The sequence below is a fragment of the Tripterygium wilfordii genome, chromosome 6, assembly GCF_013401445.1.
Source record: "Tripterygium wilfordii isolate XIE 37 chromosome 6, ASM1340144v1, whole genome shotgun sequence".
Taxonomy (NCBI): Eukaryota; Viridiplantae; Streptophyta; class Magnoliopsida; order Celastrales; family Celastraceae; genus Tripterygium; species Tripterygium wilfordii.
This window is the reverse complement of record NC_052237.1, coordinates 6,979,546-7,088,187: the sequence shown is the minus strand read 5'-3', so window position 1 is coordinate 7,088,187 and position 108,642 is coordinate 6,979,546. Positions and strand designations below refer to the sequence as shown.

The window sequence follows — 108,642 nt, the reverse complement described above, 5'->3', positions numbered from 1 at the left end:
CTTTCAATGTCCAGGGGAACAATCACTATTGCAGAACAACCCCAGCAAGTCAAGAAACAGAGAAGCTGCAATGTTGGCATCAACAAGAAGGGCAAAAGACAGGCAAAATAACGGTTAGTGTAGATGCAAATTTCAAGATGCCAGCAACATATATATATGGGATATCCCTTGGTTGGTGAACTTATTTTGGATGGATAGTTGTCTTTGTGGTTACATGTCAAAGATGATGGATAGTTCTTTTTGTCGTAGTGTATCACACATGAAAATATCCTTTTGTGACTGGTGTGATGCTCTCTTCGTTGAATTCACAAATCAAGATATGCTTTTGTTGCTGGAATCACGCTTTGTTCATAACATGTGTGGCTTGATATTTCTGTGACTATATCAATGATATCATCACTGTGCGTATGAACTGATGATGAAATGTGATGGTATCCCTAAATTTTCAGCCACAATTAATCTCGAAGAATTCTTATTCTTCATGTAAACTTCTCTTCTAGCATTTTGTTGTCTTCTTACTTGGAACAAAATCTCTTGCGCATTAGGACATGCTATCTGAGATAGCAATGGAGAAAGGGGACTGAGCTATGCCAGCTCAAAGTTCTGTCATTATCTTTTCTGACAATGAGAAACATCGTATTTTGATTACTTTTACACAGGCGATGAAGAGATTGGGCAAACCTTGCATTTGAAAACAATTCTTTCGAAACAATTTTTTTTCCAGATAGCTTTTGGAATTCTGTTTATGTTTTCCTTCCAATAAAATCAAATATTAAAGTGATAACACTTCAGATGGCTTTTGGAATCCTGTTTACCTCTCCCCCTCCCCCATGATAAAAGAACTTTCAGAGGCAAGTCATTTCAATTTTTGGATGATCCTTGAATTGAAAAATTAGTGGTCCCTGCTTACCCCGTTGACATGTATTTATATACTAATCTATCTGTTAATCATTTGCAGCTGATCCAAAATAATGAAAAAGGCCAAAAAAACCACGGCAAATAGGGGTAAGAAAAGAAACTGAATGAAATAGAGATTAGAATATAGTCAAAAATTATCACGGTTTTTTTAAAACTGTGGTTGATTAACATTGGATGTCATTCCTTAGTTGCTGTACAAATATAGTCAAAGACTGTTTACTATATTAAATAATCAACTAGCAAGAGCCTATAAGCATGGCAGAAAGACAGATGTGTGTATAACACACAACATACACAAGGTTATAAGATTAGAAAAACCTTATATATATATACACATAAGCATATATAAAGCATAACCCTAATTACTTTCTCCTGCAGAGCCATCAATACCTTTGTCAACAGCACCACCTCCACTCTGGGCTGCAAATTCGACGGATATCTCCCCTTGGCTCAAAAGGGTGAAGATGGTCGGGGCCGGAGAGCATCTTCCAAGAAAATGAGGGAACCTCATGGTATGCGCCATGGTGGCTTCATTCAGCTATAGAAGCAGTGCGAGAGCTAAGTAAAGAGGAGTTTTTCTCAAGTCATGCAAGCTGAAAATGATGGACAAGTTAGGACGATCAAAGACAAGGAAGTTCAATATGACTGTTCTAAAAGTAAGGCCAATAGTGATTTTTTGGTGTCATTCCAACGGATCGGCTCCTTAAAATCCAACAGTTCCAGATCAACCATTTGTGCATCTTTTCCAACTACAATCAAAGAGTTTATTTAGTCAGTTCTGTTGATTGTGTTCTTCTTTCTTTCTTTCATTCTTTGATCGCAATTCTGTGAATATTTTGGCAGATAAGGAGGCAGCAAAATAGATGAACAAAATAAGGGCTTCTCATTATTTTAGTATTTGCACCTAACACAGATGGAATCCACCTACAGAACTCCAAAGATGTGCTCATTTACAACACTAATCTTGATTGTGGTAATTCTATAAAAAATCGAGTATAATCAATGAAACCAACTTACACAATTTAATCAATATAGAAGTATATTGTTAGATACATCATAACATTATAAAAGACACAAGTTACCTCAAATCTTCACTAAAATTTTAACAGGGGTAATCCAAAAGTACACTTGATATTAGACTTAACGACAATGATACGAAAAAGATTCTATGCATCATCAAAGTTTATGCATTTAGAAACATCCCAGGGTGGAGATTTAGGAACTCAGAACAAGCTATTCAAGAAATAAAAGTATCCAATTCCATGTATTATAATCACACTGGATGCTCAAATGTATACATACACAATGTGAATTGTGGACCCAGACCTGGAGGTGCTGCTACCCATCATTAGTATTGAACTACTGATTATTGCAACGATGATAAATGATAATGCCAACTCCTCGAGGCCAAATGTGTAATTATATATGAACTAAAATTGGATAATCTTTAGGGGCCATTTTCACATGGGAATGATATCCTGCCGCAATCATTTTTGACTTTGAGAATATACGGAAATCAACTAAGATTCTTCAAAACAAAATTAAGCTATACCTAAGAGACAATCCCTGAATATATTCTCAGAGTATCATCTGTTCATACTACAAAGGATCACGAATTTGAACTTATATACATGGAAACCAAAAACACAAGAGCACGAGTTATAGCTAACAGACATCAAAGCAACTTTGTTTGCTGCATTTATATACATGGAAACCATAAACACAGGAGCATGAGTTTGGCTAACACAAAAATAGGGGAGCCATCAAAGCAACTCTCTTTGCTGCATTTATATACATGGAAACCATAAACACAAGAGCATGAGTTATGGCTAACACAAAAATAAGTAGAGGCACCAAAACAACTTTCTTTGCTGCATTTATCTGCTATGAGTTGCTCTCCAGGGAGTTCATTCAGGTGAGATATTCAGCAACAAAAGCTCTTGACATCTTTCATTACTCATGAACAAAATATACACCTATGGATAGACAATCAATATCATCTCAAATTAGGAACATTACCGAAGATAGCTAGACATTAAAATGGCTAGATGAAATGAAAATTGCCTCACCACAAAATATATTGATTGGCTCCTGGGTTAGGCGTTAGTGTTTCTCTTTCATTATTCTGCAGGATATTTGAAAAAGACACTTCTTGATCCAACCAGTCCAATCAACTACAGCAAAGAAGAAAGTTAGAACATGGTGGAGGCAAGTTGAAAACCAATAAGAGCAATGAATGCAGAGCAAGGATGAACTTTGTATCACATACAAAGTCACCATGTATGACTCCAGCAGCAACTTGGACAGCAATTCTTGCTGACCTTCTCTTGTCGCAGGATGATGAAGATTCAAGATGATGTACAAGTCAATATTGTTCGCAATTGATCATGAAGAATGTATGGTTGTGCCAGAGAAAATTACATATTGAGATTCTAATAAGTGTATCAATTCTTGATGCATCCTATGAATAATTGTCAAGTTCAGCCTAAACGTCCTCAAAGACCAAACCAATCTCGATGATAAAAGAAGCCGAACAGTGCGTTGAAGGTAATGAAGTCACTTATTGACTATAAGGTGTTATAGAATAAGGTTTGTCTTCATCCGCTTTCAAGAATTAAAACTTTACAATTTACATATAACTTGATATCTCTTTGCACTGGGAGTATGATGAAATAATACACAATTTCATCTTCAAACATTGCTTGCAACCCAATTTCTCTAATTATAGTTTTTTATTTATACACTCTCTTCATTTTCAGATATGCTTGGAAACTTCTTTAAGCTTTGGCATTGGTTTAACATCATTCGATTTGTTATTGTGGTACTTCATAAATTATTGATGAATGTCTCTTCGCTCTAATCTGGACCATGTGTTATATTGACTTGGGTCAACTAATTTTGATTGCTTATCATTTTTGTGAATTTTGTTTTGTTGAAGTTCACTTGCAACCCAATTTCTCCTGCAGTTCCAGATCATCCATTCATGCATCTTCTGCAATTGCAATCAAAAAGTCTATTTAGTCAGTTCTACTGATTATATTCTTCTTTCTTTCTTTCGTTTATTGATCACAGTTGTGTTCTCTTTATTATTGTACATAATATTCTTACATCCAATTTTAGGTACTATTTATTGTTATATGACTAATAATGAAATGTCTCTTTATTAATTTCTTATGCTGTTCAGTATGAAATATGTAGGAAGCAAGAATGGAACAAAGAACATGTGTGAACAAAAAATCCAGCTTTGCCAAGCACATGAAACCAAGTTTTGAGTAAGAATTTGTAAGTCTTAATCACTCCTTGCTTTCCTTTATCTATAACAAAAATGATACTTGAGCTCTCTATTGCTATATCAGCTAACACCCACTGGATACCTCAAATACATTGGTGCAACTGATGATGTCATGGCAATACTCATAGGCTCAACAGGAGAAAATTGGCTTATCAAGATAAAGGCAATAAAATTGAAGATGGATGGAAAGAATTTGCAGTAGAGAACAAATTAAAGATGGGTGATTTGTTGGTTATCACAAATGAAAGGAGGATGATCTTCAATGTTACAATCTTTGATTCAACTGTATGCGAGAAACGCAGCCAACAACTTAGTATTCAAGAAATAGAACAATCTCAGATGAAGAGACCGAGCAACAACATGATAGTTACTCTCACTTTCCCTCATGATTATCATGAATTACTGATTATTTTATCGACACTTACAAACTATGTTCCATGTAGCACATCTGACGCATGATGGGATAATCATGTATGACTCAGGAACATGACTTGGAGTACAAATCCAAAATTTATACTTTGATGCTACTGTCTATCCCTCAAATCTGAAGGACAAGAGGATGGTAAGTAACCAAAATATATCAATAGAATTCCTCAACATTAGACATATTTTCACTAAAGTATGCAATGATTAATTATGCATGTACATATTTGATGAACAGTTCATCCCAATTAAATTTGCAAGAGCCAACATATTACATGACAGAGATGACAACTGCAACATAATCTTGAGGAATGAACAAGGAAAATCTTGGGGAGCACATTTGAAACAAAAAATTAGTCATGGCAGCGTCTACATCGGGATAGGTTGGGAAGAATTTAGAATTGATAATGGACCAAAGGAAGGAGACTCCTTCATCTTGGAACTCATTGACAATGGTGCAACTCCTCAGTTTCTCATGCATGGTAAGTGCTACAGTGAAAATATCCATTTCTTGCTGCCATGTTACTCTATTCACTGAATGAGATGATGGCTAATTGTGTGCAGCGAGTAATCTTCCCAAAGGACCCAAACAAGCCGGAGCAAAGTAATCAAAATTTAGATGATTAGTAATAGTCGCAGAATGAATGATAAGATTAACATGATTTCATCTTCAAACTTAATTTTGTTCTCATTTAAATGTAATACGTATATCCTGCTTTTGATGTATGATTCTGACAAAATAGTCAATCCTAGCAACCACCCAACATATCATCAAGTTACAATTCATATTACTGCCAAAGAAACCCATGATTTCTTCATCCAATTTTCTACAAGTCATCCAACGTAAATTGCAGGATCTTTATAATCAACTCAGAGAAAAATTACTACACTCATCAAGCATCAAACATACGTTGAAAGGGATACTGTGCAGCACAAAGTTTCAGAGCAAATGAATCAATTTATGACAACAACAAAATCCAATTCAATACTTTTGCTAGAAAATCCATTTAAATACAATGGCTGCCACAAATACACAGTAGACCACATAGAAAATGCCCCATCTCATTGTGATACTATGTTTCAATCATTTGGAAAAGGTCATTATGAGAAGCCTTTAAACTTACCAATTGATAAAAGTTTCACTCCAAATTCATCAACTACCAACTCAGCTTTGCACCACAGTTTTTGTAGTCTAACGCCATCGAAAAAGGAAGCAAGATTCTGAAGAGAAAAGGATCTATAGATAATGGGTTCTTTATGTTATTGCTATTCGCCTTAGGTAAGACCTCACTTATATAGGGTGTTATTTAAGAAGATTGACCAACTTATTTCATTTTTAACCATCAAAGAAGACGCAGCTGGACACAAGGCGATAATCAGTAATAATTAGACCTCTAATGTAACAAATACACACCATAACAATACAGGCGAATAGCAATAACATAAGCCTTATTTGTATATTTCTTTCATATTAAAAAAAGGCTATTAATTAAAGAAACCTAGCAAAGGTTCCTTAAATAACACCTCACTTGTATAAGGTGCTATTTAAGAAGATTGACAAACTAATTTCGTACTAAAATTTGTGGCTAGTATTCAGATAAATACATGCCCAATTTTTGTGCACCAAGAATGAGTGAGATGGAAAAAATGTGCACTGTGAATTTTGTTAGCCTGTAACCCCACTAACCTCTGTTGATTATAAGGATCAACATAAATCATAAACCTCATACAAACAACCCTAGAGACAGACAATCTTCTTAATTTTGTTCTCATCAAGTATAGCTCGAAAGTACTGAGCATCCTGTGTCTTCATAGTCACAAGTATGCTGTCATGCTGCAAAGTAGAGTGAATAAAATTGGATTAGCAGTTCAAATTCATTGAATTAGATGTCATTCCCATAAATTGATCAATTATGATAGCACCACCTTTTCGTCAACAATGTATGCATCGAGACTTATCATTGAATCATTGTCATTGTGATTGATGGAATTCCACAATCGCGCAACTCTTACCTTAAGTTTCCATGGGCGATTGGGAAACGAAAACCCACTTGGGATTCAATCGATTTCGACACCACATTATAGAAATGGTCAGAGAAAACAAATATCCAGCAAATCAATACATCTCAACTCCAGCTCAAAGAACATCAAACCAAGAATCAAATAGAAAACCCACTCAGGAAAGGGAAAAATAACTACTCAAAAATCAATGTAGTGACCCAATATAGTAACAATGCAAATAATTTAAAAACAAACACAAATACAGACCACGATGAATAACAATGTGAAAATCTTGAGCATACTGTAATTGTCATTAGAGGCTATCTAACATGTTGGATTGTAGGTTTTCATGGGCTCTTTGATGCTGTAACTAAAAAAATAAAAGCCTAAGATGTCAAGAAACAACACTGCATAAAAATTTGCAGTGAGTTCAGGTTTTTGGGTAATGGAAGCAAGAGGATGTCACCCATGTATGCAACAGTCAACTACAGACCTCAAGCCATTATATGCATCTCTTCCTCAACAATATTTGATGGTACACAGAACAAATTGCAACCTAACCAAAGTCACCAATTATAAATCCTTCATCTATTACCCTCTCAATCAAATTTATACCCTTATAAGAAGGAAAATGAAGCAACTCAAACCAATAAATTCACCTAATATAAAAAGGCAGCATATGAAAAACAACCACAACAACCGTCATAGGAGCAGGCCCAGTCCAGAAAAATATCAGGAAGAAATTAATTCAGTGTTTATCAGCTGAGAAAACAAAAAATAGTGATGGAACAGAGGTATACATGCAATGGTACAACAAAAAAAAGAAGAAAAAACCCTAGATACATTAGCAGCCTCCTCAACTTGCATTCTACGTCTCTGAGCAGCCTCAGTTTTCTCAGCTGCTCTCACTGGACGATCGATGTCATAGCATAATTTCTTCCACATACATGCAGACCTGCGGGCAGACCATAAACACACCCAATACTTTCCCTAAACCATAAACCTCATACAAACAACCCTAGAGACAGACAATCGGAAAAAAAATTAAAAATCAATTGAAATGCACTTTAAAAACTACCTGGTCGGCATCCCTTTCAACATCGCTAGACGCCCAGACCTGCTAAGATCCAAAGCCATCCTATTGGCCTTCGACATCTAGAAAGAAGAGAACAAAAACAGACCCATTGTGTGATTGATAGCTCCAACCTACAAAATTTAACCCAAGACGCCTGTTTCAACCTATGCACATATAAAATGTTTGAATAAACTCTATATGAAGTGGAAAAAAGAAAAACTGAGATTCCTTAGCAGCCTTCCCAAACTGCTTCCTACATCTTCTTTACTTGCTCTTCCACTTCTGAAAGTTCCTCATTTTGCTCTGCAATTGACAAAATTAAAAGAGAAGACTATAGTTTTTTTTCCCTGGAAGAGAAGACTACAGCTAATTCCTAATAGATTACTCAGAAATGGGTCAAGAGGCAGTCAATCTTACCCAAGTTTTTTTTAATAGCTTCAGCCTACAAATATAGTGATTTCCATCAAATATAGTAACCAATGGCAATCACGAATGGAGAATTTTTTTTGAAAACTGCAAGACAAAGGTTAAAAAAAACATACAAGAGGAAATTAGGGAAAAATAAAACGAACCTTGATAAGAAATAAAGTAATCCAGCCTAATCATGCGAAGTTGTTTCCTAATGAAAAGGCTTTGGTAAATGCTTTCTGCAACGACCACCTGACATACAAGGTGATGAAGGTTTATCGTCACATAAGAACAATTTAGCAAGATGCCAAATACGGGCCAGTTGCATAGAAAAGAGTGAACTTGAAGAGAAAAACCAGTACTGAAGTTGACCCGAAACTTCACTCAGCAGCTCAAACAAAAGCATTCTATATGAACCCACTCCCTGCACAAACATAACATGTAATAATTATATTCTTTTTTTTTTCATTGATGGTGTTTGTTATAGCCTCGATTTTCAAAAAATCGACAATCTCCATCAGGGTTAGTATCCAGATCACCAAGCAAGATTCCTTTCCACTACAATGTCAGCCCCACAGTCTCCCTCACCATTGGGTCGATGCCGCAGAACATGTAAAGAAAAATGAGAATTACAACACTAAATAATAGCTCAAGTTGAAAATTTAAATCATTCCTTCAGAGCACTCTCCCCACATCTGATTAGATTCCATGGCAACATCCAAAGTAGCAATATAGCTCATAACACAATAACATTGGTTTACATCCATTAAACGACGCATCAGGTAGCAAGGACCAAACCATTTCAAAAGGAAGCTAAACTGCCAAATCACGTATGCACAAATCTATACTCAATTGCTTATCAATCAACAGTGACATATCTGCTTTGATCACATGAAAAAAGTAAAGTTGATTCGCATAAATAAAAGCCAAAACTCATTTTCACATTGTTTGAGAGACAAATGTCACTTTACGTACTTAAAGAAATAGAGACAAACATATAAGAAAAAGATTCATTTATTTTTGAGACAAATGTTACTTCAAATACCTTAGGAACGTTAAGGCTTTGTTGATTTATTTTTTGAATTTAATTCCCTGCGATGGTCTTACCAACGAAGAATCTTCAAAGAGGCGGTGGTGGGATTGCTGGTTTAGTCATGACGCCGCCGCTTTCAGTCACCAACATATCCAATAAATGAGGTCGTATAATTATCTCAACAACAACTCATATAGTCCAACAGTATACAGAGAGCAATTACAATAAATTCATGCCACAGACAGAAGAGAGAACCAAAAATACAGCAGCGTTGCTGAGAACATAAAATGATACAACTATCCCATAAAATCCTCTAAAACAAAGCATCATCCTTAATGGTCTCCCAGAAAAACATTAATTTTCACTACTACACTCATCAAGCATCAAACATGCGTTGATTTCTTTCAATGGTTTCCAAAAAAAAGAAAAGAATATTCTTTCTTTATTACTACTACGCTCATCAATCATCAAAACCATGCAATCAATTTTTTCTGTTGTTTCCCTTAATGGGTTCACAGATTGGGCTATGGGTTATTATGAAATGAGAAAACAATGAAAAGTATTTGAAAAATTCAAACCTGCTTTACTTTTGCCAGTCCGTCTGCATATGGGTAATAACTTTTTTTAGGACAATGCTACATAACCCAAAATATTACTCTTAAAAATCCTCAAATTTATGTGACATTAAAATAATTATTGATTAAAAACATGTAAGGCACACCTAACATCCAACACTCTATATTAATTGGGGGTCACTTTTTAGAAGTCCCAAACATTTTCCCTTTTTTTAATAAAGGATTAGTAGGGATGACCATCGTATATGGCAAACTCACCATGGATGTGATTATATAAGTACTCATTTGCTGTGAAATGTTCAGTTTTAGCGTTAGCTACAAGCCCCAACAAGGCGAGTATGTCACGACAAATCCAACATGGTACTAGCAGACAATGAATAATTCTCCGCCAGTGTCTATGAGGCACAAATTTTCTTACAAACAAACTATGAACAAATCTTACATTTCTTGCGTTTTAACCCGCCCCTCTGTGAGGAGTAGCAACTCGATCTTGCCAACTGCGGTACTACCCCATTAATTGAAAGGTAATTACTAATTGCAAGGAAGTGCAGCATAGCATGCATGCATGCAAGGAGAGACATGCAACCCATGTGCGTTCCGTTTCCACCACAAGGTCCAGCTATGTATCAACGAGGACCACGACCACGGGCTAGAAAGCTGATCCCACCACACACCCAATCAGTCCCCACCAACACTTGAGTACTAAATACCTCACTAAATCGACAACAAAGTCTTTTACATTGACTCATATGCCTTGTTTCCATTTTCTTTTAAATTAGGACGGATCTAGAAAATGATTTGAGGGGGATTGGTTAGTGGCGGGAGCTAATAATTTATAGAATGAGGTCAAAAGTTGATGGAGTTTGAGAGCAATGCCTTAGAAATTGTTTTAGAGCTATTTACTTGTATGCCAACAACAAGTAGTCAAAACAAATCCATATATTAATATGAAGATCAGAAGATGAAGTATTACAATTTAATTTTCAACTCCAAGAGACCAAATCACTAAGACTCTATACATACAAAAAAATCACTAAATAAAGGCTCTACAGTATACTTGGTAAAAATAAATGAGCTTATTTCCTATTAAAAGTAAATGAGTTTAGTTTGTATTAAAAATAAATGAGCTTATTTTGAGATTTGAGTGTTATAGTATACTTAGTAATTTTTGTTAAAATTTGAGGGTGGGCTCCTAGGCTAACACTGTATCCTCCCTTGGGGTCATCCCAAACTCTCTTTCTAAGAAACTGGTCATTGATGGGTGCTTCAAATCCAGCTCCGCCCATTAATTCAAACACACGAAATATTGATGTAACCCTATATTCTTCCAAAATGTCCTATTTTAAAAAAATAATAATAATTTAAGGTTGTTTTGTCCCGGTCACTCTTTTTGTATAAAAGGTAAATCACAAAATCTAAACCAAAAACAATATGCATGAATTATTTATGTAAGAATTATCACATAGTGTGTGGTTTGTCCTTTGTGTGTGTATGCTTGTGTAGGTTTAACCAAGTGAATGGTCAAGATGGCAAATGAGTTGTCGAACCACATGTGCAGTATGGGCTGTAGGGTGCAAAGGACCGTAGTGGGTTGATCATTGACAGTCCTCATCATATATCAAAACCTGCAGATTTATTCACACAAACACTTTACTTTTTCCTCTTGCCATATATAATTTAATCTATGTATGACTGCCTCTAAGGGGACAACCAGCTAAAAAGTCTCCGTCAATAATATACCTACTTCCCCAAGCCACATCTGACCCAACATGTGTATCTAACTAGACATTTCAAATGCCCAAATTAATGGACCAAGATCTCCATCTTGACTCGCAACATGCTATCAAAAATCAACACCCTCATACACATCAATTATATTGTCTGCTTTAGGTTTTCGGTTCTCGTGAATACATCAGATTATCTTCACGAGTTTGTTCCTCCCAAGCCAGGCAAGTGGGCTAAGCCTAGGAAAAAGCCTAGTTGGTAGAGTGGGGAGGGCTTGTCCATATAAACCAAATGGGATCCTCACAACTTTTCGATATGGGATTTCTAACACTCCCCTACACTTGTGGGCTGGATTATGTCATACTCAACAAATGAAATAGAGGCTATGTCCAACTAAACCGAATTGCTCCAATACCATGTTAGAAATCCACATCCCCAAACCAGGCAAGTGGGCTAACTAAGCCTGAGAAAAGGCTTAGGAGGGTTTATTTTTATAAACCAAATGAGATCCTCACATCTTTTCGACATTGGATTCTTAACACACGCAAAGCCTTCTCACGTTATAGTTTGGTTTTAGGCGGACCAACATGAGCCCTTGATCACGGTAAAGTTTAGAGCCCTACATTTACAATCAAGGCAGTTCAACCACACAATATGTGACAGTCGCGGGATCTTGCCTTGCAGGATTGATGTTCGCACGTTGCCCACTAAACAAGGCACAGTGGAGGTAGCTAGGTCAGCTGGTGATGATTAATGTGATCATTTTCACATCTGTATATATATATTCCAAACCTTGTTATTGATAGAGCTAGCTCTGCCTTTAAGTTACATCTTTTCTAAATGCGACAGAAAATATCAAGAGAACATAATTTACTTTCTCACCATTAATGGATTCTCGAGGACACAAGCAAGAAAGCAACTACTTCTGGCGGAGAGAAGAGAACACATGCATGTTAGCCCTCGAGTCGAGGACAAGGCACATGCAGACATGCTTGAGATTTAATTAGGCTGGACCCCTGTATACAATTGCATGTACATGGTTCGTCCACGTCATTACAAGCCCCTAAATTAATACGTATAGTACTTGTATATGTATATGTTTACACTAACCTCGACGTCTGTCAAAATCATCCTTCACATGGCAACTCAAGAATTAAATGTCCGCTCGTGGAAATTTCTCATCAGGTACCAAGTAGGGGACCTCTGTTATGACTCTTTCTCCATCTACAAATACACACACATATGTGTGATTTTTTTTAACCGAAAACAACACTACACAAGTTTACCTTTTGAACATCGGATATAAATTTAAACTCAAGACTACGTGCACAGAAGTTTTTCACCCGATGAAGAATAAGTTGGGTTCAAAACCAGCATACAACCACGAGGATATATGTAACCTTATGCTTGTGAATCATATATTAGATACTTTGTTAATTAATAAGACGTCTACTCCTAGATTTGGTCATGTTAGCTTGCTCGATCTTATAAGAAAGACAGGCACATGTTTTGCTCTTCCCATTACTTGTGCTCTATATAGATCTTCTGTATCCAAATTAATTATTAAGAAGAATGTGTTTTGGTTTTGAAAAAATCCAAGAAACTAGTATTTGGCAAAAAGAGATTAATGGAAAACAGTAAGATTCAACAAGTCCCATCACAGATCCATAGTCATTATAATATATGCCTGGATCGATCTAAGAGACATTCTTCTTAACATCCAACTAATAAATACAGTTGAAAACCGTTGTAAAGCGTGTTTTTTTTTTTTTGTCTCAACAACATAAATGTCACATGGCATTAATGTGGGTTTCAGGGCGGTCTCTAGTATTTTAGAGGCCCTAAACAAGTTAAGAAAATGAGGTCTTCATCCCTTAAAATAATTTTTCTTTTATAAATCTGAAATCCAGCATATCTAATAAATCCAAAATGCAATATAATTAGTTATTGAATGCACATAAATTATCACCAATATCCAATAAATTAAGCAACTTAAACTTATAAATTTATTACATCAAATGAAACCAAATAACGCTAAATCAAATAACTCATAGGGGAGGGGCCTCACTTGTACGGTTCGGATTTGATTTGTTACACGGCAATCAAAGTTCTAGGTCAATGAATTACACTTTTTAATTTTTATATATGTGATAGCGTGTCATTTTGTGTTTGGGCTAATGGACTTGTTTTCTTAAATAGCAATATATCAAGATATTTTTTTCTTATATCAATTGACACCTTAAAAACTATACAACTTAATAAAAAATGAGGCCCCTCCCCCATGAAAGGCCCTAGGCAACTGCCTGTCCGGCCTCTCCAAGGAGCCGGCTATGACGGGTTTTTAACACACACACATATATATTCTAATCAACCTTCGCATGTGAACATTGATTGCTTTGTCAATAATTTCTTCTTTTTTTTAAAAAAAAAGGAATGATATCCCTATACACAGAATCAAATCCAAAGATTTTCTCCAACAATTTCACCTACGTGTATATCAGTATATATAAAAATAGGCATCCACGATAGCTTATTATTATAATAATCAATTAATCATTGAATTAGTTGGCCATATAATATATATGTATATTTTTTTTTTAAAGATCAAAGATCAAATATATATTCAAATACTCATCAACTGAGTAAAAGAAATGGAGGCCATGACAGGCACTTGGGCCACTAAATAGTGGGATACAACCAGAGAAAGTAACAATACTGGAAAACACTTGTAGACCAACAAAGATTAAAACACCAACATCAATAATGAAATCAAAAAACAACTACTATCTTGTGACTCCTCATTCACCAATCCAAGAAAGTTTATCAGCTTGGACAATGCTTTTTACCGGCTCTGGAACTTCTTCAATCCATACCCGCATATCTTGTAGTTGGAAAGTATATTTAGCCAATGCATGAGCAGCCATATTCCCCGTCCTTCTAACATGAACAACTTTCCAATTCAGGAAAAACTGCAATATTCTTCTTGCTTCCAGTATCACTGGTCTCCATGGTGACAAGTTCAACACACCTCCATTACTAACTTCTACAATATTTGAAGAGTCACCTTCAAGTATTAACTCCTTAAACCCCCAACTCTAAGGCTAACTTCACCGCAAATAAGGTTGCCATTGCCTCAGCCAAATGTGGGTCAAGTAAAACCTTTCTCTCCATTAATATATATGTATATACATATAATATATATGTATATTGCATGCCCATAAAGCACTATGCTAAATCATTATAATATATATGTATATTGCATGCCCATAAAGCACTATGCTAAATCATTGTATACGTAATTCAGTTGATTAATATTTATAATATTTTAAGGAACCAATATTGTTTGAATATACACATATATATATATATATATATGTAGAAATTCTCTTATACCGAATGTCCGCAACTTAATAACTTGTGTACTCTATTTTTTAAGTGTTTTCAAAAGTGAAATGACAAATGTGATCCATTACTTTAAGTCTCATACGTTTCAAATCAATGGTGAGATTGAGATACGTAAGTCAATATAATTTGTGGGTGTCCGCATAAGAGAATTCTCATATATGTATGTACATTAATACATAGCATAGGTGTCCACATCGCTAGCCACTTAATCGAAAATCGAACGGTTGAAACTTTATGAAACTGGTTTGGTGGGCCACGACCACGAGAGCCTTCATACTCTGGAGCCTGGTTGGCGAACACTACACCACACATGTTGCGATACGAACTGGGTGACGTGGCAGGTAGATCTGAACACGTGTGTGGAAAGTGTGACTGTCGGGATTCGGGGATTACGAGGACAGATTGGATTGGCAGCTGACTAGCTGTAATTTCAATTAGAGTTTTTTTTTTAAATAATCAAGAGAATATTAATAAATTTAAACAATATTCATAAACAAACTATACTAATCAAGATAATATTAATAAATATAAATTTATTTTATACACTAAATAAAATAATGAACTAAACATTAATAAATGTAAACTACTTTTGCATTACAATTAAAATAATAAACAGAACATTACGAAATTTAAACTATTTTTACATTCCAATTAAAATAATGAAAGAACATTAACAAATTTAAACTATTTTTACATTAAAATTGAAATCATCAAGAGAACATTAACAAATTTAAACAATATTCATAAACAAACTACACTAATCAAGATACTATATTAACAAATTTCAATTTATTTTATACATCAAATATAAATAATTAACTCAACATTAACAAATTTAAACACTACACAAGATAATATACGTATCTAAACAACGAATGCAAGTACAAATCGACCTCAAAATTGTTACAGTTTAGTTCCTCGATTGTTATTGAAAACCACTAAACTGAAGTACTCTCTTCCTCTCTGTGTTGATTTCTCTTCCTCTCTGTTTTCATTTCGTTTGTGTTTATTTTGTGTTTGTGGGTAAGGGAGAGCGCATGTCTAGGGGTTTGTTTATAGACCAAAGAAGCAGTTGTTACCAGCCGCGACATCAAAGAATCCTAAGCAATGCCGCAATTGTCAAGTGCGGTATCACTTGGGATTCTTTTATGCTGCTACTTGTAACAGCGGCACTCCCTTGCCGCTGTTCATATGCACCTTTGTCGTTGTTTTAAACAACGACACTTGTCCTTTACACTAACCCACTTTTTTCAACAGTGACACTGTTAAAGACAAATAAGTGATGTTGTTCTCAATAGCGGCACCACTAAAAATAAAGGAGTGCCATTGTTGAGAACAACGGCAAGATGCTATATCTTTAAAAAAATTTAACTGAATGTTATATGCCTAATAAAAAAAACGAACGGATGCTATTTTGAAAAAAAACTCTTTCAATTCAATATTTGAATTTTGAAAGAGAAGTTAGTGGCTTAGAGTTACGTGAGCGTGCGAGAGAGAGCTGTCAGAAGGTCGTTGAAAGCCAAGCACTCACACAATACGACAAACAACAACTGACAACAATAGCGCGTGGCAGGAGAAAATTCTATTAAAATAATGATATAACACGCTTCAAGCCCCCAAGTTTGCGGAGGCTTTTTTTTTCCTTCTTACTTTCTTTTCTTTCTCTCTAAACTAACGCTTTTTGAAAATTTTAGGTTGTGTTTGATATCACTTTCAAAAATTTTAAAAATAAAAATAAAAAATTAAAACATAAAACATAAAATAAAAATATAAAATTGAAACTTGTTTGGTTGAACACTTAAAACTGAAAAAAAAAATGTGTTTATGTTTTTATTTTCATAATAATGGAATATATCCACACCACTATATTTTTATAACTACAACATTTGCCGTGTTTCACCATTGAAAACATCAATAGAAAGAAAAAAAGATAAGAAATAAAACAATAACCCAAAGTGTATTTGATTATTGTCTTCATATCTTTATGTAATTTGCAATATGAAATTTTAAAGAAATTACAATTTATAATAAGTGTAACTAGTTCTGTTTCCAAAACTTTTAAAAACCTTTTTTTTCTTGTTTTCAAAAATTTTGAAAACCTGTTTTTGGTTTTCATAAAAACCGAAACAGAAAATACAAACAAACAATATTTTTTGTTTTTATTTTCTATTTTTTGAAAACTAAAACAAGAAACAAGAAACAAAAGTGATACCAAACAGACCCTTAATTACCCAAATAACATATTTTTATTGCCTAATACGGTATTGGGAGTATCACATTTCAACGAGAGTTGGCTTGGTTGACATATGTGTGCTCAATATTCGATTCCAACCACAAGCATAATTCTCTTTGGTATTTCAAAAAACATGATTCTATAAACAAAATTAAGAATTTCGAATTTGATTTTAATCAATTAAATCCCTTATATCCTTTTTCTATTTTTCTATTCAATTTCAATAACTACCAATTAGATAAGATTAAAATTTTTGACGTGATCTTAATATATTAAATCTCTTATTTCTTACACTTCAGCTACTAATTGGAGTGATAAAGATGGTATCTATCACCATGATCATCAATGTTCGAATCTCGCCCCCCCCCCCCACTTCAAAAAAAATCCCTTATTTCTTTTTCTATTTCCTAGTCAATTCCTTTTTAAAATTTATATTTGTGACTGGCTACGAATTAGATAATATTAAAAATTTTAATTTTAATTTTATCAATTAAATCCCTTATATATATGTTTCTTTTTTTTCCCCATAAATATGTTATTTTTAAGATTATAAAATATTTTAACCTTTACTATTACTTAATTTGGGTTAAATTTCAAAAAATAGGATTTATTAGACGCAAAATTTTAAAGATTATATTTAATATTGATAATTATAATTATTTAGCAAAATAACAACTAGAATAATCATGTTAAAAAATTTACAAATTGATCATATTAATAATAATAAAATATAGAAAATATCCAAAGTGATATGATTTTATTGAAAATATGGATAATATCTAGCAAAATCCATTTGAAAATTAAAACAACGAAATGCGCTACTATCATTAGCGCATATCTTGTTTTTACACACAATGCAATATTGAGAGTATCCCTTTTGTGTGTGAATTATGTGAGCGTGTGTGGGTTGTATGTGTGTGTGAGTTGGAGGGATACATGTCTGGTGAATGTATGTGCTTCTATTGCCAAAATTTTTTTTTTTTTTAATACAAAAGTGGTCCCATCTTTTGAGGAGTTAAAGTCTCTATTTACTCTAAAATGAGAGTGCATATAAAATGGACATTTATAAAACAAAAAAAATTCAATGGTAATTATATTTAGGTTAGAATAAATAAATAAAAGTTGGCTAGCTAGTGTGCTATATTAATGCCATGGTTCACGTCAAAAGCTATAAAAAAAAAAAAAACACAAACGTACGTAGATGGCTCGGCTCACATGGCCTCGTCCCTTTGCCTCCTCATATCATTTATAGCCCATTTTGCTAGCTCTTCTCATTCTTCATAACTTAATTTGTCATAAACTCCCTTTTCAGTTCTCTCTCTCTATCTCTCTATCTCTCTCTCTCTCTCTCTATATATATATATATATATTCGACTCTTCATCAATCATCTGCCAGTACTGCTTTTTATTTATAAGTTTGTTAAGAGTGCGAGAGAGAGATCTTGTTGTGAATGGCCATTAGTAATAATAAAAATGGGTTGTCAAAGAAGTTGAAATGGAGATCAAGAAGAGGGAGGAGAGGGCTTTGTCGCAGGGGAATGGCGATGAGAATGAAAGTAAAGAAATTGCAGAAGCTTATTCCAGGAGGGCATGGACTTGAGGCCAATCGGCTGTTGTTGCGAACGGCGGATTATATAATGCATTTGAGGTTACAACTTCATGTTTTGCAAGCTCTTTCAGAGATTTACACTACTTCATAACCACCCTCTGGCCTCTGCCTTTGTATCTCATGGTTTCTCTCTCTCTCTCTCTCTCTCTCGTTTTTTTTTTTTTCAGGATTTAATTTGGTAATTAAGTAAATAAATCCTGATCGGTATATAGACTTAAAGTTAATTGGTGGCATGTCTTCTGTTGTGCTTTAATGAAGTGTATGTAAATGTTCCATCTTCTCTCAACCTCCTTGATTATATAAGAGAGGGTTTTAAAGTTTGAGTCTTGTTTAACATATATATATTATATAATATTGAGACAATTGTGCCCAAAGTTCGATTTCAACTGATAGCATATTTCTTTGCGGTATTTCTTCATCGAGCTTCGGTTCAGCCTATCGCATAGTGAATGTGTGGCCCAGGATTTAGATCTGGCTCAAAGTGGCCGTTGAGCTGGAAAATTCCCAGGTTATCAAAAATTATTTTGAGACAATGATAACATCATCAACTATTTCTCTTCCAATTAATGGCTTCTTTAGGGTTTTATAGTTTGAAGGAGATGGCATATATATACATAAATGCACGTATGTATGTCTTTGGCTAAATAAAAACTAAAACTTTGAGTGCAATTCAAGTTGTAATACAAGTAATACAGGGTTGTTAATTTGTTATCGATCATGCACATTTTTTTTTCTACATATAAGTTGAGAAATTATGTTGTTAATTTTTTGAGGGAGGAGGACTGGAATCTTTAAAATTACAAGGACGGTATTTCTATGTTCTTGAAATAGGAGAAATGTTGGTTGTAAAATTTTTTAGTTCACTTTTTAGTACATTAAATTTCATATTAGCTTGGGTTTTTTTTTTTCAGTATGAATTACTAGAGCTTTAACTATAACGTACTACATGTATACTACTCGCCCATGAAACCTTCTTGAATTGTTTTGTCCACAAATATATTTACACTCCATTATAATATGTGGAAAGAAACTTGTAATTAAAGCTCAAGTGTGTATAATATATATATATAGACACACACAGTAACAGTACTACACATACATAATAATAACATCCATAAACATACATAATGACATGGCATATCATGTAAAATGCTTACTAAGTAATTTTAAAAATAAAAAAAACGAAACCCTAAAATTACGGTTCTAGGTGCGATTATACAATTTTCAGCCCTAACCTCCCTCCCCAATTTTGAAGAAAGCTCAGACGCTCTACCACGATGAAAATCCGATTGGTTTCCGTCACCCACGATAGCGGTTTTCAAGGCTTTTAATAGGTCCAGTGAACATCCATCTGTTCTTGGTCCGGTAATAATGACATTATATAATTGTTTGGATAGGTTGCAAAAACTCATTCCATATATTTTTCACGTATTTTTCATATAATTGTCCTATATATTGACCGTGTTATTACATTATTAATGTAACAATATATTTATTTAATTGGCGAATTGCCTGCCTGGCACCATTACAATGTCAGGATCTACAATGTAATTAGTACATAATAAATTGATCGATGGTTATCCTTTATGAAGTTTCCTTGGAAATAGTAGAGACAAAACTCATCATAGATTCTTATGATTATGTTACATTCCATGGAAACAGTAGAGAGCAAACTTATCATAGCTCATATTGCAATGGATGAATATGCAGCGATTTCAAAACAAAATTAAGTGACTCAAAGACGGAAAGAGAAGACCCGAGGCCATGTCAAACTTATAAAAGAAAATATACACCTACATCAATGGTCAAGATGATCAAAATGAAGAACTTTATCAGAAGGGAAGATTCTGATTTTGAATACGATTTGAACAAGAAACAGAATCCAAACAAGAGGCATAAAAAAATGTTTAGGGTATGGAGTTTACAGTCTTCGATGGTCAAGATGATCAAAATGAAGAACTTTATCAGAAGGGAAGATTCTGATTTTGAATACGATTTGAACAAGAAACAGAATCCAAACAAGAGGCATAAAAAAATGTTTAGGGTATGGGGTTTACAGTCTTCGATGTTGAGGAATACACGGCACTAGAACCTTTTCGCAGTTGAAAAGTAATGGACACGAAGTGTGGAACCTATAAGAACCTTATGCAAGAGGACCGAAAAGGCTGATGAATATTGCTGTTCTTCTAAAAAATAAGTAAGGAACTTACACCTACTAATAATGCATGTATTTTGATAAATCTATTATAGTTACATTGTTTAACTACGTAGTCCATTTGTAACTGCGATATGGTTACAAACACTGTAAGCAATGCAAATAATATCTCTTTGTAATATATGTCAACTAATACAAAGGCCAGTATATTATATGTCTCATTTTAACAATTTTTTCATATTGTTGCAGCTCATTAACGCCCACTCCGAATATTTGACAAGGAAACTAGGGCTTGTTCCAGATGATTTTCCCCCAGAGATTAAAAAAAGTTTTCGCTTGCAATAACGAGTTCCCATTCCTGAGAATGAGCAGAGATGATCTCATTAATAAATTTATACCCAACAAGCTTTATGGCAATGTGAAAAAATACAGATATATTATATTTTCACTCCATGTCATTGGAAACCATGATATTGCCAATCACTGGACAACACTGGTGCTGGACACTGAAGAGGAATTATGGCTACACGATAATTCAATACTATTGAGGAGCAAAAAAGCAAGAGACCCTTATATGGAAGATGCCAAAAAATTGAAAAAAAAAACTTCAATAATATATATATATGTATATATAAAAGTATATGTTATACATAGGTTATATGTATTTTAATCATGTTTGAAATTCACTACAAGAAAACACTAATTTTGTGACGGAAAATTCCGTCGCAAAATAAGGAAATTCCGTCACAAATTCGATTTGTGACGCAATTTGCGATGGAATTTTTTCCGTCGCAAAAACCCTCGTTGCAAAATTTTTGCGACGGAATTTTTGTGAAGGAATTTGCGATGGAAAAATTAGCGACGGAATTTATTTGTGACGGATTTTGTGATGGAATTCAAGAAATTTTGACTATTGCATTTATCAAAATTTTAATAAAGTTTGTGACGGAATTCAAGAAATATTCTGTCACTAATGTTCTTTTTTTTTTGAATTTTTAAATACTTATTTTCACTAATTAAATATTGATTTTTTATCCTTAAATTTATGTATTTTTATAGTTTTAATATAATTATCAATTAGTCGTGTTCATAGTATTAAAGTATGTAAGAAAGAATATGCAATAAAAATAAATTCTATAAAGTTGTGTTCAAAATTTTCATCAAATACAATACAAAATAATACAGTACAAAGAGACAACCCTAGATCTAGTTCTCATCAAAAGAGTAAATGACCTCCTCGCGCTTATGTCAGGGTGGTAATCGGGAGGGTCGCATCTCCATCCGGGAAAAGAGTTCCTGTTTCATCCGCCCCTGATCTAGCATCGGTCGCTGCAAAGTATTGATCGTCCAATGATCACCAGAAATCTACAAATTGTCATATTATATATCAGTCACAACATATATACATACATATATATATATATAAACAAACTGCCAGAATCTTAAAACGTACATGAATAACTGTCTAGGTTCATAAACAAATGAAAATTATAAGACAACCTATCCGCGCATTCATACACCAACACATAAATGATTCTGAGACACTTGGTAAATAAAGGTATGAAACCACGTTATGGTAGTGTCAATTGTAACTTATCATTTCTAGGAAATGAAAACCTCTACTACACACTTTAAAATTTGATCAGATAAGAAGGAAGAACAATTAATTGATACACATGCATATAAGACCTCCTACACAGTCCCAGTTCATTTTGATAAATTGCTTATTAGTTGTCAACAAGAAATGTTGTAAATTCCAGAATAGTTGTTACCTTGAGTACTCTTGAACTAGATGAAGAGAAAATTTGCTTTTAAGTCTTCAGCTGACAATTTTGCTAGAGCAGGGAACTTTTAATTCTTTCCGAATAGCAAGCAAAACATCTCTATAAGAAGGTAACCAACCCCTATCAATAAGACCAAAAGAGGTTAATTAGAGGTTGAACGCAAAGAAACTTCACTAATGTGATTTTAGTGTATTTTTACTGAAGTATAAAAGGAATTTAGCACTTCATTATTGTATCAAACAACAAAAATTCTATTACTTATTTTTCAGTAACTTAGATTGCAACAAGTAAACTACAAAGCTACTGGCTAAATCCAACAATTATAGAAAATCATCCACTTCATACAACAATTTCTTTAAACATTATTGACTTGTTTGTATAAAACAAAAGGGGGCACTGGCTACCAAATCCAAACATCATAGTCATCTATTAGGTTCTCACATGTATTTGAAAATTGAAATAGGGTCATAAGCGCACAGGAGAGAATATAAGACATGAAAGAGGACAAACTATTCCTTACCACCCAGACCCAAGGGGAATCATACCCTGCATACAATAACAAAGATCAAGAGCAGTTCAAACAACTCCAAATCTACCAAAACGAAAAGGATCCAGGTACCAAATCGGCTCACTAAGTTCAACTACAAGTACATGTTAAGAAAGAAAAGCCGCAGATACCCATTACCAAATAAAGCCTAATAAACCTAAATTCAGCATAAAGACTCTAACCCAAAATCAAAAGAAGGAAAAGATTCTGACCGAAAAGTAAAAAAAGCATACCCCAAAGGCTCAAATTGTAGGTACTTGATTGACGATGTTAGACCGAAAGCTTGAGCCGCGGAGCATGAGAGAACGAGAGAGTTGTCGCGAAGAGAGAAGTTAAGGCTCAAATCGTAGCAGGTGCTTGATTGATGATGTTAGATCGAGAGCTTGAGTGGCCGAGCATGAGAGAACAAGAGGGTTGTCACAAAGAGAGAAGTTAGAAAACAATTTTTAGGGTTTTTCATTGTCAAAAACGTAGATTTATGTTCTACATTAGCGACGAAATCGTTTCCGTCGCTATTTGAATTTTATCCATCACTACTTAAAATGGGTATTTAATTTAATTTAAATTTTATTAGTTAACTAATAATTTAGTGAGGGAATTTGAATTCCGTCGCTAAATTAGTGAGGGAAGTCGAATTCCGTCACTAAATTCCGTCACTAATCCGTCACTATTTTTGGCAGGTGTTTGCGCCAAAATTTGCCACGGAATTTGTGATGGAAAATTTTAGCGACGGAATATTCCGTCACTAATACCGTCACAAACTGGTCTTGATTTTGAATTGACTTTTGCGACGGAAATTCTTTTATTTTCCGTCGCAAAAGCTGTAATTAGTGACGGAAAATTTTCCATCACTAATTTCCATCGCAAAATTCCCAATTTCTTGTAGTGATTGTTTATGTATTCAGATAGCTTATTACGATGCTATATTCCCACCATCGATTGATAGACAGTTCAATCAAACGACATTCGTTTCAGTGTGGGACACATCGTAACAATCAACAAACTCATAAGTTCTTTTCCCTGCTTTAAAGTATCGAATGCACTTGTGTCAATGGTTTTTCAAAAATTTGTGACATGCGCATTTTATTAGTCAAAATAGGATTGATTGTGGGATAATATGCATGTACGTAATTGATTATCTATTCAATCAGAGGAACATCGAGAAGAAGCTGATCAAAACAGACATCTAAAAATTGAGGGCAAAATTCATTCATAACTTATGAATGACGAAGAGTACACAGGAGACATGAATCACTAAAAAAAAAAGTATACATGATGAACAATTTGAACATGATGTATCGAGAAGAACCTTTTGTTGATGGTTACATTGATGATCTTTAAATGTCACGAACAAGTACTGATGCAGCAAAACTATTTTCATTTTTTATATGATTAATGAGGGTATAGAACAAGACAGTGCAATGAGCCACTGTTTCAATTACACTTCTTTAATCACACCGTCATTATTACAATGTAAAAGTTTAGGGTATGATCATGTTGTCTCATAAACGTGTAACTTAATTAGTTGATACAACTAAACAATTATAATTAATATACCATATCTCAATATTATGACATGTAACAAGTGGAGATTATGTAAAAGTCCCACATCTAAAGATGTGGGCATTCATGCCTTGTTTATAAGGCTAAGCCCACCTCTTACCACCATCAAGGCCTTTTCCTAGGCTTGAGTGGGTTGGGCCTAGCCCACCTGCTTGGGCCTAAGGAGAAACAAAGCCGTGCGGGCCCGATGTATCCATGGGAACCAGACAACCCAAAGCGGACAATATTGTTGGTGTGTATGGGGGTGTGGATTTATAACATGGTATCGGAGCAAGGTACACCACCACCACCATCATCACCACCACCACCACCTCCACCACTACCGTCAGCTCCTAACGAAGCTATAATGACCTCAGATATACTATCTCAGGTATCTCAATTCTTGAAAAATACTCAAGCTTTTTCAACTACAATGGCTGCACCAGCAGCTCAAGCTGCATTCACTGCAGAAGATCTAGCAAAAATGCTAAGGAATCTCCAAACTTCATCAACAAACAACATGAATAATTTCAGTGTTGCACCACCTACCCCAGTTCTCCATTATCCACCATCCTATATACCTAACCCCTCTTGTGACCCACCCCTTCTTCCTACACCTGCAGTTCCACAATTCCCTACACAACAACCACCATCTAACCCTTTTCTCAACCCTTATAACCTTTTACCCAATGACTTCTCAGTTACTAAACTGATTTCCCTTGAACTGACTGGCACAAACTATCAGATATGGAGTGCAAATTTTTTGAATGCACTAGAAGCAAGAAACAAAGTTGGTTTTATTGATGGTACACTACCACCACCAGACACAACAGATGTTAATCATCAGTTGTGGAAGCAAGCTAATGGTCTAATCAAGACATGGCTCACAAATTCAGTAACGTCAGATATTCTTCAGAGTATATCTTCATGGAAAACAACTCAAGAATTATGGGCAGATTTGAAGGCAAGATATGCTGTTGTCAATGAAACCAGGGTGTATGAAGTTATGAGAGAAATTTCCAACATGAAGCAAGCAAGCATGACAGTTTCAGAGTATCATACAAAAATGAAATGCCTTTGGGATGAACTTCAAGAATACCAAGCTCTCCCCAAGTGCAAGTGTGGCTTGTGTCCCTGTGATGTTCTAGAGCCAATCATCATCAAAAGGGAAAAGGAGAAAGTCATGAAATTTCTCATGGGCTTAAATGAGAATTTTAGTGCCATTGGAAGCCAAATATTACTCATGCAACCTTTTCCAGATGTGAACAAGGCTTTCAACATTGTCTCCCAAGAAGAAAGAAAACAAAAAATGACAGAAAAAGGGCCAATGATTTCCCAGGAGGCAATGGCAATGGCTTTCAAAACCTTTACCACTGCAAACAATGTTCCCTCAAAGCCCTACAACAACAGAAAGGGTCCAGGGAAGAGAACATCAGACAATGCTTTTGGAAGGCCACAACAGGGAAACAGGGAAAACACTGCTGAAAAGCCACAACAAGCAAGCAAGGATAGTCTATTCTGTAACTACTGCAGAATGACTAATCATACCATTGACAAATGTTTTAAAATACATGGATTTCCACAACAGTTTCCTAAAAGACCAAGATACAACAATGGCAATGCAAGGTACCAAGCTAATCAAACTACTGCAGAACCTGAAACTAAGCCAACAGTGGAATTCACACCAGAACAATGTCAACAATTTATGAGCTTCATGCAATCCAGGACTTCTCAATCAGATAATTCTCAAAGCATGAAGCACAGGCTGGTTCTGTGGCTTCAGTTTCAGGTACTCTATCTCATGATTCCAAGCAAATTTTAAACAGATGGCTCATAGATAGTGGTGCATCTGATCATATAGTATGCCATGCATCATTATATGAGACTTGTCATGAAATGCATCACTCTTTTGTTCACTTACCTAATGGACAGAAACACAACATTTCTCACATTGGCACAGTAAAAATTACACCTGAAATAACTTTAACAGAAGTTCTTTGTGTCCCTACTTTCAATTTTAACCTCATCTCAGTAAGCAAATTGACCAAAACCAATAAATATGATGTGACTTTTACCAAAGGAAAATGTCACTTGCAGGACATAGTCACTTTGGAGAAGATTGGCTTGGGAATGGTGCTTAAGGATCTCTACATACTCAATCCTGACCATCTTGTCCACTTTGATCACTCTGTCTCTATTAATGCCATATTCAATCCTACTGTTTTGCACAGAAGGCTTGGACATCCTTCTCTGAATGTACTTAAGTTGATCTATAATGTACCTAAGGAATCTATGTTAGATTGTCAAGACTGTGTTATTGAAAAAATGAAAAGAACATCTTTTGGTTTGAGTAATTCTATTACAGAGCATTGTTTTGATTTGATCCATATAGACATTTGGGGACCTAACTCTACATCTTCCATAGAAGGTTATAAATGTTTCTTAACCATAGTGGATGATCATTCTAGAATGACTTGGATTTTTTTAATGACTACTAAATCAGAAACCAGACATTACTTGAAAGGTTTTATAGAATTTGTTAAGACACAATTTAATAAAACAATCAAGATCATTAGATCAGATAATGGCAAGGAGTTTCATATGCCAACCTATTTTCTAGAATTAGGTATCCAACATCAAACTACTTGCCCTTATACTCCTCAACAAAATGGAGTGGTTGAGAGGAAACATCAACACATATTAAATGTAGCAAGAACTTTAAGATTACATAGTGGTTTACCAAAGAATTACTGGTCCTTTTGTACACAAACAGCTGTATTTCTAATAAATAGGATGCCTAGTAGAGTGCTAGACAAACAATCCCCATACAGTATACTCTACAAAAAGAATTTTGATTATAAAACCTTAAAGGTTTTTGGTTGCTACTGCTTAGCAAAAGATAACAAATATCCGACTTCTAAATTTCAACCTAAAGCTAAGGCTTGTATTTTCTTAGGATATCCTTTAGGAACAAAGGGATATAAACTCTTAGACATAGAAAACCAGGACATATTTATATCAAGAGATGTGCATTTTTATGAATCTGTTTTTCCTTTTCTTCACAAATCACAATCTCCTAATACAGACACAAACACACAAGTTATTCAACATTATAACAACACAAAAAATTTACCACCTGTTTCTTCATCTCAGCCACTGTCTGGCAGACCACAGAGACACACACAAATGCCCCTTTATTTAAGGGATTATCATTGCAATAACACTATGCTAAATCATCATGCATCTCATAAGCATTTCATTGCATCTATTGCTTTACACAAGGAACCTAAACACTACACTGAAGCATTAAAAGATAGCAAATGGTGTGAAGCCATGAATTTAGAGCTGCAAGCTCTAAGTTCAAATAACACATGGGAATTAACCAAACTACCTCTAGGAAGAAAGGCCATAGGTTGTAAATGGATTTAAAAAATAAAATATAATGCCAATGGGACATTAGAAAAGTATAAAGCTAGGTTAGTGGCTCAAGGATTCAATCAAAGTGAAGGCTTTGATTACAAAGAAACCTTTGTACCAATTGTAAAAATCACCACTGTTAGACTATTTTTAGCCTTGGCCAGCATGCATAAATGACACATACATCACATAGATGTACACAATGCTTTTCTTAATGGAGATTTAGAAGAGGAAGTCTACATGAAGACTCCTCCAGGGTACACTAATTCAGATAAAACACTAGTATGCAAACTTAAAAAATCTATTTATGGTCTTAGGCAAGCCTCTAGGCAATGGAATGAGAAATGTAGTAAAGCCTTGATAGCCTTTGGTTTTACACAAAGTAAATCAGACTATTCCCTATTTTTCATTCATAGAGGTAGTAGTACTTTACTACTACTTTTATATGTCGATGACATGGCCTTAGGGGGAAATGATATAACTCTCTTACATCAAGTCAAAACTTACATAGCTAAATGCTTTAAAATAAAGGATTTAGGACCTTTACAATATTTTCTAGGCTTAGAAATTTATAACACTAACTCAGGTCTTCATCTATGTCAAAGGAAATACACACTTGATTTAATAAGTGATACAAACCTTACCAGTGCCAATATTAGTCACACACCTTCTGACACTAATACAAAACTATCACTAGAAACAGGAACTCCTTTAGAAAACCCTCTGCAATACAGAAGGTTGATTGGCAGACTAATGTATTTGACAATCACTAGACCTGACATTAGTTACTCTGTTAACAATCTAAGTCAGTACATGAAAAAACCTACAGACATACATCTAACAGCTGCTCACAGAATACTGAGATATTTAAAAGGTACTACTGCAACAGGGATTTTCTATCCTTCCACTAACCAAATGCAGGTCAAATCTTACTGTGATGCTGATTGGGCGCCTTGTCTTGACAATAGAAGATATGTTACAGGGTTTTGCATCAAATTAGGCGAATCTCTCATCTCTTGGAAATCAAAGAAGCAACCTACAATCTCTAAGTCTTCCGCTGAAGCAGAATATCGGGCTATAGCATCTATTACAAGTGAGATAACCTGGATTTCTCACCTCCTCAATGAAATCATATTTCAACCCAACTATCCTATGAATTTGTTTTGCGATAATCAAGCAGCTATCTACATCAGCCACAATCCAGTGTTTCACGAAAGAACAAAGCACATAGAGATAGATTTACACTTCATTCGAGAGAAGATACAAGCAGGAAGAATTAAACTTTCTTACCTAAAATCTGAAGATCAACCCGGAGATCTTTTCACTAAACCACTTTCAGCTCCTCGCCAGCAACATTTGATCTCCAAGTTGAACCTGTTTGACCTCAAACTCGTCCAACTTGAGGGGGGGTGATAGAATCTCCGCTGCGATGCGTCTATCTCCGCTGCGATCTTCTATGACGACGAGCTCTGGTTTCTTGTTTGGACTTTCTGGCCTTCTCCTTGTAGGCTTGTTCTTATATCCTATTTGGGCCTTTATTCATTCTTCAGAAGTATTACATACTGGGCTAGCCCATATTGTATTTAGGCCCACTTTTCTTTTATATCCATTGTTTACCTTTATGTCTATTCCAAGTACTGTATCTGTCAGTACTGCTTTATAAGCTCAGATTGAGCCGTTGCCTTTGTAAGGTTTTTGAATGAATGAATTCTTTGAATTTGTCTTCACCGACCTCTCCTTCTTCTTCCTCATATTCTTCTCTTCTTATCTGATTTCTGGTTCTTATTGATTAACATCACCTGCAAACAAACACAGAACTTTGTTATTACAAAGTATAACATGGTATCGGAGCAATTCGTTCCTGTTGGACATGACCTCTACTCTACTTGTTGGGTCTGGCATAACCCAGCCCACAAGTGCGGGGGAGTGTAAAAGTCCCACATCTAAAGATGTGCGCACTCATGCCTTGTTTATAAGGCTAAGCCCACCTCTTACCACCATCAAGGCCTTTTCCTAGGCTTGAGTGGGTTGGGCCTAGCCCACCTGCTTGGGCCTAAGGAGAAACAAAGCCGTGCGGGCCCAATGTATCCATGGGAACCGGACAACCCAAAGCGGACAATATTGTTGGTGTGTATGGGGGTGTGGATTTATAACAGATTAATACAACAACCACATGATGGAAAAGGATACACGATCAGAAACATGAGGCAGTATAGGCGGCCGTCTGACAAAGTGTAGGCAGTAGAGAGCAAAACGGATGTCCTCGAATTTGCCTTGAATTTGTATAGACGATTTGGGTCGTAACTCAATCTCGTTTTAAACAAAACCTTTCAAAAAGGTATTCCATAGTATTCCAACGTCTCATCATGCATCATGATCCATTCATGAGGGATAGGCAGTGCTTCACGAGACATACCTCTATCCATGTCCCCAATTCGATCATTCACTTGGAATGGGCAGTACTTCAAGAGATCTACTTCAATCTGTGCCCCCATTCATTTATGCAAAGTAAGCAGTGTTTTACACGGCATGTCTTCCCCCATGTCCCCTATCCCTCCATGTCATCATGCATCTCACTTCATTCGCATTTGCATCATTCACATAATATTCCTATAGTAAAAAAACTCATGGCCACCACTCAGAACTCAACGTGCACCCTTCTAGTAGGATTGTATAGACTCTGGGTGGAACATTCGGTCTGATCGATCCTTAACCCTCATTCGTGAAGTTTCTCCCTTGTACATAAGTTCTCGAACAAATGGCAGAATACGAGACTCCTCTACTCTCGGGTGGTAAGTGTCCTAATAGGACAAATATTGTGGAGTGCTTAACACCTTCCCCGCAAATAAATGACTCCCAAACCCATAGACCTCCGGAATGCGTATAGACTATGCCTTATTCTTAGATGTCCAATTACGTCTTTAAAGTTCAATTGGTATCGACTTCAAATGTACTCGGATGGATTGTGATGACACATTTGGCTACGCTCATGCATCGTGACCCTAATTACAACGATTTCCATGCAATTTGAAAAGTCATCTATCTGAGTCAAAAGTTAAATTGGAAAATAAGAATTACTTTAATATTTGTTGAAAAAATTATTTTAAAATCTAATAGAGAGTTAATAATTTATTTTAATAGTTATTTTTGCGGGAAAAAAGTAATAATTTTATTTGAAAAAATGAGTACAGTTTTAGTAAAATTCTTAAAGTCAAGTGTATCAGTCAAATTTTATGTAAAGGATGTTAACGTAGATTGACGTTAATATCAACTGATGCTCATTCTCAAGTTCTACGAAACAATCAAATTTGACTTCTAAGCCGGCATTGTTATTTTCACCCATCTAATTTGTTTCTTTCACCCCCCTGTCATGTCAAATATATAATCATGTCACATCATTTCATGTGTCATACTATGACAATTAAAAGATTCCATTTTATTGTAATTTTTTATGGTTTTCGTTTATGCCAACATATATATATACACATATACATATATATGTAATTCCATTTAATTAAGATTTTTATTTTATTTAAATTACCGCAAGCATAAAAATGTTTCAATATACACATAAATTTTTATTTTCATTTCATTTCATTCTTTTTTTAAAATTTAAATTTAAATTAAATTAAATTGTATTTTTATTACTGCAAGCATAATTTTTTTATTTTTATTTTTATGCTTCAATAATTTTTTTTATACATATATATGTTTTGATACACTTACTGATTTTCATTGGTTTCATTTATAGACTGACTCTCTTTACCAAATATTCAACTAAAATACAGACAAATAACATTTCAATACTCAAACAAATTATGTAAATTATAACACCATGATTTCAGGAGGAAACATAGGACGTCTATACTTAATAAATGCTTATAGTTGTTCTGTGTATGACGTAACCCATGCAGCTGCGCAATCGTACCTGTATCTAAACCATTGAATCATAATGGAAGACATCGGCTAACCATTTATCAAGGCAACTTGGACAAAGTGATTATTGTTAATGAACCCGATAGTGATAATAACATGTTCATGCGGCGGTGGTGGCATTGATCGCAATGGCAAAAATGTCAAGCACTATTCAGATCTAAGAAGATGTCATATGACATTGTACCTTGAAGCAATCAAGTGATCTATATCTGTCATTGTCATCCAGTTCTGAAGTGGTGCCGGTCTATCTGATTCCCATAAGTTTAGTGAGTTGTAAATGGAACATGCCCGACCATAACCACCAAATAGATCAACATATTCTATCCAAAATGTTCTCAACTTGTCAATCAAGTTTTGCCGAACGTTTATCCATGCATCCTCTCAAAAACCAAGTAATCCAGTAATAGCTCGGAAGCCATAATTTCCATCAACTCTTACATCTTTTACGAACATAATGTAAGGATGCAATATAGGTGGAAATTGACTAAGATATACATTCTCATGGGCAGTTGATCTCGATCTTGAAATCCTTTGCGTAGGAAATGGTGGAGTGCTGTAAAGAGATGAACAATTGTGTATACCTGGTTCCTGAGAATAACAAAAACCCTATAACTCTCAGAACATTTCTGTGTTGAATCGATGTCGAACAATATTTTTGCTCTTTTCGAAACTAGCTTTTATTGCTGTGACCTGAATTGGATAAGTTGATGAATAGACGACACTGCTGACTCCAAATCCGTCTGTGATGTTCCCAAATATCGCTTCAACTTAGAATGCTAACTCTTAGCTCTGTTAGTTGTAAGGTTTTCGAAATGCATATAGGTATCTGTCCAGGCAGATATAAACATCTCCTTATATGGCGTCAACCTTACGTCTTTAATATAATTCACTACAGCGGAGTAGCACTGTAAATTTACCTCAAAAGTGGATAAATTGTATAAATATGTATTCTCAGTTTCTGATTCTAATAATGTGTGTCACATGGAGTAGAATGCATCCCAGGATCGCTTGTCTTTGAATGATTTTTTACAGTTCGGTATAACAGCTCTGTTAATGTGACATCTATAGAGTAGTTTATTTGCATCGAGAAATACTTGGACACACGACCTCATCAACGTCAAATCTCTATCGGTGACAATAACTCTTGGAGTATCACATTCATCCATTGTTGACCACAAACAATTTAGCGCCCAAGTATAATTGTCCACCTTTTTTGATTGCAAGAATACAAATGCCATACAATATGTCATCTTCGTTGAAGTCACGCCGACAATCTCAAATAGAGGCATTCTGAACCTGTTAGTTTTATATGTCGCGTCCATCAATAGCACATGCGGGAATGAATGCATTCTGAACCTGTTAGTTCTAATGAGTTTGGATGTGCAAAGAATAATTCTTCAAGTTCACCGGTCTGAGCATTGCTTCGATGAAAGAAAATGTACCCATAATGATGTAGGAATGACATGAGTTATTGAATTTGGGATTTATTAGCTTTCTCTATAGTCCAAAACTTCTAACGTGCATTATATATAGTTTTGATGGTGGACACGTTCTTCGGATCCCTATTCTTGAACGTGTACAAGATGTTTCGTGGCTTCACTAAATTCTTAGACATATCTACCAATATATCATTTCCTGCATATACAATGCTACATGATGGTTATGCGTTTCACATACCACCCTTATCATCCAATTATCATCTGTCTTCAATTTCATCCCTTTCACTCTGAATAGACAATCTCGTTTTTTTGTGCCAATTGCCTTTATGGAGGTTTTCTTGCTTTTGTAGGTGACACCGCAATCATATTGTAACAATAATTTGTGTCTTCTATCGAATCCACCAATCTCTGACCTTTTGGTAACAATAACAAATCCCAAGTTACGCCCAGTATTTTGAACAATTCAATTAATGTTTGACAAGAATTGAATACATGAAAATGTATTAATTTTTAACAAAATTAATAATATATTAATTAAGTTATTCAGCATACCATATCGGTGCAAAATTCATTTGTAACATCAACTTCAATATTTTCTTCACGTTCATCCACAACCTCAGGTTCTTCTTATTGTTTTATTTCATTTCCAATAATATCATCCTGTCAACAATACAAATTCACTTTAATATCTGTAATTAATCAGTATAATTTTTAAAAAAAATAAAAACTAGTATATTTACCTTATCACTAGCACCACTTTAACAACCTTAGAACTTCAGCCTATAGTCTTAGATGATCCATTTTTTCTTAACGTAATCTGATTAGAAAAAGAGAGAGAGAGATGTAATTGATATAGGCAGTATAAATTCTAACTTGTTCAAGTCACTACTCATGCAATTGCGTATGGTAAGAAGAAAAAATAGTTGCCCCTTCTTATACTACTTCGGTCTCTATTATTAGCACAGAAAGGACAGCTGTTACTTGAGAAGATAACTACAATTATCAAGTTACATTTTCAAAAACTGCCAAACTGAATTCGCAACCCAAGAGAATCTTGGCTCAAATCAATCTTGTGTCGTACTTTTATTCTCTGACAAATAACAAGGGAGAGGTTCGCAACCCAAGAGAATCTTGGTTCAAATCAGTCTTGTGCCGTACTTTTATTCTCTGACTAATAGCAAGGGAGAAGTAGAAATAAATAGAATACAGTAGTAAAGAGACTGAAGTTACGGAGAGAGAAAGTTAAGAGTGAAAATTTTTAATTAAAAAGTCAAACTATTTTGGATTTCATGTGACAGAGAGAGAGGGTGGGTTCCACACATGAAAGTGATTGGTAAAAAACTCATTGAGTTTAGGTGCTTGGACTTGTCTTTTCAATAGGGGGTTTAAATAGTAAAAATGAGGGTGCCACTAGCAGCACCCCTTCTAAGCTCATCCTCTGTCTCTGTTCTACCATGGCAGTAAACTCATGCTAAGCTCACCTCACCTCACCTCACCCTCGATTTTTTTTTATAAGCCAACTAACTAGGGGTGACAAACGGGCCAAGAACCAATGAAGGCGCGACCCATTGACCAAAGTCAACAGGTAGAGCTAGGCCTGACCCACATATGCCTCACGGGCTAGGCTGGGATATCCAGCCCGCGTTGCAGTCAAAGCTTTGGAGTTGACAATATCAGCACCTATGCTATCAGGTACGGGAATCACTTTAGACACATGAAGGTCAGCTACCATGGAAGCTTAACCAAATTGCCAATGCGCTTAACCTGGCTAAAATGCAACTGGGTAATGTTGACATGGAGCATATACTGAGAGAGAAGAATGAGGTGGCCGACTGCTTGCAAAGGAGGGTGTCAGACTGACATCACATGATTTAGTCCCATGGCTTTAAAATGTACTGACTGCAAATAGAGGACTCTGCATATCCACATTTTTTTATTTAAGGCTTTAATTCCTGTTATGCCTCTGGCTGTTACATTACATGTTCTGTGCTTTCTTCCTCTCAGGCCATCCTATACGATGCCCTGATGTATATGTAGTCTCCTTGGCCTTTAAATATTACCCTGCGGCTTATAAAAAAAAAAAAACAAATTCATTAAAAAAATCGAACAAAGGCACCCCTGCAGATTATTTCATTGGAACATGAAGAGGATGATTCTCTAGTATTTGACCAATTTTTTTGGCCCTCCTGTCCACATTATGACATCCACGGCAAGGAAATGTACCAAGAAAATATATCAAATGGATCTCTTCAATGTGAAATTAAACATAAAATGTCACTCTTTCACTCAAGGAATTCCAACTTTGAGGGAAAAAGAATAAAAAAAAGGGGCTTTAAATTCATAAACCAAGCATTACGTGACAAAAAGAGGACCTCAAATATCTAACTCAACATTACTTCCCTTCTCTCTTACACTCAGAAGTGCAAAATTCAGTTCCCACCACTATAGATTTTAATATATAACGTACAAACGACCACCCAAAATGTGGGGACATTGTGAAGGAAAATGTGAAGCCATATGATATATTCCAAAGGCAAAATCTTTTACCACTTGCTACAAGCCATAGGGAACCCTAGAAAATATTGCAATGAAAGATCAAACTGAACTATTGCTACAAACGGTGACAAGCTGCTTCCCGGTGCATTTATAATAGCATTGTTATGTAATAATCAACCCTCACAAATCGCGAGGAAAATTGCTGATTTGTCCTTCCTCCAACACATCTTTGCTGTTTGCCTTGTATGATACCCTTATTCGCATAACGAGGGGTTTCTGAAAAAAAAAATTAGGGAAAAAAATAATGCATTCCAATGTGGAAATACTCAAAAAATAGAACAAAACTACAAGCAGTTTGGCAATACTTGTGCTTATTGACAAATGGCTTTTAAAAGCGCATGACTACGCTGCTTCTATAAGAAGCTGAAAAAGAGGGCTTAAGTGACTAAATATCCAAAAGCTGATTTTTAAAAGCAACTGTTTGGTAAATGCTTAAAAAAAAGCTGTGTGTAACTGCTTCTACTTATTCAGACGACCATAGCAAATATGCAATCTTATATCAAGCGAGAGCATCAAGGACAATATCAGCAGAATTATTAGTTTTCGGGTAATTTTGATATTATATATGCAATACTCTAAGCAACCTCACCCTTAAGCTAAATAAGATAACCCAGAGTTGCGACACTACATGGGGTATTTGTGTCCCAAAAGTTCCACTCCAGGAGCTGAGATAAGCTTTTGTAGAGGGATATCAGATCACAAACATGACAACCCATTTCAAAGTCAAATCATGGTCAAAGTCTGGGTGCAATATACGTAATGCCTTTTGACAACTATCATGATGCCCATGTTGAAGGGTCTACCCTAAAGATTTAAAAACCATATAAACATCCAATCATCCATTTCTGCAATCCATTCTTATTATATGATATACAATTCAACGAAAGCAATCTTAACATAAAGATTAACCTACAACTAGGAGGGCTGGCTTACAGTTCAAAGTATATTGACCTACGTTGCCATCAGGCAACCTAGCACTAGCTATTGACTAGTCAAGCATCTGAAACAATAATGTATGCTTGAAACAATAATGTATAGCCCTGTATATCCAAGACGATTCAGTAGATCTAGGAGCTGATTGCTTGGCCTTTCATTGTGAAAGGGATATTATAAACAGATTATTAAAAATCTTTCCCATAAAATGTCAATTATCAATTAAAGTTTGGATGACAATTCACCAACCATCAAACCTAACAGTATGATGAGAAGCATTTTGTCATAGTACAGCACAAGCGACAAGATATTGGATTACATGATACATCAAGACTTGATGTATCATGTAATCCATACAGCCTCAGGTAAGCAGGCACGTGTGATTCAAGACGGAAAATGGTTATCCAAATTCCAAACCCATTTAGCTTAATTAGATTAATGGATTTCCCTACGAGTTTCCAAGTTGAAAGGAGCATTAGACAAGTTTTCGTGATGCTACTAAAGCCAGCAAACTGACATAAATCTATTTTATTACAAGTAGACTTTTGCCAGCTCATCAAAGAGAGCAACATAGTGCACTGTTCCCACTCGATTTAGGGAGGATGACTATATGCAACTTACTCTCAAATTATGGAGTGTGTTTAGTTTCAAGTTTCAACTCATGATATCAAGGACCACAACAAGCAATTTTGCCTCAACTTCAAGACTCCGAACCCTCTAATTACAGCACTACATGACATTAAAGAAAGAAGCCTACTTTGAACTCATTTATACAATATCATGAAATCAGAAAGTGCAACGCACATAATGATGCAAAAGGCAGAGCATATACCTTTCCATGCTGGCTGTTAGTGACTCGCAAGGTCTGACTGATGGATCCTTTACTATTTGCAGGTAGAGTGTTGCTGCTAGCTGGATCTAAGTGCAGTTGAAGAAACTGTAAATTTACAACAGAGAGATCAGAATAGCCTGGTAAATAAAATGTGAAAAATTCTAGCAGAAGTCTTTAGTCATGTCTTGTCTTATTATTAACTTATGGAGTCTTTGTAAGGCTATAGCTGGTTATTTTAAAATATATTAAAGTTACCCAACAATGAACAGTCGTATTAGAATTAAGAATTAGCCTTGTCAGGCTTGGGAAACTTAAGAATCTATTAATATTTATTTCTACTTCTCTTATATGACAAATGAATTTGATAATGAAATGTTGAGTATTTGGTTTGCTTGAGGGTCGCGGCCTTAGCATCTCTCTCTCTCTCTCTCTTGCTCTCTCTCTCTCTCTCTCTCTCTCTCTCTCTCTCTATATATATATATATATATATATATATATCATTTTTTGTTTCCACACTATTTTTCAGGAACTATTCACAGCAGTGTTAACAGCACCCACACATTCTTTTCCTATCGTTTACATCAAAATTTTCTTTTAATACCATTCTTACACTCCCATTCAATACCACATTCTTTCCCAGCCTTTCCACACAAAACCAATCCTTTCCTTGCTGCCAGACCTGATTTCTAGCCCCGAACTTGAAATTACAGCAATCCTTCATTTCCTAACTGCTAAATTCACCCAAAACCACTTGTATGTCATAGTTTTTAAATCGTATCGAATCAGGAAAACTCTCAAATTTCCATAAGTCACCAACATTATTATTATACAGCAACGATGACGACGGCAAGCCTTAATCTAAATATACTTGAAAATGAATCCTAAATTAAAAGTTCTCATGTTATCATGCTCATTAAGTTTGTTGCATACTCGCGCAAATACATGGAACCCATGTGAGGCTTTTCAAATCTACAATCATTTTCTCACGCATAACACAAGCTGCTGTATGGACATGAAATGTAAAAAGCAACAAGGATTTTTATAAATAGCGCAATAACTAAAAGAGTAACTGGATACCTTCGGAACTGCAGCCTGGAATATAAAATCTGTGTAAGCTGCGGGTGACAAATTTGTAAAAGTGGCTTGGATCAATGTTGTTTGCGGGTTCCCAGGAGGCTTTGAGAAGTTGAAAATTATTTTTAATGAGCTGCTTTCAAATGCAGCAAAAGATGGATGAGCAGGACCATTGTTCTCTGTTCATACAGAAGCTAGTTATTAATACTTGAACATATACGTCCCAAAGAAGTTTAAAATATTGAGAAAAGAAAATACCAGGTACTAATGGATTGGGGCCAAAGCCATCCAACAGATCCATCACAGGAGCTGGTCCTGCAGGAGAAGTGGCCTGTGTGATATGTGAAGGAGATGTGAGCCCATCTAATGTGGCAAACGACGATTTGTTATCCTGACCAGAAGATAGAATGTCAGGAGTGGATGAACTGTTTTGTACAGGAGGCGGCAATCCAATAGACAAGAGATCCAAAAGAACATCTGTGCCACTTTTGGGAGCCTGCCCTGTGCCTACAAGGGATAGACAGTCAAAATAGATATTCAGATAAGATTGAGCCACTCAAACAAGGAAGTAAACGAAGGGAATCTATCTTTAAGAGACCACAAAAAGATCCAACTACAAAACAAGTTTTAAATCTCCAAGCCAGTAGTCGCTAGAACCCACAGAAAAAAATAATAATAAAAAAAATCACAATAATGCACAATAGGAAGCGAAAATAATCTGCAATTTTTTTTAATAGCTTTTTTTCAAGAGGCAGAGCTGACTGTTTGTTCACCAGAAATAAAAAAATCAAAATAAATTATCAAATCATTGTAGATTTCAAGTGTAGGGTTTTTCGTATGGTGTATGAGTGTATCTGTTCACCAGAAATCAAAAATCAAAATAAATTATCAAATCATTGTAGATTTCAAGTGTAGGATTCTTCATATGGGAAGATACACCACATGAGATTTTAACTATTGACAAACCCCTAAAAATTTGTCAAATTTTACTCAAATAAGTGTTTTGTTTACAAAGAAGGACTTGAAAAGAGAGATCCTCAAAATATAGATGAGTGAGGAATCTTAGGGAGGTAGCTCTAAAGATCAGGAGCATGTCTTGGGTGGTAGACAGGTCACTGAGAAACAATGCTTAGGCATTTACGTAAAGTGTGAGAGAAATGGCTGACTCAATTCCTTTGGTGTATCAACAAAATATTTTTCATGGGAGAAGAATTAACCTTGTAGAACATCAGTTCTAGATGGCTCGCCATCCTTTGCTTTCGTATAGTGAAAAAGATTTATTTGAATGAAATATTGTCATTAGGTAAGATTGATTCAGTAAGTTACAAAATTTTGTATAAGGGCTAGGACTCTAGAAGTCTTTCCTTTTTGTACTTTAAAAAAAAGCAATGCAGCAACCCAGGAGAGTAAACAAAAGGGGGGACATAAAAAGAGAGGCTTGTTCTTAGCCTAAGTTTTTGCAATTAAGTCTTAATTCTGAACACACGCCCAACTGACCTAATTCTGATGACACTGGTGACAGATCAACGCCAAGAAGATCATGAAGAAGATCACCAACACCAGAAGAGCTAGGTGCAGGGGCATCATCTGAAGTAAGATCAAGTAAATCTACAAGAGGAGCCGCAGAAGGCTTAGCAACTCCATTCGGAAGTTTAAGAGAAGCTGCACTGGAAGTTGAAATGGTCGCAGGCAAAGAACCAGCCCTCCTTGAACTGAACGTAGCCTCATCTAAAACCGGCATTCTTTCAACCAGCATTGACCTGAACAAGCTCATCCATCAGTTGCAAGTCCAGCAGATGTCGCCATGAAAGGGAAAGATTTTAACATACCCAATATTCTGATGCCTCACAATAATAGAATTGAATTCAATGGATCTCTGCTGCAACTCAAGAACGAGGCTTCCCTTACATTGAACTATTATATCCTTGATCCTCCTGCAAATACCATTCCAGGTACAGTATGTAATAATACGAAACAGAATATGACATGGCCAAAGATCATGTTAACATTTGCATTCACAAAGCCATAGTTCTATATCTTCATATTTCAAAGAGCAGTGACAAAATCATTTAGATCAAATTAGCGAACAAGAGGACAAAATGGCAATCCGCCATCAATTTTCTGCATACTAGTTGCCAGTCATTTGCATGTCCACTTCACAACCATAACAATAGCATGCCCGATTTTTCATAAAACATAGATAGGAAATCCACAAACATATTACTATTTTCAATCAGCCAACCCAAAACTTAACACCCCTCCATCGAAATATGCGGGCCATAATATAATACTCGGTGCAAAATTTGACATACTCTGAACAAGATGGAAAACGGGAAGAGAGCTTTAGAAGGGAAATTAAAGCCATTGCTTTGGTAGTAAGATCTGATCCATCATGCTTAATAGCAATCTCTATCACATCAACAGCATCAGACTCTGTTACCTGCACGGAAAACTCAATTTAGCAGAAAACTTTAGTAAAGAAGACGTAAACAAATAAAATAACAGCAAGCATGGAACTAATTTCCACTCAGATACAATTTCAAATATAAACGGGGCCCCATCAGTATCATAGATAAAGAAAATGATGTTTTGACAATGGAAAATGTACAAAGAAGAATAGTTCTACGAAACTCTCGAAAAATAATAAAAATGATCAAAAACTACATGGGCTCTGTTTTTAGTGGCGGGCAGCTGGGCACATTTAAATTTACAATACTGATAATATTTTCCATGAGAACTGAATTTAAAAACACTAATATTAATTGGGTCTCCGGTACAAATGGAATTATTGCAAATACATATACAGAAGTCAATAAAAGAAATTATTTGAATGATACAAAACCCGAAGTGGGATTTGAATGGTTCTATGTTCTAACAAGTCATTGTATGAAAGATTATCCAGCATCCAAACCCCAACCATCAAAGTCACATTGAGATTAAAAAAATCCAGACAAGGTTTAAACTTCAGCAATTAATATTTTACTGAGCTTAGCACGTAAGCTAGGTTCTTCTAGTTCTCACCAAGTAGTCGCCCCAAACCCTCATGAAACCCTAGCAGCACAACAAGAAGACTACAGTCTACAATTCACGCAAGTGGACACATGGATTGAGTATACTCACAGTTATTGGATCCTCTATGCCAAGCATCCCTACATTATTGACCAACATGTCTCCATATTCTCCAATGCACCAAATTGCCACTCGAACAAGGCCTTCCTGATGAATGAAAATAATTGTCTCAAAAAGGGTAAACAAAACTCATCAAACATTCTTCAAGACAAGCCTGAATGAAATTTAAAGTTAAAAACACACCATGTTTAAGAAACACATTTATTACCTGCTCCGATGACAATTGCAGTGCTCTGTATAATGCCCTGACTGTATATCCATGGAGATCAGAAGCATTGCTAACCAAAACGATAAGGGCATGCCACACTTCATCTTTTACAAAATTTCCAGCCTACTAAGCATAGCATCAAAGATCAGTACTTTCATGAAAGATAAAGGTAATCACTTACGCTGAAAAGCGCCAAATGAACTATTAACAGATATAAAGAGTGGTCTTCTAAAACCATATTTAACAAAACTAATTGCTGAATATATTTTAGCTGTCAGAGAAAACTCCTCCAGAGAACAGCGCATCAGATTGAAAAACAAAATCCTATTACCTGAATAACCCAATATAAAGCCAAAAAAAATTTATTAAAAGAAAGGCACAATTAAAAACAACTGATGCCAAGCCATCTCATGGTTAGAGAAGAATTATCCCAAATTAAAGTCCTTGATTTCAACAATCTTTTGTCACAAAATAAATGTGCGTGTTAATGTCTTGAGTTTTTAATTAGGTATCCTATGTCTCTTTATTGGATTACATTTTTTAAGGTTATTGAGTTCACATAGAAAAAGAAGACAAATTTTACATGGAATATCTTACAATTGACAACTACAGCAAGGATACATTCGTTCGAGGTGGAAGGTCTGAAAAGGAGGAGAGAGAGATTGAGAGATTAAAATCGACAAGGGTAGGAATTCCTAGAGTTAAAGAACTGACGAACATTTGTGACCTATGTGAGTTAAATCAACGTAATTGAATATGTAACGAAATAATTTTTTATTTTTCAACTGAGATAGGAATTGAACCCCTGCACATAGGCAGTATATGAGGAGCTTGACCACCTGAACTACTGGTGCTCCTCGGGTTAAAAATATTATAAGTAGTTTAGAATTTTTAAAAAGTATTTTGTTTTTTAGTTTTCTCAACTTTTGATGTCCAATAATATCTCAAGAATCCAGAATTCATTCAACAGCATACAAAAGTGTCAAACAAGCCAAGATACATAATTCATATTCTTACCTCAGAGAGAACCTTGAGCATCTGATCAATATGCCAAATTTTTTCCGGGGAAAACCTAAGGTACAAAAGTGAACATGAATTAACTGAACGGTGCACATGTCAACTCTGATTGATTCTTGTGGTACTTTGGTTTATATTACCACATTGAAAACAAAAGGAAAAATTCCCATCTGGAATGCAGTGCGCGCACACAGAGGATGAACCACGTAATCATCTAAATTTATCTGACAATAGTATGTCTCACTCAGGATACAATAAACCAGTTTTCCTGTGTAGGAATTTTTTTTTTCTTGGGGGGGGGGGGGGGGGTTTTGTTGAACGCATTATCTCTAGGCCATGAGATGAGGGGATTGCCATTAGGGGAAGTCTTAACTCGTAAGGGATATAAAATACTTAAATTACCAAAGGTTGAAAAAGCGAAATAGTACCTAAAAAATGGCTATGGAACATCGATTTAATGACATAAAATCATCCATAGCTGGAGGCATTACTGATTCAGTGCCAAAAGTAATTAGCTAGGCACCTTGGCAAAACCTATTCCCTTCTTATTTTTTTCCCAACTTTTGGAGGTGGTGTTTGTTAGATCTCAATTGGAAAAAAAAAAGTTGGATACTTAGATTACATACACAAACAAACTAACATTCATTGCCCTTCAGAAAGCAAAGCATTTTTATAAACAAAATCTAGAATATCTCAAACAGAGGTTAAATGACATCTTCTAATTTATGATCCAAATTACTTACTTTTCAACAATGGAGCAAATTTTGGCAGTAAGATCTCCTTTAAAATCTTGATCGCTTACTTCCAGATATTCAATAAGCTCCTTTGTCAAAGGCTTTACATTGCTTTCATTCACTAGAAGGTAAACCAGTTCAAGAGCTCTTTTTCTAATTGAAGCATCTGAATCCTGAAAAGGGCAAAAAAAAAAGGTAAAATAAAATCTCAAGCTTCCCAAGTTGCACTGGCCCATCATTTCTTCATCAATAATTGAAAAGCAGAATCAAGGCCATGCATCAAGCTTGACATCGTAGGGATGATATCACAAGTAACAACTCCACAAAAAATATTTGAGAAAATGGTTCTATAGTCTTAGCCATCACAAGAGATGCAAGAATATGAAAAAACATATGGGTATTGGTCAAATAGATGAAAAGAAGTGTTAAGAGGAGGAGGAGAGGAAAGGAGGAACAGGATAAACTGATGTTTATGGGGAGAAGGACAGGGTTCCCTGAAAGTTTGCACCCCCGGAAGCAGTTACTATCATGATATCAGATCATCATCGAAACCCCGCACAAAGCCAGCCAGAAAATCAGTACAAGAAGAAGTTCTCTTTAACCAACAAAGTCGACTTCAAGCATTAGAAAAGTAAATTCATTCAAAAGCAATTACGCCTTTCAAGCATTTGAAAAACAATTATGACACAGCGAGTGTTATTGTGAACAAGAAACTTCTCTATGCATACCTTCACACATTCCACAATTGTTGCACGATGCCTCTGCACTGCTTGAGCATCTACTGTGATAGCCTTCATCAACATGTTCAATGCAACATATCTGTAAACATATGAAGATGTCAACTGGGAAAAAAGTCTAGCTTATTCAAAAGATAATTAATCCTGCAGCATAGTACTTTTAGGCTATCAGAGAACCGTCAGAGATAAAAATAAAAAACTGCACAGATATCAAATGTTTGATTCTACATCAAATATTTCAGCGAAAAAGATGAGTTGGAAATTCTTACTGTAGATTTGACATCTCAAACTTAGAACTAAGACTGTAAACATTTAGGTAGTTCATGCCTCGCATACCAAGGGCTCAAATAGGTTTTCTTTTGTTGTTTATTTCTTCTATATATGAGTAAAGAATTCTGCATTTGAACTTTGCAGCAAAACAAGTCACAACACTTACCACCTCTACACAAATATACAACTATACACCGTAAATATTTAAATTTCAGTGACATTATAGGAAAACCTGGAGTGGTGCAGGATAATCTACCCCACTATGTTTAACTTGGGCTGACGAAATCGGATCATGTAATGATTATTTTGATAAAGGATAAGGCTCATCTTGCTGAAGAATAAGTAGACCATGATATGCAATTAATTCTTATGAAATTAAGATTTTAAAACAAACCTGATATTGTTGTCACGATTTGACAAGAATCTTCCTAAGATATTAATAGCAAGAACACGTAAACCGCCATTATCTTCAATGCTCATAATAGTTTCAACACATTCATATAGAATGGCATTCCCAGCATTTTTATTTGACTCAGTTTTCGTTGCCACCTATTAAAAGAAGAAAACAAGTTAAAAAAGAAAAGAGAAATGAACTCCAACAGATAGCAAAGCCGATTGCTTCGATGTAATTACTTTTTGTTCCAAAAAATTAAGAACACATTATCACCATCAAAAAGATATAGTAGGCTGGAAAGAAAGAACCAGGAATGTTTTAAATTTCATTTAGAGATAAGACCAGTAAGAAAATGACACAAAACAATGAGTAAAAACCAAACCTACAAGTATGCAACATAAGCAGCGAAGTCCGGCATCATACATGTCCAATTTATCAATTGAAAGCAACAAGCAAACATCTACAAATGGTTTGGGACATAAGCTTTATGGTGTATTCTCCCATTGAGGCATAATGATTATGGCTTTAGCACATAAAGAGATTCAAGTTAGATTTTACTTCTTACGATTCTTATCCTAGCACTAGACCCTGTGAAGATCATACAAGTATCGATGGTAGAAACTAATAGAAGACGCAGTTCATGGTATTAGAAGTAAGTTTTCTTCACAATTAAGGCTCCATTCAGTTTATTAATTGTAAGCGCTTAAAATAATTAGTGCAATTGCAATCAGCAATTGAAAATAAGCTCCTTTTAAAACTGGCATTGCATATGCACGGCTTTGTAATAAAAATTTTGATCGCTGCAATAGAAACTAGCTGCACCAAACAATACCCAATTAATTAACCTTATTGATAAAGCCAAAAAAATTGGGGTTCCATTTTTATTTTTGCCGAAATCTCCATACATGCTGACACAACAAGAAGCCAACTCCTTACTATCAAGTAATTCCTCCCAGTTGAATGGAAAGTTCCAACAAAGCACACACTCTTATAACTGAAAATATTGGTTTGAAATATTTATTAAATTCCGCTTTTCCATGACCTTAGAGCTGTCAAAATTTTACAATTCAACAGTTACTACCGACACCTACTTCCCCTAAGAGGAAATTTTTCTCTTCTTAAGCTCAAAACAAGGTGTTTGTTTCTTTTCTATTCAGCGCCCCCGGGGGGGGGGGGGGGGGGTGTTGTGTGTAAATTTACAACTCACTTACAGTCCATTATTATCTCAAAGCTTATAAAATAAAATGAAAAAGAGGGGGGGAAAGATGAAGATGGAAATTTACTTGGGCAAGGATGTCATTCATAAGGTCACTAGCATCTGCATCCCTTCGGCCAAGCACACATAGAAGTTTAAGTAATCTTATATGAAGAAAAGGGTCTGTAATCCCAGCAATGTCATATTCAGGGGAATAAGGACTATTTGCAATATCCCTCAGAGTTTTGACCAAGCTCTCTGTGCATTTCTACAATAAAATATTTAAGCATGTTAGAACATGAAGACACACCAGATTGTTTAAAGATTAGCATGATAGCTAACTTCTTTCAATGATACTCGCGAAAGCAATGTAGTCACAATCCTAAACCTCTTGCATAAAAGACGGCTAAGAAGGTAAGAATAATTAACAAATCCCCCAATTTTAGTAGAATTGATATGATAAAATCTCAATGGCACCAGACTAACCCAAAATACAAAAAAAAAAATATATATATATATATATATGCAATCTTTGGTCCTGGTCCAGATTGCAACACACGACATAACTACAGCTAAGCTTCTTAACCAAATTTTTTGTTATGTGTGAAGCCGAAGGAGATAAAAGTATTTAATATGGGTAGATTAAAAAAAAGAATCAGCAGACTTGCAATACAGCTGGGCTTTCTTGCTCGTGATGGTTCCCTTCCGTGCAACGTCAACCCAAATAACAAAAAGAACTATAAAACAAAGTAAATGCATAGAAAAGAAAAGGTTATCCTTACTATATACATAAGCAAAGTACTTAACAGGGCAAATCGAACTTACCTTTCTAAAATATTCAAGGGCTTCTGCACTGACTTTACATAAATCTGTGCATAATTGAACTCCAGTTATTAGAACTCCATGATGCTTTTCTTTCAGTAATGCAGCAGCAGGATTTATAAAATTTTCTGCAAGGTCTGGAACTTTCTTTATGATCCGTATGGAGCATAATGCTGCCTACATTAAACAAAGAAACATTGAGAATAAGAAAAATTAGAAGTATATTGGTCTAATAAACCCAAAAAAAGCAAGAGAAAATACAAAACAAATGATGTTGTCATATGGATACTTTGACAAAGAAAGTCCAAACAGTATCTTGCTACGCTTGCAGCTTTTATCCTAAAAATATGAGATGCATAAGATCAATCTTGGAATTTGCTGCATACTTTTCAACCAGGTGATCATACAATTTATAACAACCAATTACAAGTAAGTATTATGGCCACAAGATCCATTCTGTGATAGTGATCATACAAAGAAATTTAAATTGAATTAAATTAAAAAAAACAATAGTCTCATTACCCTGGGTAACATAGAAGTTTTATATGCATTTAAAAATCAAAGCACTCCAAATAAATCAATTCAATCCAATTATAATCAGAATTTATGACCTCTTTAGCCAGATGGGAACACAACTATTGGGAAGAAAACTCACTTTCTTCCGAACATTTGGATCACGAAATTGCAGCAATCGTTCTACTTCTGGTGCAAGGTCACGAGCCATTTCTGCAGAACAAATATTTCCCAGAGCACATAGAGCAAGTCCCACAATATACTGATTTGAGTGATTGAGATCTCTACAAATAAGTTAAGGATACTACAAGGCAATATTTATTTCTATTTATATTCTTACTTTTTTTTAAGTGAGATTTCTACCATTTTAAAGGTAGAGTTGTTCAGAAAGAAATCTACAGACAGTTGGATACTGCTTTAATGAGTTTGTGACCAACATTAGAACTTCTTGTCTCTCATCAAGAAGCAACATGAGGCCAAGATATCCTATTCGCTTCTCTGGAAATCCAGCAGATGCTATCAACTTCAGGCATTCCATTTGGCCAAAATGAGTTGGATAGCTAAGCATGTGAATAAACATAAGCTTTGCAAGATTACGATGCCTATAATCGTGATCATTTTCGTTGATTGAAGCCCGGATAGCGGCACATTCTTTTCTTACAACAGCACGTTCCTCTGCTGCAGTTTTGCATGCACGTATAGCCCGAATCATGTCCCTGAATAAAAACAGTCGGTAAACATCACCCAACAGTAAATATAAACACCTAGAACTTTCATAACAAATGAGCCATTGTTGCCCTCATAGTTTTTTTGGTGATGAGGGAACCCACTGGATTGCTCTCATAGTTCCTTGCACACATTCAAGGACCCAACAAAAGTTAGAGCATTTACGTCCATGGTGATGTATGATACATCTATAAGCATTGGATAATTTGTATTTGATTAACAATGGGTCGTTGGATGAAATGGTGAACTTGACCGTGGTAACTCTTAGCACAAGCGGGAGGTCCTAAGTTCAAGTCTCATGGGTGTTTCCATTATCGCGATTTGCGAGATGAGCCATTGCTTAGCTCAATGTCACCCAGCGTTATCTTCCTGCACTGGGTCTCGACCCAGATCTCAAATGATTCATGGGGTTGCGGGTCTTCCATGTGGCCGAGGGTTTACCAGTCAATCGTCCGGTGGGTAGCTGGGGAATTCCACGTTACCAAAAAAAAATTGTATTTGATTCCCAAAGCTATTCGAGGAAAAAAATTGCAGATCAATGTAAACCACCAAGAACGATGTGAGCGCAGTTTTTTTGGGGTGGCATATGGGAGCTGGGAGAGGGTGATTTTTAATGGTGTATGGTACCAGAACATGCCTAGAGCTAGTCATAGTATATTGGTTTAACAACAGCTTGGAGGCTTTAAAAATTTCTGCCAGATGTGCCATACTGCCATGTCTACATTATGAATTTTCCAATATTGTCTCAAATATCCCAATGTGAATATAACGACAGAGGAAGGCTTAGCAGAAAGCAGAACAAATTCATTTTGCACATGCATTTTTGCTAAACACCTTCCACAAGTTCCCAGATTATAGAAGTAAATGGCGCATGTCAAAGTCTAATATATAATACGAAAATCCAGGTAACCATACTTGATGGACTTTATGTACCAAGTAGCAATGGTTCAAAACTCGGTAATTGACAACCCAAAAACAGAAAGGGTGCTCATGAAATTCTTGAGATTGTTAATTAGAATCTATCACCCCCCGCCCTCCAATTTTTTTATGACACTCGTCCAGAGAAGAAAATTGCGGATATCCTAGCTTGTCTTCAGTGACAGTGAATATGAGGAATTAACCCTTTAAGTAATACGTAAATACTAAATAAACTACTGTTTTAAGGGAAAAAAAAATTTCACATCACTTTTATATGCACCCAAAGGGATGACTTATTTATCTTGCACCACCATAAATACAGCATATCAATGCAAATCATCTTAAACTATTATTAAATTGTCCATCTGTCACGGACTATTGTGTTACTTAAAATGAAAACCAATGTGCCATATTCATATACTTTTCACATTTCTCTAAAATAAAGTTCAAAAAACTGTTGCAAGATGTATCAGAAAATGTAAAAATAGATGCAAGAGTATGCCTGCCAACATGAGATATTGCTTTTAACTTACTTTTTTCTTTTGAGGACATTGTGTAGTTTGCAAGCGTGTAGTTCTCGAAAACATGCGGGAAATAAAATTTTAAAAAAGGAAAGCAAAAAGAAACGCAATGTGCGTTCAAACTTGTGCTGCTAGAAGAGTTTATATACATCAATGTTGATAAAAAAATTTCGGATGCGATCATACAAACAAATTTTTACAAGGTAGAACTCAATGCCAATTCAATTACTGCCTTTCTTGCAAATTTTTATCATATAAATATATATGAGAATGTGATTAGTGTAATTTGACTATTATTTATGCTAACCATCCAACAGCACAGAGTCTCATGATTACAGATTACCTTATTTCCTTACATTATTTCACCATGGCTCTTTTCCATTATACTTTCGTGAGGAAGCTAGAATGTTGGTGAAGCAATTGTTCGAGCAGTCTCATGGATATGGAATTGTTTGAGAGAACTTCATGTAAGCTAGGTAGCTCTAGTGCTTAAAAGAAAGGGGGGTAGTTGTTATTAAAGATCATAGACCAATTACCTGGTTGGAAGATTATATAGTCTAAGAAGTTTTGGCAAGTAGGCTGAGCAAAGTTATTGACTGACGGCACCGAGATGTCAACATGCATTGAAATCCAAAATTCATATGACATAAACATGGCCAACAAGTATGTTGAAGCTTGTTTAAGAAGCGCCTGCCCTGGTATTGGGTATAAATATGACACTGGAAAGGTACATGACAATCAAATCCAGACTGCTAGCATTTAATTATGGGAAAAAATGGGCTGGGTAGCAAATGAAGACAGGTATACAATGTTGCACAAGGACAGCGAATTTTTCTGTTTAGATAAACAAATTACCACAAATTTTGGTGTAACGTTTCCAGGGGCCTAAGAAAGGTAATCCAAATTCCTCATTCTTATTTATCTTCATAATGGATGATAATGATTGCCAAAACAATAGACAAAGGCCTGATAATGAACATCCCTTGGCTCTTCATTCTCAATGAACATTTAAGTTCACAAGGATTCCTAGGCTGCTATATTGGGGTGCAATACAAGGCCGTTGCCAATCATCTACTTTGACCATCCATTAGGAACTGTATAGTGATAGGGTACAGCAATGATGAGGGTTCGTATGAAATTGGTGGAAGGAAGAAAGGAACATTTACTTCTGAAAGCATGCCCGGCTCTGTTTTCACATGCTATTCCCCCAATTTACTAAATCAGCATCCAATATCTTAGAGAATAGCATCACACATTTATTGGGGCATGATAGCAAGGAGAAGAAATTTCCAACATGTAGCTTGGTCTTTTCTAAAATATGGCCATTAGAAGGAAGATGGACTAGGCCCAAGAAATCTTAAAATTTTTAATGTGGCAGTAAGATGGGCAGAACAAACCTTGCGGCCTAGATCATTTGCTAAAGCTACAGATCATATCAGTGTAGTGCAAATCTCTACAATGTAATGAATAAGATTCTGAAATTGCGGCATTTGCCTCAGTAACCGCAATTCAAGCACCCTAACTGAGCATACCAGCCAGTTTTTCTAAATGCTTTTATCTAACCCAGTCCACTCATAGATTACAAATCCACGTTAGGGTAACAACTCCAGCGAAAACAAACAATATGACAAAAAAAGTATTCGCATAAAATTCACAACTATATCCAATCGCAATCTCCAGAATTACTTTGATTCCATAGCAACCAAACATGAGCAGTCGACGACTCTAATTCGAACCGTGTAAGCTCGCAATTACGAATTATAGTAACAGAAATAATTCAGAACACCAAAATCGCTCGCAAGGATTCTAGCTCTCACCTTAGACGCGTTCCGGACGAGAAGGGATTCATGATTGGGTTCGTAGAGAAGCTCCGTCCAAGCTCGACCAGATCCAAATGGAAAAGGAATGCAAAGGGAACACCCGATCAGTCAACCAGATTTGATTGCGAACAAACAAATGGCCGGAATTGGAAAGTCGAGATCCGAGTGGGACTTGGCAGGGAATTGAGACAACAGAAAGATAGATTTGGATCTGCAACTTCTTTGTTTCGTTTTTCTTTTACTAACCGAGATGACTGTGTTTCGTTTTGTGCCTCTCTATTGGGAAAAAAAAATGAAAATTGGGAAAAAAAAAAAAGAATTGGGAGCAACAACTGTTCGAGGAGTGGTGCTTCAGTCACTTGCTGTTCATAGTAAGGGTCACCCGTAAATTTTGATTGGACAATGTGCTTATTTCGGCATATTTTTATAAGCATTATTTGTATATATGTTGAGAAAAGATTTTCCTTATTAGAAAATGTCATTTAAGTACCCACTTGGCAAATGTTGGACACACTAAAATTCTCTTTTCTATAGAAGTATATATTTTTTTCCACATATGTGTCTCTTTTAAAAAAGGGAAAATTCTAGATGGTCGGTACCATTTGTGAAACTTTTGGACACTTAAGTCCAGTCCAAAAACTTTTATCCCTTTAAGATACCACTAGTATGCTAGTTACTTTTTTACCCTCGTCTTTCTTTATCCTCTCTCCTCTTTCTCTCTCCTCTCTCCTCTCTCCTCTCTATTGCCCATTAGTATCCAACCTAAACTGAAGCTCACATCACCACAAGCATACTCCGACCTTCCACCATCACCAATGGCCATCCATTTGGTTGGAAAATGATTAGAAAGTCGCAACCACCACAAGAAAAAGTCTCAAATTTGGCCGATTCCGACGATGGTTCGCTACACCACCACTACCGTTGAACTCCTTCATTGAGACGCACAATGTCCAGCCAGATACGACCCAAAATGGTCACTGGATATGGCCCTTTTAAAATAGTAAAGTTGGTCAGCCAATGTTACTAATTCAAAACAGTAACATTGGTCAATAGTAAAGTTGATCGGCCAATGTTAATGTTTCGAAACATTAACATTGGTCGGCTAATGTTACTACTTGAAAAAAATTTCAGATCCGACCGATTCCGGTGGCGGTTCGCCATACCACCATCATCGTTGGACTCCCCTCATTAAAGTACACAATGCCCAGTCATATGTAGTCCAAAACGGTCACCCGATATGTCCGTTTTAAAACAGTAACATTGGTCAGCTAATGTTACTATTTTAAAACAGTAACATTATCGGCAAATGTTATTGTTTTGAAAAAACTTTAGATCCGACCAATTTCGACATCTGTTCTCTACACCACCACCACCGTTAGACTCCCCTCACAAAGAAGCACAATGCCCAACCATATTTAGACCAAAACGACCACCAGAAAAAGAGATGAGAGAGAGAAAGATGTAGTAATAAGATACATATAATGCAGCAGCGAAGAGAAAGATGCAGTGATGAGAGAGATGTAGTAGAGAGACAAGTTATAGTGAGATGAGAGAGATGTAGCATAGAGAAAAAGTAACAAGAGAGAAATCATATTAGATTAAAACCTCTTTGAAAAAGGGGCAAAAAAGGAAATCGATAAAATTTAAATGATTTAAATAATTATAAAAAATAAAAATGGACTTATGAGGAATAAAGTTTTTTGGAGTAGACCTAGATGTCCAATAGTTTTGAAAGTGGAATTAATATGTCATTTTTCATTTAAAAAATTAATATTTACATAATCTTATATTTGCCCTTCTTATTTTATAGGCACGGATCTAAGACATACCTAAACCTAAGACATCTCCCCTCCATTTTCACCACTGCCACCGTCGCCAATTGTTGTAACCGGAATTACAATGTAGGTACGCATTTGATGTGTCATGAATACCCACTCGAATGCGTAGGAAGTCTCAATCAATTGATATTTATAGATGCAATTGGACGTTTGACAATTAAGTCATGGTTCGCAAGTATACCTGAGATTCACATAGGTTCGGCGATCTGATTATGTGTGAGGAAAGTGTTAAGCACTTCACAACATATGCCCTAACCGAAAGTTCCCATATGAGATCTGGAGGGATCCGAGTGCTACCAAACTCTATAAAAGATATTTTTATGTATATCTACAGCATAAAATATGTAGAATAAACAGGATTGGGGATCGGTAGGACCAAATGTTCCAGATGCAAATGGGATTGATGCATGATGCTCACTTCTTATTTTCGAATGGGTAAATAAGGGACACGGATGTATGCATTCAACTCAAAGTGTTATCTATTATGATGCAATTGAATAGGGGACATAGATGATTACGCGACATGTGAAGCACTATCTATTTCCAAATGAATGTTATGAGATAAAATGATTTGTCAGGGAAACTTTATGAACATATTATCATGACATTTTGAGTAATGAATGTTCCACCATATATGCAACGGTTCGAAAGCCAATGACATGTTGATTTAATGATATGAATGATGTTTAAGCTAAAAAGCTGAAATGAAAAGTTTTGACGGTATCTCTGATCCCCACTTTCATGGTGACATCAATGGTCATCAACATATTTATTCTTTTTATATCCAAAAGACCACATTTTGTCAACTCAAAAGTTATACCTAAGTGTGGAGGTGTCCGACGATATGGTTCCGATATGATGAATCCAAAAGATCGTTTTATGGTTCCCTTTCCTTAGTTGCACCCACCATTCCCTACGAACCCTGATCCCTTTCCCTCCCCTCTAATTCTTTTCTTCTAAAAAAAGGTGTCCCATTACTAGATTAGTTCTCACGCTTATATCCACCTCCAGTTATTTTGTCATCTTTTTTATTTTTTCCCTTCTTTTGGGCTTGTTGTTCCCTTCTTTTTCTGGTTTATGCCAACTATACTTTGGTGCTTATTGTGTCTAAGCCCAATGACAACCATTTGTACTTTGCTGCTATACTCTTTGTCAGATAGTCGACTGTGTAGAAATAATGCCCATAACCTGGATGTCTTTTCATCTCTGTATGACTGGTCACGTGGTCTATTTCCCTCCAAAAAATTGACGAGAAGCAATACTTTCCTCTAAAGGAATATAAAGTGGTTGGGCCTAATTTTTAATAGACCACACTAAGTTTGACAAGTAATGGGTCGGATGCAATCAAGAGCCTTGGGCTTAGCTGGTCAACCCAATCAAAAAGTCAACAAAGGGCATTATTGTCCACCCTATTTTTATTCAAAAGTCTTATTGTTCCAGAACTATGGAGAAGACGAAGGGATGCCTCATCAGTTCCCAAACGATTGATTATTAATGATGACTATACGTTTGGTTACACAAATTAATGTTAATTAGCCTATAAAAGGAGAGGATTTTGGTTGGTTCGCTCAAAATCGTTCAAAATACTCAAATGAGGAGAAATATTGAGAGATGAGGGAGTACGCTCATTCTTCTACAAAGGATTTCGTCAAAGATGAAGGGAGGCGATCCCTCTCCATAGGAGGTATCATTGATGAAACAAGTTCTGGCCACGCAATGCCATCGACGACCTCGCGTCTTCTTCAAATATCGATCCAGTTCCTCTAATCTTTCTCTAGATGGTGATCCATTACCTCTAAACCCATATTGAGGTCTGGATTTCACGGTGGAGCTTGATGTCGTTATCCTTCCTCTCAAATTTCCTCCTTTAATTTTGGGAGGAAATTAACTTTAGAGGGGTATCCTGCAGAAGCCTGTCGGGGAGCCTTCATGCTAGGGAGCCTAATTTAGCAGCTTCTATTTGGATGCAACATTATCCAGTTTAGAAGGCGAAAGCTCGAAAGAACGAGGACTTCTCTGTAATCAATTTTGCATTATAAGTATTGCGAATCGTAGACTTCTTTGTGATCAATTTTATAGAAGAAATATTTATAATCTTATTTTGAATCCATTAAATTTTACAATTTTGAATATATTTTTGTTTATGTTCGGCATTACTAATCTGAGTGTGAATTATTGACTTTCCAATTTCATGATTGTAGGGATAGGAACTTATTTGTACAAAATTACTCTCGTAGGACTTCGAGATTTCCCAAATATACACTCGCATGATTGGCTCTTCTACTCATATGGACATCATTTGGGCCGGACCAAAATGAGGTACTACAATAAGGCAAAAGTTACAAACTTATCAAAATACCCTTGCATTATAAAAGAAATAAGACGTTCGTCTAAAGATATTGATGCTTTACTCAACCTAAGGTTTAATCGCCATTCTTCTTCGTCTTCATTCGTTTGCTACAAAGATTAGTACTTCTTCTTTTTCTTCCTTTGTCTGCGAATGTTCCTCCATCGATCTCTTTCATCGATCTATTTCTTCGTCAAATCCTACGCCTCTATAACAAACAAAAGTTGTTTATCTCTTCTATTTATTGAAGTTCCTTTAGATCCTTCTTCTTCAACCAGATCTACGTGTGCAAAAGAGGTAGATCTACTGATATTATATTTGTTCTTGATATGTTGATATTATATTTGTTTGTTCAATTTTTCAACTTTCATTGTGGTGATATTACTAAATAAAATTCTCGTGTTTCAGTTTTCTAACAAATATAATAAAACATATAAGATATCAACATGACAAAACAGATAACATATCAATAGATCCAGGATTTGAATATATCATAAACAGATCAAAAGAGAAAATAGATAGAGATGGATCCTCCATCAAAACAATCCATAGAGATTTCTAGAAAAAAACATCCAAATAGTTAAAGACAAGGTGAACAAAGCTATTAATGAATGGTAAATTTTCGTTTCTCTCTATTTTATTTTGTTTGTTTGAAGAGCTATAATGTTCTTACTTGTAAGATAGGATTGGGTTTGGCTGCAGTTGTTCTTAATTTTATGACTGCATAATGAGTTGTTTTGATATCTTGAGTTGCGACTGCGACGGAGAAATTGAAATACTCGTGTAAATTTAGTAGCAACGAAAATTTTTTTGATTAGTTTTATGTGATTATTGTTTAGATCTACAAGTCATTTGAGGAAGATAAGTGTATTTTAGACAATAAAACACGTTATTTTAACTTTTTATCCTTTATGGAATATTGTTTTAAAATTTATGTTTTTATTGGAATAAAACTTATTTGATTGTTCTTATTGGAACAATACTTTTAATTAATGGACTTATGTCTAATTTTCTCAACAACAAAAGAGATATTTACATAGAAGGACAAAATGTGAGAGTTTTGTTCCAATAAGAACAAGTAAAAAAAATTTACAAATAAGGACAAAATTTAGGAACTTACCAAAATGCCTTGCATTGTAAAAGAAATAAGACTTTCGTCTAAGGATATCGGCGCTATACTTGACCTGAGGTTTGTAGACCCGAAAGTCTGCAATCATTTATAATGTCGAATGAGGTCTTCAACGATCCTGCAAGTTCACATAAGAGTCGACCATGAAGCTTAACACTGGTATGATGTTGGTCGAGGAAGATCCAATGGTCAAGTTAGTTGACTGGTGGATAATTTATAGTGAGAGAAGTGAAAAGCTTTTAGAGAGAGAGATACCAAGTAGTTTAGAGAGTCTATGAGGTGGGGCCTCCCCTATTTATAGTGCTCTGATCACGTGGCTAGCACGTGTCGACCCGTATGGATGGGCCTTGGACTTTGATTGGGTCTAAGGACTTAGATGGGAGCTTCCTTGACAGAATAGGCTTCGAGCCTTTTGTATATATACATGTGGTGGATTTCCAATGATGTTCTCATAGACTCATATAACCGACCCCAAACTTTTAGGATAAAGGCTCTGATGATGATGATATGAGCTTCTGAGGCCCCATTTAGGACTATCGACTTTTGTGGGCTTTCCCGTAAATTGGGCTCGACTCGGATCCTTTTGGTCTAGCGTTGAATGGTCATTGGGCCTTGGCCCATCACTTGGAACCTCCTGACCCGATAGTAGTCGACCCGGCCCATTGATATGGATGTTTGGACTAGACAATTTTTGGCCCAATACCATTTGCTAGTTTATTGGACGAATGACTTACTAGTTGCTATGCGCGTCTTAAGGTATGCTCTCTCCAAATGAGATCATCATGAAACGATTTCAAAATATAAAAATTTTTCGATGACATTTGTACATTAATTTTCAATTATTACTTATCACTATTTTATAAAATTTTGATTTTTATTGTTATTTTTTTATATTTTTAAAGGCATAATTAATAAATAATTCAAAAAATTTATAACGGTGCTGCCCTCTAACCACCCCCACTTGGCTTTACCCATCCAGACATAAAATCCTACATCAACCCCTGCATGGACATAGACTTTACTAAACCATATAAATCTCTTGCGTTCTTTATTGTCCAATAATTTAGTTCTCTACAATTGAATTGTTCTGGCTTGGATTTTTTTTCTCTCAATTATTTAGTCAAATACTGAATGGTCCTGTCATGCGTTGTGCGACGTTCTCCCAAGTATCTTCACCAAGACAATTCTTGTATTGGCAACTTGACGAATTACAACATTCGTTTATTCGTCATAATCACCTATCATTGAATCGGTTCCTTGTGTTTCACGGTTGTGAAATATGTTTATGGCGCACCAGATTCTCAACAACATTTTTGTGTAATACCTATGGCCATGGGCACTACAAGTATCAAATTTTCCCTTTTCTTGTTTAACATATATATCTATATAACCTAAAATGAAGGCACAAGCAGCATCAACTTTTGTTTTTGTTAACTACAATCTGTTTTTACTTTATTATTTGATTGAATTTCATACATCTATTTGCAATTATTTTAAGCTCCACTTTGGTCGAGGGATGTTGGGGGAGATGATTTTCTTATAAATATTTTTAAACCAAAGCTATTCCAAGTTTCATTGCCTAGCCAATTGTATTGAATTAGTTAAATTGAATTAATTGTAGAATCTTTTGGCGTGTGTGGGCCGGGCCCAGTTCGACTCCCACTGCCAAATACCAACCCCATTAACCGGCTCAAAGATGGGTAAAAGTGTTAAATACTCAATGGTATGTCCAACGATTTATAAAAACCAGGAGTGATAGATAAGCATATAATTTTATGGCCGTTAGGAAGAATACGTTGGCTTATGTACAACCAAAAAACAATATTTCAGCCATCACAAATCAAGTACCGTTGGATTTCATTCACTGACCTCAGTATGTATCCAAAATGTCAGAACTGACCATGTATTAAGAGAAGAAAAGTGTGTACCTATACAAGTTCATGGTGCCTCCTAATCACTGAATAAAAGGCCACATTACAAACATCCAAATTCAGGGCTCACTTGGGACGCACCTCATATGTAAAATCAACAATTTATCAATGCCAACCATGTACAAAGAACGAGAATCACCATGTCCACCGGACTCCCAGAATATCCACCACAATCGCTTCCAATCAAGGAAACTTGAAATCGTGTCAGGATATGAATCGGAAATCAACCAGCATGGTTCCGCTATGCATTAGTCAAGTTATGATCTTATTTACGGTTCACAACGGAAAACCACGCAACACAAGACTCGGTTAATCTGGGCCAGCCATTATATCCAACTTAAATGGCACTCTCGAATGAAACCTGACTGTGTGTAAGATGCTTGGGTTTTGGATTTGAAGCAGTTGCGAGGCCTTGAAGCAATTTTACAACATCACCTGTATCATCAAGATAATACTTAGCTTTGCTTGGCTTTCGCCCAACAGTGCAGGCAAAGATCTCTGGAGCTTCTGGGAGGGATGGACTTGAGACTGTACTTAGTATGCTCTCAAACATGTCTTCATCAGACCTATCATCTCCTATGCACATCACAAAATCAGGCCGTCTCCCACTCTCAACCTTTCTCAAAAGAACTTTTTTGGCAACAAGTCCTTTGCTCACACCCTGCACATTTTTCAAGAAAAAGTGAGAAAGTTGCTTCACTTTCGATGCGGAACAGACCATGTATAGATATGCATAATATCTGCTGAGGGAAAGAAAATATAACAGGATAATGGCACCGCATACCTGCGGCTTAACTTCAACAATATGCTGACCCCTTTTAACAACTGCTGGTTCATTTGCAAGTACATTTTCAAGATGATCCAGCAACTCCTTTGCTTGGCAGGAACCAAAGTCAGGGTCAGCATCTTGATGATGCCATACCAAAGCACTCTCTTTAACCTCTATATTGGAGCCATCAGTTGCTTCTGTGTATAATCTCATCACAGGCTCCACAATATTTTTCCAATCAAGATCAGCTGCCACAGAAGTGATCTCCCATTCTGAGTTTTTATCCCACCTACAAGAAGAAAGCAAGGCTTTAGTCTCTTTCAAAACATCTAAAATTACAAAATTAAAAGACAAACATATTAATGATGTACCTAATGAAGTAACCATGTTCAGCTGCTATTCCTAGTGCCTCGCATGGGTCAAGCCATTCACTCAACGAACTTCTCCCTCTTCCGCTGACAATAAACACAGTGTTATTTGGATCACTACTCAAAGTTCTCAGAACAGAGATGACCTCAGGACTGGGGGTTTTAATAATGGAAGTTTGGGGAACAAGAGTTCCATCATAGTCCAAAAAAATGGCCCTTCTATTGGTCCTTTTATATGCTGAAACAATATGGTCAACTGACAGCCTCCGAAAACTAGGAGAAAGCGATACAACTCTGAATGCCAGGCCCCAACCGATACCCCAACACCTTTTACTATAATGATCTTGGCAGGCTCGCTCCAAATCCTGCATAAAGCTACGTGCCCAATAAGCCACATCGTGAGTACTAACATATCGATAGTGTTTCTCATGCCGCAATTGCTTCTCTGGATCATTCATGGTGATAGCCGAACTTAATGCATCAGCTACAGCATCAATGTCCCAAGGATTTACTCTAATTGCTCCACTTAAAGAGGGCGAGCAACCAATGAATTCAGAGACAACAAGCATGCTTGTCCGAGGAGCATCAGATTTCACACCCATAGCTTTATCCATTTGGAAAGTTCCCTGCCTGCAAACAATATACTTGTAAGGGACCAAGTTCATTCCATCCCTCACAGCATTCACGATGCAACATTCTGCTGCAGCATAATATGCACTCTTCTCGTAACGAGGAACTGGACGATCAATAAGTACCACAGGCTCATAGTCCGGCGTACCGTAAGCCTCGTTAATCCTTCTGGCAGTTGAATAAGTTTCATTCCTCGCTTCCTCGACATCTTTGCCTGAACCCCTTGCAGGATTAACAATTTGAACAAGTACCACCTTTCCCCGAAATTTTGGATGCTGCTGCAAAAGATGTTCCATGGCCATAAGTTTCAGACTGATTCCTTTGAATATGTCCATGTCATCAATACCAAGAATTATCTTTTTCCCATTGAAGTGATCTTTAATCTCTTTCACTTTTGCAGATGTAGAAGGAAGATTCAGTACAGATTCAAGTCGGCCCATATGAATGCCTACAGGTAGAATTTTTATATAGACTGTGCGGCCAAAGTAATCAAGTCCTATGTGACCGCGCTTTGATTCATAGTCCAGGCCAAGCATCCTGCTGCAGCAAGACAGAAAGTGTCGTGCATAATCAAAGGTTTGAAAGCCAATAAGATCGCAGTTCAGCAGTCCCCTCAAAAGCTCATCTCTAACTGGTAGGGTTCGATATATTTCTGATGAAGGAAATGGACTGTGAAGGAAGAATCCAAGCTTAACACGATTATAGCGTTTTCTCAAAAATGTTGGAAGAACCATTAGGTGATAGTCCTGAACCCAGACACAATCATCCTCTGGGTTAATTACTTCTATGACTTTGTCAGAAAAAATTTTGTTCGCAGAAACATAAGCCTGCCAAAGAGAACGATCGAAGCGATCACCATGGTCAGGGCACACGGGGAGCATGTAGTGAAAGAGAGGCCATAACTGTTGTTTACAAAACCCCAGGTAGAACTTCCTCTGCAAGTCGTGCGGTAAAAATGTAGGTACACAATTGAAATCCTCCAGCAATTGCTGGGCAACTTCCTCCTGTTCGCTAGTATCTACATCAGCCTTGAGAGACCCAACGTAAATAAACTCTGTTTCAGAAGAAAAGCCATCCTTTAGATGCAATAAGAGAGAATCTTTATCCAAAGTGAAGCACCATTTGCCACTTTCTGAATCCTTTCGGGCATGTAGAGGTAACATATTGGCAACAATGATTTTCCGCTCACGGCCAATAGATGAACCGACATCTGAATCCCCATCATTACTATCATCCAAGTCAGATATAATTCCAGGCACAGTCATCACCCGGGGAAGAGCCCTTGGAGTTTGAGGAATATCCAACAGGTTACCAGATGCCAAGTGTAGAAAGTTTGCACATGATCTTGATGCCATTTCTTGTAGAAAATAAAATATTCTAGCAAGTCAATACAGAAACACACAGACCAGCAGACCTACCAAAGAAAAGCGAGGGCACATCATAAAAGTCCTTCCAAACAATGACCTCATTTTTCATTCAGACATATAATACAAGTCTCAGGTTTTACGTCAGGAATTATAATTTCCTCCTTCAGCTGATTGGATATAAGAACAAGATGTTATACATGAATACATTAACCATGATTTCCAAATTGCGAGCGACAGTGATAATTAAGTGGTATGACTGTGCAGTAGTGGAAATCAATAAAAATAATTTTGTTTGAGCCCCAAAGAAAAGGAAATAGAGTAATAAAGATACCACGCAGCCACGTAGGTACTGCCATACACAACCCAGATATGCTTGGCTTTGAAAGAGATGGGACAATGGTTGATTTCATAGAAATTTCTATACAGATCCAGGTCAAGGGTCAGGAACCTTGACTCAATACTTTCACATGAAAATGAAATTAGAAGGCTATAAAAAAACAAAAACTGATGATATTCTATTTGTTCAAGGAAAAATTTCATAAGAAATGAGTGCCAATACCAACTGGAAGAAAAACCTCATCCACAGTTTGTCAAATATGAATAAGTGGCGACTAAAACATCCGTTACGCTTCACACTAAACATCATTTCGGTAATCAAAAGTTTAAAACTTGTTAACAGGACAATTAGTCTTTCTTTTTCATATTTTACTCGCACCCTGATTTCATGGTAAAACAACTTCCTTGTATTTATCTTGAGTCTCGATATATAAACAGTAGAGCATAACTCCAGAATTAAAGAAACAGCTACCGGAGTCCTTAAAATACTTCAAATATCAATAAAAAGACATTGATATACAGCCCACAAAACAACACAACTAGCAGTGAAACTTACACACCGATAGTAAATCTAGATCTTAGCCCTGAAAACGCGTACGTACGTAAATACACAAAACTAACTGATATATAAATCTCTCTCCACTCCAAAATAAATCCAAATTGATTTCCAATCAACATATTTAAATAACAACAGTCATTTACTCCATTATGCCAAGAAAAGGGCACAAGAAAAGGAAAAAAAAACAATAATTTAAAGAAAAAAAATGTCTCTATTAACGAGAATTCGTCACCATGCTATGCAACAGTTGCATCGCAATGAAGCGACCAGAACACAAAGATTAAACCCTAATTTCCTTTCACTTCCCTCGTTTGATCAACAATCAGAAAACGTAACCGAGTCAACAGCGGATCAAGGAGAGAAAGAAACACTCTAACGGTCAAAAGTTGAAAAGATTTACCAGAAACCGTAACAATCAGGCGAAGAAGAAGGTAAATCCGTCACGAATCCGGCGTGCTCCGAAAATTAGGTCGAACGGAAAGTGAGAGAGAGATACAGAGACAGAGATGGAGGCTGTGTTGGATTTTCAATAAGAGATGAAATGAAATAAAGAATGAACGACGACAGAAAGAAATGTTTTTTTTCAAATATACAAAAAAACGAGTAGCACCACTACAGATAGATATACACACATATACATGCATCTTTTAATTGGATAGACTCGTTTTTTAACCGCAGTTAGATTCTAACCCTACCCCATGGTTCCGGTTTTTCGATCACGTTTCTTGTGTTCAACATTCAACTTTAATAACCGAATTGACCAAAATACCCTTCATCGACATTTCCTCGACTTCAATTTAGTATCTTCTAAATGTATTAAAATTTAAATATCATCTCTTTTTTTTTTAATTATAAGGCAAAGTATCATCTTATTAATCTCTTTGTGATATTCCTCAATTATCAAAATTAGAATATAAATTAAGGAGATATTAGTAAGAATGTGCTAGGATTAGGTGAGGTCAATTGGCTAAATTATGTATTGTTTGACTATATATATATATTAGTTTAATTAGGGGGAATGGGATAATTCTTATTGTAGGGGTAATTTAGTTAACCTATCAACACCCATTTGTTTAATTAGGTGGTAAAACAAGAACACTATAGGTCCAAATAAATAATATTATCCTCTAAATAGTATATGAATATCTTTGCGCATGCATTTCTTTAATCCACAGACTTAGATCAGATTTACATAAAATTGGATTAGTCTCTCTAATTTATAGTTTATTGCAACTCGCTCGGGTAGCAGCGTAACCCAACATTTTAAATTGACTACAAACCTTGTTCAACCACAAAAATTAAATTAAAAATAAAAATAACTTAATTTTTGTAATAATATAATCAGATTTATTGAAATGTACGCATTGCATGCATGTCTTGGCCAAGTCGTTGGATGAGAAAATATTTGTTTGACCTTTTGTATAGGAATTATAGGATAGGTTAACTTTGTTAATTACGTTAAAGGGTAAGGATGTTAAAACAAAATTAATTAATTATCTTTATTTTATTTTAATTAATAATAAATACATCTCAATTACAACTAAAATGTATAATACCTCTACACCTAATTTATCATAATATGCTACACATCATAATTGTTATCAGTAAAAGTTCAACCAAACACTATCAAGTATTCCTACAACATATGTGCTATTAAAATTATCCAGTATTTTTGTTATCACCATTTCTACTAACATATCTGCTACTTTCAAAAAGTTTTATCAAACTAGTCCTTTGTTAATTACGTCAAAGGGTAAGGATGTAAATAAATTGCAACAGTCGGGGTAACAACGAGCGAGTAACAAATTAGTTATTGCGACCATGAAGTGGATGAGATGAGCTGGAATGTACATAACACAGCCACACAAGGTCAGTCCAGTCAGGGATAATTGCGTTTGGTTCCCGAGAAATCATTTTTTTTTCTTTTCTTCCAAACAGAGAGAGAATAAAAACCGGTGTGACCTTATACACCACGCGCACCGCCTCCAAGCTGGCAATATGGATAAGAACGAGAGCTCTTCATTTACTTTTTCAGTCAACACCCAATGGACATCCGCCACGTGTAATGTGTGACACGTGGCTCGTATGAAAACGACCATAGGGATGACTTTTTGAATTTTGAGGACGCCGAAGATGAAGAAAAATCTGGTCGACAAGGATTTTTTCTCCTAAAAAGACGACGACGACTTTTCCTTATCTTTCAAGATCTCTCTCTCCTTCCATTCTCCTCGTCCACCCACCCACCAGCAAGTCGCGTGGGACCCCCCCCGACTCCCTCCCTGGCACGTGCCCCCCCTGTGGTTGATTTTCTTCAGTTTTATGAGAACTGGGAAAAAAATGTGGGCCCCGGTTTATCCTGAAGCCGCCTAACACGGGATGGAGTGGGACCCATCAGTAGAATGTTCAGGTCGTATATTGGACGCACGGATTTTAAAAAAAAAAAAAGAATTTATGAAGGGCTTTATAGTAAATTGATATTGTCTGAATTAAATTATCATAAATATTGGGAATTTTTTGTTGTTGGCAAAAATACTTGCACGTCTGTGAAGCGTGATTATTGGTCGTTCAATGTTGGTCTGACTAGCACCTAATTTTTGGAGAGGAAAGTTTGACATTAGGGATGAAAAAAAAATGGGTCTCGAGTCGAAGGATAATATAATATGTTTACGAAATATTTATATGTCCGGATCTTAATCTATATTGGATTTTCAATGTACCTAATTGACAAAACTCATATTGATTTAAATTTGGATAATAAATTAATCTGGATTAGGATCCAGACAAGTAAACTATTGCATTTGGACCCGAACCCATTTTTAAATAGGATAAATTTTTTTTATTTGGACCCAGATTTTAGATATATAATTTATGTCTAAATTCATTCAATTCGAATCGGAAAAATTTGGTCATTCGGACTAAACATAATTTTGCCACTCCTAAGTCACATTGAATGAGTTTTAGAGAGAGAAGTTTAGAGGGAGAAGTAAGAATTTGATTTGTCGTCTTGTCAGGTATTTAGAGAGTTTCGTTCGAACAATTTTTGCTGAATTTTCGTAAAATTAGTTTGTTTGGAGACGTCTTCATCGATCTAAGTTGTGGTAGTGGCAATAAGGCATGGTGTATGATGTATGAGATTTCCGGATATTCTTGAATAGTTAAGTAAACTAGTTGTGGAAATATCTAGAGGATAAAACTCAAGTAGTCAAGTTGATGAATCCTACTTAAATATATTCCATTACTGTTTTCACTTTTTTTCCAAAAAAGATTCCACATTTAGAAACAATGAGAATTATTTATTTATTTTAGCGTTGAAAATTTATGTGCCCTTAACAACTCGGTTCAATGAGGGATTAACTCAATATTTGAAATTGATCTAATCTAGTCATCAACCTCTTAAGAACAACCGAACAAATCTTCACATCAAACTTCCGCTCTCAGCTTCATCCCCATCGTCCCTATCATTCCCATTGTTCAATTCTTTAAATTTTATTGTATAAATTTCGAAAACAATTTGAGACATTGTTAAATCTAGACTCTAATTAAGATTTAGGATATAATATTTAAAGATTTTTTGAGAGACCAACATGGTCCATCCCGGAATGTATTAAGTGGCAAAATAAAAAATGAGCTAGCCCTTCCATTTAAAATTGGAGGAATTGGGTTTTTTTTTTTATGCGAAAAACATTTTTATAATTTGAAGGTTTTTTAATATGAGGATTAGAATATTTAGTTGCAACTTGTGCTATCCGTTAATAATTAATTAATATATCATGAGTACAAGGATAAGAGGAGGCCACGACTGCTAGAGTTATCCTTCTATGTACATGTCAACGGATTTGGAATAAAATTCATAAACTCTCTATATTGTTGACACAAACAAGAGTAGCTCAAATGAAACTTATATGCGTGTTATCTTATAGAGGTCTCGAGTGCGAATCTCTCCATCCCCTTTCCCTGCATTAAAGAAAAAAAAGTCAGAGACATATTTATGTATAGTTTTATTATTAAATAATTCCTTATTTTTTACAATTGCTGATTAGAGATGGATAGAAACTTAATTAGACAACATGTTTAGAGAAAAGTCTGTGTCTGGTTTGTGGTTTTGTTTCCATTACCAAATTGACTTTAGCGCACTTTACATTCTTTTCTGAACAAGGACTATATCACTTTAAAGACTAACTTCTATATTTTGGGGTGCTGGATTTGGTATATAGTTTAATGTTGATGTCTTCATATGAGAAATAACTTGTCAAATTGTTATGACTAATTTGATAGTAAAACAGGAGATGAGTCTGAAAGATAGGGGTCGCTATCATGAATTTGGAGGTTCCGCAATTTGTTTTAAAATTATAGACTCAATTTATTTATTGAAAATTTAGATTTTCTACAATATATACTTGTTTTGAGTGATTTTATTAATACTCAAAGATTAGTCTCATTTTCATTTACTAACTCAAAATGAGCATATAGTACGGAATTTAAGCTGTTCATAACTAGATTGCAACCAAATATATTTGGATGAGTCACTGGTTGATACCTAAACTATATGTAAATTTTTTTTTTGAGAAAGAAACTAGTTAAGTTTCACTGTTCAAATTTCCTTCTCAAACATTCAGCAAAAGCCATGAAAATGCACCTGATCTCATAGTATGTACCACACCCATACCAAAAGATTTATCCTTGTTGAACACATCACCATCAACATTAAGTTCAATAAAAACCTAAACCTGGTGGACGCCATTGCTTAAGAGTTGAAGAAAAGGTTTCCCGCTTCTTTGCGCGCCATCTAGTCGTCGCTCTGCATGTTATTCAGCATGAACCATATGTTGAACTAGCTTGGGTCCGGAAATTTGTTTCTGAACTACCTATTTTAGAGCACTTCCCTGCAACAAAGCTTCTGACCTTTAAGAACCTTATGTCTAATGTCTCTACTCTCTGGCTCAAGATGATTGATGTAGGACAAGTTTAGTAGTTTTATAATAATTAGGAGACTTAGTTTAATTATTTCCTTATCTTGTTAGAAATTTGTTTCTAATTTTATTATTAGTATTTTTTGGTAATTTCATATCTATTAGGGTTTATAGTTTTAGTATTTATAGGGTTGTAAGCCGTCAGGCTAAGTAATTTTTAAACCTTTGAAATAAAATAAGTCTACGTTATTTTGAGGTTTTTTCTCAATTTTCTTGGTGGATTCTAAGTTATGTTGGCTTAGTCGTGAACTAGCTAGTCGATCTGTACTTCCGCACTGCGTCAGTTGGTATCTTTAGCTTAATTCGTGATTTACATGGAGGGAGTTTGGTAGGTCACTTGGGTGTTGATAAGACATTGGTGGTAGTGCAGGATAGTTATTTTTGGCCACGACAGAAACGGGTTGTTGAGAAGTTTGTATAACGGTGTTATGTTTGTCAAACGACAAAAGGGAAGGTGTAAAATACCGGATTGTACACACCATTGCCGGTTCCAGATTTCATATGGGAGGATTTGTCCATGGATTTTATTCTTGGCTTACCACGCACTCAAGGTGGTGTCGATTATGTTTTTGTTGTTGTTGACAAGTTTTCCAAGATGGCACACTTTCTTCCATGTCGTAAGACGTCTGATGCTTCACATATCGCGAAGTTGTTCTTCAAAGAAGTCATGCGTTTGCATGATGTGCCGAAGTCAATTATGTCTGATAGAGATACCAAAATTTTGAGTCACTTCTGGCGACATTTGTGGCAACTATACAATTGTCCTTTAAAGAAGAGTACCATGGCTCATCCACAGACTGATGGTCAAACGGAGGTGGTGAACAGGACATTGTGCGGAGTATTTGTGGTTCACGTCCTACGCATTGGGATTTCGCTTTGGCTCAAGCAGAGTTTGCTTACAACAATGCCAAGCATCGAATTACAGGACAATCGCCTTTTTCTATTGTATACAGGAAGGTTCCTAATCATACCCTCAATTTGGTTCAATTTCCTGGTGCCAATGTTGCTGCGAAGAAGCTTGTGGAGGACAATGTTGATATTATTGCCGAGGTTCATCACAGGCTTAGTGAAGGCGGGAAAAAATACAAATCCCAAGCTGACAAACTATGCAAGTTTCGGTCCTTCAATGTAGGCGATGATTTTATGGTTTTATTACGCAAGGAGTGGTTTTCGAGTGGTAAACATGGCAAGCTACGGCAGCGGAAGATCGGTCCCTACAAGATTTTGAAGAAGATTGGGGATAATGCTTATGTGGTTGATCTTCCTACAAACATGAATGTCTCTTCCACTTTTAATGTTGCTGATTTATCTCTTTACCATCCAGAGGAGCCTCTGTATCTGGGTTCTTAGGGTCCCTCGGAGTCGAGTTCTTTTGAAGTGGAGGGGAATGACATGGACGTCTTTGCGGATGAGTTTCTGGGCTGTTTGGAGCGTCAAAAAGCCAAGAAACGAAGTCCGGTTTAGTGGCCGTAACTTTTGATTTGCTTGGAGTTATAAGGCCCATAATATCTTTTTAAAGACTGAATTGAAATTCACCTAAGGCAATTGGGTTTGTCGAAGAGTTTTAATTAGGGTCAGAAAACGACGTTTACCCTCTCTACGGAGGTGTTTTAGTTTCTTTTGGATTTCCTTATTTGTTTTCAAGTAGTATTCGGTTTTCTAGACTTATTAGGGTTTCTTATTCATATATATGTCGTTAGGAGGGTTTTGTTGAGACAATTATTACCTTGCCTTCAATAAGAATTTTGATTTTCCCAACTCTTTGAGTTTTCAACTTCTGGTTGCGTCAATGATGAAACTGTTTGTTGCTGTCCCTTCTGAACTGTCCCATTGATTCGTCATTGTCTTGTTGTGCGCTTGTCCACCTTGAAATAGATGTTGAAATTATGATCATCTAGAATATTGGTTGCCTGAGACCTTTTTTCCCTTGCGTTCTCCATCAATAGTGCTTCTGCTTTAGTTATCTCTCTCTTGGCCACAATTAATTTGGGGTTCTTGATCTTATGGAACTGATGAGAGATCTTGGTAGTGGTAACAACCTAAGAAAATGATGGTTATGAATGCATGAAGCGTATGAAGAATTGCTTGTTTCATTCTAAGAGTTGTTTTGTTACACTAGTACCCTCGAGCAGAGGTGTATTCCTTAACTTTCTCTTCACGTTTTGTGATCACTTCAGAAGAGATGGACCAAAATGGGTTCTGTTTACTTTTTCTCCATAAGTGGACAGTCCAGAGTCCAGACCATGTTTCCTTTCAGCAGTGGGGTGCCTGGACTATTTGCTTTCAGTGACGTGTCTGTGTATAGCACTCAAATTTTTTTTTCTTAAATGTAAACATACACATTCTAGGGAGAGTTAATGCAATTTTTGATAACAGAAAGACTTGTTTAAGGTAACTGTAAGATTTGTCATATTTTATCTCACCCAATGTTTGAACATTCTAAACTAGTAACTCCATGAATCTTTTGCTTTGACCATCTCTCTCTAATTTTCTCTCCCCCTCTCTCTAGAGAAACAAAAACTTTGGAAGACTTTTGGGAGATCAGGAGGAGGCCACCCCCTCCCCCTCCCCCTCCTAACCTTTCTCCTCTCTCTCCCTGCCTCTTCTACCCCCTCTTCACCTTTCTCTTTCTCTCCCTGCCTCTTTCTACCCCATCTTCCCCCTGTTTCTTCCTCCCCTACCTTTCCTCTTCCTAGCTTCTCTTCTTCTCCCTTTCTTTCCCAGCCACTCTTCCCCCCTTTTTTCCCCCTATCATGGTTAGATCTACCCTTTCTTCACCTAGATCTACTTTATTTTTGTTATGTTGTGTTTGAATAAGGATCTTGCAGGTTTTTCTTCTCTGGATTTCTATCTCCTCCATCTGTCGCAGATCTTCGTTCATCAATGTTTTTGGTGATCCAGCGACAAAAAATTTGGATTTTTACTGATGAGATTTTTCAGATATAAGGAAGTTTGACCTCTCTTATAGATCCATGTTGTAACTTGTATATTTTTTCTGTTTAGTATTTGTTACCCGGCTTAGACCGGTGAAGTTGGACTTGTTGGACAGTTTTTCGACGGTGTCTGGTGTAATCTGGTGTCGTCAAGCAATGTCTGGCGATGTCCGGTTTAGTGTTTGTGTTTTATTACTTTGGTCTTGTTTTTTTAGTCCTTAGGTTGTATTCCACCTGTATGGTGGCTTCGAGTGCCTACGGATTTCAGTTACTCAATTTATTGGGTAACCTAATACAATAAGATTTATGACCTTTTTTTTCAAAAAAAAAAAAAAGTAGTAACTCCATGTTTGAAATCGATTTAATTTAATTACTTGGGTATATTTTTCATCATTCATAGACTCAGGCGGACACACTCATGGGTCATTGGGGGCATGGGCCCCTAATGATCCAACAAAATTTTTATTAACCCTAATATGGGCTGATGTGAAGGACCCCAACCAAAAAAGAAGGCTCCGAGTGGCACTAGGGAGTCCACTAAACTATTCTTCTAACCCACAAGTCCACCCAAACCTAGCTTATTATTAATACATCTTGTTTGTTGCCGAACAATCAGTATGTCTGACGTCTCTACATTATGTGTATACATACCTCCAAATACGCTAGATAGTGGTCGCCAACAAGAGAGTGAATGATGTGCTTGTAGAGGTTGTGCACAACCTCTACTCTTTTGTTGTGTTTTTGTGTTTACGATCTATATTCATGGATCGTGAACCCATGACATACAGAACTCAATTTTTTTTGTTATTGCTTTAAAGAATTATTAATGTGTTTTTGTGTTTGCGATATATATTTGTGAACCATGAACGCATGACCTAAAGTACCCCAATTTTTTGTGTTTTTATGTTATTGTTTTGAAGTGTAATTAATATATTTTTGTTTTTGTTATCTTTATTCATAAATTGTGAACCCAGAGATATAGAACGCTATTTTTTTTGGTGATTTTGTATTATCATTTTGAAGTATTATTAATGTGTTTTAGTTTTTGTTATCTATATTTGTAAATCATGAACCCATGACATAAACAACCCAAAAAAAAAAAATTGTGCTCCTAATGAATCCAATTTCTGGGTCCACCATTGCTCCTAAACATTCAACAATGACTAGTATACAAGAAAGTTTCCACAAGAAAAAGATTTTTGACTATTCATTTAAGATCATTATGTATTTTTAGGAGAGGTTCTCAGTGGACCACTTGTAATTATGATTTTTAGTTAAAGTTTACAATCAATATGTGTCCTTATATGGTTGAATCTTTTGTACAATTGAGAATAGTGAATATGAGTGGAACAAATATATAGGCCTCTAAAAAGTCTTGGACCTTGGTTATTTACCTCTGTAAAAAATTCTTCAACTCCAAGCTAAAACTCAATATATCCCAGATGGATATTGAGAGATTATTTGAAGCTGCTCGCTGCAGAAACGTTGAGATTCTACGCAAATCCCTTTAGCATAATCCATTGTTACTTATTGAAGTTGCCCTAACAACAAGTAACAAAGACACACTTTTACATGTTGCAACACAAGCAGGACAATTGAGTTTTGTATGTGAGCTATTTGAACAAAAGCTTGACTTAGCTCAAGAGTTGAATAAGAATGGATATAGGTCAATGGACATAACTGTTGTTGGGAATGTAGAGATTGTTGCAGAACACAACAAGAATAACCACGAAACTTGTCGTCTTAAAGGCGAAGATCAAAAAACACCACTTCACCATGCTGCAGTCCATGATAGAGTCGAGGTTATAAATAAATTGATATCTAAATCTCTTGAGTCTCTTGAAGATGTGACCATTTATAACGTGATCATGCTTCACCTTGTTGTGAAGAACCACCAAGTTGATGCCTTTGGTGTTCTTGTCCAGTCAAAAAGTTTCAACATGGAAAGAGTCATAAACTATTGTTCTACCAATGGGAATATTGTCTTGCACCTTGCAATTTCTCGAAAACAGAAAAAAGGTACAAGGCTTAGATTCTTGCTAATATTTAGTTTTTTTAATGCAATTCTTAGTCCATCTGTGGGAAAATACTAGTCTTCTCACAAGGATGATTTTCATTTTCATAATTCAGAGTGTTGAGCTTCTCTTGAGAAATTTTGAGGCTTTGGAGGTGAATGTCATAAACTCGAAGGACTTAACTGATATGGATGTTTTGGACATTGTCATGGAAGAAGCAAATGATCCCCAACTCAAGAAAATCCTCGAACATGTTAGGGCGGTAGGGGCTCAAGAATTTAGCACTATGAAACATGCATCTGCTTCAAATGAAGCCAAAGAAAAATATAAAACTCCACATGATGAACATTTCACAGACAGTTTGAGAGTGTTCTAAAGTATTTCAAGTTTCAGAAGCATAGAAATTCGGCAGGCAGGCGATGTGTGAGATGCTCTGCTCGTAGTTGCAGCACTAATAGTCTCTGTGACTTTTCAAGCAGGATTGCAACTCTCAACTGGCTTGGAACAAACATATTCACGTTCAAAAACTTCTTCTAGATAATCCTAAAATCTTTGGTGTAACTCTCATTTACTGTCTTCCTAATTGGGAATTCACCACTGATACTCTAATGAGAGTATTTATAATAAACTACCCCACAAAAGGATTCCTTTTCCAAAGAGAGCTTGTCGGTTCTATGGATGCTTTGATGATTACTTATGGAACCCCAATTTTTTTTTGTGTTTTTATATCATTACTTTGTAATATTATTAAAGTGTTTTTGTGTTTATAGTCTATACTTGTGAGTCATGAATAGGGGTCGGCATCGGGCCGGCCCGTTCCGGGCTCAATTTTGAGATCAGGCTTCGGGCCGGCCTTGACTCTCAAAATGATGTCTAGGCCCGGATCCCGAAGGCTTGGGCCTTTGGGCTGGGCCTTGGGCTTCGGGTCAGGCCGGGTCCGACTTTTGACTATATAATATTTATATATGTATTTTTTTGAGGGAAATGTATTATATATATGCATATGTGCAATATATATGTATGTGTATATACACATACATTGCAAATATAATATATATGTATATATATATGTAATATACAGGAATTCTCCTATGTGGACCAAAAAGTGTGGACCAAGTTTGTGGGCCAAAATCTAATGGTTGTCATAAACCACAACATAAGTGAGGGCCACACATTTATTATGGAACCCACCACATCTACGGTTGAAAAGCAAGTCCACAAACTTGGTCCACACTTTTGGTCCACATAGGAGAATTTCTGATGCAATATAAATAAATATACATATTATATATATATAAATAATGGATGTTGCCTAATTGAATAATCGGGCTTGGGCCGGGCCAAAATTGGCCCAAAGTGTCAGGTTTCGGGTTGGGCCTAGACCCGCTAGCCAAATGGTGACCCTTGGTCATGAACTCATGACATAAATAATTTTTTTTTTTTTTTGTGTATTTTGGTGTTATTGATTTGAAGTATTAGATATATATATTGTGTTTGTGGTTTATATTCATGGGACTCATGATATAAATAACCTAAAAATATTTTCGAAAACGCTTGCACCACTTTTTATGCTCCCAATATTCCCAATTCGTGGGTCCATCATTATTCATACAATTGCATGATGGGGCATAAAAGTTTTAATAATGATTGACTGAGTTATAACACATATCATCTTCCAGTAACAAAAATCAGACTTTTATCCACAGCATGGCAATATGTATGTTTGCTTGAGATAAATTGAAGCTTTGTATGTTACGTTGTATGCTGCAGGTTGAGCTGGGAAATTGGCTAATAAATTTATCAGCTTCCTTTACTTCTTTCACGTCAATTTTTTTGACCATCTTACTCCAGTCACACTTCTTCATATTCTGAACCTTAACGGGTCTCTGAGATATGGGTTTAAGCAGATAGCCTGCTCGGCCTGGTGGGCTTGAGCAGCCATATTGGGGCAGTGGGCTTGGCTCATGTTTCAAGAGAAGTTAGACCTTGGGTCAAAAAGGAATTAGTGTACTTGCAGGTTGTTACGAGTACCAGATCTCTCTATCATGCTTTCCCCTCCAAATCTCCAATGCCTAATGCTCACCAACACTTGCTATAAATACCCCTCAATCCCATCAGGCCTTTCAGCAAGAAAAGAGTGTATAACCCAAATGTGAGAATTGGAGGAAATTAATCCCATCAATGTTTACTACAAAATTTGGGTTTAATTTCCTCCAATATCTTACCTTTGGTTTTTACTGAAGGCCCCTCATCAAGTTTCTAAAGTGGACAACTGCAAGTAAGAATTGGAGGAAACTAATCCCAAAAGCAAATATCAATTTTACCAATTTGGGTTTAGTTTCCTCCAATATCTTACTTCCAGTTTTCACTGGTTGTTGATCTACAATAGCAAAGAGACCCACATAACACAATAAGAGTATAAGACTATACTTTTTTCTTTCTTCCTTCTAAAGCGAAAGAACCATTGATGAATTGCAAAATTATCAATTATGACAGTCTCACATTACTCACATATTTGCTGCACTTCTTTCTTCTTGTTCTTTTTTCTTTCTTTGCAATTTTTCAAGTTTTTCCTTGGACATTGAGTGAGTACAATAACAATGAAATGGGAAAATTTTGTATTTAAGACACAACAGTGTAAATTTAACCCAAACTTTAGGGAATTTCTGCTTATTTTAGAGAGGTTTCATTTCAAATCTCCTTTCACATATTCTTGTTTTTGTTGAACTTTGCTTTTGCTAATCTTTTTGTTTTGGGTCTTTAAAGACTATCATGCCTCTAGCTATTCAGAGATTTGTTTTTGTTGAACTTTGCTTTTGCTAATCTTTTTGTTTGGGTCTTTAAAGACTATCATGGCTCTAGCTATTCAGAGATTTGTTCTGTCTCAGTAAGTGGATTGCCCATACAATTTTTATGTGGACGGAATTAAAAAAGAAGATGAAGTGAGTGGATAATTCATTGAGACATTGAAGATAAGCTGAAGCTATGCACTGGGAAATTAGAGAAAACTGATAAGAGGTAAAGGACTGGGAAATGAGAGCACTAGACCACACTGGGTTGGTTTGTCTGTAAATCTGGGTTCTGGGGGGTATTATTAATGCCAATGCTTCCACAAATTAGGCACTCTGATTTTATGCGTCGCGCTTCCAGCCCCAGGACAGTTCTGCCAAGTAGAGATATGCCAATAATAGGCTAATATCATTCCAGCAGCAGAGGATATGATCAAATAACATCATTTTTGAAAAGGAAAATTTGCAAACGAAGAATCTCGGGTCTCTTAAACATATTAAATTACTCAGAAGAGAATGGTCTCTGTGAACATTGTGAAGAACAAATATGACTTCCAGTGTTTGCACTTTGTAAGTGCTAGAATTGTGGAAGTGGCATTGACCTCATAATTCCATCAACCCATGCTACAGCTATCTTGTTGATAAAGACATTTATACTGGAATGTTAAGCCTTTAACTTATTCTGCAATTCATCAGTAGATTGACTATTTGAGGGTGCATGAAGATTGGATACTCTACAACCACTCGATTCTGCTTCTTCAACACTTGAAAATCTACCTCATTATTTCGAATCAATGACCCTCTTTGCAAAAGACGGTAAGCAGAACGCAGCTGAATGAATCTGAAGCATTTAAGTAAAGCACAAAATCAAGAGCAAGATCCATATATGGACAGACAGTATAAATACAGTGAAGTGAAACTAAATTGGAGAAGAATCACACCTCCGAGTTGTAAAATTTCAATGGCTGTTTTTCTTTGTTGTGACAGCAAGTAGCATCTATAGGATTCACTGGATGCTTGAAATCAACATGGGGTCCCTCAGTTGAGCAAAGCATAAAACCAATCACCCCACTGAAACAAAATAAAATACACTGTAAGGGTCGGAAAATGTTCACAACACCGATGTCATAACTGAGGCCGACTTATCCATGATTCAGACGAGGGGGAGCTCATAGCTCTTGTATTTACATTAGCTATTGTGGAGCAAAAAGAAATAAGAAATAAGTCAAGAAAACAAATAGAATTGATACAATCTGCAAGGCATTCAGGTCAAAGCATGAGAAGTGTTGAGACAACACTATCATGCAAAAGTATAACGGGCCTCCAAAATCATCCAAAGTTGTACACTAACTGAAAAATGAAAAAAAAACAAGCATGCTGAGAGAAGAAGACGACGAAATGTTCAAGAACATGCCTCGGGTATGTAGGGACCGTAGTCCACGCATAGTTCACAGAACCCTTGAAGACCTGGCGACAGTTGGCGACAATGTCCTCAATGATTTGCATGTGAAGCCATATACTTTCAGCCTGAGTACAGACAACACCTCCTGGACGAAGAGCCTTTGCCACAGACTCAAAGAAGGGCTTCTCAAACAGCTCTTGTGCAGGACCTGATCAAACATGGTGGCTGTGAATCCAGATGATAGTTCTTACTTCTTAGGATCCAACTTGAGACCGTAACATTCAAAAAAGATGTTATTACCAATTGGATCAGAAGAATCTACTATAATTGCATCATAAGTTTCTTCAGGAACAGCTTTCAGAAATGCAACCCCTGTGACATCAAGAGACACAAACGGAAATCAGATTAAATCGCAAAAGGAAAAAGAGGAGTAATAGCAGCAGCTGATCATACCATCACCAATATTAAGTGTTACACGAGGATCCTCATACCCAACTGCTATATGAGGAAAGAACTCTTTAGAAACCTAGGGAATGTAGACAAATCACTGATATTAGGAAATATAAGGTCCTTAAGGAAAAACTAATAAGGGTGCATAACAGCAAGTTATTGAACGAAGAAGCGAATTCATGTTTAAACGGAAAACAAACGTGCAGACTTTATGTTCAGTTTGAAAACTATAGACATTTCTATCCAATTAAATGGATTGAAGAGTCACGACTATCACTCACATCGACAACCATCTTATCAATTTCACAGATATCTATACGCTCAACAGAAGAATGGCGAGACACTTCACGCAAAACTCCACCATCTCCTCCGCCAATAACCAAAACCTGAAAGTGAAACAACACGAGTTTCAAGACAATATAGGGGGCATAAAATCTACATCATGAGCGACGAACAAATCATGCCAATTGAAATAGTTCCAGATTCCTTCAATCTCTACAAAAAAGGCTTCATGTCTAAAGTCTAAACAAGGGTTGCCGCATGTTTGCTTGCAGCTTTTCGAGATTCTCTCTTTTTTATTGCACCTTCTTTTTAGTCTCTCAATCTCTATCCCAATTGTAAAGACTCCAAAGTTGAGATGCTTAATCTCGAGTTGATGAAAGTTATCCTATTTAATTCAGTAATTCTGCACATTCCTCAGTCATTTACAATACTCCAAAGAAAGGGGAAAAGGAGGGGGAAAGGAGAATCATATATTTATGATCACAAGCAAACAAGCAAATAATTTCGTCCACAACAAAAATTACGTATTATCATAAACTGACAAGCACATTCCTTACTGATACGTAATGAAAAATCGAGTATTTTGAAGGTATTCTTGATATTCTAGATAGCAACGAATGACTCATTTCTGCAAAAACATTCTAATAGTTTTGTTAGTTGAGGAGCTGGTTTAAGTGGTCAAGTTTCTCGTCTTCCTGTTCCAAGGGCAGGGATTCCAAATCTTATCCCCATTAAACAACCAAAAGGGAAAAAAAAAATTAAGAGAAACAATATAAACCTTTTTTGGGTTTAGAATTGAGCAAAGCGGGAGATGCGTGATCATTTCTTGGTATGCACATTCATCCCTCTCTGTAAGCTGGATAACTCCATCCAAAACAAGAACCTTCCCGTATGTCGAAGACTGTAAAAAGATCCTACAATACATGAATTAGGATCTGATATTGATATTGGGTGAGCATCAAACAATAAACAACCCAAATTACTGATACCTGAAAAACCATGACATCTTGGTAATCAGACTTCCCTTGAAATAACATCTTCTCTACCTTCAAGGAATGTGCCTCCCCTACATAATTGGAAAAAAAAAAAAACCCTATCAAGATTTTAAAAAACCCATTATGTCTTACAAGATGATATTCTAAAAATTAAAAAGAGGATTCTAATAGCACATTCTAACCCATAATCAAATATTGATCGCAAATTGGGATCAAAAGGAAGCGTCTTCAGAACTCCCCAAATGAGTAAATCACATATGCTCATTTTGGGAACTCAGAAATCGCTTCCTTTCTCTTTAAGTTTCTTAGGCCTAAAGAAATTTTGAACATAAGAAAAACATACCAGGCCACATTGGGCTAATCTCGGAGAACCACCCAGGAATAACAGAGGACTCATAAATCGGCAGCTCCTTGTCGTCGTTATTGCCACCCTCAGTCTCCATGGACATGTAAGTAGCAGGGAACCCATGTTCTTCAACCGTAGCCAAAGCGCCACCTTCTTGAGCTGCCATAGTCACTATCTCCGCCACACACACGAACTCTCTCTGGCAGACCTATAAAAAGGCACTCTAGTCGACCGAAATTCGATGCCACACGATCTTGGTGTTTTGCTTTTTATAATAAAAAATGTGGACATCGAATAATGTGAAAATCAGACACTTTAAATTATGTGATATTCCAGAAGATTGCCCACTGATGAAAAATTATGGAGAATATTAGAAAATTTCTGTTGTAAGCATGATAGAATTTGAATGTGATGCTTAAAGTCTTCAAGATCAAACTTTTTTAATCAATGGTTATGAGTGGTTTTAGCATAATGGAATCAGATGCCCTCTACATCGTTTCATTCAACAAATTAAATGCTCCATAGCATTGACTGAATATTAACATCATTTGGGTATTCACATGCATTAGGAATAGTTGTTTTCTTTTCCTTTTTCTGAGGATTGGAGTATCATTGGACTGGACTGACGGTGCACGTAATGGAAAAGAAAGAGAAAGAAAGAAAGTAGTTGTACAAGCTAGCCGGGGTCTTTTTCTCTGTCTGGTAATCATTGTGATCGATGATGGGTTCATCACTCGTGGTCGTCGGCATGCAGGAGCACCAACTTTGGTTTTCTTTACATGGAAAACCACTTGAGTTCCTTCGTGTGAAAAGAATCATTAGGGCACTTTATATCCGCATCGCACTTTGTGTCATTTCATCGTGGAATCATAAAAATTCATATGTGATCTCATGCAATTTAAATTTTGCATCCATGAATAGTGTAAAAGTGAGGGTAATATAATTCATTTACTTCAATGGTGGATAAGAAATGAGAATGGAAAGTGATTTCTTTATATTTTTGAATTTTTTTTAATGTGAAATTTTTTCTTAACTATCAAACTTTATTTCCCTCCAAAATTTTCGATCTCCTCATTTGAGAGCTATATTTAGCACTTCATAATGAGAAATTGTATAATACAACCTCATATACCACTTGGGTTGGAGATGGTATAACCAGCAAGCCAACACCATTATTTGCAATAAAATGTCAAAATTGCTCTTATTGTTTTCTTAATTAAAATGAATTATTTTTAACAAAACGGAATGAACTCTCCAATCTCCATATGCAACAACTGGAAGAGGAGCCCATAAAATAGGGAGCCGTTATTTGCACACGAATTAGGACTCTCTACTCACACATTTTTTAACCATTTATGGTTACTAAATTATTCTTATATGAAATGGAAAATGTTAAACGTCCATAGAATATTTCTCCATAAATATCCATAGTCCAGGTGTAAGGACATGTCACTCTGCCAACTAGATATAATTTTTTTTTAAAAATAATTTATCTCTCACCCACTTTATTTTGAAATGACACAAATACCCATATCTTCACCCATCCTCTCATTCTCTCTCCACATCTCTCCTCTTCATTTCTCTCTCCACCCACCCTCTCCACATCTCTCCCTCCTCGATGGGGTTGTCTCTGACGCCGTCGCAGCTACTACTCGTGCAATTACTAACGCTACTAGTTAGAAGCATAGCACCAGCGTGTCAAAGCCCGAATATCGTGTGCTTTTCGTTCTCTATCATCTGGCTTCTCAGGTGCTTTTGGAAAACTCCTCCTAAGCTTCACTCTCTCTCAGATCTCTCTCTCTTTCTCTCACTTTTATTCGTTGAATCATAACAATAATGGCTTTCATGTTCTCGTCTTCTTATGTCAAAGATTCCTTAGCTCAAAAATGAGTTAATCGGATCAATTGTGCTTTCTTCTATTAGTTGTGACACGTTTTATCCAAGCTTGGGTTCAAATCAACAGAAAAGAGATCATGACATGGATCATGCTAAGTGGCTAAGTTTTGGGATGCTAAGTTGCAATTTTGGGTTCAAATAACGATAAAGAGATCATGACGTGGATCATGCTCCGTTTGTATAAGAGTTATTGACATGGATCTGTGTTGGGTTTTCATGTTTTATTTGTGTTTATCTTTGGTGGGCAAAATAATATAACAACAGACTTAAACAATGTAAGACATTTGTGTGTGACAAAACACAATGTAGTAAGAGGCTTAAAAAGTGTAATAAAGACTTAAACAATATAACAAGAAGTTGAGACAATGTAATAATAGGCTGAAACAATTTAATAAAGGTATGTTGAAATTGTGTATTTATGACTTCAAACAATGTAATTCTTGGAATTAGTGTACTGGTTGCTTTACAAGAAAATGGAATGACATCTTTAGTGTCTGCTATATTGTCTTTAAGTGGAAAATTTGGATTTATTAGCTATGGTAGGTACTTGACATGATTTGAGAACATCATAAGTTTCAGTTATTCTTGTTTGATTACTATAGTGGACTAGATAACTACGTAATAACATGTATAAGTGATAAAAATACTAGACGATTGTTCAATTTCTTTTCACACTATATTTGACATATTTTTTTTTATGATTATTGGCTATGAAAATTTGAACTTTGTTGATGATTTTCTTCAGTGTAACGTGTAGTTTTAAGACAATATAATGTGTAGTTATAAATTTATTCAGTGTAATTGTATTACAAATAATGTAATTACATATATATATTGCCAAGAGCATCAAAACATAAACGAAAATGTTTGTTTTGTAATTAAAAGTTATCAATATGATTACACATTGAAATAATGTAATTAAAAGTTATCCAGTGTAATTGGACTTACAAACAATGTAATTACATATATATTGCCAAGTGCATCAAAAGAGAAAACAAATTGGATTCACATTAATATTTGTATGTTTTGAAGTCAGTCTTTTTGATGATTCTATAGATTTTATATAATTTTGAGAAAATAATTTTTAATTATAACGTTAGAGCAATATATTGTGAACTGTGTAAGTATGATCACAATAATGTAATTGAAAATATCAATGTGTAATTACACATTAGAATAATGTCATTATTCACTTGTTTTGTAATTAAAAGTTATCAATGTAATTACGCATTGAAATAATGTAATTATTTACTTCGAATACAGATTTGAACATCGAGAGAAAGAGGAGAGCACCCCAACCAACTCTGAGGCAAAAACAACATAAGCATCTAAGACAAAAAAATCACAACATCAAAGACTCCAAACACCAAAGCCACAACATGAAAGACCCCCAAACAAACAAACCCACAACATGGAAGATATCCGAAACAAACAAACCCACAACATGGAAGATATCCGAAACAAACAAACCCACAACTAGCCAAGAAAGAACAACAACGACCCACCAACCCAAACAAACCAAGCTGTGAAGATATGACTGTCTCATTTTATACAGGTCCTAATTACATTGTTTTGGTTGATAATTGCACAATATATGACCTTGATTACATTGTTTAGAGTGATAATTACACAATATCTGACCTCCAATCTACACATCGATTTTCAAAATTTCAAAATCAAATCAAAACAAAACAAAATATGAAACTAATTAATAAAATTAGAAAAACCCCAAACCACCAAAGTCACAACATGGAAGCCTCAAATAAAAAAACTACAACATGGAATACCCCAAAATCGAACAAATCTCAAACTTCACATTAAATACCACTTTTACTTACAAAATCATTACATAAAACACAGATCCATGGATTTCATATCATCTATGGTCAGAAAGTGGTCAAATCCCCGCCGGAAATGGAATATTGGTTGACCGTCGCCGTCGAAAATGGGTATCAACTTCTCTCATTTTCTCTGAGCTTCTCGAATCTTCGACTTGTTTGAGATAATCTCTCTTCGTTCTCTCTAAGAGGAAGAGAGAGTGATGGAGAAAGTGAGATGGAGAAAGTGAGAGTGTTGGAAAGTGGAGAGGGTTGCACATCTTTTTTAGTCTAGGTTTTAATTTTTTGAAATTCAAAAAATTACCATGTCACTAGACTTATGTGTCATGCCACATGTGTTTATGTAAACTTAGAGATGTTTGGCTATGTACATTTATCACTACCGATATAAAATTACATTAAAACCTATTTACTTTTTGGAAAATGTCTCATATATGTGAGAGGGGAGCTTGCCCTTATAAAACGCACATCTCTTGGCTAACCAAATGACGTGGGGCATATAATTTGTAATACTCCCCGCCACTTGTGGGTTGGGTTATGCCAAACCGACAAGTGGACATGTGGAGGCCCGTCCAACAGGATCGAGACTATGCTCAGATACCATGTTATAAATCTCAGCCCACTCACACTAATAACATTGTCCGTTTTGAATTTATCAGCTTCATTTGACTTCTTTTAAATTTTCTTTCATAAATTCTAATATTTATCAAATTATAACGGGTATTGTTTTATAATGACATGGAGGATTCTAAATCATGGATCTACTGATGGATGAATAGGGAATTCTTCACCTTTTCTCAATAAGATTAAAATGCTTTCGTCCTAATATTAATTAGCACCTGACTCGAGAATGGGAGATAGCCTAGTTGGTCAGGTTGTCTGCCCAGGACCTTGAGGTCCAGGGTTCTATTCTTACCAGGGGGTTTGGGATTTGGGTAATTTTCCATCCGTTATGGTGGCCTTCACGTCCCTCAGGCATGGCTTAACGTGTGTGTGGCATGTGGGCCTTTCAAAAAAAAAAAAATCAGCACCTGACTCCATTTTGTTTGGATGGGTTTTGATATAGAATTTGAAAAGCTATTTTGGTGTAGTCTGAAATAGATTAATGTCTTAGAATATGATTTTGAATATTGTAAGATTTGAATATAGGTTACTTGATTTGGTGCTGTGGAAGCATTGACTACCATAGGGTTTCATATGTGAATAAAATCTTTTTTGATTCTTTAATTAGGTCATACAAAATCATAAATTTTGTAATGTGTTGTGTGGACAATAATTCTTGCAAGAATTAAAATTGCATAGAATATTGAAACAATTTTGATTTGATGTAAAATTGGGTTTGCATTGTATTGTTTTGACTTGCGTTTTTCATCCTCAGATTAATGTTTGGGAAAGACTTGATTTGATTTGAATTTGGATTTGATATGATATGATTTGGTTTTGATATCACTTTAACTTGAGTTGGATTAGATGTCGCTTTGGTTTGAGTAAGATTTGATCACTTTTTGAAGGTGTTGACTTGAACTTGATGTCGTTGTGGTTTTCTTGAATTAATTTATTTGGTGCTTTGAAGATGTTAACTTGATTCGGTGTCGTGGAAGCATTGACATGATTTGGGGTCTTGAAGGCGCGTAAACTTGATTTGGTGCCATGGAATACATAGGCACGATTGGCACTTGGAGAAAACGATTCTCATAGATATGGAATCCTGATTTCCAATAATACTAAGGTGGGAATATCGATTGGAGACTTCTCATTTAATTTGTAAGGCGACCAAGTTGATTTTAAGAAGTTGAATTTCTGCTTATTTATTTTGGGAGGCTGCAAAAGATTTCCAATTGATTGATTTAGAGCTGCGTAGACTTGACATGGGCAAATAGAAGAACTTGCTCAAAGAGTCTTCCTTCTAATACTCCTGTTGGCGCTCCTCCTCGGGGGAGCAGCGGTGGCGGCTCCTCTTCCTTAGCGGTGATGGTTCTTCCTTGGTAGATTCTTGTCGGCGTCTCTAAAAACGTGAGAGAAATTATATGTAATTCTTTACTCAAGAATTTAGAGCAAGCTTAATGAAAACAAGATTTTTAATTTATACGGAGAGGGTTGAGAGCATGCTAGAAAAAAAAATAGAGATAAATTTTATCTTTTGTATTTATATTTTTTTTGGAATCTTTATATTATTTGTTTTAAGATTTCTCTCTTGATGATACACTTCACTTAATTGGACCAAACTTATCAAAAATTTGGACCGAGTTCAATTTAAAACTCACAATCTCAATCCAATTAGGCCCAATCCACAATCCATTTAATTAATATTGGATCTATTTGCTGGTCCAATTTAATAAAAATAATCCATACATTGACGTTTCTTTTCCTTTTTTTTTTTTTGGTTGAATGCACCATAGAGGGTAGAGACTTTATCAAGATTAAGTCCTTAGAAGTTAGAAAACGACCACCTCTCTAATTGAATCAGTTTTACCTTTCAATACATCAAACGTATATGCATGAAAAAAACTGCACCACAGCAAATGAAAGTACTACACTACAGCTAATTGCCTAATTCAAATATTTCTTGAAAAACAAATTGCGTTTGTATTTTGATTGTTTTTACGTTTAATGATATAAATTTTTTTTGTCCAAAACAAAAAATCAAATTCAACATGAAAAATCTATGACAATCTGAACCTTTGAATATAAACTCAAAACCTTTCAATTTGATTTTTATTTCAAAAAAAATAATAATATATCAATCAATTAGTTAACACACCCTATTAAAAAAATAGGCCCAAAACTGTTCTACACATGGGCCACCCAAAATCTCCGTATGTTTGTTATATGTGAATAAGGGGAAGCCTAAACGGAAGTGATATAAATACCATCACTTTTCATCCCAACAAAATACCCGTTTATGCGGCATGTTTATCTCGACTGTTGAGTTAATAAGTGCTAAGCCCACCCCTTAACACTGTAAAACTGCAAGCACCTACATGAAGTAAATGATGTGATAATATTGGAATGCATTAAACTCAAATATGCAAACCTGGAACTCCTTGGCATTGAAATGTTGAAGAAAGAAATGAAAATGAGGGGGAAGAAGCTATGGGAAACCTTGGCCAAGATGATGAGAACAAAGACAGCAAAATTCTTAAGAGTACCGAGACATTTTGATGCAGTGGATATTACCTAAAGCCCAAGTTTTCCAACATTGATAGGCCCAAGTAACATGAAGGCCCAATTCCAATATCTGGTGTCGAATTGGTTAAAAGAAAGGGTAGGAGGTAGATTAGGTAGATTTTTGAATTTTGGTTAAAAGTTTAGGTTTTTAGTTTCTCTCTAGTTTGGACTCTTCAATCTCTTGCACAAGCATTCAAGTGAAGTTTGGGGGTTTGCCCCTTTGGTTTGTAATCTCTTCCTATCTTGATTTGTAATTACCCTTGTTTTGTATTTACATTTATTAGGAACCATGGATTTGTTGGTGTTTGTTGGAGATTAGATGCGTATATGAGTTTTAGTTTAAAGTTGATTTATTAGTTTGAATAATGGTGTTTGGGCGTGGAGATGTAGTGCAGGAACCTTGGGTTATCTTTCATTTGAGTGTAAATCTTGTTGTAAAGTTATTGTTGGTGCACATAAGCTGTTCGACAAATGTTCTGATTCACTAACGCTGCATCAGTTTGGTATCAGAGGGAGGGATGCGCACCTGGGATGCCCGTGCTCACTATCTGAGGGGCTGGAGTAGGCATGATAAGGGGGATTATGATCGACTAACTCGCCAAACCTATGGACATAATCACGTTCGTGACGAGAGTACGGAGTGGTACGAGTGACGCTACAACCAAATTTGGTACGATCTACCTCCTGCCGTGCGAGCTGAGCTATATGAACAACACTATGATCATCCTCAATCGGATCCCAAGCGGGTTGACCGGAATGAATGGCAAGATAACTGGTATGAAAGATCGTGCAAAACGGGCGTTAACAAGTATGCTTACGAGAGAGACACCCGGTTTGACTGGTGTCAAGATAGCACTGTGAAACTACATGATAGGCGTCGACTTCACGACGATATAGCAGAAGGGTACCATGATAGAAGTGATTGGCATGATCATCGTGATAATTGGCCTCTCAAGCAAAATCAATCTTGTGATGATAGAGCTGATTGTTGTGCTCTACTTTGTGAAGACAAAATTGACAAGAATGAACATTGGTCTGGTGGCAAGTCATTTGCTGTGAACCCTCAGATGGCGGAGCAAGATTCACTCAGTTTGCTAAAAGGGGCAGTCGAAAACCTCAAGAGAATGATGAGTCGACAATGGGATACAATGGAACAAAAGCTGGTTATGGTTGAGAAGGAATTAAATGTCAGAAGTTCCAATGTGCTCAAGGCTAAAGAGAAGTGGGGAACTCAGTAGGGTCATGTTGATCAACCTCTGATTGATTTAGCTATTTCTAAGGAAAATGAAGCTTCATTGATTGTTGAAGGGAGGGGTCCTGGTGAGCAGTCTAAAATGAAAGCTGACAACTGGAAGCTTAAAGTCCCAAACTCTATGAAGGAACGGCAATCAAAAAAAGAAAACCATGTTGGTGGGAAAATGAATCTCATGCAAAGGTTTGCATGCATCTCCAAAATAAATGAAGTTGTTTCACTTGTTGAGGAGGTTGGAGATGATAATGGTAAGGACAGGGCTAATGAGTACTCGAACAAGCCTCTGGTGGATCATTTTTCTAAGGGAAATTTAGATAAAATTGGTTGTCATGATGTGGACAGGAATAAAGAGAAGGTGATGGGTTGTGCTGATGTGTTAGCACCTCAGTGTGAGCAAGGAAAGATAGGTACGAAGACAATCAATGTCCTTTGTCTCAAGATCAACTATCAACCATACATGATGTTCAAATACCCAAGTGTAGGCTGGACAAGTTTCAATAGCCTTCTTTGTACTAATGAAGTCAATATTCCCAAGTCAAATCTCTGGTGCTCTCCTTCTTACACATATCCAAGGAATGCGAAAGGGAACGTGCTGGTTACTAGTGGGAAGCGTGGCCAAGAGTTTGGGTTGCTGGAAATGTCAATATTTGCAAACAAGTTTTGTTGCGAGAGACTAAAGGATGCATATGAGTGGAAACTTGCTTCGTTAGTTCTCTCTAGAGATGATGTTGTTGATAACATGGAATATGCTATTGCAGATAGTGCTTCTGTCCTTGCTGCATCATTCTTTGATATTGTCTTGCATGAATGGCCTAATTGTTTGAATAATGGTCCAATGGTGGTGTTTGGTGTCCAAGGTTCTTGTCAAGCCCTTATGGGTATGATTCCTCTATCTCTAAAGTTAACCATTCCAAGAAGGCCACAATGGGATCCCGGTGGAGCTAGCTGTCTATCCTAATTCGACGGAGTCGAATTCAATGGAGAGAGAGGAAATGACGTAGTGGATATTACCTAAAACCCAAGTTTTCCAACATTGATAGGCCCAATTCCAATATTTGGTGTCGAATTGGTTAAAAGAAAGGGTACGAGGTAGATTAGGCAGATTTTTGGATTTTGGTTAAAAGTTTAGGTTTTTAGTTTCTTTCTAGTTTGGACTCTGTCAAAAATAAGGCTTCTCTTACTTTCTGTCGAAGCAAGAGAATCACACACATAAACAGGACTAAGAAGACTCTAAGAAGTATCAAAGAGCTGCTTGTGTTTAGCACTCTATTACACCATACGTTAACACATTACAGAGAATACAAGGCTATTATGCCTTTACAGAAGGTTCCAGATCCTTTGATTACAGCCACACAAACATAATAAATCCTGGTCAATGTTACACAGTAAACTTGACCAAGATCAAACATAGAATAAGACAAACACAGTAGTACAACATACAACTAAAACCATGCAACATATAAAAACTAGTAAACATGTTACAGGAAGGGTCCTTACACAACCTAACACTCCTTCTTAAGACTCTTCCTGATAACTCCCATTCTAGTTCTCAAAAACTGAAACTGAGCTTTTGGCAAAGGCTTTGTCAATATATCTGCAAGTTGATCTTCTGACCTGCAAAAAATCAGTTTGATTTCCCCATTCTTCTCAGCCGCTTTAATAGCATGAAACTTCACATTCATATGCTTAGTTCTTCCATGTTGTACAGGATTTTCAGTGACTGCAATTGCTGATTTATTGTCACAATAAATGATAGTAGCTTCATCTTGCTCCTGCCCTACATCGACCAACAACTTTCTCAACCATAGAGCCTGATTAGAGGCTGCAGCTGCTGAAACTAACTCTGCTTCAGCTGTGGATTGTGCAGTAACACTTTGCTTCTTTGAGTTCCAAGAGAACACTCCAGAACCAAAAGAAAATACATACCCTGAGGTGCTCTTGAAATCATCCACATTTCCTGCCCAATCACTATCAGCATAGCCTTCAAGTGCACTTCCTTCATTTTTCCTGTACCAAACTCCATAATCCAGTGTTCCTTTTAGATACCTAAGTACCCTTTTGGCTGCACCAAGATGCTTCTTACTGGGAGCCTTCATGAACCTGGATAAAAGACTTGCACTGTACATCAAGTCAGGCCTAGAAGCTGTTAAATATAACAAACTCCCTATCAAGCTTCTATAATTTGAGGCATCAGTAGGTTCTGCCCCATCTTCCAATGACAACTTCACTCTTATTGCCAAAGGAGTAGCTACACCCTTGCAACTATCCAGATTAAATCTTTTAAGAACATCCAGAGCATACTTTCTCTGTGAGAGAAATATCCCTGCACCACTTTGACAGATTTCCATCCCCAAGACATATGACATTTCTCCTAAATCTGACATTTCAAATTCTTTCTTCATTTCAGCTTTGAACTTCTGCACAGCTGCTGGACAACTTCCAGTAATGAAAAAATCATCAACACAAAGAGAGACAATCAATCTTTGCTCTTCATCTCTAGTATATAGAGTAGGTTCATTACTACTCCTCCTGAAACCATGCATCAGTAAATAGTCATCAACTCTACTATACCAGGCTCTAGGAGCCTGCTTCAAACCATAAAGAGCTTTGCTCAACTTGTACACAAACTCCTCCTTACCAGGAACTACAAAGCCTTGAGGCTGGTCTACATAGATTTCTTCTTCAAGAAAGCCATTCAAAAAGGCTGACTTGACATCCAAATGGTAAATCTTCCATCCTTCTCTTGCTGCTAAAGCAATCAACATTCTGATCGTGTCATGCCTTGCAACTGGAGAAAATGTATCACCAAAGTCAGTTCCAGGTAGTTGGGCATAACCCTTCACAACCAATCTAGCCTTGAACTTGTTTACTAAACCATCTGAATTGAACTTGGTTCTGTAAACCCACTTCACTCCAATCACATTTTTATTTTCAGGCTTAGAAGTAAGCTGCCATGTTGAGTTCTTGTTAATCACATCAATTTCTTCTTTCATTGCCAATTGCCATTCCTCAAACTTGCAAGCTTCTTCAAAGCAGGTTGGCTCTGTCATAGCCAGATTACAACTTTCATAAACTTCAGTTAAAGACTTGGTTTTTCTCACATCAAACTCATCTGTTGTGTCAACTACAGCTGGGACAACTTTATCAGCAGAGCTAGTTTTTGAACTGGTTGCTGATTGAGACTGCTCAGGCCTCTCAATTTGACTACTGTCCCAATTCCAGTAGGCTCCTTCATCCACCACGATGTCTCTACTCACCATGATTTTTCCAGATTGAAGATTGTACACCCTGTAGCCCTTAGTCTGTGCTGAATATCCCAAAAAAATTCCCATCTTAGCTTTTTCATCCAACTTTCCTCTCTTCACAGCAGGGACATGAGTGTAGCATATTGAACCAAAGACCTTTTGGTGTTTTACAGAAGGCTTAGAGCCAAGCCAAGCTTCAATAGGAGTCATCCCTTCAACAGATTTTGTAGGCAATCTGTTAAGAAGATAAACTGCAGTATAGACTGCTTCAGCCCAGAAGGTCTTTGGTAACTTCTTCTCCATGATCATACATCTAGCCATCTCCATTACTGTCCTATTCTTTCTTTCAGACACTCCATTCTGCTCAGGAGAGTAACTAATTGTCAGCTGATGTGAAATACTAGCTTCTTCACAGAATTGATTGAAATTTGAGGAGGTATACTCCTTGCCATTATCAGACCTAATGGTCTTAATCTTCTTTCCACTCTGAGCATCAACCATAGCTTTAAATTTCTTGAACACGGTAAAGACTTGAGATTTACTGCTCAAGAAATATACCCATGCCATTCTAGTAAAATCATCAATAAACAATATGAAATACCTGTTCTGACTCAGGGAATCTATGCTCATAGGTCCACAAACATCAGTGTGAATGAGTTCAAGCTTTTCACTTGCCCTCCAGGAAGATGTTGTGGGAAATGACTTTCTGTGGAGTTTACCCAATTGACATGCTTCACAAAGAGATTGACATTCATCTACTTCAGTCAAGTCCCTAACAAAATCTTTCTCCTTTGCCAACTTCAATCCCTTAAGATTAAAGTGACCATACCTTTTATGCCACAACAAGGTATCATCAACTCTAGCTGAATAGGTGGACTGAACAACAAATCCACACTCCAATGGAAAACTATTACCAGTCATCTGAACCTTGGCAATTTCAGTTCCAACAGAATTCAGAATTGTACAGCAATAGTCTTTAAACAACAAGGAATATCCCTTCTTCACCATTTGTGGAACACTCAATAAATTTTTATTTAAATTTGGAATATAAAGTACATCAATGATATGCTTTATACCTTTCTTAGTGCTCACAGCAACAACTCCTTTACCCTCAGCTTCAACTACCTCTCCATTCCCAAGCTTCACTTTAGTTTTCACTGATTTGTCCAGTGAGGAGAACAATGCAATATCCTTAGCCATATGACTTGTGCAACCACTATCAATTAGCCAAACATTAGATGCATAATTTTGAGTAGAATGTTGAGCCATAAAGAGGTGATCATCATGTTGTTCATTAGTGCAATTAGCTTGCTGAGTAGTCTGCTTACCAGAGCCTTGTTGCTTCTGTTTACAGAACTTCTCTATATGTCCCACCTTCTTGCAATGCCAACATTGAACCGGAGATTTCCCTTTATATCTACAATCTTTCTCAGCATGATTTGTTCTGTTACAAACTCCACAAGGAGGAAATCTTCCCTTCTTTGAAGTCTGATCAGAATTATCAACACACTTGCCCTTGCTTGCCTTGTCATGAGCTGGTTTCTTCCCTTGCTTTCCTCCTTTATGCTTGGCCTGAAAAGCCCCTTCAGTTACATCATCATTCCTCATGGAAGCTCTCTGCTCCTGTGCCTGCAACTTACTACACAGTTCAGAGACAGTGAGCTTGCTAAGGTCACAAGATTCCTCAATTGCAGAAACCTTGGCTTCAAACTTTTCTGGCAAGCTTATTAGCATCTTTTCAACTACTTTCTGATCTGAAATTGATTCTCCATACAACCTCATTTTGTTAACCAACCTAACTAATTTATCTGAATAATCTTTGACAGAGTCCCCATCTTTCATTCTTTGCAACTCAAACTCCCTTTTAAGGGTTAGTAGTTTAACAGATCTCACTCTTTCACTGCCCTGATATTCTTCTCTAAGCTTTTCCCATGCCTCCTTAGCAGTTTTTAAACCAACTACTCTGGAGAAAATTACCTCAGAAATGGCTCCATGAATGAAAGACAAAGCCTTGAAATTTCTTGTTTGAGCTTCCTTACGCTGCTTGATCTGATTTACAGTAGCATTGTCTGTGAGTTCTGTAGGCGTATAACCATGTTCAACTGCACTCCATAAATCATGAGCTTGCAGAAGAGCCTCCATCTTCACAGACCAGAAATCGTAGCCTTCCCCTGAGAGGACAGGAGGTGAAGGTAAACCACTGCTACTCGTAGCCATCTGTAGTTCTTCTTCTCCACAGGTCCTGTAAGAACACTATATTGCTTCGATACCAATGTCAAAAATAAGGCTTCTCTTACTTTCTGTCGAAGCAAGAGAATCACACACATAAACAGGACTAAGAAGACTCTAAGAAGTATCAAAGAGCTGCTTGTGTTTAGCACTCTATTACACCATACGTTAACACATTACAGAGAATACAAGGCTATTATGCCTTTACAGAAGGTTCCAGATCCTTTGATTACAGCCACACAAACATAATAAATCCTGGTCAATGTTACACAGTAAACTTGACCAAGATCAAACATAGAATAAGACAAACACAGTAGTACAACATACAACTAAAACCATGCAACATATAAAAACTAGTAAACATGTTACAGGAAGGGTCCTTACACAACCTAACAGACTCTTCAATCTCTTGCACAAGCGTTCAAGTGAAGTTTGGGGGTTTACCCCGTTGGTTTGTAATCTCTTCCTATCTTAATTTGTAATCACCCATTTTGTATTTACATATATTAGGAACCATGGATTTGTTGGTGTTTGCTGGAAATTAGATGCGTATATGAGTTTCAGTTTAAAGTTGATTTATTAGTTTGAATAATGGTGTTTGGGAGTGGCGATGTAGTGCAGGACCCTTGGGTTATCTTTCATTTGAGTGTAAATCTTGCTGTAAAGTTATTGTTGGTGCACATAAGGTGTTCAACAAATGTTCTGACTCACTAACGCTGCATCACATTTCATAGCCAGGAAGTCTTTAGCACAATTGAAGGTAAAACTGATGAAGCTGAGACCCTGTTAATCATTGGCAATCAGGAACCAGAGAAATAGGAATCTGATAACATCGAACCTTGCTCTGCCAAAATTGGTGTCCAAATCGATAATGAGACCGAATGAAGCAGCATCTAAAGATGACCCAGATGTTGTTGACACAAATGTAGCAGCAGATGACTCTCCATCTGCAAAAAAAGGCGAAGATTTCAAAAAAGGGAACAACCTCAATGGTAAGGGGAATCAAGACAAGGGCAAGAGTAACAAAAGAGAACCCTGAAGAACAATGACTATGAGGAGAACAAGTAAACAACAAGTGACTGAAGAAGAAGAAATTCATCAACGTACGTGGAAGAATACGAGGTTGTTTATTAGAAAGAAGAAAAAATGAGAGTGATCAAATGGAAAACAGGAACATACAAGTTTATCACTGCTAAGGACAGCATCAAAATCCAAGAGATTGGAGCAATTGGAAAAAAAAAAAGAGTAATCTTATTCTCTTATTCATATATCCAAACTTCATAAATACATTTTAGATTATCTTATAATTACATTGATATGATAAAATATTGTAATTAAAAATACGTGAAAGTTGTCTTAAATTCTTATAAATTAGTATATCACAATGTGATAGAGAATTGTACCCTTATTACATTGTTATTAATAGCGATAGAATATATATTTAACATGTTATGCCATGCTGTGACAGCTTAATGGTTTGGTCACAGAACAATTTCGTATATTACAGTAATCTGATCTCGTTGATAAACACTGGTACGGCATCAAACAATGTGAGTAAATACAAAATAATATGGTATCAATGTAACATTATCCAGTTCTCGTGGATAGATCGAACCCGTACGACTTTGTTTCTCCCTAACTAGCAAGTGGGCCAAGACTTAACTCACTTAACTAAGGAAAATGCCTAATTGATATGTTAAGAGTAAGTTTGTCTTATAAAGAAACAAGTGTCCCCCATTTTTTTCAATGTGGGACTTCTAACACTCCCCCATACTTGTAGGCTCGGTTATGAAAGATCAACAAGTGGACTAGATGGGTTAGGGTCCATATGTGGTACCCTTCACCATGTGGGTGGTCCATATCCGAAAAGCCCACAGGTGACCCAAACGTCATCGGGTGGAGGTCTTAAGGATCGAGCAACTACTTCGATACAATGTTATAAATCTACACTCCCATTCATATCAACTATATTGTCCGATTTGGGTTGTCGAATTCTCATGAATGTATCATGCCCGTACGACTTTGTTTTTCTCTAGCTAGCAAGTGGGCCAAGACCCAACTCACTTAACTAAGGAAAATGTTTAGTTGATATATTAGGAATGAATTTGTCTTATAGGAAACAAATGTTCCTCATCTTTTCTAATGTGGGACTTCAAACAGATACCTTCCGAGTTACGACAATGCCCGAAGACTTCCTCTCTTCTCATGTCATCTGTTAATGTGAACTTTTTTTCCTTCTTTGAAATGAGAGGCCATAAAGTAAAATGTATGGATTTTGAGTCTAATTTTAAATTGAATGACTATTTATAAAAATTAGATTCTATGCAAATTAAACATCTTCAACATCTTCTATAGCATTAAATTGTAGACTAATATCCATTATTTGTATAACAATGTACTTATTAAGTAGCATGCTGTTCGGTTGGCCAAGGATATGGGTTTCAGGAAAATAATTTTAAAGGGTGATTCTTCTATTATTATAGCTACCATAAATAATAATAAAAATGTTCTTATCTGCTTGGTACCTAGTGATTTTAGAGATTTGTCGATTGCTGAAATTGTTCTCAACCTTGTCAGTACTCCATGTTCGGAGAGGTGCCAATAGAGTTGCACTTGGTTTGGCGAAATTGTCATTGCAGGAGATAGAGTTTCGAGTCTGGATAGAGGAGACTCCGATACAAATCCTATCGTTGTTGGAGTCTGATCGTTTGTCCCTCGATGGAGATCTTTTGAGCTTGTCTGAGCGACAATGACCTATGGTCTGACTGTTTCGTGTTATGTATTGGGTTTCTGCTTCCATTATATTCATCTAGAGATGTATTCCACGTTCATGGTGACTCGAGTTTGCCTTTTAAGGCATCTTGCTTTTCTACACCTTCATATAGTACTTGAAATATATTGCAAGTCTTTACATTTTCAAAATATATTTGGTAAAAGAAAATAATATACATATGTATAAAGATTGAAAACATAAAATTCTTTATAAATTAATAAATATTAATTTTTTGATAAATAATATTTATTCATTTATTGATAATTAAATATTATCTTTTAAAATAATAATTTTTCTTAGTCCCAATAGTATTATATTAAAGGAGTTTTACTGCATATATAAATGATATTTAATTTTATCTCCCACACCAAAAAAAAAAAAAAAAGAGTCTAGTGATGAAACATCAAAACGACCTTACAAACTTGTAAACCTAAGAGTGTGTTTGGAAATACTTTTGTAAATTCGTTTTTAAAATCGATTTTGAGTTTAGTTTTTTGAAAGAGTTTTAAGAAATAGAAAACTGTAAAAAAATTCATTTGGTTCGTGTTTTTCGAAAAAAAATTTTGGAAACAGAAAACACGAAAATCTGTTTGGAATATGCTATTTCTGAAAAATTAAAGCAGAAAATTCGTTTGGATAGATGCATATTGTTAAAACAGGGAATACTAATATATACTACACTCATTTAAAAAAACAAAATTGACTATAGATTACATTGCTTTATTCATCATTTGATGTATTACAATGATCGATCCACAATATATTAGATATGTGTTCACGATATTGGGACATGATAGCAGCTCCTTGATCATTCGCAATATTGTTGCTCGAGCTTGCACCGCTTGAGCTTGCCCCTGTTGAAGTTGACGATTGCATATATGAAGGATCCATATTTTCCCATGTATTAAACAAATGATCTTGTTGTGTCCGTTGACGACGGAAATTATGAATTGCACAGCAAGCAACTACTATAAGTCTTTGTCGAGTTGGCGGGTAGGGGGGCATCAATTTCAATATTGGGAAGCGTGCCTTTAAAACTCCAAAACATCTTTCAATCACCATCCTCATTGACGAGTGCCGATAGTTGAACAACTCTTTGCGTGTACGTGGTCCCCTACCTCGACCATGGTACTCACTTATATGATATCGACCTCCTCTAAAAGGCGGTAAATATCCGACAATGCAAGGGTATCCGGAATCAACAAGATAATATTGGTCTGCATGTCATTTTTTGCATCATTAGACATCTAAATATATAATTAAATAAATGTAACGGAAATATGGTTAGAATTTATGTTTGTACTTCCAACAGGATGTGGGAAATGATTCTCCGGTCTTGATATTGCATCTAGAAATACCCTTGAGTCATTTGCAGTGCCTTCCCAGCCCGTATAAACGAATGTGAACATCATATTAAAATCACAGGCACACATTACATTCGATGTTACAATTGATTTCCTTCCTCTACAAGCAGTTAATTTTTCAGCGGGAGCCCATGCACTTATATGTGTACCATCAATGGCTCCAATGCAACTCTGTAAACAAGAGTTTTAAATAAGTATACTAAACATATTAATGCATACTAAATAATGTTTGGGGTTTACCTCGAACCACGGATAATATTTTGAATTTTGCTTGTATTGGTCTGGTAGTTCAGTTGACCCTTGTTTTATGAGGTCCTTACCGTATCTACATACGGCCTTTAAAGTCTTCCGAAAATGACGTGAAATAGTCTCCGTTGAATGTTGGAATCTATCACTCGCAACTCGATGACGAATATTGTGCCCAATTATGTATAGGAATATGACCACATTTTCTTCGAGATACACAGTCCTCGAGTCGTCCAAAAGATTACGTGATCTTCGCTCCTCACATAATTGAATGAAAGAAACCTTATTCAATCGAAATAGTTCGAAGCACACAGTAGATGATCCATTTAGGAGTTCAAATACATACTCACGACCACGTAATGATGAAGTCCGCATAGGATTTCTACTAACACGTTGCTCCTCTTCCTCAGCAATATCAAGTAGAATAAGTACAGAAAGAAGATCCTCGGCATCCGAGTCGCTTGATGAAGTGTGATAGTCGACCATTATTTTCCTAGCAACTAAATGAGAGAACTCAAGCTTCTACTTCATACACTGCATATCGATGAACTTATAAACACAGAACACCAAGTTAAGTTAAGAGTAGTTGTTGCCGTTTATTCATTATTTTCTTAACTTGTATAGTCTTATCAAGTTGAAAGAAAGCAATAAAAAACAAAGATGTACATCACTCTTTCAATAAAAGGAAATAAAGACTAGTACAATTATTTACATGTGCTAAGCATGCACCTACTTGAGCATAGAGAGATACTTGTTCTTGAATGTGACAGCTCCAAAGAAGCTAATAGTGAGCTAATATTATTGTTTCCATGCTGTGTAATAGTGAGCTGATATTATTGTTTCCATGCTGTGTAATAGTGAGCTGATATTATTATTTCCCTGCTCAATCGACAATAACACAACTCAGTACTTTTAGTACAAGCATCTCATACAAGCACAAGCAAGCAAATTAAAACAAATGACAATCCCAGATTATCAGTGGCAACATCTTACTACAATTCAACATTAGAACCTCCACACAAAGAAATAAATATATCATTCAGAAACAAATAACAACAAACCACACACAAATGATTCCTTTTAAGCAGCTCACAACACTTCATGACCCCTATAAGCTCATAAGCCACCCTTCCCTCATCTCATCTGACATCTCAATAAACATTTTCCTCCAATCAGCATCTTTGAACATAGACAGGGCCTTCACACGAACCTCCACAAGAAATTGTATGCCATTAAGAATGCGCATACAACAAGCTAATGAATCATCGGTAGCTGGACTAGTCGCTTCACAACTTATGGTCCTCAACCTTTCAGCCTTTGCATTCTGAACATTAACAAATGCGTTGAGCGCCTCACTAACGTTACTCAACTTTGATTCCTTCCTCGAACCTTTAGTAGGCAGCATTGACAGTCTCTTCCCACTACGAGTCTTGGGCTCCAATTTTCCAGCTTCGAATAACTCATCATCATCTTCAACATCGATATTGATGTGCACCCCTGAATGCCTGAATTGAGTTTCTAGCTCTTTTTCCTCGTCAGTGTTTGGAGGACTCACAGTGGAAGCGTGATACAACACACCAGTTGCTGTTGCAGTATTAAAGAGAAGGCCAAGACTATTATAGTTCTCACAACCTTTTTTCTTGAATTGTCCAGCTCCTGGATGTGCCTGCAATTGCAATTGCAAATGCATGAATATAATTTTTATATCATTCAGGGATCAAACTAGAAATTGCAAAAGGCTATTATAATTATTCATTCAGATATCAAGAGTTGGTATTTGTCAAAAGACTAATATATAGTAAAATCGTAATAATAAAGCAATGGGAATACATCAGAGAACACACCATAAAAGTCCAAAAATATTAATATGATATAGTCACTAGCAGGATCTTTAATGTCAGAGTCTCTATCTTAGCAAGTAAGTCCATAGAATTGAATTTACACACCTAGGGACCTGAACAAGGTAGATAATCCAATCATCAGTATTAAGGTTTTACCATATTTAAGTCATCACAAATCCTCAATAATTAGTGGCAAACCAAGCATTCGCTGTGCAGCATCACTTATGTTCTATATTTCACTATAACATCTGATAGCTTTTTTTATGAATAAGGAATATTCTATTATTAAAGTCGCCAGGCAGGTGCAACCCAGATAAGAGAATTACAAATTAGCCAGACTGATGGAGTACAGAAACCAAAAGTGAGCCAAGTGTCTATGAAAAGATCAACAGGGGTTTCAAAAGTTTTCTTGTGTCTTTCTAACCAAACCTTAACTCTGTAGTGTATGGTACAAGCCAAAAGCTATGCAAACTATGATCTGAACAAGATCTACAGGACTTAAGGCTTTGAACCAAGTATCTTTTGGGTCCAATAATATCTACAGCCATTGGTTTCCTAAGAGCCCAAGACTACATCAGATTTGTCAGTAACTCAGAATAAACTTTTGACAGATGCATATACAGTGGATAAGACAGATACATATACAAGTGGATATGACAGATGCATATACAACTCCATTAAGTATCTGCAAAGAAATTAATAATATGTTCCCTAAACCCATAAAACAGATAAAATAAAGTTGCAAATAAAGTAACCATGTTGTGAAAAAATGAAGTGGCAAAGAAACATAGACTAACGAAAGCATGATACATATTTTACCTTCACATAGTTTTCCCATACTTCTTCCGCAGCCGTAACCGTATTGGTATCTGGATTCCATCCAAACCCAGTATGGTTGAGCAGATCCGAAAAAGCACGGTGCTTCATCTTCAACCGTTCAGTGTGTAGGTCCTGCCAGTCTTTGTATTAATTTCCACCAGTATTGCGTTCCAAATCTTGTTATGGAAGACCCCATTCTTCATGTTCCCTCTACTAGCTTGCTCAACCATAATATCAATAAATAACTTCTCTAAGACAGTGTTCCACAAAGAATTTTCATCTGCATTCTTATGCGATGACTTCATATCAATAATAGTATCTGCATATGTAAGAGTTCAGTTTAACACCACGAATTTACTGAATTAACTAATCACTCACAAACATTAATGCCTAATGGTGTGAAGCAAAACCAACCAATCAAACCACTTATATACAGGTTGCTATATGGAAATATTATTAAGCAATGTTATTCAGCTATAGACCAATTAAAATATAATAACAGCTAAAAACTCCAAACAAGTATCAGAGTGACCTCATATGGTTTCTGCTTAAGACGTGAGCAAGTTTGAGTAGCATTTTCCAACTATGAAAGTAAAACGATTTTACCTTTTGGGAACCAAAAAAATGCAGATGCAAGGAAATCCGCTAGACCAATAAAGAAAGTTTAGAGAAACCTTTATATGCTTTGCAGGCAGCTATATCTTGCAAATTTAAGCAGAATGACATCACAACAAAGAAAAAAACACATATATGAATATATTCTTGCATGTTTACGAAAAAGGCACAACATTCTTATAAAAACGTTAAAAACTTGAAATTACAAAAACAAAATGAAAAAAAAAATGAGACATACATGTGGCTTGTGAGACGAATCATAGATGTATAAAAAATGGAGGAACGAAGAAGAAGAGATGCAAGATTCATACCTGAATTGTGATGGCTCTGGTAAGGGGAGAGGCACTTTTCCCTTTTCCCGTGCGTCTAGGGTTAGAGAGAGAACAGAGAGGATCGTTGAATGAGCAGACGCACTCGACTTGACAGAAAGTTTATCCCATCTACGGTTCGGATTAGCGATTATGGTCCGACGATCCTTTTCAACGGCCACTTTTCTCTCGGTGACATCGTGGAACCTATACCAAAAGGAGAAGAAGAAGCAGATCGATGGATCTAAAAAAATGACCAAAGCGGATGGTATGTGGGAGGCAGCTCAGAAAAGGAACCAAGTGGATTTGAGTTTCTCAAATCAAAGATGTTCGGCGATGAAAGATTTCATACCTGAATTGTGAGCTCTGGTAAAAGGAGAGCCAATTCTCGTGTGACGGGAGAGCTCTGCTAAGGGGAGAGACAATTCTTGTGACGGCTAGGGTTAGAGTGAGAGGAGAGAGAAGCAGTGAATGGAGATGCACGCGACTTACGGAAAATTCTATCCGTCAGTTTCCAAAATAATTTCGCGTGTTTTTGTTGGAAATTGGTCAAAACTGTTTTTTTTTTGTTTTCATTTTCTAGTTTTTGAAAACCAAATATGAATTACAATTTTTCAAAATTATTTCCTTAAAACTACTGCCAAATGAATTTTCAGAACTAAAATCATTTTTAAAAACAAAAAATTGTTTTCAAAATCTTTTCCAAACAGAATCTAAACTTTTGTTACTTCATTACTTACACTATCATTCATAAAAGTGATGTTGACATAGACGGCTACCACCACTTTGGACCACCATACTTGCTTCTTCGATGATAAGTCATGAATTCCACCACAAAACACCTATGCCCTCACCTCCTTAATGTTGATACATCTTCATAATTATCACAGATTTTAATTATTTATAATCCTTGAACCTCATATTTTTGACCCAAAAAAAAAAAGCACCTTTTCTTTCTTTTTTTTAATTTTTTTTCAGTACAATCAAATGGGGTTATAAAATAAGGGAAAAAAATTGGCGAGAAAAAGATTAAAATAATAAGAATGAATCCATTTGATATACAAATTTTCTTTGAAAGGGGAGGATTGCATTGTATTAACTGAAAAGCGCCAGTAAATCTGTCATTACAACCTCCTTGAGCCAATTAGGCTCTAAATTTGATGTCAATTCACAAGGAATTGGAGACATTAAAGCAAACTGAGCAATACTATGCTCCACATTTTTTTCCATTTCTCGGACGAAATACAACCTTGAACGAGGAGAATGATTCTGCATAGCTCTTAATTTCTTGAATGATACCACCATCTTCATTCAGACCACTATTCTATGAATGGATTCTCTCAACGACACTCTTTGCATCGCTAATCACATACACATCCACCCGCCCACATTTAGCAGCCATTCTAACTCCCTCACGGATTGCGTAAAGTTCAGCACTAGTCACATATTGGAGAAGACCAACTAGAATTGCAGAGGCCACCACCACTCTACCGTCATTGTCTCGTATAACACAGCCAATGGCACACTTTGCCGTATCCAAATCAAAACCACATTCACAAAGAGCTTACCTGGAGGAGGAGGAGGTAGCCATTTAGCAACCTATCCAATACTGGGATTTCCCACCCGAACTTGCCTACATGAAGTAGAATCAGCCAAAAAATCAGGGATCCATCCATCATCCATGCAAACAGCCCCTCTATTGAAGAACGTCCCTTGACATGATGAATCATACGATTACGGAAATTCCAGACTTCCTACACTGACATCAAGAATAAATTCATAGCACAACTAGTTAATGTCATCCTTAGACTAGCAAGACATTCCAGGCAACTCCCATGCAGTGATGACTTCCAAAAACTCCCAGCTTCCACAATCCTTCCAAGCAGGTTTAACAAAAGCACATTGAAACAGAGCATGAATGGAATTATCTTATCCAGAACCACACAAAGGGCAACACGGTCACACGACACATGTTGTGAAGCCAAGTTGCCTCTAGTTGGAATGATGTCTAGACATGCTCGCCACAAGAAGATTTTAACCGTGGGAGGTAATTCTCGACGTCATAACCAATTCCGTCACTCTTTCCTCCAATCTGAAGAAGAAGAAGATTCAATTTTTCGTATCTCCATTGCAAGATGATATGCACTCCTAACAGTATATCTCCCTATGCTGTCAAAGTGCTAGCACAACCTGTCCAAACTACTCCGCGAAGGCCGAGGTAAACTGAGTATTTTATCTGCCTCAAACCGCAGGAAATATGATGTCTTACGGAAAATACTTACCCTCAAAATATGACCCTCAGTTAATCTGGAGTGTTGGATATTAAGTGAACTATACATTGTGTTTATAATCAATGACTATTTTAATGCCATATAGATTTGAGGATCTTTTTAGGGTACATTTTGGGATGTAGCATTGCTCCTGTCTTAATTGTTGAGATTGTTTTGTTTAATTTATGTTGGTAGCATATATTCTATTTAAAATGTTGTGACAAATTACATACTGGGGTATCATATATTTTATCTTAAACATAAGCAATTAAATATCTAATTCTTTTACAATTCAAGTAATTCTTGCACAATCTAAATTCTTACATATTTACTTTACAAAATATAATACATATTTAAAATCAAATAAAAATAATTTCTTATTTAATGATTTATTTATTTTTTACACCTGTCAAATGTTTAAGAAATTATATCTTTCAAATTTATTTATTTTAAAATTTAATATACCTATCAAATTTAATGATTTATTTAATGTGAAACTGAGGGTATTTTCGGAAATTAATGAAAATAATGAGGATAGTTTGGTAAGAAAAAGTGGAATTTTTTGTGAAATTGTTCAAAATGTTGCTCATCTTGCTCATTGTATGTCATCTAACAATTAACATATATATGATTGTACATATTATCATTGTTGTAAATAATTATAATTTAAAATGTTATATAGGGCATCCAAAATAATTGGTGGCAAGGGGACTTAATTTGTGGTCTTTTTAATTGATTGGAATCCTCAATTCTGGACATAAATGGAATTCCTCATTTTTGTTCCAGCTTCCATATTAAACCGCAAATTGACTAGGGATGGTCCATTCCAATTATGGCTGGAATGCAGGATTCATTCATTCCACCAAGACCATCAACTCCATCTTTTCCATTACAGCACTGAAGGAATAACTTTTAACATCACAATTTGCTTGTATAGGCTCTTTGCATCATTCCCACAAAAAAAAGAACGGTGCAGGTGACTAATCGCCCTAACTGGGAAGAGAACATAATTAATTAAGAGCAATGAGTTGGTCACAGTCTGTCTTCTTCTTCTTCTTGTTTTTTTTTTGTTGATAGAGTCACAGTCTGTCTTAATTTATTATAAAGACAAGTAAGGAATGAGTGGATACGACGTAATGTAGGACAATTTTATTTATTTTGGAATATAAGGTAAGACAGACACAATTATTATAATAAATAATTTTATGACTAGATGTTTATTTTTATTTATTTTGGAGCCTACCTTATTCGATGTCCTCCAATCCATCTTTAGTCTCTATATTCCCTATATATAATTATCATTATGATTTTATATATATAGAGAGAGACCTGGCAGGCACTCGAGGATGATATTAATAAAGTGTTTTTAATTGAATCTCCAGTCCCAATGCCCCAACACGTGTTTCATGACATGATAAATAAAAACTAAGGCTGCGTTTGGCTGAACCATTATGAGGCACAATATATAACATTTCAATTATTTATTGTATTGCCCAACCAAACAGCATTTTTGAGGTCCAAATTTCAATGCAATTTCAACACCATATATTGTTCTTTTTGGAATTGTGATGTTTTCATTGTTTTGTACAATTTGATGACAATTTCGTTCATTGCTAATGTAAATACCCTGAATGGATCCATATAATTACACACTTTGCCATATAATTACACACTGAGCAATACTATGCTCCACATTTTTTGCATTTCTCGGACGAAAGACAACCTTGAACGAGGAGAATGATTCTGCATAGCTCTTAATTTCTTGAATGATACCACCATCTTCATTCAGACCACTATTCTATGAATGGATTCTCTCAACGACACTCTTTGCATCGCTAATCACATACACATCCACCCGCCCACATTTAGCAGCCATTCTAACTCCCTCACGGATTGCGTAAAGTTCAGCACTAGTCACATATTGGAGAAGACCATCTGGAATTGCAGAGGCCACCACCAATCTACCGCCATTGTCTCGTATAACACAGCCAATGGCACACTTTGCCGTATCCAAATCAAAACCACATTCACAAAGAACTTACCTGGAGGAGGAGGTAGCCATTTAGCAACCTATCCAATCCTGGGATTTCCCACCCGAACTTGCCTACATGAAGTAAAGTCAGCCAAAAAATCAGAGATCCATCCATCATCCATGCAAACAGCCCCTCTATTGAAGAACGTCATACGATTACGGAAATTCCAAACTTCCTACACTGACGTCAAGAATAAATTCATAGCACAGCTAGTTAACGTCATCCTTAGACTAACAAGACATTCCAAGAAACTCCCATGCAGTGATGACTTCGAAAAACTCCCAGCTTCCACAATCCTTCCAAGCAGGTTTAACAAAAGTACATTGAAACAGAGCATGAATGGAATTAATGTCATATATATTGGTGAGTCTTTTGAGGGTCATATTTTGAGATGTAGCATTGCTGCTGTCTTAAATGTTGGGATTGTTTGGTTTAATTTATGTTGGTAGCATATATTCTGTTTAAAATGTTGTGAAAAATTACTTACTGGAGTATTATATATTTTATTTTAAACAAAAGCAATTAAATATCTAATTGTTTTACAATTCAAATAATTATTGCACAATCTAAATTCTTACATATTTACTTTACAAAAGATATTGCATATTTAAAATGAAATAAAAATAATTTCTTATTTAATGATTTATTTATTTTTTACACCTGTCAAATGTTTAAGAAATTATATCTTTCAAATTTATTTATTTTAAAATTTATTATACCTATCAAATTTAATGATTTATTTAATGTGAAACCGAGGGTATTTTTTGGAAATTAATGAAAATAATGAGGATAGTTTGATAAGAAAAAGTGGATTTTTTTATAAAATTGTTCAAATGGGTAGTATGTCATAATGCTACCTAAAATGGTCCGAAAATACTAGTAGCATTTTAGAATTGTGCACCAAAATTTGTGTTTGAAGCACAAGAAGCATATATGTTTCTTAAAATGATACACCAAACGAAATTATCATTTATGTAGAAATGAAAATGTTGCTCTTCGTGCTCATTGTATATCATCTAACAATTAACATCTATGATTGTACATATTATCATTGTTGTAAATAATTATAATTTAAAATGTTATATAGGGCAACCAAAATAATTGGTGGCAAGGGGACTTAATTTGTGGTCTTTTTAATTGATTGGAATCCTCAATTCTGGACATAAATGGAATTCCTCATTTTTGTTCCAGCTTCCATATTAAACCGCAAATTGAGTAGGAATGGTCCATTCCAATTATGGCCGGAATTGTGCAACCAATAGTTCTCATTCTTGACAAGCTAGCTAGAAATAATGTAAGATTCCTTCATTCCACCAAGACCATCAACTCCATCATTTCCATTACAGCACTGATGGAATAACTTTTAACACCACAATTTGCTTGTATAGGCTCTTTGCATCTTTCCCAAAAAAAAAAGAATGGTGCAGGTGACTAATTGCCCTAACTGGGAAGAGAACATAATCAATTAAGACCAATGAGTTGTCACAGTCTTGTCGTTTTTTTTTATAGTCACAGTCTGTCTTAATATATTATAAGGACAAGTAAGGAATGAGTGGATACGACGTAATGTAGGACAATTTTATTTATTTTGGAATATAAGGTAAGACAGACACAATTATTATAATAAATAATTTTATGGCTAGATGTTTATTTTTATTTATTTTGGAGCATACCTTTATTCGATGTCCTCCAATCCATCTTTAGTCTCTATATTCCCTATATATAATTATCATTATGATTATATATATATATATATATATATATATATATAGAGAGAGACCTGGCAGGCACTCGAGGATGATATTAATAAGTGTTTTTAATCGAATCTCCAGTCCCAATGCCCCAACACGTGTTTCATGACATGATAAATAAAAACTAAAGCTGCGTTTGGGTGAACCATTATGAGGCACAATATATAACATTTCAATTATTTATTGTATTGACCAAACAAACAACATTTTTGGGGTCCAAATTTCAATGCAATTTCAACACCATATATTGTTCTTTTTGGAATTGTGATGTTTTGTACAATTTGAAGACAATTTCGTTCATTGCTAATGTAAATACCCTGAATGGATCCATATAATTACACACTTTGCCATCAAGTACTCAATATATATGAGTTATGGTATTTTTTTAAAAAAATTATTTTTTTAATGAGTTATGCAGTGTTTATAATTTATTTTATCATTTTTTATTATTATTATATAGCTTTAAAAAGTTATGCCACTCCATGTAATTTACACAACAATATTAGGACTTTATATTGTTCTAGCAAAAATGTAACCAAACACCTAACAATATTTCAATAACCATTTATACTACCATTTATTACAACCATTTATTATCTGCAATATACGCTACAATATATGTTATTGACAAAATTGTGCACCAAACGGACCCTAGGTCCAAATGCACCCACTTTTTATTCTATACACCCCCTCTTTTTTTTTCCTCTATACACCCCCGGTCCCACCATTGACTTCCACATCTTTTATATTTTTTTAATTTATAATTTATTTGTTTTAAAAAATATTATTAAAAAAATAATATTGTTATCAATACAAAGCACATTAATCAGAGGTTATGTCTACAATGGGTTGAGATACATTTATCGAATGAAAAAGGCTTCTCATAATGACTCGCCATTCTGTTGCACAATCATATTTGTATGAAAACCACTTGATCATAATAGGGGGCATAAGATAATTCCCACTCATGAATACCTGAACAAAGTGGTTATCATTCACATATCCAATAGTGATGACACTACGTTTTGTACCTTGATGAGATAAGGTGTCTCATATCAGGCATATTCATCCACTAGTTGATTGGTGCTGGTTTATTTTCCTCGAAAAATACAAGCGCATTGTGAATATAGCATGTCTGTTCATAACTGCCAAACAAATATGCATACTCTTCCCAAAATGTCCTTAGCTCTTCAATTAAATCACGCATAACAGATGATCAAGCAAATTCACCTCCTTCGAGACCTAACATCCAACAATAGCTCTGAACCCACAATTACCGTCAGCTACTACATCGATGACATTCACGACGTATCTTCTCAGTATTAGAGGAAATTGGTTGACATAACTTGGTGATGGAACTTGTCGTCCTTGTCTTGATATAGTTGATGAAATAATGTCAATTGATGAACAACTATGACGACGAGGTACATATGAAGTCTTCAAAGAAGCTTCCACATACTCAAATGTAGAGGGATCTCTACGAGTTAATTTATCATTCTTTCTCAATGAGGGTCGATCACGTGTATTTTGTATGAATTTTGGTTTCAAAAGTGAAGTAGTGGACGGTTTGATTATCTCTTGTAGCTTCCTCAACAATCAAATTTTATCAGATCGGGTTTCTT

General features: G+C 35.9%; 7 protein-coding genes, 1 long non-coding RNA gene and 1 pseudogene across 9 annotated transcripts; 3 read left to right on the top strand and 6 right to left on the bottom strand.

Annotated features, from left to right (window-relative positions):
• The first annotated feature begins 18,482 nt into the window (after positions 1–18,482).
• Positions 18,483–19,412, top strand: LOC119999309 (transcription factor IBH1-like). The gene has a single exon (XM_038846810.1). The coding sequence runs from the start codon at positions 18,540–18,542 to the stop codon at positions 18,786–18,788; it is 249 nt and encodes an 82-aa protein (XP_038702738.1). The 5' UTR covers positions 18,483–18,539; the 3' UTR covers positions 18,789–19,412.
• A 2,645-nt stretch (positions 19,413–22,057) lies between these two features.
• Positions 22,058–23,626, bottom strand: LOC119999548. The gene is made up of 3 exons (XR_005468470.1): positions 23,417–23,626; positions 22,625–22,756; positions 22,058–22,217 (listed from the first exon to the last, which is right to left on the bottom strand). It is a non-coding gene; the product is annotated as an uncharacterized LOC119999548 (long non-coding RNA).
• Positions 23,627–35,858: 12,232 nt separating this feature from the next.
• Positions 35,859–52,201, bottom strand: LOC120000126 (AP-1 complex subunit gamma-2-like). The gene is made up of 18 exons (XM_038848015.1): positions 51,914–52,201; positions 48,345–48,647; positions 48,074–48,215; positions 47,422–47,595; positions 46,685–46,864; positions 45,402–45,556; positions 44,729–44,819; positions 44,010–44,173; positions 43,267–43,321; positions 42,250–42,372; positions 42,033–42,128; positions 41,225–41,352; positions 40,742–40,846; positions 40,410–40,672; positions 39,171–39,419; positions 38,916–39,091; positions 37,839–37,943; positions 35,859–36,289 (listed from the first exon to the last, which is right to left on the bottom strand). Exons 1-18 carry the CDS (start codon positions 51,943–51,945, stop codon positions 36,194–36,196), a joined length of 2,637 nt encoding a protein of 878 aa, XP_038703943.1. The 5' UTR covers positions 51,946–52,201; the 3' UTR covers positions 35,859–36,193.
• Positions 52,202–59,054: 6,853 nt separating this feature from the next.
• LOC120001086 (probable alpha,alpha-trehalose-phosphate synthase [UDP-forming] 9) lies at positions 59,055–63,796 on the bottom strand. 2 transcript variants are annotated; one of them, XM_038849328.1, is made up of 4 exons: positions 63,591–63,796; positions 60,302–62,285; positions 59,946–60,219; positions 59,055–59,822 (listed from the first exon to the last, which is right to left on the bottom strand). In XM_038849328.1, the coding sequence occupies exons 2-4, from the start codon at positions 62,281–62,283 to the stop codon at positions 59,499–59,501; spliced, it is 2,580 nt and encodes an 859-aa protein (XP_038705256.1). In that variant the 5' UTR covers positions 62,284–62,285; positions 63,591–63,796; the 3' UTR covers positions 59,055–59,498. The 2 variants fall into 2 exon arrangements, with proteins under 2 accessions (XP_038705256.1, XP_038705255.1); XM_038849327.1 differs by having other exon boundaries at positions 60,302–62,342; positions 63,591–63,795.
• An 8,739-nt stretch (positions 63,797–72,535) lies between these two features.
• LOC120000644 lies at positions 72,536–73,484 on the top strand (annotated as a pseudogene).
• Positions 73,485–76,359: 2,875 nt separating this feature from the next.
• On the bottom strand, positions 76,360–79,624 carry LOC119999707 (spermidine synthase 1-like). Its single transcript, XM_038847420.1, has 9 exons — positions 79,370–79,624; positions 79,021–79,097; positions 78,810–78,932; positions 78,031–78,135; positions 77,753–77,825; positions 77,600–77,671; positions 77,312–77,507; positions 76,839–76,968; positions 76,360–76,738 (listed from the first exon to the last, which is right to left on the bottom strand). Exons 1-9 carry the CDS (start codon positions 79,536–79,538, stop codon positions 76,679–76,681), a joined length of 1,005 nt encoding a protein of 334 aa, XP_038703348.1. The 5' UTR covers positions 79,539–79,624; the 3' UTR covers positions 76,360–76,678.
• A 6,625-nt stretch (positions 79,625–86,249) lies between these two features.
• On the top strand, positions 86,250–88,661 carry LOC119999410. Its single transcript, XM_038846962.1, has 2 exons — positions 86,250–86,497; positions 86,785–88,661. The coding sequence occupies exon 2, from the start codon at positions 87,609–87,611 to the stop codon at positions 88,482–88,484; it is 876 nt and encodes a 291-aa protein (XP_038702890.1). The 5' UTR covers positions 86,250–86,497; positions 86,785–87,608; the 3' UTR covers positions 88,485–88,661.
• A 7,832-nt stretch (positions 88,662–96,493) lies between these two features.
• LOC120000643 lies at positions 96,494–97,869 on the bottom strand. Its single transcript, XM_038848767.1, has 3 exons — positions 97,378–97,869; positions 97,077–97,308; positions 96,494–96,990 (listed from the first exon to the last, which is right to left on the bottom strand). Exons 1-3 carry the CDS (start codon positions 97,867–97,869, stop codon positions 96,494–96,496), a joined length of 1,221 nt encoding a protein of 406 aa, XP_038704695.1.
• Positions 97,870–98,342: 473 nt separating this feature from the next.
• Positions 98,343–100,156, bottom strand: LOC119999277 (uncharacterized protein At2g29880-like). The gene is made up of 2 exons (XM_038846757.1): positions 100,044–100,156; positions 98,343–99,049 (listed from the first exon to the last, which is right to left on the bottom strand). Exons 1-2 carry the CDS (start codon positions 100,149–100,151, stop codon positions 98,492–98,494), a joined length of 666 nt encoding a protein of 221 aa, XP_038702685.1. The 5' UTR covers positions 100,152–100,156; the 3' UTR covers positions 98,343–98,491.
• Positions 100,157–108,642: the final 8,486 nt, after the last annotated feature.

What these genes read in the sequence shown, in the direction of transcription:
- LOC119999309 (XM_038846810.1), top strand. Translation starts at nt 18,540, where the DNA reads ATGGCCATTAGTAATAATAAAAATGGGTTGTCAAAGAAGTTGAAATGG.
- LOC119999707 (XM_038847420.1), bottom strand. Translation starts at nt 79,538, where the DNA reads ATGGCAGCTCAAGAAGGTGGCGCTTTGGCTACGGTTGAAGAACATGGG. An exon ending in TTGATAAGATGGTTGTCGAT is followed by an intron (nt 77,826 to 78,030) that starts GTGAGTGATAGT and finishes TACATTCCCTAG; the next exon opens with GTTTCTAAAGAGTTCTTTCC. An exon ending in TGAAATTTTACAACTCGGAG is followed by an intron (nt 76,739 to 76,838) that starts GTGTGATTCTTC and finishes TAAATGCTTCAG; the next exon opens with ATTCATTCAGCTGCGTTCTG.
- LOC119999277 (XM_038846757.1), bottom strand. Translation starts at nt 100,151, where the DNA reads ATGAAGCACCGTGCTTTTTCGGATCTGCTCAACCATACTGGGTTTGGA. An exon ending in TATGGGAAAACTATGTGAAG is followed by an intron (nt 99,050 to 100,043) that starts GTAAAATATGTA and finishes TTGCAATTGCAG; the next exon opens with GCACATCCAGGAGCTGGACA.
- LOC120001086 (XM_038849328.1), bottom strand. Translation starts at nt 62,283, where the DNA reads ATGGCATCAAGATCATGTGCAAACTTTCTACACTTGGCATCTGGTAAC. An exon ending in GAACATGGTTACTTCATTAG is followed by an intron (nt 60,220 to 60,301) that starts GTACATCATTAA and finishes TTCTTCTTGTAG; the next exon opens with GTGGGATAAAAACTCAGAAT. An exon ending in TTGTTGAAGTTAAGCCGCAG is followed by an intron (nt 59,823 to 59,945) that starts GTATGCGGTGCC and finishes AAAAATGTGCAG; the next exon opens with GGTGTGAGCAAAGGACTTGT.
- LOC119999410 (XM_038846962.1), top strand. Translation starts at nt 87,609, where the DNA reads ATGAAAGCTGACAACTGGAAGCTTAAAGTCCCAAACTCTATGAAGGAA.
- LOC120000643 (XM_038848767.1), bottom strand. Translation starts at nt 97,869, where the DNA reads ATGGTCGACTATCACACTTCATCAAGCGACTCGGATGCCGAGGATCTT. An exon ending in AATATTATCCGTGGTTCGAG is followed by an intron (nt 97,309 to 97,377) that starts GTAAACCCCAAA and finishes TCTTGTTTACAG; the next exon opens with AGTTGCATTGGAGCCATTGA. An exon ending in TTTCCCACATCCTGTTGGAA is followed by an intron (nt 96,991 to 97,076) that starts GTACAAACATAA and finishes AATGACATGCAG; the next exon opens with ACCAATATTATCTTGTTGAT.
- LOC120000126 (XM_038848015.1), bottom strand. Translation starts at nt 51,945, where the DNA reads ATGAATCCCTTCTCGTCCGGAACGCGTCTAAG. An exon ending in CGTTTTCCATCTTGTTCAGA is followed by an intron (nt 40,847 to 41,224) that starts GTATGTCAAATT and finishes TGGTATTTGCAG; the next exon opens with GAGGATCAAGGATATAATAG. An exon ending in GTGAGGCATCAGAATATTGG is followed by an intron (nt 40,673 to 40,741) that starts GTATGTTAAAAT and finishes GAGCTTGTTCAG; the next exon opens with GTCAATGCTGGTTGAAAGAA.